This window comes from Typha angustifolia, chromosome 3, assembly GCF_048772165.1.
Source record: "Typha angustifolia cultivar Huaian chromosome 3, ASM4877216v1, whole genome shotgun sequence".
Lineage (NCBI taxonomy): Eukaryota > Viridiplantae > Streptophyta > Magnoliopsida > Poales > Typhaceae > Typha > Typha angustifolia.
Window position 1 is genome coordinate 2195654 of NC_133241.1, and position 144179 is coordinate 2339832.

The window sequence follows — 144179 nt, forward strand, 5'->3', positions numbered from 1 at the left end:
TAAGAGAGTGTTCTCCAATATTTTTGGAGATTTAAATTTTTTTTTAGACGCTCCCTACTTTCAACATGATCTATCATCTTTGAGTTTCTTCTTTCATTTCTTTGAGTTGTCCTTTAAATTCCATATTAATCTTTTTACTCTTATAGAATTCTTTGTATAATTTTATTATAAGCTCTTTGAAATTTTGAATCATCATCATCATCTGACCTACCTGAATCATATTCATCTATATTCAAATATTTATTAGAAAGTTCAGTGATCACAAGGAAGTAGTGAAAGCAATATAATTTTTCTTTTTCGGATTCAGAGTCATCAACATCAAAATCATCCCAAGTTACCTATAAAGCCTCTCATTTTTTTCTTAAGGCAATTTGAGCATTCATTTGCAATGTGGTCATACCCTTAGCATTTATAACACTAAATTACTTCCACTTGATATTTGCTTCTAGATTTTTTTGCTTGACTTGCATTTAGGCATTTTTTTTTAATTCTTAATCAATTTCATAAAAAGTCTCATCAACTCGGGATCAATACCATTGTCATCATCGAACTCTAGAAAAACATAAACTTTTCCAATATGAATCTTTGGATCTATCTAATATGTAAGGTTTATCAATATCTTCTCTTCAAAAGCCCATCTCCTAAAGGATCCAATACCAATTGAAAAACCTAAACTTTCATGAATCTTTAGGTATGCTCTCATATTAATCGAAAAACATAATAAATGATTTAGGAGATGAGATATATCACACGATATCGATAATAATATATAGAAAATAAGGCGTAAAAAAGATAATCACAAACACAACTTTTTTACGTGAAAAACCTTAAACTAGATAAAAAAGACTATGGATCGAAACTCTAATTCAAATCAATCGCTAAAACTTATAGCAGTTAATAGAAAGCTTACAAATCACTCGTCAATTTTTATAACTCAATATGTACCAATTTTGCTTCCTAAACCCCTGTAACACACTACTTCTCGTAATAGGATTCGAAATCTCAGTCAACCTCGAGATTGATCATTTCTTCTCAGTAACACTTGAGATGTAATTCTTCCAAATCTGATATAGATGCATAGAGTTAAGAACGATTCAGCACGTTCTGTCTAAAGCCAAAAAATGATCTCCAATGGTCTTCAAAAGATAATCTTAAAAGATGATAGAAATTTAGTGTTAGATTAAACTCATTTATATACCTCTTAGAGATAAGATAAGTATCTATTAGAGATAAGGTAGATATCCCTTCTAATCAATGATCGAGCTCCTCTAGGGTTAGGGCATTCCAACCCTTATATACCTTTTAAACATAAGGTCAAATCCAAGATTAAGCCTCATGAAGCCCCAGAATTTGCAATTTTCGCGGCTGTGTTCAAATGTTGATTGAGCTCGTTCAAGCAGCCAAAAGTGCTCCTTTGTATGTGTGAAAGCACTACAAATTTTCCAGGGTGCGTTCAAACAACCAAAACTGTATTTTTATATGTGTGAATGCGCTGTGAACTTTTTAGAGTGCTTCGAATGCTTGCGAACGTGATGACTTATTTGGTCTAAATCTCAAAAATATTCAATCTAAATCTTATCAAAACTTATAGATATGCTCATGTATGTGTATAAAAATATTTAGAATATTTTATACATATTTTCCAACACTAAAAATCCTAACAAGTTTAACGATTTTTCTTAATGTGAATAATTGAATAATATGGAAACCTAAGATGGATGATCATCTCTATTGCAAAGATTTATATACAACAATAAAAGGAAGTGACTATAAGTCTAAAAACATGTCAAATAATAATTGTAAGAAGCTAAATCAAAAGTCCATTGGTACGATCCAACAATAGTTGAATGATGTTATGTTCCACCATGTTGCAAATGGGAAATCTACTAAGTATTTGTGGATAAAATTGCATTGGAAATTGATGATGTTTTAAATCAAACAACGGAAATATTTTTGAGTATATGTTAAACTAGTAGTAGTAAATAATATTTTGATATATCAGATCACATCATAAGGATATTGGGCTTGATGGATCGAGTCTAGTTATTTTATCTATTCTGCTTATGTAGTTTAGTTAGAGTCTAAATATATTAGAGTTTATTTAATTAGCTAAGTTCAATTCAGTTAACTTCTGCGCAGTTTTAGAATATTCTACAGATATTCAGAAGTCATCCGAATATTATGGAACCACTTGGAGAAGATCGACGACATTCTGATCTACAACTTTTATATTCAAAGTTTCTCCAGACTCTATTTTTAGAAGAATGAAGAAATATTTCTAGAAAGATAAGGAAGGCTGATTTAGCTAAGTTATGTTTATCTTTAGATCATATTTATCTTTAATATAAGCTAACAAGGCAAATCCTCAATTTAAGGTTAGCCTCTATAAATATATAGAGTGCAGCCCTAATTACTTATCATTGAATGAATGCGTGAGAAGAAGCTGAGTTTAGCCAAATGTTTCTTATTGTCTATATCTTTTACTATAGCCATAGAACCATCCCAATCTTCCAAACCCTAGGCATCACCTTTCTCCAACAGCCACCCTACTATACGACCGTCCCGCCACCCTTGGTCGTCCACCCTCCAACAACCGCCACAACGTTGGTTATTTACCGTTCGGCCATATCTAACCTTGCTCCACTATTTTAACCATAACTTTCTATCCGGATCTCCTATTGATTTCATTTCAAAGCCATTAGATCCGAGACTTCTAAGATTACTACTCCTTAAAATCTTATGATCATCCTATAAACAGATCTTTCTGAATCTGGTTCATAACATATTTTTCTAAAATAATAATATTCTTATTATAAATATAGGCTTCAAATGCTTCAAATATCTACATTAAAAGCAAATGTGAATTTATAAATACATAGTAGTGAGTAGTAGTGCGTCACAGTGTGTGATAATGCATTAGCTATATAGTGTATGACAATGCATTGTAGTACATGTGTGCTGTAGTGCATGATAATACAGTGGTTATGTAGTGCGTGGCAATGCGTTACAATATATGTGCACTTTGATGCGTGATAATAAAATGGCTATGCAGTGCGTGACAATACGTTGTAATACGTGACAATGTTGTGGTTATGCAATTTGTAGCAATGCGCTATAATTCATTATAATACACTGCAATACGTGGCAATACGTTATAGTGCATGATAGTACATATATTTATATGACATGACTGTTTTTCAAAAAAAAAGAGAAAAGAAGAGAGAGAATCATAACTGTAGTTGAGGTGATATATAATCAAGTAATGTCTAAGAGTAATATAGTAATTGTGAGTTATTATTAAGTTATTTTTAAAAGTTATATAAACTAAGATAATAGAAAATAATGAATTACTACACTAAAATAAATTAAAATATTATTTAGTTACTATACCAAAATATAGAAGCTTATTCGAAAATAAGCATATTGTTATTCCACCGGCTAACGGTGCTTAGTATGTTATGGTAGCTACCATTTATTAAACATTTCAAAGTAGGATGATCTTGAGACCCTTATTTATTGTGATTAGATCAGTGATAGATCAAGATAATAATGGAAATAGACTAAAATACTGGGCTTACGAATTATATCTCACGCATATTTGGGTTTTCTTATATTTCCAGGTATCACTGGATGAAAAGAACTAAATGCATTTTTTTAAGAACAATTAAACTTACTATAATTTTCTTATAAAATTACTTTATCTCTCTATACTTCAAAAAATCTCAAAGTACCCCTATATCAATGACTAAAATGAAATCATTAGTTTTTTCATCAAATTTATCTAAAATACGTCAAAATGACCAAAATGTTCTTATCACTATTCGTTAGATAAGACATGTAAATTTTGATATAATATAGCGAAGTTACAAAAATACTCATGGTACTCGGTTAAATTTTAGAAAAAAACTTATAATCTCACTTTAGTCATAAATATAGAGAATGACTTGAGACTTTTTAAAATATAGTGGGTAAAATAATTTTAGGCATAAGTACAAGAGATAAAATGTATTTAAACACTTTGGTTTAACAAAGTTTAGGATTAGTTTGATTCAGTGTATAAGTGATACGGTCGTACACATATTTTTCTACTCTCATTGATCACAAAATAATTCAAAAAAATTACAAAATTGTAGATTAATTTTCGTTATACGTGGAAAATTGCCTTGTAGACATGATCATCAAGCCTGAAACCGTCCAAACCTAGCCCAACCTCGCCTAGATTTAATCGAGCTAAGCCTAGTCCAAGCTTGATTTAGATCAAGCTCAACTCGGGCCCGAGATGGTAATAGGCAACATGGGCTAAGCCTTTGCCCGCCTGGCCCGACCCAAAAGTCTGATCCATTATTCTCATCTATGATCCAATCTATAATACATGCATATCTTTATAATTTTTTTAGTCTCACATTAAAAATTTAGTAAACTATATATCAATATATAAGCACGTTCTCACAAAAGATAACTAAAATATCTTTATATAAGCCAATTAAAATAGGCCTAATAAGATATAATATTTTTTTTTATTTAACATATTATGTTAGACCTATTATACCCAACCTAAGCCCAATATCTAATGGGCTAGTGAGTGGGTAATGGGCTAGAATATACTAGCTCGGCCCGAATCTAACCCAACCTAAGTAAGTAATTAATGTGTTAAAATGCGAACAAATATTTAAGCGCGACTAGCTCGGTACGAGGTCTATTACCTTGTAAGAGCACTTTGGTGAGCAGTAGATCAATTTATGAACCTTTTACATCTTGTAAAATAAACCCAGGAAAGTTACCACTTTTCCGCAAGCGTGGGGACAAAGCCACCAACTTTTTTCCCATGGGGATAAGTGGTTCAGAAAAAGGAAGGCGACAAAACGAGGAGACGCAGGAAAAAAGAAGAAAAAAGAAAAGGAAAAGAGGAGGCGATGGGACTCCAGTTACAATGAGTAGGCCTCCGTCTTGAAGGCAACCCATGCCTCCATAAACACCACCATCTTTTAATCCATTCTCCCTCTTCTTTAAAAGCAACTTCTACTGGGATCTCTTTTCCCCCAACAAATTCAATTCAGGTACTTCTTCTTCTTCTTCTTCTCGATTTCATTCATGTAAGTGTTGGGTCTTGGTGGATTCTTAGTTATTAACTTCATAGCTAATTTCTCGTGGTAGGAGATGATGAAGAGGACGTCCCAGATTCCAGCGTTTGGGCAATGGGACTACTGCGACGAGCTGCCCATGACGCAGTACTTCGAGTCTGCAATCCAAGCTGGTCTTTTCCATCGCCATTACTTGGGAGAAGATGGAGACCTCTTCAAGGTCAAACCACCAACTTACCATCATCTCCATGGAAGCCAAAAGAAGGTTGCGAAATCTTGTTCTACTAATCTTTTCTTGGGTTTTATACATATTTTATTTTTTGAGACTGAGAGAGAGAGAGAGCTTAGAAAGTATATATTTGTTTGGTTAATCTCAGGTTAGGAATGGTGGGGTGGAGAAGCAGCAGAGGAAGCAGGGGAGTGTTTGTGACGTTGTCGGAGCGGGGAGGAGCCCAAGAAAGGTGAGAGCAGTACCAAAAGCTGTGGATGAGGACTTGTACAAGATCCCACCGGAGCTCCTCTATCAAAAGCCCAAGACGGTACTCATCTCGAGTTTTTGACCAAACTAGCCCTCTTTTTTATTATTTTTATTAAAATAAATTATCTCTCAAATTTATTACCATGTTCTAATTTACTGCAGCTGGCCGTAATAAAAACGGAGGTAATTTTTTTCTTAACAGTTAAAAGATTAAATTAAAAAAGTTTATATATATAAAATATTAAATTAATTAGTATTTTAGGACAAGATAAAAATACTAAATTAATTAATATTTTTATTTTATTCATTTGGTAATAAATTTGAGGAATAGTTTACTTTAGTAAAAATAAATTACGACAGGGCTAGTTTGGTCAAAAACTCACCCATCTCTTACCTACTATGCAAATTTACAAATTACACCCTGGCATTTTCTGTAAATTGAGCGAAGAAGCACGTTGGGTGTGATTTGCAAATACTAAAAATGTAGGGTTTTAATCACGGAGCGTCCGTAAGTAAAATGACAACTATGCACGCACTTCATCCTTTTAGGCTCGTCAACTCTGACAGATCATATAGGGGTATTTTTGTCATTATAAAAACTAGTCGCGTTGTCAATAGCATTTGTTTGTTGCGTTGGAAGTATAATTTCATTTCTTTTAAATAACTTTAGTTCTTTTCCACCTAAAAGTTTTAAAATATTATAATTATTATTATATTCTTTGAATTATTATAATTAATTTTTTGTTCTTTCATAATGTTTCTAATATTTCTAACAGATTATTATTAAAGTTTATATATGCATATAAATATAAATAATTAAAATACTCCTTATTTTGCAATATAATATTGAATAACATTAATAACTTTAGTCTTTCTTCTTAATGTATGGTTACTTTTAGCTGCGGTTAATTAAATTTAACTAACAAATTAATATTTTTCAAAAAAAACTCAAGAATTTTGGTGTCTTGTACACTCTAATATTTAGAATTTGATGAACGTGAAGCAATTTATATAGAAATTGTTCTCTAAACCTAGTTATATAAATAGCTGACTCACTGAAACACTTAAGTCTTTTTATTTAAATTTTGAAATTTCTGGACAAATTTAAAATGATTAAAAACTTGTAAACTTTTGACTATTATTTAAAACAAGTGATGGGTAATTCATGAATAATACTCGAAGTTTGAAAAATAACCCTTCTTTTGATGGTGTCCTAGCATACATTCTAGATAAATGTCACCCAATTGACATAGATGTGATTGATTGGTTGCAGAAGAGGTTGCTGAGGAAGCTGTGGAGTGGATGCCTGGGAATCAACTGCATTGGCTGAGAGAGACTGAAATGGACTGATGATGGAAGGAAGGAAGGTAGAAAGGAAGAAAATGTAGCAAAATATACATTGCATGCATTGGGGTTGGGCCCTATTTGCTCTGCTCTTTCCTGGCTTTGTGTTTAGATAAATGCGTGATGTGATGGAACAATGCAGCAGTGCAGTGAGGTGATGTGTTTTTGAACTTGTCTTATTAGTTGTACTTGGGTTTTTGCCATACTGTGGGAGTGAGTCATTAGGGAACTGCCGACAGTGTAAATTAATAATATTTACTTTGGAAATAACAAGTTAGTAAACTGTGATTGAAATGTAATCTTTAGCTGAATGTTATTACTTAAGTAGAGAGTTCTTTTAAAGTTGGCATTCTGTTTGTTGAATCTAGTTAGATAGTCAGAGCTTGATTGCAAGCTTCCCTCATTTTATCTTATGGCAAATATTAAAATTTTGCAATAATGTTTGCGACGATATAAACGATTAGTTTAAGAACCTATACATCTGTTTTTAGTGTTGATAAATATGTATAAAATATTTTAAATGTTTTATTTATATAAATGAGCGTATTCATAAGATTTTTAAATTTTAAAGTAAATAGCTCATGTTGTTCGAAAGGTGTTTAAATGCACCCTAGTAGGTGTTCAAAGTTACAGAAGCATACTTTTAACCATTCGAACGCATCCTAGCAGTCATTCGAAATAAGGTCATCCTATCGGCGCATACTTTCATCACTCTTTGGGAATCTGTGAAATTTGATCTGATCGGTAATTAGACTTACTTTGAAAAGGTATATAAATGTTAGTATGTCCTAACTTTAAGAATTGTCAATTATTTTGAAGAGAATTTATTGAAAAAAATGTTGATTTTCATCGACATGGTTTTGATCATCTTAATCATACGAAAGTATTGATTTTAAAGGTTACATAAGGGATTTTAAAAAGATATAACATTTGTCATTTAACTTACAATATATAAAAGTGTTGGCCCTGCCTCTAGTAGGGTTTGATCGGTTTCTTCTCCCCTCATCCTTGAGGGCTCTCCTCGCCATCTACACCTTTTCTCCTCTCCCCTTCAAGGCTTCAATTATCTTCTTCCTCTCCTCTCTTTGTCTCTCTCTTTCTTCTTTTCCTCCCTCTTCTCTTCTTTCTTTCCTCTCCTCTAGATTTCCAAGTTTCATGTTCTCTTCAATTTCTTTTATAGTTTCTCCTCTCTCATTTAAAAAATTTAACTTAGATACATGTATGCATCTAAACCCTAGGCAATGATATCAATCATTTGCTTAAATAAATACGGAATAAATATCAAAAAGTAAAGAAAAAACAAACACCAAGAGTACGTGGAAAAACCCAAACGGAAAAAAAATCACGAATCCAAACTCAGATCAAAACCAATCACTAAACTTGTAGCAGTTACAAAACTGACTTACAAAACAACCTGTCGATCCCCACATCTTTGTTTTTCTCAGTTTTGCTCACTAGAACCTACGATTCACCGCTTCTCATGATTGATCTCCAATCTCAGTGGCCCTCGAGATTGATTCTTCGTCTAGATGACTCTTAAGACAAAAGCCTGGTGCGTTATAGAAGAGATAGACCTTGTTAGTGGAAGAACGTTGTAACTCCAAGAAATTTTTTTCAAAAGCAATCACTACCTCTCTAGGGTTAAGGCATCTCAACTCTTATATAGGTTAACAAGATAAGATCAAATTCAAGTCAAAACAGAACTCTAAAAAGTCCAAAAACTTGCAAATTGTGTGGATGTGTTCAAAGGCAGCATGAGTGCATTTGAACGGTCAAAACGCGTTTCTTTATGTGCGAACGTCTGATTTCGTGTTCGAACACACTGTAGGGTGCATTCAAACGCAACCCGAGTGCATTCGAATACCATGTTCAAACAACAGACTTGACAGTTGAATGCAGAGTGCCTGTTTCTGTGCCTTTAGGTAAAATTTTATACTTCTTCAACCATCACGACACTGTTTAATCACTTCAATAACGATTCCAAAATCGTTTCAAATACTTTGACTTCAAAATTAATCTTTCACTTTAATATTCTTCATCAAATATTTCATAACTTGTCATAACTTGTATATATGCTCATACATAAAAGCTAGACACATTACATAAATAAAATTATATTTTAAAATATAATTTACCAATTATATTAGTACAAATTTGTCAATTATATTAATACAAATAAAACCTAACACTCGCTATCACTACTCCAAGCCCGGCAAGTTCCTCTGATGTTAGTGAAGGGGCTCTATTAAGAGCCGCCATGCTTTTGTCAACTTCCTTGATCCCAACCTCTCTTTATCCTCTTTCCACCTCCGTCATCTCTTCTTCCTCAGTAGCATCATCATCATCTTCCCTATTATCGTAGTCTCCCTCACTTTTGCCATCCATGACCTCATCCTCCCCATCCTCCTCATTTTGCCTCTACTAGCCTATCCTCTAATCAGTAGCGCACATATCATCTACGCCCGCTCCTTCCATACTGTTGTTGCACTTAGTTCTTGGTCTTTCTCAACTCTCATCCTCATATCCCTTGTTGTTATGTCAGACTCCATAAATCAAAAGCTACCTTCTTCACCCTTCCTCCATGGCCTCCACCACGACCTTGTGCTACTCCTCTATCCTTGTGTCGCCTTTGCCATCCCCTCAATTTCCCATTGTTGCTATCTTGGAGAGCCATCGTGCCTTGTTCATGGGTTCCCTATGGATGCTGGTGTTTTGTGTCGGTTGTAGTGCTTGGGTTTTGTTAGTTAGTTTGCTTTTGTTCATGGCTTCACTTTGAATCTCCGGTCATCCCCTATCTCCCTTTATTTTATTTTCTTTATGTTTAGTGTTGTAGATTGTGGTGTTAGGTCATTTGTGGTCATGATAAAGCTATAAGACGTCAATTCTCTTTATTGTGTTTTTCTTCCAAGTCTCTTGTTATTATGCTTATCTATCATGCTACTATTGATCATCAAGAGATAGGCTTGCTTACATATCGTAGCCCTATCTATTCCGTTCTTTATTTGCTCGAGTACTTATATTTTTCTTATTTATTTAATAATTTGCTTGATTGTTGTTTTGTTTGTATTCACTAAGTGTCAGGCTTGCTTTTAGGATCCTGCTCCTATCACCCCTTCTCATTTTCTGTGTATTATTTACTTAATTCCTAATAAATTATCAATCTATAGACTTTCTTTAAAAATAAAAGACTTATAATAAATTATCAGATAAATTACAGTTTACCTTCCCATGGTTTGGCACAACTTCAACTTAAATAATTAACCTTCTTGTGGTCTAAACCAAACCGCTATCGTTAGTCAAACATTAAAATAAAAATACTTAATTGTCCCGGAGAAAATAGTCTTATTTAATGATGATAGAGGTAGTTTGATCATTTAGCAATTTACTTATGTCCAAAGGGATTAATTAGGTCATTCGTATCGTTAGCTTTGGATTGAAATTTAAGAACCACAAAGAGGCTAAGTGTTGGTTGAAAATGGAAGGTTAAAATATAATTATTTCTAAATTTCTTCTGCCGATAAACATATATTGTTTAGTAAAATATCACCCTTCTCTCGTCTCCCTCTGTCTCTGCCCCTGTACTTCCAGTGGATATATCTTCTGGCAGGCCAACCACCTTGTTTTCTATATGCTATGCTACTATTGCACTGGCTGTTTTAGGTGGAGATCTTTACCAATCGCACCACCTTACCTTGTCTGTGAGCCTGCTCTGCTTTTGGATTAGCTAGCTCTGAGGTATGCAAGCCTCGGTCTCCTCTGCCATCAAGTTTACATCATTTCCATGCCTGGAGTTAACCATAAAGACTAGCTTTACAGCAGCCCCATATGGTCCCAGAATGCACTGACTCTATTATTCTACTTATGCTAACCTCTTTTTGAAAGAAAAAAAGAAATCAACTTTGATCATTTCCCACATTCTCATTACCTACTTGAATTAACCTGCTAGACTTTAGAGTGGGTGGGGGGGTCATAAGTCTGAAACAAACAAGCAAGGGGGAAAGAAGCAAAAGAAAATGCACAATTAACAATGTAGTAGTTCTTTTGAATACAGATAAAATTATTTATAACAAATGGAATGGTGCTCTAATCCTCCATCACTACATAAGTTTCAAATCTTAGAATTCTACTGGTTAAAAATGGTCATCCTTACAACTATATAGCTATGAGTTATCCCATGCTAGTACTCCAATGGACTGAGTGGCTATACTTTAGGTGCCCTGAAGCTAGCTTTGGTCTTCCCTGTCTTCAAGTTTGCATCATTCCAATGTACAGAGTTTACTCCAATTACTGCCATACACTTGATAAGACAATTGCTATGTAATGTCCCCATAAGGAACTGACACTAAATCCACAGTAATAAAGCTTTGTTCCTTTCATATATCCTTTATATCTACTGGCATTTGTATTAGAGTGGGACCTAAGTTTTTAATAAAAGAAACAAGATATAAAGGAAAAGGAAAGCTACCCATTAGTGGGTTGGCATTAAGAAGGGGGTTTCAGAGATCTACTGAGTGATTTCAGGAAGAGCAGTTACCTTTTTGTAGCTCAAGTGGGGTGGCATTTAGCAAGTGCTATAGAAGGCATTTGTCAGTAACAAAGGCTTGGATGAGAAGCTGAAGCAGAATATATATCCATCCTGTGAGAGGGTTGCAGTCATGCTAGCTTTCACTGTCATGTTATTAAAATATAAAAAGTAAAAAAAAAAGCCTATTGATCTCTTAAATCACATTGTTTTTTAATAATACAGTAGTCAAGTTTAACCGGCCTATGATAGAGGTTATAAATTTGATTCTCCCCTTATATATTAAGATTGATATTTAATAGTCTTTATATTTTTAAAATTTAATTATTATACGACAAAGGTATTTAATCTTTAAAATCTAGAAAGAATCTAAGAAAGTTGGCCACCATTGTTCAGAAATTTATATTGGGAGTTAAATAGAATGAAACTCATCACTACTAAATCTCCAGTAAGCTAAATCTACTACTGCAGTATCTTTCACAATCCAAAATATATATTAACTGCTACTTGTCCCTAATCAGACTGTCATCTAAGTATCTTCTATATCTCAGATCTCATTCATAGCCACCCCACCCAACACAACAACTACTAGAACCTCCTCCTGGTCCCTGGCTATCTTCAACAACTCCAAACTACATTTCACTTATATACAAATCTTTCCAGAATTTAACATATTTGTCATTCTTAACATCCCAACTTAGCTCAGTTTTAAACACAGAACCTGTTTGAACAGTACCACTCTTGAAAAGTGACAATCTGTTGGATTTCTTTAGCCAAATAATAGTTTTTTACTAGTTCCTTTCCAACAAAAGAACTGCAAGAGAGTAAAAAAGACTGCAAGTAAGAAGTGGATTATTTGGCTCCAAAGAAATAGAAGAACTTAAAAAAAAGAGAAAACTGGAAGAAGATTTTGTCTGTAGCACTGTTGACAGGAATAAGCATTTTGACCAATGTGCAGCACTGAAAGGACTGTTGACATATCTGCACAGAGCCCAGATATCGTTATGATCAGTTATTAAAAAGTTGAACACGAAATTTATGGCGCCATTAATGGAGCTCGCAGCCGAAGAAGAAATTAGAAAAGGAAATAAAGAGGAGAAACTTATCCAATCTACAATCCATATCAAGCGAATTCAATGGCTACAGAAAGAAACTCTTTTCTTATAAAAAACTAAGAATAGATAGCTACCACTGCCAGAAGACACTAGGAATGGATCTTTGTAGAGTTGCTGTTCTACACTTTAAACCCACCACCACTTGGCAATTCTTGCAAGAAGGAAACCAATTTCTAAATGCATCCCAAGAGAGAGAGAGAGAGAGAGAGAGAGAGAGAGCACACGATTTCCGATGCGATTCAGAACCATGATTGAAAATGGAGTGCCTAACTATTATTTGAATACTTTTCTTTTGCTTTTCAAAAGTTGCATATCTATTTTGTTCAAATATTTCCACTTTGCAAATAAGCTTTTGAAAAATATTTTAGTAATTTTTAAAAAGATCATAATTATTATTGAAATTATTATGCTCTTTCAAAAATATTGTTCCATTAGTTAAGTTAATTATTTTAGAGTTGTATAAATTATTAAAATAGTTTAGAAGCTACCCAAATATTTTTAAAAGTTTCTATCATTTTAACTAAAAATTATAGAGTATTTAGAATTATGCCTACCAATACCAATAAGGGTGTCAACAATTAGGATGAATATAAGCGAGTTGAATTTTGCTCATATTTGACTCAAAATTAAATTGATTGAACTTAAACATATATTGTACTGAAAATTTTAATCTAACATGTTAACCCATTACCTCTGCTTGGTAACTCATTTAGAGCTCAATAAGCTTAATTCACCTAACTCAAAAAGTGACTAGAAATACCCTACTAACTAAGTCACTAATTTTTTTTATTAAATTCAAATGTAATAACTATGTGTATAACGTGCATATGTATCGAGTGAATAATAAGTTAGATTGACAACCCCTAAATACGAATTAATTTCTTTTACATGTCTAATAATTTTTAAATTTAAATACTGAGACTAAAATCTATATGAAAATGAGTATGATATCCCTCACATTTTATATATCTTTAAAAGTATTTTAAATTTGTATATAAGTCACTTACTATGCAGCAATTTTTAAACATTACTAAATCTTATATATATTTTTTAACTTTTTAAAATTTATTTAGACATGCAAAATAAAAATTCAAAATATGAGTAGTTATTTATAGGGTAAAAAGAAAACCCTATGAATTACAATCATATGCTTATGATGATATGATATATTTGTCTAAAGTTAATGTCAACTCATGAGTTTGATAGAGAGAGAGAGAGAGAGAGAGAGACATATATATATATATATCCCTTAATTCCTGCCCTTCACGCAACCTCTCTTTTGCCCTGGCTAGGAAATAGAGCCTAGAGATTCACGTCAACCTCTGCATGGGGAACTGAGAAGAGTCTTGGAATTAGTCCACGTATCTCGAGGCTAAACTTTGGGGGATTAAACGTCAACCCACCCCCTCACCCCTCAACCCTGGCTAAAGCTAAAAGAAGATCCCTCACAAGCGTGGGGACAAACAAAGTTGTCAACTTTTGACCATCATCCTATGATAATTTCTCAAAAAGGGTAAGTGGATTGTTCTAGAGTAAAATATATAAATTAATTTTACAAATAGACCTCAGAAATGCTCAAGAGTTTATAAAGTATAGGCTCGATAAATATAAATAATAGTTTGATAAATGATTATATGTGTCCAATGCCTAGATGAGAGTTATCTTTATTCATAGTTCTTGTGTTGGGTTGCAATTAGTAGTAGAATAAAGGGTGTAATCATAAGGAGACATTATCTCTCCCACTCCAACTCCATTTAAGAATAAGAAAATATTAAACTTAGGTAGTGTTTGTCTATAAATCATAAATAAACTACAAATTATACACTAACAGATACAACATATCTTATTTTATTTTTATCTCCCACTCTCTCCTCGTCTTCTCTTGAACAAAAAAGAAAAAAGAAAGAAGCTTAAGCTTGTCTCCTTCTATAAATACAACGACCACCTCACTTTCTAGTATCCATTTTTCTATGCTCTTCTTTTGCTTTGTGACACAGATGAGGTGTAGTTATGCCGAGAGTTTCGCCTTCTTTTGTGGGCTAAATAGTATATTTAGGACTTGGGACTTTGTCTTGGTACCTGTTATAATATATTGTAATCTTTTGTTCATATTTAGGAGATGAAGAGAGCCCAGATTCCGGCATTTGGGAACTGGGACTACTGCAACGAGCTACCCATAACTCAATACTTCGAGTCTGCAATGCAAGCTGGTGTTTTCCATGGCAAATATTTTGGAGAAGATGGAGATTTGTTCAAGTTTCCGGCGACGGCAAAACCAGCCTACTACCATCGCCACCATCACAGCAACAAGAAGGTGACGAGTTCTTAATCCCTTCCTTCGTTCTGGTGTTGTAAAAGTTTGATATTTTTCATAAGGTTTGATGGGTTTTTTTTTCTGGTTCTCCCCTTTAATCTGTAGAGAAGACTGTGAGTTAAAATCGGACTCGTAATTGGTTTCAGGTGAAGAAAGGTGGAGTACAGAAGCAGCAGCATCAGATTGAGAAGGAGCAGCAAAGAAAGCCGAGGAGTGCATGTAATTTTGCTGAGCAGACTCCAACAAGGAAGACGAGAGTAGCCAAACCTGTGGATGAGGACTTGTACAAGATCCCACCAGAGCTACTCTACCAAAAGTCTAAGATGGTATGGTACTCCAAGAGTCTAATCTTTCAACTCTTTCTCTTGTTTCATGTCCAGCCATAAATTTCATGGTGTACAATTTGTCCAATTGACATAGATGTGATTGATTTGGTTGCAGAAGAGGTTGCTGAAGAGCCTGTGGAGTGGATGCCTGGAACTCAACTGCATTGCTTGAAAAAGTGATGGGTGATGGAGAGAGTAGTACTGATGGAGAGAGTGATTAATGTTTCTTACTGTATATTAATGGAGATTTAACTTCTTGTACTCCCTTTTCCTAGCTCTCCTTGGGCATAACTTCTTTTGGTCAAATATTAAATGTCTTATAGAAATTAAATGCTTGAGATCTCTTGTATTGATTAATGCTACTGATGAGAAAAGGACCCTTGTGATATTTACCACAATCTCTTCATGCATGCATTTTACTTTTACTTATTAATATTCACCCTATTTAATCTTGCAATGACAGCAAAAAGAAAATGAAATAATACGTATTAATTAGAGAGCCATTGCTGTGGTCTTACCTCTTACATTCTAATACTTCTTTCATATTTCTCGGATTGAGATATTTTAGGGGGCCTAATAACTAAATTTAAATTTAATAAGTGGAGCTTATTTTAAGTAGGAAATAGACTTAATCTAGGATATCTATTCTAATATTATATTAAAATTTAATATTCTAATAAGTGTTTGACCTCCTACAATTGAAAGAAATACTCCAAGTATGCTATGGCTAGAATTGAGGTAGTGTGAATCTACCAATAGAGATGGAAAAAAAAATAGTAGCTCAAGGTTGACTTCAGCTTAGGCTTAGCTCAAAATTAAAAAATTAATTAGATGTAAATAAAATAAATTAGGCTTAAAATTAATTTTCAGTCAATATATAATCTTAACGATTAAATATGCCCATCTCTAACTTTATCTAACATTAGCTATAATCAAACCTTATTTAGTTCAAGCTTAATTTGGCAGGCAAGAATAAGGCTTGCATTAGACTTATTTAAAGCTTGATCGAGCTTGTTTGAGATTCGAGCTCAAATTAGGCTTCAATTAAGCTCGATTAAATAGGTTTAAACGAAGCTCATCTACACACTTTGATCTTGGCTTGAGCTCAAATTAAACTTGGCTAACTTAAAATATAGATTTGAAATTAATTTTGAGCTGAGTTTAGACTCGTTTATACTCTTAATCTACAAACAATTACATTCTACAAACACAATAGCAACCCCTGCAAGTTTGAAATTAAACAACATAAATTTGCTTTCAAAGGAAAATCAGGATCTTTTCTAACATATTTGTGACTCAAAAATTTCAAAACATAAATAAAATATCATATTTATCCTTAGAAATATAGTGTCATTTTTTTTTCAACATATGAAATATTGTTATAGTAAAAGAAAAAAATACCACTATTAGTTCTAATATTTATCGGAGAACTAATCAAGTAAGTTAATCGAACCATAACTCCTACTACTATAGAGCTACCGTCTGCCATCTATCATGCTATTTACTTACCATATTCAAAACTTGAAAGGTACCATTATGCAATTAATGTGCTTTGGGTGTTAGTCAATTGGCCATGAGTATCTTCTGTTCTTCACCTATCCCACCATTGGTGGTCTGGTGCTGGTACTATCTCACCCCCTATTTTCTTTTTCTTTTTTCTTTTTTTTTCTTTTTTTTTTTTTGGGTGCTCTGATCACTTATCTTCCTGGTCTCCCATTTAGGGTTGAAAATGTCTCCCATTTAGGGTTGAAAATGTGTCAGATTAATTTTGATCCGACCTACTATCTGATCCGATTTAAATTAAATTTAGATAAAAAACTTATTCGACTCAGATGCAGATTCATTTAGGTACATATAGAATTTTTTTAAAAATTTGAATACGGATTCAAGTATGAGTAAAAAAACTCGGATATAAATATAGATCGGATATATTTTTTCAAATACGAATATAGATATCGGATATCCGTTTATATGTATATTTTTAAATGATCTATAGTTTTTAATTTTCTTACTTAAATAGTAAATATTGATATTGTTACTAATATTGTGTTTTATATTGTTTGTTGAGATTGATTTTGCTAATTAAAATTCGATCCACATCTGTATAAGATCTGATTCTCTATTTGAGAATTATCTAATTCGATATCAAAAAATTATCTGTATCCATTAATTAAGATATGATTTTAAATTTTGTTATCCATTCAATATGCATATTTGAATTCATATCTAGATAAAAATATAGATCCGGATATAAGTTGAGCATTATCTGATCCGTTTTCACCTCTACTCCCATGCCATCAACACGAATGAAGAATTTTGGAGTTAATCGGTGAAGACTCTCCCTTAAGAGAGAGAAATAGATATTTTATATTGGAATTTGTAAGAGATGCATAAGATTCTAGTGATATATAGTTGGAGTCTTAGTTTGGTTATAAATATTAGTTCATTGTTGACTTGATCTTATAGATGAAGTATGAGATGATGAAAGATTGAAAGCTCTTATAGTAAAATTAGAAGATGAAAATAAATCTTTTAACTTGATTAGGCAAACAACATAGACTTTGGATGCTTCTACAAAGATATAAAGAAATAGCTTCTACGATGGTGAATATAGACCGGTGGAGGAGGCACAGAGACTCCAGATGGTGCACAAAGAGCCTCATAATATATGAGTGGTGCAATATGAGCGCAGAGCGCTATTGGGTTACTACACAAAATGCCCATAGGGATCTGAATAATAAAAGATAGTATGAGAGAAACTCTGTTGTCTAAGTTTATTGGAATTGTTGTATTAACCAATATAGACCGCAAGAACGGTTACGATGGTTAGAAATGCAGGAATTCCAACATGAATAATGGCAAGAACTAAGCCCGACCCAATAAATCACTCCGACCCTAATCAAACTGATGATCAACTCTAATTAGCGGCTATTTTCTCTTTATAGACCCAACTATAACTTGATGATGCTTTAGAAAACATTAATAAGTCCTCAACTAGTTCTTAGGGCAAAAATATATTCAGCTCGTTGTGCAGCTGACCAAGTCATGAACATTAATTAATGTATTTCCATATATGCACATTAGTATTTGCACATTGCCTCTTCTTTGTTTTATTTTGTTAGTAAAGTGGTAAATTTCATGACCTGGAGAAAGGTGAAACAAATTCCTCAAATATCCCAAATTAGTAAGAGCATATGGAGGACTGGGTCCACTCAAACCATAGAAATTTTATGAGCTAATCAATAGCCTATCACATATAATGAGAGATGGTAATTATATGCAGAACATCCAGCATTTATAAATTATCAACAAAAAATATGCAGAACATCCGGTATTTATAAATTATCAACAAAAAATATGCCGGATTTGCTAAGGTGGAAGCTTTTTGTGCTTGAGGATGAGGACGAGGATGAGGATGAATTTTCAACTCAGATGCAATGTGCAGGTTTAAGATGCGGTGCTCGCACCAATCAACTCTAGTAGAATTGGTAGGTACCTTGCTCATGACTAAGGAGGATATAAGTTCAACTTCAACCCCAAACAATATTATGGAAAAATTGTTTGGTGGTTAGTGGTTAGTGGTTTGGTGGCTTGGCTCGATTAGGTTGATGACTCGTCAGTGCGGTTAGCTTGGAAGAACAGCTTGGCAACGCAATGGCTTGGAACAGGTCTCGGCAACGTTTGATTCGAGGTAATCGTTCGGCGACGCATATGGCTTGAAGCCTAGACTAGACAGATAAAAGCTTGGTGGGGCCTAAAGTGCCTCTGTATCTAGGGAGGGTTAGCTTTTCTAACCTTACGTGTTATCTATTTTGTAATTCATATTCCGTTTTTAAGAATTTTATAACTCAACCCCTCATTTTCTCCCACAATTTTTATTTAATACATTGAGTTAACTTAGACATTACTAAAAAAATAATATTTCATTATAATATATAAAATTACTAAATACCTAAATTACCCCTAAATCATCCTTTTTTATCTCTTTTCAAAGAAAAAGAAGACGAGGAGGAGGAGAGAGGAGGGAGGAGGGGGGACGGAAAAGATGAGGAAAGGTGATGGTGGCGGCGGCAACAACGACGATAGCGACGACCACAATGGAGAAGATAAGTGGGGAAGATGACGGAGGAATATAGAAAATAAAAGGGACTGGTGAGGTTATTTTAGTAGTTTGGTCGATGTTAGTTAGTCAAAATAATGTTAGGATATCAAATAAGAATTATAGAAAAAAAAAACTTGCCCTTGGGAGAGGAACAACAACTCGAGTTATAAAATCCTCAAAGGCAGGGTGTGAATCATTCGTCCAAACCCCAAACTAATATAATCCCTCTCTTCTTTTCTTTTCTTTTTTTCCATTTTAAGAAGAAAATTTCACAGTAGTGATGCAGCAATTGAATGATGATGCGATCTGAATAAAAGCTCAGATATCTCTATGTTACTTAAAGGCATACTGTGATCAAAGCTGAAACTTTTACCATGCAAAGATGAGCTCACAACATAATGAGATAAAAATAAAAAAAATAAAAATCCAATCTCCCTTCCATTTGTAATCGAAATTAATGGATGCAAAATTAATGAATGAGCTTGATTGAGCCGAGTTCTGTTCAAGTTTAGTTAAAAATTAGTTCGAGTTTAAGCCAAAGCATCAAATTTAAATTAATTTCAATTCAAGCTGATTCCAAAGTAAACTTAATTTAAATCTGAATTAAGCTTTAACCGAATCTTGGATAGCCTATAATTTTTATAAAATTAAATTAAAGATATAACTAAATTTAATTTTATCTATTATATAAATATTATAATATAATATTAATTGAGTTTTATCGAGTTGAGCACGAGTTTTGTTGGCTTGATTATTTTGACAAACCTTATCTAAAAAAAGCCCCTAAATTATAATTCATTCATTTTAAGTTTGATGTACGTAAGAAAACAAGAGATAGTTTAAACAAGCTTCACTATTTGGTGAACGTCAATATAACACGATAAGAAAACACAAAAGGCAAAGAAAGATATAGCGAATTATGCACACATACCATGATACTAGCATAAGAGGTCTAGACAGGCTCAGCTACAACTGTGCGAATTCGAGCTATCCTTGAAGCATACTACCACAATAACATATATCAAATAACAATAAATATAGAGCGAAAAGAAAGAGAAAAAAAATAAAACCAAAACGATCAATATAGATGGTTGTCTTACTTATTGCAATAGTAGCGTCAATGATAAGGGGATCAACACAACTGCAAGGTGAATTGTGGTGGAGAAGATCGCGACACAGTCGAGAAAGGAGAATGAGGAAGAGATGAGCAAAAACAGGGCGAAGAAGAAAACGAATGAGGAAAGAAGGAATAACGAAGAAAGAAAGGAAAAGAAATGAGAAGAAAAGAAGGAAAAGGAGGATATGTATTTGCCTTTAAAGGGGAGAAAAAGTTGATTATTGAAACTTTATTAGAGCTAGGGCCGATGTTAAAAAAAAAAAAACATGCATTTTTGGTGTAAAAAGCTACAGTGGAATACTATGTATTTACCTCAATTATCTTTGTTTATGTATTTACCAAGTTGCAAAAGAAAATATTTGAGGTCTAACTTTGAGGTCTACAGTTAAACTCTCCATAGGCACTGTAAAAGAAATTTTATTATTCTGGGATAAAGATTTGATTCATTTATTACTTATTGTGATTGGCACTAGTTGTTTAACAATTATATATGTCTAAGTGTCTCTTTAATAGCAAGACAAATGGTTCAACACTAATCTAATTTTTAATCTTCTCATCCAGCTGCTGAAATTATATAATATTCTATAAAACTAATTGAAAATATTTAGATATACGTATATATCTAAACCCTAAACAATATTTATATCCTTTTTCTTAAGTAAATATGGGGAATGTAAATCAAAGATTAAAGCAAAGATAAACACCAAAAATTTTTACATGAAAAAAAACTAAATGAGAAAAATCACGAATCCAAATTCAGATCAAACCAATCACTAAAACTTATATTAACTTACAAAACTAACTTACAAGTGACAAAACAACTCGTCAATCCCCACAACTTTATTTTACTAACTCTTAATTGTTAGAGCCCTCGATTCACTACTTTTTTGTGATTGATCTCCAATCTCAGCAACTCTCAAAATTGATATTTTGCCTTGATGACTCTTAAGATAAAATATTGATGGGTAAAAGATGAGATAGACCTTATCGATGAAAAAAATATTGTTTCTTCAAGAACTTCACTTTAAAAGCAATAACTAACATCCATAGGGTTATGGCATTATAATCCTTATATATATTAATAAGATAAGATTCAAATTTAAGTCAAAACATGTCTTACATAACTCCAGAAATTGTATATTACATGTGCGTGTTTGAATGCAGCTCGAGTGAGTTTGAACGTGGTGACTTATTTCTAAGCACGTTCGAACGGGCAAATACACACCTCTGTATATGTGAACGCGCTATGAAAGACTGTAGAGTGCGTTTGAACGACCAAAACATTGCCTCTGTATATGTGAATGCAATATGAATGATTGTAGGGTATATTTGAACGCGATGCAAATGCATATCTACTCTATATAGGGGTAAAAACGGATCGGATACGGATCGGATAGTACTCAACCCATATTCGGATCCGTATTTTTAGTTCGGATACGGATATTGGATGGATAGCAAAATTTAAAACCATATCCTGATACAGATAATTTTCGGATAAAGGATCGGATCTTAAACGGATATTGATTAAATTTAAAATAATTATAATATTTTATTTAAATATAATTAATACAAAATTATTAAGAGTTTTACAATAAATAATTTTTTTGTATGTCAAATATATAAAATTAGAGAAATCAATCTCTATAAATAATATATAACGTATTATTAGTAATAATATTAATATTTACTATTTAAATAAGCAAACTAAAAACTGTAAATCATTTAAAAAAAATATGCGGGTAAACGGATATCCGATATCCGTATCCGAATCCAAAAAATATATCCGACCCGTATCCGATTTTTCAAAAATTCTATCCGTATCCGTATCTGTATCTGAATTGGATAGAAATGTTTTATCCAAATCCGATCCGAGTCAAGTCGGATGGCGGGTCGGGTCGGAGTTAATCGAACACATTTTCACCCCTAGCTCTATATGTTAAAACTCTTTGGTACGAATGTTATCAAAATTTATAAATATACTCATATACATAAATAAAAATATTTAATATATTTTATACACATTTGCCAACACTAAAAACCTATCACTAATCAACTGGTCACCCTTTATTTTGTAAAGGTAAATTAACTTTTTATTCATTTCTCTCTCTTACATGTTCCAAACTTTCTATAAGTAAGGAATATCAAATAATTAAATTCAAAATCAGTTTTTCTGGTTCCCACTTTTACAACCTATTTTGATGGAGGGAATAAAAGAGAGAGGAGGAGGAAATAGAGAGATGTAATAACCGAAGCCCAAGCCCAATTGAAATTAAAGTGGTATATATATATATATATATATATATATATATATATTCAAAAGAAAGAAAATTAAGGGTGAACTATACTGGAGATTGATAAGTAGACACCACTGAAGAGCTATCATGAAGGAGTTTGCCATTGACAAGCATAACCATTATAAGAGAAGTCCAAATTTGACTTCCTAAATTTATGGACAAGAGTCTAGTAATAAGATTACATATTTAATTTCTTTAAATTTCCAATTAGGAATCCATATTCTTTACCAAGAGTTAAAAAAAAATTAAAAAAAAAACCTTATTCCCCACTTACATTCAATCAAACATAGGCCCCACAATGGACCAGAAAATTTAGGGGATATATCCAATAGAGTAAACAGCAAATCATAGTCACCTAATATATCACTTTCAACTGTACTACAATGTATTCTCTTAGAGATAACTCATCACTGAAGTGGCAATCTTAGGTAGAAAACTATTTTACTTTACCATTTCAAAATGTTCCAAATAGAGCTAAAAGCGGATCGGATACGGACCGGATAGTGTTTAACATATATTCGGATTCATATTTTTACTCCGGATATCAATTCAGATTCAGATATTAGATAGATAGCAAAATTTAAAATCATATCCTAACTAAACGGATACGGATAATTTTTCGAATAGAGGATCGGATCTTAAACAGATATTAATCAAATTTTAAACGAATTATAATTTTTTATTTAGACATAATTAACACAAAAATATTAAGAGTTTCACGAAAAATAAATTTTTTGTATGTCAAATACATATAAAATTAAAAAAATAAATCTCTACAAATAATATATAACGCATCATCAATAATAATATCAATATTCACTATTTAAATAAACAAATTAAAAATGGTAAATCATTCAAAAATATATACGGGTAAACGAATATCCGATATCCATATCCAAATCCAAAAATTATATCTGACCCATATCCGAATTTGTTCAAAACTTCTATCCGTTTTCACCCCTAGTTCCAAATAAACTATAACTATGATATGTTCCCATTTTATGCCTGCACTTAAGCAGAACTAAGTTTATGCCCAAGATCAAGTAGTCAATCTTTATTTATTGCCTATATGCTAATACTAGTTTACAAAGTAAATCAACAATAAACATCTACTGGACTTTATTTTCCTATCCAAGGCCTGGTTCAAAATTGGCTACTGGGCCCATTGGGCCTTTGCCTTTGGTGACATATTGAGCCAGAATCCAACCTGGCTTGGCCCATGAGCACCCCTAATCATCTTGGGAGATAAATATTAATTAGTTTAAATAGATTATAATTAAATGGTTTAAACAGATTAAATGAGACCCAATTATACCCATTTTAACTTATGGGTTAGAACAAAAAAAAAAACTTAGCATAGGACTGCCGAGTTAATACTTTTATGGCTATAATCTAGTAGTTATATTAAATCTTAATCATTTAATTTCTTTAGTTATTCATCTTTGGTGATCCTTGCAAGTAAAAAATTACAGACAAATTAGGGGGGCCACATTATGAATGTAGATTAGTAGAAGATCAATGTTTGATAATCAAATTAACTAGAAACCAAAGAGGGTAAATTCTTTTTGTGCTATATATCATTTAAAATTAGGATTGGATAAATTAAGTTTAGTACTAATTATTTTACACTTATTATAGTTTATATCATATATTTCAATTTGTCCAATTCGAGCTCTACAGGATACTTACTTTTGTTAGCCTTGGTTTATTTAATCCCCATAAGTATTAAAATATCATAGTATACTTTATTTTCAATATAAACTTATTATACATGTACACTAAACTCATAAAAGTAAATATGTTTAACTTATGCAACTACATTATTTTATTAGTATTTTGTTGTTGAAAACACATGAGTTGCTCGGTTTCTTCAGAAGAAAGAGTAAATGTAGTACTAAATAAAATGACATTCTCTCTTTGAATAGATACCTTAGAATAGGGTATTTAAAGAATATTTTGTTAAATTAATGGAGTATTTTTCTCTACCAGGTCTCACTCTCATAATTATTTTTGGATTAGACTTAACTTTGAGTCTTCTATCATTATAAAAATAAGTAATATTTTATGTTTACTATCAAAGTAATCACCATATTTATAAATAATAAATAATATAATATAATATAATATAAATAATACGTTATATAATAAATACAAATAGGGATTAAAATAAAAGTTGACAAGTCTAATTATTAGCACAAGTGGCTGGAGAGATAAAACCTAACTAATATGTTAGGGTTTCAAATCTTTACGAGAATGAATTCAATCGAATGCACTAAAGTTGGTATATGCGACTCTTTAATTATTAAAAAAAAACGGATTGTTAAGGTTAAATGTCCTAAAATTCTAGTATATAGTATAATCAACTAGTTTGAGCTGTTTTAGATCATATAAAATATACTAATTTTGTCCACTTATAAGGTCTAAGTAGTTGTAATTAAATTCATGACATGTGTATTTGTGATGTCATCAAATCTTTTATATTATGCTTCTATAATTTTATATATGGTTTTTTTATAATTTTAAAACATAAATATAAAGAGATTCAAACCTAGGGTAATTTTATAATTTTAAAATAGTTGTTTTAATGTATGTTTGTGTTCATGACTTATTAATTTTCTATTATGGTTGGAAAATATGACATTGACTTATTTGAAATTGAGAGTATGCTTAGCATGCTAACCAGAAAAATTAAAAATAAGATTTGCTATAATATGAGCAATGTCTAAGTTAATAGTTTAATTTGTATGTAAAATATTTTTATTATTATTATTATTATTATTTTTGGGATCTCAACATTTTAAATATCAATGTGGCACAAAGTGATTATAGTGATATTAAGTTTAAAAGATAACATAACGTGCTATTATAATTTTGTGGGATGATTAATTTGATCAAAAAATGTTAAAATGAAAATCTATGTAAACTTCTTTGACAAGAAAATTAATTCTATTATCAATAGTATTATAGAAAATATACAACAAATCTTAATTGTCCATTCTTGTTAGTATTGTTAGTTTTATTGTCAGATTATAAAAAAAACAAAATTTCATTCTTATCGTTATAATTTCATAGAAGATAATAAATTTATAAAATATTAAAATGAGATTTCTTGATTAACCTCTACTGATTTAATTGAATACTTTTATATACAAATAGAGTAGTATAATATCAAGAATATGTAATATTATATAGTGTTTATTGTATTATAAAAAATGTGACTAATGAGTTGAATGTGTTATGTCACAAAGGGTAAAAATATAATATATGGAAAGATAATGGTTATTAGTAGAATTAAGAGTGCAATATATGAATATCTAATAATTATTATTTAAATCAAATATCATACTATTTAAAATTAAGACAAAATAAATTATATTTAATACTTGTCATTTTATATTCATTAATTTTTGCATTATACAGTTTAAGCATATCTAATTTAGATCTAGCATTTTTAATTTATTTATTAAAAAATATTAATTTTGGTTAAGTTTGATATTTTTAAACCCTAAGTTGTAAAAATCTTATAATATAATTTATTTAACACATTAAACTTATTACGCATGCATATAATATTTATAAGACTAAATATATTTAACTTATGCACTTACTTTGTTTTATTACTATTTTGTAGTTAAAGAAACGTGATTAACTATTAGAAAATTAAAAATTTTACTCTCCATAACAAAAGTATATGTTCTAAATATGATGATAATAAGTTCTCAATTTTTTTTAACAAAATAGAAAGTAAAATATTATAGTAAACTAAAATATATTCTCTCTCTAAATAAATATACTTGAGAAATGATATTTGAGAATATTATTATTTTCATGGAGTATATTTTTTTTTATTAGATATCATTCTGATAATAGTTGTTAGATTGAACTTAACTTTGTGAGTCTTCTACTATTCTAAAAAAAAAAGACAATAAAGACAATGAACTTAACTTTTTTAACTTTTAGCATTAAATCATTCACACATTTATAAAAGACAAATAATACAATATGATGTCAGTATTATTTTTTGTTAGATAATAAATATAAATAATAATTAAAAATAGTATTGTAATGTATATTTATTAGCATAAGTGGTTGGGGTCCTACTTCCCCAACTAAGAGGTTGGAGTTTCAAATATTTATCATAGTAAATTATATGAGTCTTGAATCATTATAGAAATATATTATTAAAATTAAACATTTTAAAATTTTAATATATCATATAATCAATTATTTGTCTTATTGTGAAAACTAATATAAATCAATAAATTAGATAATATAAGCTAGCCCTACCAAATTAAGCCTAAGTGTTTATCATTTTATCTATGACTTATGTGTTTATCATATTGTCAAATTCTTTTGTACTTATAAAATTTTCAACATGATAATTTTTTATAAATATAACGAGATTCGAACCTCGACATCAACTTCAAAATTTTAGTTCTTTTGTTTATTAGGATAGAATTTAATAATAAGCTATTAGTAAGTATATTTTTTTCTTACTATTATATTATTTTTCTCTTATTCACTTAATTATTATTCAGTAAATTATGAATTAAACTCATTTAAATCTCTATCTTTTATTTTCTATTTTTCTATACTTGTGTGTTGTGTATAGTGCAGAAATTACACATCCTATTATCTTTCTCTGTTATCTTTCATTTATCCATATGTGATATATAGTGGTTGAACGTAAGATGTATGTTATAAATATAATATATATTGTTAGTTTGTTACATAATATATTATGTTTATATGCTAATTAGTTTTCAGCATTATATTTATAAAGACAACCATAATTTTAAGGTAGTATTTATTTTTCTCTAAACTCTACTCGATTGTGTGATATAAAGGTATATTTTTCACTTTCATTTATTTATACAAATATTAAAATTTGAGTCTACAAATGCTATCTAGCTTCTAACATTTGAAATAAATAAGTACTTTGAGTATATAATCCAAGATAATTTGTTTAATTATTATTATTTAGAGAAAATAGAAAGCTTTTGATAAAATATATCTTACCAAATAGCAATACCATTTTATATTACCATCTAAATTTTGTCATAAAGTATAAAGTGGTTAAAAAAATAAAGAAAATATTAATATTGTTAGTATAAATATGGTAAACTACTAATCATATTAGGGATTAATTTAGAATGTTGACTTAGTCACTGAATAGCATGACTATGAGTATACTATGCATCAATTGAGAGACTATTATCCTTAAACAATATATTAAATTTGGTATTTAGCTTTATATTTGGAGTGATATCTAAATTAACAGTTAAATTTTTCGTGTAAAATATTTTTTTATTGGTGCAATTATCTAGAATCTAATAACTTAAATATCAATATGGTACAAAATGACCTAATATGATATTAAATTTAAGAGATAACATAAATGGATGTCCAAATTTGGTAGGTTGACTAGTTTGATCAAAAATAATATTGTAGCTATTGAAGGTTTTTATGTGAAGTAAATAAACTTATCATTGTCAATATCATTATAACAAAAATACAACAAATCTTAGATCGCATTCTTATTAATATTGTAGCTTATACTATTAGAATATAAATTACTAGCTATATTATTTTTTATTTTTAGAATTTTTACATAATTTATTGAGTTCATATGATATCAGAACATGAGTTTTTAAGTTATGATCTCTAGCTATTTAATTAAATAAGCTTAAATGCAAGAATAATCTTATAATATAAAAGATGAGTAGTATTATTAGTTACTTGTTATAAAATATGAGTAGTATTATTAGTTATTTATTGTGTTCTCGTAAATATGTCTTATAAGTAGGATGTCCTATGTGGTAAGAAAAATATAATATATAAAAATATAATAATTATTTCTAGAGGTAAAAGTGCATTATATAGGAAGATGATGGTTATTTTTTAAATCAAATTATAATTATAAATCTACCACATAATATATCTTACACACCGGTAGCATTTACAATAATATTATAACATTTTTAATCATGAGCTTTATATTTAGAGCCACAAGGCTCCAAATACATGTTGCTCTACATTTAGTATTTAATTATTACAAAATATATTTTAATAAATGTTATTGATATTATTATTTTTTAAGGTTAAAATCTCTCACTGAGATTTTTAATAAGGCTAACATTTAATAGTTTCAAAATTAATTTTAAATTACTAATTTTTAATTAAATAGAGAATTTGAAGAAAACACAAAATAATGAAATGCTATGCTGTTAATAAGAAAATTGAATAAATAAGAAAAATAATAAAATAATAAGAAAAAAATACGAAATAAGTATTGAAAGAAGTATATAATAGTCTAATAACAAGCAAAGAATTTTTTATTTGATATATTTCAAATATTTGGTGTTTATATTTGAATGACATTTTCCAATTTTAAATAAAAAATATATTTATTATATAAAAAAATTTAAAAATAAAAATTATTCTAATATAATATAAAATTAGACTGATTTTAAAGGTCCCAACGAGACTCTTCCGACGGTAATTGTTAGAAAAATAATTAGTGAAGTTAACTATACACTCATTTTAAATAATTATATTATAAAATAAATGGTACATATGAAATTTGAAATAATGGTTTAAAATTTTAATAGTAGAGTTGGCATTTCAAGATAAGCAATAGTAATTTGAAGCTACTCCAAATCTATCAATTGGGCTCCAAATTTGGTGCCTCAAATAGATCCCTCTTGGAGCACTACTTGGCCTTGAATATAGAGATTTGGAGCCTGGTTAGAGATGCTCTTAAAGAAATTAAAGCATTTCCTATAAAAACTTAAAGTTTATCCAAATGTGTTAAGCTCCTGGTAAATAGTAAGTTAATATTAATAAATTTGTTTTAGAGTGTGTTTGATTAATGAAAAGGAAAAAAAAATATATGACAACTTTTTAAAAGTGCACTACTTTGTAATACTTGATGGAGAATGTTGATTAGGGAGTGAGTTTTATTCACTTCTATAAAATTATATAAATTTCTTATTTTTGACTCATTTTACTTTCTTTTTGACCAGAAGAGAGCAGGTACTAATAGATTGTCCTGTGACCATTATGATCATAACTACTAATTTCTTTCTAACACTTCAAACTTTTGTCAAATAGTAAATAAGCTATTATTGTTTTATTAGGAAGTGATTTCTTACTTAAATATGAGCTCTAAAACAAAAGTTGTTTGCTTACAAGAGAATTTGTGAATGAGAAAAGCTATTAAAAATCTAATAGAATTTGTGAATGAGAGGATTTGTAAATAAGAAAGTTTATTAAGAATCTAATGCTCTCAAAAACATTTGTGAATGAGAAAACTTGTTAAGAATCTAATGTTTGCAAAATGATTTGTATATAAGAAAAGTTGTTAAGATTTTAATGCTTGCAAAATGATTTGTGAATGAAAAATATTATTAAGAATTTAATGCTTGCAAAAAGTTTGTGAATAAAAAAAATTGTTAAAAATGCAATGCTTTGTGAATGAGAAAAAATAGATATTTTTTTATTAATAAGACAAAACTCTTGACTAGATGAAATAAGAATAAGACAAAGCTTTTAAAGATTAAATAGGATAAGAATGAAATGTTAACAATATGATAAAGCTTTTAAAGACTAAATATGATAGAGATTCAATCTTGATAAAGATGACAAAGCTCTTGAAGACATGACATGAATGAATTTAATTTTTTAAGATAATATTTTAGGAAATTTGCAAAAAAAAACCCCTACATTATGGTTTTTAATTTTTTTTTTTATAGCCTGAGCCCCACCTTTACTAAGCTAATATGCATGTCTGAGTAAACATCAATTTGGAGTTAAAGTTTGCTATATTAAAAACACTACTTTTGCTTTCATTTTCATTCACACCCGACCATATAAATATTTACCATCATCCAACCTCGGCATTTTGCCTTTAATATTTAAAAAATTATCTTATAGTAAATTTTAGCAAATTTCTTAAGATTAATATAACAATTAAAAGAAACTTATTTTAAAATAAAATGGGGAGTATTCGAGGTATTTAACTTTTTATTTTTAAAAGTAACCAAACATTCTCTACTTCATAGGCAGTAGTTAGGTTAAGATTAACTCAGGGTGTTTGTAACATAATAAAAGCAAATTAAATATATGATCTGCCGATAAATATGTACGGCAGGATGTAAACGATAATAAAGACAAAACTTAGGATGTTTGTTTTGTCGATAATTTTTTCTAGATTTTCTTATGGGCCCGGGTCAAATGCACGCTCGGGCCTCCAACCAGACATGTAGGCCGAACCCGGATAATGAATCAATGGAAGTCCACAACAGTGGTAATGATCACTTTGTTTCCTTTTATCTTTGAAAGGAATCAATCACACGTGGCATTTCAAAGAGGATCATCATCATCTTCTTCTTCTTCTTCTTCTTCCAGAACAATATATATGGTGTTCGTCTAATTATAACCTTACAAATGGACGATCGATCGCGATTCGTCTCCTCTCTCCTCTCCACGTGAAAGCTCTTTTCGCGGTCTACTTTGCAGAGAACACTCCTCTTCACACTCCTCACGACAGACAAGGTCATCGATTTCCCTCTCTACGTTGTACTCTACTACCCTTTCTTTTTGTTTTAAAAGAAAAAGCTTCTCTTTTTCTTCGAAAATGGCTTCTCTACGCGCTGTTCTCCCTGCCATCTCCATAGCCCATAAGGAAATCAACCTCCTCCATTTCCAATCTAGCCGCTTCCCGATGCAAGCGCCATCGCGGCATCACGGCGGTGTTCTTCCCTTTGCTTCTCGTCGCTTCTATTGCCGTGGAAGCAGCGCGACTTCGGTTGATAGGTAAAGCTTTTTTTTTTTTTGTTTTTGTTTTTTGGGAGAAGTGGTTCTACCCAATTTGAAAAATCTCATTTTTAAGGGAAATTGATGGTACCCATATGAGGAAATTGGGTGATTTGATGTGTAGGGCTGCGGAGATGAAGCGGAAGGGTTCGAGGAAGCGAGGGAAGGTTCGTCTTCATATTCATCTAAACCACCAGGTCGAGTTTGGGAAGCATGTTGGTATTATAGGATCGACAAAGGAGCTCGGCTCGTGGAAGAAGCAGGTGGAGATGGAATGGACTCAGGATGGGTGGGTCTGCGAGGTCGAGCTCTCAGGTGGGGCGCCTGTGGATTATAAATTTGTAATCTTTTCTAAAGGGAAGAAGGAGAAGGTGTGGGAGGACGGCGATAACCGGGTTCTGAAACTCCCAAAGGAAGGAACTTTTGATGTGGTGTGTAACTGGAACAAGACAGCGGAACCTGTGGACTTGGTGGGTTCTGCATTGGTTGAGGAAAAGGAATTGGATAGCGGGGATGGTGGTGGCAGCTCAGCCGATGGAAATGGTGGATTTGTCGCGGAAGGTGAGGCAAGCCCTTTCACCGAGCAGTGGCAGGGCAGGGAAGCTTCATTTATGCAGTCGAATGATCACAGAATTAGGGAGACTGAGAGGAGATGGGATACACATGGGCTTGATGGTGTGGCCTTGAAGCTGGTGGAAGGTGATAAGAGTGCTAGGAATTGGCGGCGTAAGGTATCTTTCACATTTACACTGGTTCTATTGGTAAAGAAGTTATAGTTTAGGATATTTTCCTGTTTAAAAGTTTCATGGAATGGTTCTTTAATCAGCCACTATGATGCTGTATAGAATAAGCTATTTAGTTTGAAGATGAGATTTGTGTACACCCTATTTGGAATCCCAGTGCCTTGAATTAGATAGAGTTATTTTCTAGTTTTATCAATTGCATTGTGTGGCTTACTTTCTAGGTTTCAGTTGATTTGGGATGATCAAATCTGATGATTTGAGATCTGAATTTACGAGAATCCATGTCTTCTCATTAAAATTCTTCAAAATGTATAAAGAATGTTATAATATAATAACACATTAAGCAAGACTTCATATCTCCTCTTGTGATGAAACTTTGAGGCACTTAAAGTGCTGTCATAATTCATAGGACATCTTCAGCAGATTGTTATGCTGGGAGGTAATCTCGAACTAGTTGATGTAGCTAGTTTAGATATTTTCTGATTGCTATAATTCACTTATTCAATTTTACCTTAAATTGGTGGATAGATGTTCTTAAGTATTGCACATTGATTTACACGTTATTGTTTCTGAGAGAAATGTTCCATGGTCTTCTATAATCAGGAACACACGGTAATCAACTTGAATGTTTGGAAACCAGGAATGCTTCAAGTACTAGGCATATTCATGTCAGACATATATTGGATACCAATAGTCGATGTAGGCAACATGAATGACCATTAGATAGTTCACTTAAAAAAACAATTACCAATAGTCAATATAGGCAACATGAATGATCATTAGATAGTTCAACCAAAATATCCATTTCTACTGTGGGAATAAAAGGTAGTTTACGACTATGAGTGGTACACTTGACGATCTGTATGGCATATTTTAGTATATGGGATATGTAGTGTGTGAAAGTTTGAATCTATATCATGTTTATCAGGATATATGGTATTACTAATCATTATAAAAGATATTATATAGTTCAATCAATGAGATGGAAGATAATATTGTATATAAATCCAAATTTGAGAATAATCTTTTTCATGTTTTACACTCCCTTAAGTTAGAAAGAAAATTTTACAGTTTGATTGTAAAATCAACCGTACTTTACAATAAACATGTTGGCCTACTAGGAAAAGTACATGCAGAAATTACACTAAAGATGGGGATGTTGAGATGGATGGTTTGTAACTTTGTATTACTTGAAAAGATAGATAAGGAGTGATGTATCTATCATGAGCTTATTAATGCATTGCCTAGAGGACATGAGAAAATTCTTTAAATAGCTTGGACACATTCAAAAGAAATAGTTCTATCTGATTACAATGAAATAAGAGTATGAGGCTCAGCAGAATTTGTAAGAAGTTGCAATCTTTAAAGATCAGATGTTTCATTATGGATGTCAATATAAAATCCTCCGTTTCTTTTTTAGAGAGCATCAAGTTTGCGTTTACAATGCTCTAGTAGAATAGGCAGATTTTATGACCAATTATAACCTGACATAACCCTATCAATCCCCTGAAGAACTGGTGCTTATTTCTTGCTAAAGTGCAATCATATTAGAGCTTCTCAAGCGTTTAACTTGTGTAGAGCTTCTCAAGCGTTTAACTTGTATAGAGCTTCTTGCCTTGGAAGCTCTATGCAGGTAGGTCTGGGGCCAGTGGAGTTCTGGACCCTATTTCTCTAGTCCAGTACTCAGAATCACCAGGTCACAAATGACTAGGTTAGCATAGGGCATATGAAATCCCATATGAATCAGGCACTTAAGTGAGATTTTTATAGATTTGTTTTTAGAAGATGATTGATGCAGGGGGAAGAAGCATGTAACAGATTTTTAGTTTGATTTCACTTGAATGATGTCATGATCGAGTCAAGTTAGTGAGGGTTATTGATGCATGACAACTTTCCGATTGCAGATTTGAGAAGAACAAGTAGAAAAAAGTAACTAACCCGGGGACCAGATCCACCAACCGTGGTGTTGAAATCCACCAACGTTGGAATCCACTGACAAACACTATGTGAAAACTTTAAAAATATTGGTTAACCAATAAAAAGATGATTACAAGCTTTTATATAGGCAAAGTAAAGTAAAAGATAAAAATATGAAAAATAGCCCTATAAGGCTAGTCAAAATCCTCGTTAAGCTAGAGGGCTAAGGGTGCAACCTTTTTATGTCTACGAGAGTAAATGTGACGAAAAGTGGTGTCCACATCAACTCTCTTGGGGTGGAAGAAACTCGACTCAATCGAGTGAAGGTGTGAACGGCTCTGATAGTACTCCAAGATGTCATGGTCAAGCTGCTGTAACTCCTCGCGAGTTATTCATGTACAATCAGACTCTGATCGACCTTGTTAGTGAACCAGAAAACGGTGAACCCCTTTTAGTGCAGTAAATGTTATTTGATTATCTAAAATAACGTTATCTCTTCTTATATTGTGGATAGAAAAAAAAAGTGGTGGATGGTATATCAAGTTTGTTTGGAATAGTAGTGGATGTAGCATATGGTTCGGTGAGAATGTTCATAAGCAGCTGGTATGCCACTAAATACTCAATATTAAAAGTACAACTAATGCTGTAATTAGAGAAAATATCAACGATGCAAGCATTAGTCCCTACACGTTTCAGAATTTGTAAAGGTCCTGCACTATGAGCATGCAACTTCTAAACAACTCCTGAAGAGAACCATTCGGGTCTAACACAAATCATAACATAATCTCCTATATTAAACTCTTTAATATTTGCGTTCTTTAAAATCATGAACAACTTCAAATAGACTCATGTCTATAGGCCTATTGATAAAGTTATTGTATGTAAATTAGGCTACAGGAAGAATGACATCCCAGTTAAGCTAAAGCTGATGCAAGACAACTTCTCGATTGCAGATTTGAGAAGAACAAGTAGGAAAAAGTAACTAAACCCAAGGAATCCACCAACCGAGGTGAATATATGAAAACTCTTAAAATATTCATTAACTAATAAAAAAAGGATTACAAGCCTTTATATAGGCAAAGCAAAGCAAAAGACAAAAAGACAAAAATAACCCTATGAGGCTAGTTAAAATCTTTGTTAAGCCAGAGGGTTATGGGTGCAGCCATCTTGTGCCTACAAGAGTAAACTTGATGAATAGTGATGTCTACACAAGTTACTTTGAAATATACTTGCTTTGTTCTGTTTATTTTATATTATTTTCATGTATTTTTACAATTTTAGTTGTCTTCCTCCTTTAGTGAGGTCAATGTGCTAGTGTTCGGTTAGTTTCATATGATAACTATGTGGAGATATTTCTCTCTTTACCATAACTTCAGTTTATTTAGGAGTTTTCATCCACACCAATCTAATTTTCTTGTCTATTTTCACTACACTGTTCTTTCTGTAGTTTGTTCTGCTGAGAATGTAAATTAGACCATTATAATTCAATTGTATCTAAATCAAGAAAACAGACAGGGCAAAATCTTGAGCATGGCTTCTGCTCCTTACGAGTCATCCTTACTGGCTTTTGATTTGCTGCAAATCAGTTCCTTGATGGCCCTCTTTTAGTTGTCCTATTTTGATCAAAATCAAATCCAAATATGAGGCTCAACTTCCTCCGTAATAATGCAGACCAGCCCCTGTGTAAACTTGTGATCTTTGTTTTATTTGCTACTTTTGGTGTCTGTATGCTGTCATCCACTTAGGTCCTCTGTCATATTTGATTCGTTTTAACCTAATGTAATTGATTTGTTACACTTAACATTCCTTTGATTTATTGCATTCCTTTACTTTTCTAATTTCTTTCTTAATGCTTTTGAGTTGAAAAATCAACGATACTTTACTAAAACATGCCTCAAAAGTTACTTTGGTATGGTATGTCAAAATGTCTTCCAATTCATGTTTTGTAGTTCTACTTTCAGTTTATTTCAATTGTTTTATGTTAGGGCAATCTTCTAAACTTTTTGCTTTATCTCCTAGCATAGAACTTGAATGTCCTGGAAATAGGTTCAAACTACACTTCAGTAAACATGTGATTTCATACTGTTCTCACAATAATATAGTCTGTGCTGCCATTAGGTTGTAAGTCGTAGTTAGGAACATCTCTCCCTACAGATTTACCAGTAATTCTTCTATTTGATATTTTTATTTATTTAATCTTTTCTTTTATGTGCAGCTGACGGTTGTAAATGAGCTGTTGGCTGGAGATACTGAAGAAGGGTACTCTTCAGAAGCCCTTTTATACTCTGCCATTTACCTAAAGGTTTATGAAGTTGCTTGCTTTCACTTTCCAATGAAGCTTAACTGTTATTTCTCAAACATCTTTTTGCAAAAAATTTGCTTGCAAATGGAAGCAACTTAAAGGTGCCACCCCTTTTCTGTAAGTTTTGTCAGAATGACAGTTTCCTCTGTAACAAATTGAACTATCTATCTCAGTGGATCAATACGGGTCAAATTCCCTGCTTTGAGGATGGTGGTCATCACAGGCCAAATAGGCACGCTGAGATTTCTAGGCTCATATTTCGTGAACTTGAAAGGGTGTACTACAAAAAAAGCACATCACCACAGGTTGTCGTTTTATGTTTATCTTTGTCAATTTATATTCTTCTATGCAATTTTTTTCTCTGGTGCTTTGGAACGTACTTCTGGATTTTAATTTGTTAGAATATAAAAGGATTAAAGCTACCATTCTCTATTAGCTTAAGCACTTAGAGTAGCTAGTTGGTGTGTTAATCTTTTCATGGCTAAAAGAATGACTGTTTGGTTATCTGTCTCCTACTACATATGAAATCTATTCTCTAATATTTTCTTCATCCAATTACTTTCTTCAGTCATTCCTTGAAATGCTACTATGTTTCAGTATCTAGAGTTAGCCGTCTGAAAAATTCATACTTGTTTCAGAATAACTGAGAATACATATTATGCTTGCTTGAGATAATTGTAGCTGATATACTGGATCTAATTTACTCGATAATGATAGTCCAATTTTTTGTTTGGTGACACTTTTCAAGAGACTTAAGAATTAGGATAATAATTAGATAGTGATTTCTGGTAGGACAATTATGTTCCATTTTAGCATAAGATTAAATTTATTAATGTTTATGTACTAAAAGTTGCTCCTTGGTAAGGTTGGAGGCAATAGTGAAAGAAATTGATATCTAACAGTTGTATTTAATTTTGATGTGAAAGATTGGCCACCTAAATTGCAATTTCTGTTTGATTTATTTAGCTCCTGTTTTTTTGGGGTTTTTACTTTTATATTACTTGAATGATAGAAGCATGAGAAACTTATATAGGACCTATGAGACTTAAGCTAAATTTAGTTGGTTCTTGAATTTATAGAGATGCTGGATTGATCCATAACCATTTAATAATTAGCTGCAACGATGGCCGTGCTGGTCGACACACTCTCGACACGCTCTTGCATGTTATTGGTGTGCCAATGGCACGCCCCTACGTGCCATTAGCACATATTTATAATATTTTTAATAAAATTTTTAGAATATTTAAAGATGTTTTTGGGTATTCGATGTGTCAATCTTTGGTTTTAGTTTAAATATATATATTAAAACCTACATTATAGTGTTTATCTTTAAATTATTTTTGTAAATGACCTATTTTATCAAAGATAAAGCAATAGTTGAATATAAATATTATTCAACACATAATATAATTGAATACATTAATTAAGGCTAATATTAATGATTCGACACTACATAATATGATTGAATACTTCATAATATAATTGAACACATAATATTAATTAATAATAGTTTAATAATTAAAACTAATATCTAGTTGAATATAGAATGATGAGGAGGATCAAAGACTTCATTTGTTGGCATAAAAATAATACGAGAATGTTGCATTAAATACTGTCGATAATCTTGAAAACTCATCTACTGATAGTATTGCTTGTTGTAATATTTCACATAGTCTTTATATAAATATAAATTTTATAATTTTTCTATGATATGATATAGATAGTATACATGTATGGAAATAATGGGCACCGGCACTGACATTGACACAAGCATATCATAAGCATATACAGATTGTGGATATGGAGTATAATAAGAATGTAGTGCTCTGGTTGGTGTAATTAATATGATAGTAATGATGATAAACTTATATTATCATGTGGGTGCACCTCTTCTGATATCTTGCTATTTATAGATTTAAGTTCTTTTCTCATCTAGCTGTAATCATGTAGAGCTTAAGATGGTTTCTTTCCTTTCTTCTGTCTTTGATAAATTTTGTTTTTGCGATTGTCTAGGTCTGGCCCCATAGTCTTGATCTTGGGTGAAATATGTAAAGTTTTCCTCCTCTATGAAAATAATATCTCCCAAGAAGGTTGTGTAGCAGGGACGCATATCTTATCTTTATCATCACCGCCACCAGACCGAGTCTCATCATTATCACTATCACCATCATCATCATTATCATCTTTAGTCTTATCATTAATTTTATCTAAGCTTTCTAAAGGATCAATTGATCATGAAGATAATCTAACTCGACTAGTAACCAGTCACTAAGATCCAGCTTCACTAGGAATTAATTGATGATAATTGATGGGAATAAGAAAAAGTTTAAATAAATGGGCTTTATATGTCCTATCATATTTGTTAAGAAAATAATTAAAATTAATTTAATAATGATTGATAGAAACAAGAAAAATTTATAAAAAATGCACCATATTGGCACAATAACTGGCATGGCTGTGCCGGACGGCATGCTGCCGTGCTGGACCGGCACAACTCGGCACGACACACACCTGTGCCGGTCGGCATTGCTTGACACGGGGTGTGCCACTACTGGTATGGCCATCCTTGATTAGTTGTCTCAATTGTTAAAACAGTTATCTCAAAGTACCTTAAGAATCGGTGCACAAAATGAATTTTCTTGTTCTAGACTGTTTTACTTCTAAAAATTGTGTGCTTCATACATAATAGTGTTCTTATAGGCAAAAATGAACCAGAAGGAATTATTGGAAAGTTTTTATTGTTTAGCATGATTGTCGTTTTTTTTTTAATTGCTTCTACACTATTATTGTAGTTTATTTATTATTTCTCTTGATGACTGACAAATATTGTGTTATTCTATGTTCAAATTTGCAGGATGTCCTTGTGATCCGGAAGATCCACCCATGTTTGCCTTCATTTAAGTCAGAATTTACTGCTTCTGTTCCTCTAACAAGAATACGTGATATTGCTCATCGTGGTGATATTCCTCATGATTTGAAGGTGATTTTTCTAACTTCTAGTAGTGGTTGATATAATCTGTAGTTATCTTTATTTTATGATCACTTCAATCTCATCAACAGCAAGAAATCAAACATACAATTCAAAACAAGCTTCACCGAAATGCTGGTCCAGAAGATTTGATTTCTACAGAAGCCATGCTTGCCAGGATTACTAAGAATCCAGGCGAATACAATGAAGCATTTATTGAACAGTTTAAAATATTCCATCGCGAACTTAAGGACTTTTTCAATGCTGGAAGGTTTGTGAAAATAAAAAACCTTTTCTTAGTTTCTAACGTTGGTGTATCCCTTATCTCACAAGTCTACTAACCAAATTGAATTGTAAAATTAAGATGTTTTTCCCCCAATATAAATCCTTGTGCATTAACCTTTGAAAAGTTCTTATGTTGTTTGATGAAATTGCTCCAATCATTTATCAAGTTGAGAAAAAGAAACTAAGTTGCTAGCTCTTTATTCAACTACAGTCTCTCGGAACAACTGGAGTCAATCAAAGAGTCTTTGGATGACCAGAAGTTACAAGCTTTGGCTTTATTTTTGGAACATAAAAAGGTTATCTTCCTCCTATTTTGATCTGTAGTTACTGATTTCATTCCATATTACAAATTTTTGTTGTTGTTTGCTATATTGGGTGCTTATTTGCCCAACTCCAGTTCCCTCTTCTTACTGTACATAAAAGTACAAAAGCAGAACCATGTTAGTGTAATGAAAATAGACAGCATTTTTTAATCTTGCTATGCTTTTTTGGTCATAGGATATCAAATTTTGTGAATTAGAGAGTTATTTATTTCCGTGATTTATGATTGCACAGAAATAGGTGTTGCTAGAAGTTATCCATCTTTAGAGAACCTCAAAAAGCTTCATCCATGCCAATGTTGGTAGGAGTTGTTAGGTTATTTAGAACTTACCTTGCCAGCTAAATCTTAGTATGCGGAAACAATACTACTTGTGTGTGTGTGCATATATATGGCCATATTATAGCTTTTCACGGGTTGATATGTATCGTGCCAGTGTGTATATATATGACCAAATAGTGAATTATCTATTGTGTCACTAGAGTTGAACATATTTTACTTTAAAGCAAGGATGATTGTGTCAGTAGTGGCATGCGTGTTGTTCAACACGACATGTGGAACCTTTTTTTTAATTTTTAAATTTTTATCAGTTATCATCAAATCAACTTTAGTTCCCGTGCATGTTTAATATTTATATCATATCATAGGAGAATTATAAAATTCTTATATGTATGAAGACTATGTGAAATGTTACAACAAGTAATACTATCAGTAGACGAGTTTTGAATATTATTAACAATATTTAGTGTAACATTCTTGTGTCATTTTTGTGCCGGTAAATGAAGTCTTTGATCTTCCTCATCATGCTACATTCAATTAGCTATTAGTTTTAACTGTTGAAATATTATCAATTAATATTATGAATCGAATATTATTATATGTTTAATTATATTATTGAGTATTCAATTATAATATGAAGTGTTCAATTATTAATATTAGTTTTGATGAATGTATTTATGTATTTAATCATATTATGTGTTGAATACTATTTATAGTTAACTATTGTTTTATCTTTACTAAAATATATCATTTACAAAAATAATTTAAAAATAAAGCACTATTGTGTAGGTTTTAATACATATATTTAAAGCAAAAATTAAAAATTGACATGTCGAACACCCAAAAATATTTCTAAATATTTTAAAATTTTTATTAAAAATATTATAAATATGTGTCAGTAGTACAGACGTACCACTGGCATGTAGGAGCCTGTCCCGATGGTGGCACGGCAAGGCACGTGCCACTGGCACGACCATTGTTGCTTTAAAAAACCCTAGTTTGTGGTCTTTTTCATCCCTTTTGGTATCTCATTACATTTGATTGTTTGATCTATATATAATTGTACTTCAAATTTTAAAAATGAAAGAGAAATTTGGAGAAAAATTAGGGAAAATCATTATTAGGAATTTTGCATATATTAGACTAATATATAAGTCTTGAAGGACTTTAATTTAGCTTCTAAAATCTATCTTAAGTGCTTAGAAAGGTTTAGATATTGTTTTTCAGTATATCAAGACTATTTAATATGCTAATGACACACCAGATTGGCATGGCTCATGCCAATGGTATGTGTCGTGCGATGCCAAAAGTTGGCACACCTTGTGTCACTGACACGACAATCCTTCAATTATCTTTGTGTAAGTAGACTTATGATTTTAGGTAATGTAAGTTATCACAAGAACTAATTCAGTTTTGAGCTAGTTGATAGTAAAAGACATTTCCTACGAAACAATATACTTAAGGTCCATGAGCCAAGGACCTGAGTAATCCTGTAAACCTGAGTTAACCTCAGTAATCTCTGTAATTTAAGACAAGACAATTATATGTTCTAATACTTCAATTATGCTTGTTTCAAAAATAACTTTGTGCTTGGTACTTTGTAGCCTATTTAATTTTTGATGTGTCATGGTTTTTGATAAGATATCATTAGTTTGCTGTGCCGATCAACAAGGTTGAGTGTCTGTGGGGCACTGCCATGTTGATAGTGAATGACACATCCTATGCCACCTACATGACAATTCTAATGTATGGCTATGTCCTATTTAGTGTAACCTAATTTATAGTAGTATTGACGCCTATTATGTACCCATAAGATCACCAACTCTAGGATACACATCTTCTGGCTTAGGTTTGTTGATCTTCCTCCATAAGCACATTCTAATGAAAATCTAGTGCCGAAGTACTACAAATTTTAGCATATTAACAATAGGAACAACAGTACAACCAAGACTTTGTTCCCAACTATTTGGGTTGGCCATATGGACCCTTCTCCTCCACTTATGTTTGTTTGGTGTAATAGTTTGCTTCAAATCCAGCTCTATCTTTTCCTTTCTTACTTCTGCCCTGTGTTAGTTTTGGTCTTTCCCCTCTGTCATAAGCAAGTTTCTATTTAAATGAGACCATTCCTTCCTGCTAGTGCATTATGTGGCCTCCGCTGGACATGTCCAAAGTCCAAACCGTTTCTCATGCAAATTATCCTCTCCAGGTGCTACCTCTAAATTGGTCCTCCAATTTGATGCCTTAGTATACTAAAACACATTTTGTATACTTGGTCTTATGCCTACTTATTTTAAATCCTTTATATTCTAAATTTCTTATAGATATTTCATAGATAATATTCAATTCTTTTGTAGATTCATCCAAAAAATGTTTATCAACAAGCTGTAAAAGTAATTTATCTTGGTATTAGACTTTTTTCTTTCTAGCCTTTCATTTTATCCCAAAGCTCCCAAAATTTGTTTAAAAACTATTGAAACCTACAAGGTGTAAAACTCTGATCATTTCAGGTCCAGGTGAAGCTAAAAACTTTATTTAGCTTTCAGGCCCATGCAATTAGTGATATTGTCCATTGTGGGCAACCTTCTTGTGTATATTTCATTTTCAAGCGCTTACCAATCATTTTAGGCTTCACAATGTCAAATTTGCCTTCAGCTTGTTACTATGTTTTAATGATTTCTTCCCATCTTCTGAACTTTCTAAATTGTGAAATGTCTTCCACTTGTCGAAGCACAAAGAGATGCGGAGCCAATTTCAGTCTGCGGTGCTTTTTCAGTTATTATGTAAACATGATGTTGATTTTATTTTACAATCTGTGGTCTTAGTAATTTGATATTACCATAAATAGGAAATATGAACGAGATAAACATGGTTGAGTGCTTCTTGAGGGGTTCTTTAGTAGTCTGCAACTGTCATTAATGATGCCTTGATTTTCGCTAAGTATGCAAACTCCTGATGAAATCAGCAATTATTATTATTATTATTTTTTGCTTCCTAACATGGTGGAGAATAAATTTACTGATCATTCACAGAGTTTGGATAAATTGCAAGAAGCAACAGGTTTTGTTGGAAATGGTGAGGTCGAATTATTGATGAAGATGTTGCAATCTTTGACTGCTTTAAGATCGCTAATTGTGAAGGGTCTTGAAAGTGGTCTTAGAAATGATGCTCCTGATACTGCTATAGCTATGCGTCAGAAGGTACATTTCAAAAATAGTTTGTTAAGTTTGTAGAAATAGCACAAAACACATTCTTTATCTGTTAATAATGACATTCAATAGTAAATATTTTGCAGTGGCGTCTTTCCGAAATTGGCCTTGAAGATTATTCGTTTGTTTTGCTAAGCAGGTACTACCATATAATTGAATTTAGTCTTCATTAAATTTACTACTTTTATTAAGTTTAAACTCTTGTTTGGGAAAAAGCTACAAGGATATGGTAACCTTGTTATACTCTGTAAATCGATTAATGTACTCTATATATGGTCTAGTGAAGTACAGTTGGGACTTGGGAGTGAGAATACTCAAGACTTTTAAAGGATGTGTACGATATGACACATGTGATTCTGCTTCTTCTAAATATAAAGCCCTTTGGCATCAATCATACATATATTGTTTTTGTGTATTTAGTATGATATATTAGGAGGAAGTGGAAGTGCCAAAATATGAGAACAAAAACATACAAGGAGGGGATTGAGAAGAATATGATGATGTAAGAGTTTTTCTGTCATAAAGAGCTCCTAGGAAACACACTCCATCATAAGCATCACAATTTGTCCTTTATATAAGGATCATATGAGTTCTGGATTCTCAAATTGTAATCTTTGTTATTTTTTTTACCAAACCATTCAAGGCTTACATCTTTTGGCTTGGAGTTCTACTATTACCACTCAAGTTCTTCAACTCATGGCTTCTAGAGTTTTGGTAACACGATGACTTCTAGTATTCAAATGCTAACTTTGGCAACTCAACTCGTAACTATAAGAAGTCAGCTTAATTTGTGAATCATAATTTTAGATGTCAGATATCCTTTATTCACTATTTTCTCAAATGTCAACAATTATCTGAATTGCTGCTGTCAACTCCTGATTGCTTGTGATGACCTTTTCATGTTTTTTTCTCTAACTTATTCTTTTATTTTCTTGAAGTAGAAACAATGTACCTGCAAATCTAGGAAGTTTAACTCTTCTTTGAAATCCAGCAAATTCTTTATAGATATTGGGTTATCTTGTTTGCTGCATTTTGTCTAGCCTCTGTTTTTTTGGTTGTTGTTGAATCTTTTGCTCTAGCATATTATTTTTGCATATTAATCAATTGCATTAAAAATTTCCACACACCTTCAAAACTTGTGCAAAATCTTGATGATATTTGTTGCTTCTTCTATTTCCATGGACCTAGAAGAGAAATGATTCTCAAAAGGTTTTTAGTCAATATTCCTGATCATCTCATGGATAGGATTCTCTCCCCTTCTATCTTGTTACTTTGAACTATCTGATCTTTTGTCTTTGGAATAAAATGCTTTGGAAGAAACACTAGATTCCCAGATTCTTTTTGCCTTTTTCTAGCTATAGAAGAGCGTAAACATTTTTGCTCTCTTCTATAGTTGTCATTTTTGCTTAGGAAGAGACCCGAGATTTTCTCACAATTTTGCTGTTGGGTATCCTCTTATCAAGGTAAAATTGAAATTAATAATATCAAAAAAGTTGGTATAGAAATTATCAAAGATTTTGCCCTCCTCTTTAAAGTTTTGAAAGTTTAACAAGCAAACTTAAAAATATCCTATACATTCTTGGCTATCGTACAAGTACATATATGACAAAATCTGTTAGGAGTAATCCTATTGAATATGATGTTAATTGTCCTTGCCATTGAAATTAAAGTTTTCATAATCAACTGTAACCGATTGAGAAATAGGTTTTTCCATAATATTTTTTTTTTCATTAGTAACAATAGAAGATATATAACCATGAAGAACAAAAAACCAAACACATTCATCAATTGATTTTAAAAACACTTGCATCTTGGCTTTCTATTATGATCCATTGAGCAGTGGAGGTCTAACAATAGACAATCATTCTCTAGGAAGTTTCATCTTTTACAGGATCTCTCTAAGGTAAGAGTCTCGCTCTGATATTGATTAAAAATATTTCATTACTTGCTAGAAAATGTTTTCCCAATTAGAATGCCAAGCGATAGCTAAAATACAAAATGCAAGAACACATGCAAAAATAATATTTTTAACGTAAAAAACCTTTATCAAATAAAGATAAAAACCACGGATTTCTTCTTCAGGATTAAACCAAGCACTATAATAATCAACTATTATAAAACACTTATAGATAGTTCGCTGTTACCCACAACCATCTCTGAAGTAATTTATTTGACTCCCCTTATTTAGGATTAAACCAAGCACTATAATAATCAACTATTATAAAACACTTATAGATAGTTCGCTGTTACCCACAACCATCTCTGAAGTAATTTATTTGACTCCCCTTATTTAGGAGTGTGAATGAGCCAAGCTTGAGCAAGTTGAGCCTAGCTTAGCTCGACTCACAATTGATTGAAGTTTAGCTCGACTTAGCTCGAGCTGTCTCAGCTTTTTCAAAATTTTTTATTTCATACTTACTTTCTAGCTATAACATTACAACCTTTTGAAAGGTTGGTACATATAAAGATGATTCATAACTCTTCATTTTTTGATGTGGGACTAAATGCCATTCAACTAATTTAAAAATTTAACCTTTTTACATGTAAAATCTAGGATTCAAGTCCAAGTCATCTTATTTGAGATTGAAATGCTTTACCAACTATGCTATAACACATCATTGTAAATTTTAAAGTAGACGGTATGTATTACATTATATTAGAAAAAATATTTCAAACTAACTCCAGCTAAGCTTGAGTGAGTTGAGTCTAGCTCGGCTCGGTTTGATTAATTTCCTAAGCTAGAAAGCTCGACTCATCTTGTTTAGAGCTCCAGTTGAGTTCAAGCCGAGCTCACAATCCAGCGAGTTTTTTTGACAGCCCTACCCTCAATGCACCATGTTCCGTGTTTGGTACCCAATCTTAGTGACCTCAAAAGTTAAAGATCTGACTGTGACCCTTGAGACATTAGCAAACACAATCTTGAATTTAGTAGAACTCTATCAAGATGTATAAAAACCTCACCATTTCACCCTTCTGACTCTTCTCTTTTTGTCCTCCCAAATGTTTTCTAAGAAATTCTGCAACATTATTCTTCCAATTGAAACAGCTCCAATTTTGATTGCCAAATGGGAAGAGGTTATTCTACTAATCTTTACAATGAAATTCAAAGAAATTACATCACAAAAGATTTTGCTTTCTCACAAATTTGTCAATTACAAAAACTAACCATAGTAACATATCAGACTTGAAATTTCTAATGTTTACTACTTTTGGAGAAAAGCATGTTAAAGTGCTATTGTAAGAAGGTGAATTTTGTGTGAGTTAAACTTTTTTTTCCACTGGTCTTGCTTTGGCCACATTATTTTCCTCAATTTACTAGTTAGTGATCATTAAATTAACTACATATGACTGTTACATTTTTATATGTTGTGAGAAAGTTTTAGATTAACATATGAGACTTGAAATTGTTATTGTCTAATATAATAAGATTGCAATTCTTTGTGTAGTAAATGGTAACTGTCTAGTAATTATGGTTTACCTTTGATAGGAATGGAGTTTGACTTCTCCATTTCTAGTTATTTATCAATGGTGGCAATGCCAGGTAGTTGCTGGAGAGGTAGAGGATGCAATAGCAGCATGAGAAGGTTTTTATGAATGAGCGTTCGAACGACCTTCATTACGTTCAAACTTCAAATGTTGAAGCTCGATAGTAAAGTGAGCTTCTGGACACGTCCGAATAGCCCCTTCTGGTGTTTGAATGCTCAAGTCCAAGAGCAAAATGGCTTCTGGAAGCATTCGAACGGCTGTCCTGGCGTTCGAATGCCCCATGGATGCAAGTTGGTTTATTTCAGTGTTCGATTAGGTTTTGGCTTGTTTTCTTTCCTTAAGTGACAAGTCCGATTGAGAGATTATATATATGTTGTTTTACTTGGACTTAGTAGGCAATAATGTATTCTTTTTCTTCTCTCTCTTTTCTGTCAAGTCTAGCTAGGGGGCTAGGGATTTTGATCTCATTTCACCATTATTCTTACTGAGATATTGCTTGATAAGGCTATGTCGGGTTCATATTAATTGGTACCAGAGCTTCGGTGGTCGGTTAACAAAATTTTGTTCTTCAACTCGCTACAATGATTGCGAGAATGATGAAGACTCGGGCTACATTGACTAAGGACTGTCTCGATGCATTGGAGTTGTCTCTTCATCAGCTGTTATGAAGCAGTGGGAGCATGGGGAGGCCATGCAAGCAATGAATACCAACATGGAGGAGATGAAGGATCAAATGCTTTGTATCACAAAGATGTTGGCTAGAACGAAAGGGAGGTCGACAACTGCTCTAGCGTGGGGGTTTGAAGGAGGCCAGATTGGGGGAGTTCACCCTCGAATCACCCGTTCGGAATTTTTGAAGTTCTCGGGCAAAGATCCTATAAGGTGGATATTCATGGTGGAACAATTTTTCACTTACCAAGGGATGCAACTAGTGGAGAAGGTTACTTGCTGCATTCCAATTGCAAGATGCAGCCTTGCAATGACTCCAATGGTTCAAGAAAATGAACCCATTGGCAGATTGACAAGAGTTCACTAGGGGATTAACGTCTTAAGTTTGGGCCATCTGAGTATGATAATTTTGATGAGGCCTTGAAGAAGTTGTGGCAAGAGGGACCTGACAAGAGGAAAGCGAACCTAAGGTTGAATGAGAATCTTACCCACATTGACTGCGCCAACCGCGCTTAATCAAAACGAGAGATCTAAATTGACGGGAGGCCGACCTATTGGCATGGTGCAGACCACGACTGTATCGAGTAACATCTTCCGATGTTTAACTTATGAGCAGATACGAGAGAGACGAGAAATGGCTTATGCTTTAATTGTGATAAGAAGTTTGTCCGTGGACACCAATGCAAGGAAAAACAACCTTGGAGGATGAGGAGGAACCACAGGGGATCATCTTGCATGCTCTATCTAGGTGCGTGATGCCACATACTCTGTGTATGGTAGGGTCTTTGGAAGGAAGGCTTGTATTAGTGCTAGTAGATAGTGGGAGCACCCATATCTTTGTAAGGTAATCATGAGCGAGATTCTTCACCAAATTGGACCTCAAATTGGGGTATCAACAAATAAGAGTGGCTGTCCAAGATGTACCGAAGATTGCATTTCAGATGGCATTATGAATTTTTAGTAATGCCATTTGGCTTGACGAATACATCGATCACATTTTAGGCATTGATGAATGGTATATTCAAATCAGTCCTCTAGGATTTGTCTTGGTATTTTTTGATTACATCATTATTTACAACAGGATTTGGGAGGAGTATGTGAAACACTTGCGGTTTGTCCTTGCCTCTCTACAAGAACATGCACTTTTTGTGAACCAGAAAAAGTGCTCATTTGGCCATACTGAGGTGGAGTATCTCGGCCACATCATTTTAGTTGAGAGGGTTAAGGTCCACTCAGGAAAAATTGCTTATATTTTGGAGTGGACAACGCCTTGAAATATTCACGAACTTAGGGGATTTCTAGGGCTGACGGGTTACTATTGCAAGTTTCTACAAAACTATTGGAAGACGGGGTATTGTTGAAAGATGGGTTCTAATAATCCATGGAGGCAACGGAGGCATTTGAGGCACTTAGAAAGCGATGACTACCATTCCCGTTTTGACTCTTCTAGACTTTTGAGTAGTCTTTTGTGGTCAAGGCAGATGCCCGATTGTATATTGCAGTCAATCGTTATTCGGACGTGGGCAGGCATGTTCCATGTATGAGAAGGAGTTGATGGTGGAGAAATGACGTTATTTGATTGGTCAACAGTTTATTATTTGGACAGACCATCGAAGCCTCAAGCATCTCTCAGAAGGTGTTGACAAAAGATCAACAACGATGGGTGGTCAAGTTGCTGGGATATGATTTTGAGATTTAATATCAGCTAGGAAGTGAGAACAAAGTGGCGAATGCCTTATCATGCCATCGGGAGTGAAATGTTTCCGAAATGATGGATGATTCTAAAGAGTTACCCGACGTATCCTTACCCATGGCAGAACTAGCAGAGACTTTGGGAGCATGATTGGCTTGGGTGTGGAGCAGGTGTGAGTGGTGGCACAAACCAACTCACAACTAGGTGAGCTGCGCGTTAGTACTTGCAAGTGGATAATGGTTGGACAGGTTTTAGTTAGTCGGTCCAGATTTGTGGTATCAAGGAAGTTTGGTGATACCATTAGACACTGATTAGAAGTAGAATTCATCATATGAATACCATGATATGGCTATGACGGGACTCTCGAGAGTATTGAGGACATATAGACGACTAGTGGAGAATTTTTTTCTAGCAAGGGATGTGAGCAGATATTCATCGTTATATCCAAAAGCTTGTGATGTTTGTCAAAGAAACAAATATGAGGCCAATAACCGGTGAGGTCATTACAACCATTACCAATTCTAGACAGAATTTGGGAGGATATTTTGATGGATTTTACTGATGGGTTACTTAGCTCACATGGATATTCGGTCATTATGGTGGTGGTTGATCGACTGTCTAAGTATGGGCACTTGTGGATTTAGAGTACCCATACTTGGCTAAGTTGATTGTAGAGACATTTGTTAAGGAAGTTGTCCAGTTACATAGGGTGGCATAGACAATTGTCTCGGATAGAGATCTGGTGTTTGTCAGCAACCTCTGGTGAAAATAGTTTTGTTTATAGGGAACCAAATTAAAGATAAGTACCGCTTACCGCTCACAAACCAATGGATAGATTGAAGTGTAAAATCATTATTTGGAGACATATTTACGTTGTTTTGTGGGGATGAGTCCAAAGCAGTGGGCAAAATGGTTATCTTGGGAGGAGTTTTGGTGTAATAATAAATGACCCCTTTTGAGAAAGTTTATGGTTGACCTGCACTAACGGTACACTGCTATGAGTCGAGCTCTATAAGGGTGACATTAGTTGATCAAGAGTTGAGAACTCGAGATCCTGTAGCTCCTGAAGGATAACTTGGTGATTGCTCGTAACAGAATGAATGTTTGGCAGAACAAGCATTGCTGGGAGTTAGAGTTTCAAGTGCAAAATTGGGTTTACTTTAAATTGCAACCACATCGATAGACTTTCGTGCAGGTGCGAGCGAACAAGAAATTAGTTGCTCATTTTTATGGATAGTTTGTGATTGTTGAATAGATTGGACCGGTGGCGTACTGTTTGCGCCTTCCGAAGGGATCCCGTATCCATCTAGTGTTTCACATGTCTCAGTTGATGCGGTAGATTGGTGTCAGTGGACGGAGTATGGCGCCTCTATGTCAATTCCTTGATGATGGAGAGCTAGTCTTGGAATCTAAGGAGATTCAGAAGCTCTGCTAGGTCGATCGTCACGACATCTTAGCGCAAGAAGTATTGGTCATGTGGGAAGAATTGCTAGTGGAGGATGCTACTTGGAGGATCTCAAAGAATTGAAGCACCAATTACTACATATCAACCTTGAGGACAAGATTCATTTTTGAGGGAAGGAGAGTGATAAAAATGGAGGTCTAACCATAGATCCCAGTTTCGGTCGATCCCATTCGGGATCGGTCGAAACGGATCAGGATTGGTCATATGATTTTGGCACTGTAGCAGGCGTGTTGCAGCAGCAAACAACTGCATAGGAGGCAGAGAGAGAGAGAGAGAGGAGAGAAAAATAGATTTTTAAGCTTTATATATGAGTAATTATTTTTTTATTTTCTTGTAATTTTTTCTAACTTTTAAAAAATTTCTCAATATTTTTAAATAATATTTAGAATTTTATTTAATTAAAATAGTCCGATCCGATACAGACGGCCGATACGACCGATATGGCTGATATGGCCGATACGTGTCGTTTTTCCGGACGGCTGATCCCGATCCAGATACCAATTTTTGGAACCTCAGGTCTAACCACTCCTTTGCTAGTTACTTATCAACAAAGGCAATGCCGGATAGTTAATGGAGAGGCATAGGATGCAGTGGTAGCGTGAGAAGGCTCTAAGGAACGAGAGTTTGAACGGCCTTCATTGCATTCTAGTGGCAAAACCCTAAAATGGGACTCGGGATGTATTCGAATAGCCCCTTTGGCATTCGAACACTCGAGGCCGAGAGCAAAAGGTCTCATCTTGGTATTCGAATGCCTGTCTGATTCGCCGATGCATTTGAACACCCTCCAGGCCGTTCGAATGCCCGACGGACTCAAGTTAGGTTATTTTAGCGTTCGGTTAGGTTTTAGCTTGTTTTTTTTTCTTAAGTGATGAGTCCGATTGGGGCACTATATATAGGTTGTTTTACTTGGACTTGTTGTTAGGCAATAAAGTAGTTTCTTCTTCTCTATCTTTTCTCTCAAGTCTAGCCAAGGGTTAGGATTTGTGATCTCATTTCACCACTATTCATGTTGTGATATTGCTTGATAAGGCTCTATTGGGTCGGAACTTGGAACCTATCAATCTTTTTGTTCTCACTGACTCTTCTTTTGCCACCAACATTTTCCACATACGAATCATTTAAATTAAGTGTACGTAAAATTTCATTGCATATATAAGTTTATTTGTTTGTTATGAAATTGTGCACTTACTAAACCTTGCAACCTACAATTTTGAATTTACTATGTATACTTATTTAGGTATCAATACATTGTGGGAGACTCTTAACTTAACATATCAGAGTTGAAATGGTTAATGTCTACTACTTCTGGGAGAACGTGATTCTTTATGTGTGGGTCAGAATTTTTATTGTTCAAGTCATTTTACATTTCTTTTGTTAGTTATAGTTACAAATGTGTGCATCCTTCTCTATAAAGATATGGAAATGAAGTCCTTAATCTGATTAGAGCTTTATCATTTTCTTATGTCTTGCCTCTTCCGCTTTTGTCGCTCATGTAAGGTGTTTATTTGTAATTAGTATGCTGTTGTTATTGTTGAATCTTATATATAGTGTGCTCCATTTTATTCTTGAATAGATTCCTTAATGCTCTTGAAGCTATGGGAGGATCAGCTTGGCTTGCGCAGAATGCAGGATCTAGAAACATTAGTCCATGGAATGATCCTATTGATGCCCTTGTAGTTGGTATCCGGCAAATTGCACTTTCAGGTTGGAAATCAGATGAGTGCTATGCTATAGAGAGTGAGCTTCTCTCATGGAAACAAAAAGGTTTATCTGAAAGAGAAGGTATCTACTATCATGTTCTACTATTTTGAATTTTTGAAATCATAGTTTGCTGTCTGAATATGCTGTTCTTGTAGAGATACTTTCTAAACATGTTTTGCTGTTCATATCTTTCTGTTTGGTGTTGCTAGGTAGTGAAGATGGAAAATATATTTGGGCGCTGAGGCTGAAGGCCACTTTTGACAGAACTAGGAGAATAACAGAAGAATATTCTGAAGCACTTCTTTCTATTTTTCCTGAAAATGTCAAGGTTGGTATTGTTCCTGCAGTCATTGGTATTCCTGCTAGGCTTTAAGTTGGGTCTGTTTGATCAAGTTGAAGGAAAACCCTAATCCAATGGTCTCAGCCCAACATTGCAAATGCCCTAGTTCCAGACCAACCCCCATATACTAGGTTACCAATTCTCCAACCCTGGCCGGCTAACCATGAATCAGTTGATAAATTACATTTTGTTGAAACTAATTGGTGCTGGTCCATCCCAACTTTATGTTGTGTGAGATTTGTCATCTCTTAAGAAAATCCTATTTAAGAACTTTCAGCTGGACTAATCAGGTTACAGATGAGCCTGGTCAAGTTGCAACCCAATTTTTTCTATGGTCTCTGAGTAGTGCTGGGAAGATTTTTGCAGGGTTGGTGGTTGTTTGCTGCATAGTTATTAAGTCATTTTTAAAAGATATACTCTATATTTAATGTACACTGTCAAGTCTTTCACTTTTTTTCCTTGACCAAAGTTATGACTAACAGGTTCATTTCTTCTAATTTCATATCATATATTTGGATGATAGTAAGTATTCTTAATCTAGAGAATGTTGGAATTAATTGGGGCTGGTCAATCCCAACTTTATTTTGGGTGAGATTTGTCATCTCTTAAGAAAATCCTATTTAAAAACTTTCAGCTGGACTAGTCAGTTTATAGATGAGCCTGACTAATCAGGTTACAGATGAGCCTGGTCAAGTTGCAACCCAATTTCTTCTATGGTCTCTTGAGTAGAGCTGGGAAGATTTTTGCGGGGTTGGTGGCTGTTTGCTGCAAAATTATTAAGTCAAACTTATAAGGAAAAGTATGCACTATATTTAATGTACACTGTCAAGTCTTTTCTCTCTTGTTTTTTTCCTTGACAAAAGTTATGACTAACAGGTTCATTTCTTCAAATTTCATATATATTTGGATGATAGTAAGATATTCTTAATCTAGAGAATTTGATGTTCCTACACTTGGCCGATTTCTTCTCGAGTCTATTGGATCTTAGCGTGAAACTTTCTTTTGAAAGATCTGTACTAGTTCATTTGAACTCCTTTGCTTTGGTTATTTTCAGCCTAGTTCATCTATTCAACAGCAATGCTTTCCTCATTATTAACCCACCAGCTTTTTCTTTCTGCAACTCTCAACTGCTCCTTGTAGAAGTTGCCGGAAGTGAAGTTTATCAAATTGCTTTTTTATTTTTCATTTTTGAAGTTCGATATCCTTTTTTTCTAAAAGAATGAGAGATATGGCTAGGCACATGAATGCAAGCTACCTTGTTATGAGTAGCTTATTCCATTACTGATGCTCTATGTTTTTGGAGTTATTACGTACTTTGGAGATATTATAGTACAATGTTGTTCCTTTAATAGTTTCTCGGTTTCTCCTAGGGTCATATACTTTCTTACGGGCTTCCGTATAGGCTTGTCTATCTATAATGGGGTTTTTGAGCTTGTGAGCAAAGGTAGATCTCCTACACTGTCGAATAGCCAACCATTGAGCAAAAACTTGTGGATTTTGATGATAAGTAGACAGTGATGTAAGTTTGGCATAATATGCAACTTTGATAAGACATTGTTAATAGTAATAGAACTCTGAAAAGACATTCACCTTTTAATTTAGAAACTAATTTCTGTCATTCCATTGGCTGTTTCTATTTCATATTCTGGGAGATGCAATGCATTCATGATCTTAGGTATGACTCTAGACTTGTATATCTGAACTGCAGATACTAGGGAAAGCTCTTGGAATACCAGAGAACAGTGTTAGGACATTTACCGAAGCTGAAATTCGTGCAGGGTACTGCTCTTTTATGTTGAAATTTATATTATAATATATCTGTATATTAGTTCGTATTCTTATATCTAAAATTTGTACAGCTTAGCGTTACATAAATGAAGTGCTAATCTAACACCATTACTCCTGAAAACTTTTCTAGAGTTATTTTCCAGGTTTCAAAGCTTTGCACTCTTCTCTTAAAAGCTGTGCGGATAACACTTGGATCCTCTGGCTGGGATGTTCTTGTTCCAGGTGTGGCTCATGGAACTCTTGTGCAGGTATTTTCAATAATTTATTAGAATTGCAACTTTATTCGATATGAGCTCCTTCAAAGTTATGAGAGAAATATACTAAGAAAGTGGAAAACTTTCTTATAATTTGGATTGGCATTTGTCTTTGTGACAAGAACAACTTTGGCATCAATTCTAGGAATTTTAACATAAGAAAGTGGTAGTTTAATTACTAGTTGTGTTGGAAAGTGTTAAATTGTACTCATTTTTCAGTGTTTAAAACCTTAATAAAGAAGGTAGTTGAAACTTTTCTTATGTTGACCTATTGGTGTAGGACAAATAGTAGGTCAACAGTATTATGCATAAATAAGAAATAAAAGAAATCAATGGATGTTTAGACCTAATGAAGATCGCCAAATAAGTTAAAAGATTTCACAAGACATGCAATACCGAGGAAAAGAATAATCTAAGAAATGAGAGAAATACAATACAAAAATCTTTCAGGAGTTATGTGATTTAAAGAGGAAGAGTGTTGGCTGATTATACCACAAGCTATGCTTCCCTATCTTCTTATTTGTAGAATTTAGGTTCTCTTGAAGATGTAGCCGTCCTCAAGTTACACAATTCTTGCGTCTGAAGGGGATGTGTTTGTTGTCTTCTGGTAGTAGTAAAAAAGCCTTATACTAATCTGTGGGCGAAAGTTTACTCCCTTTAGGAAGATGGAATGTTGTAGGTTATAGAGTTTTGGACATTGTAGATTTGTGCATCGAATTATAGGTGTGTGGGGGGAAAGAAATGGTGGTTGAGGGTCAGGGGTTTGTGGTGCGGGCACCACATTCAGGCATGTGTGCTCATGCAGACGCAAGAGGGTAGCCCATCCAGTGACGCTTTGGTTGGGTAACGAGTCATGAGGGAGAGATTTCTACATGTGGAAATTTCAGTCGTTTGCTTGATGGGCTTTTGTCTTTTGTCCTTTTTAGGATCTGCCTATATAAATGCATGTTATGTTATCATTTGAAATTTAATGAATATTTTGTGATTATCTACTTTTCTTTTTCTTTTGTTGGTGGATTCCAACACCCCATTTTGTAATTTTGAGATTGTATCAAGATCCCTTGCTATCTTGAAATAGTATTGATTTTTTGTTTTCCAAGATCCTTTGGCTGTTCCTCCCATATCTTCATGAAATTCATGAAGCATGGATGTGTATATTACTATATTTTTGTCTAAGCAAACTTTGCAGAGTCAAGTTTGTTCTCTATTTCTATAGAGGAGTTTTTCACTTTAGTTGCTGCAGATTCTTCATGTTGCCGTTCCAGAGAGGATTTCATGTTCATATATTACTCTATGCTTCAGGTAGAAACTATAGTTCCTGGCTCGTTACCTTCATCTATCAATGGACCTGTTGTTTTGGTTGTCAATAAGGCTGACGGGGATGAGGAGGTATATTTTAAAAGTTGTCAGTAATCAAACAGTATTATTCTCTTAGTTTGTCTATCTGCCAGTTTTTCTGCCTATCTCCTACATTAGAAATGTCTTAATGATTTTGACAGGTAAAAGCTGCTGGAGATAATATTGTTGGTGTTGTTCTTCTACAAGAAATGCCTCACCTATCACATATTGGTGTTAGGGCCCGACAGGTCAGTCTATGACTTCTTAGGACTTCTCTTCTTTAGACTTTGAGCAAAATGCTTAAATGTTAAACTATGAGGTATTCATTTTATAGGAGAAGGTGACTTTTGTGACTTGTGAAGATTATGACAAAATTGCTTATATTCAGACACTTAATGGCAAATATGTGAGGTTATTTTCTCTAACCTAGCTATTGCATTTGGTTTATATACTAACATATTTTCCATGTCTAACTCGTACATAATGGAGTGATATTTTGTAATTTCTTTGAAGGTTTTCCTGTCAAGTTTTATAGATTATGTGCTATCAAAAGTAGCTAAAAGAGAACGTTTAAGTAAATTTGATGAAGTTAGTAAGGAGATAGGTCTGTAATTCTGTGTACAGTATACTAAAGGAACTTTAGTATCACTTGATGATAAATTGTCTTAGAACATAGATTGTCTGGACCCATATGGCAACAATCTTTGGAATCTACGAAAGACAAATGAAAATCCTAAATGACCTTAATGAAATTTTGTGAGATAGGGTTTTGGACAACTTTGTTATTACTTCATCAGTCCCTTGATAGGAAACTTTGATTGGGAACACCAAAGCTGATACGAAATAGTTGAGGCAAGGATTCATGCTTATGGATAGAAAAATTGAAAACACATGTCATCACAATTCTACATCCATATAGTGGGAGAAAGAGGTTTGGACTTCTGGTTTCTTCTTATAAATGGACAAATCATGATTTAAGCTGTTTGACTGATTTATGAGAACTACGACCTCACAATTCCAAAATCTTCTTTATAGAGCTATTCTTTATTCCAATACGATTATACCTAAAGACAGTAACTCAACTGTGTTTGGTAAGAAAATTTCCCGATAGAAAATTTCAACAACTACTTGTATTTGATAAGTGTGCACCTTGTGCTAATTGGTGTACAAGAATGAAAAACAAGCAGCAATGAGTGCTACTTTATTTTATGATAAGCAATGATACTATATTATCTTCATTATTTTCAATCACTGAGAACAATTAAAATCTCTGTGTTAAGGTGTGGAGATGTGCAGTCAATGTTGCAAATTTCCGGTGGTCGAGTGATAGGTTTCTACTGTGTTATACTACTGCATGTCTTGTGGCATGTGCCCCAAGACCATTATGGTACCATACATTGACACAATGACCTTTGATAATGTGGGATCAAAGGCACAATAAAGAGAAAACGGATGCCCCCCAAAAGAATACAAGGAAAAACTTGATGTCGCTGACGTTTGTGGATTTCATTCTAGGAATTATTTAAGCCCCAATCTTATGCATTGACTAGCACATCTCATGATGATAACATATTAAAATGAAGAAGCACCTCATACTGGAGTACGAACTAGAGAGGGGGCAGAGAGAGATAGAAAGAAGAGAGTGAATCCACATGTCTTGGTTCAGTGAGGAGTCAGCATTTTGTGTTGGGGCAATTTTTTTCCTGTCAACCTCTATGGGGCCTTTTTTCCAATAACGGTCTTTCAGTATATTCAAATGCTAAAACAGTGACAGAAGAAAATATTAGAGAGTCATCAACAACTAAATATTGACATATTATGAGTATAGTTGAAAAATTAAAATTTTAGAAAGATAAAGAAATAAGAACCTGATTTAGTGCTTTGATTTGAATTGCACATGGAGGAAATGTCTCTTTTTTAATTCTCTTTTCTCCTTCAAAATTTCTTTTTCAAATTGAAGGTTTCTTAATTGGTTGCCCCATATTTCGTCTTTAATTTTATTTCCGAGAATTTGAAGCTCTTTCTAAACTTAAGCGATGAAAACTATGTGCAATTTGTGCTTCTAGGTTTTGATGCTTGGTAGAGTTAATATGGTTATATACTGATTTGTGTATGTTATTTGAGATTTGAATCCCAAAATTTTACATGGGATAATGGGGATGCGGGATACCAGCAGGAAAAGCTTCTGTTTGTGGATTAATTACAAGAGAAAAGGTATGAGGCATCAAGGTTTAATTAGGGAATGGTAGTGAGGATGTGGGATACGAGGAGGAAAAGCTTATGTGGTGTGGACATCACTATTCGACATATTTACTCTTGTAGGCGTAAGAGAGCTGCACCCGTAGCTCTCTAGCTTAATGAGGGTTTTGAGTAGCGTTATTTTTGTTATTTGTGCTTATTAGACTATTTTTGTCTTTTACTTATTAGGGTTTTATGGTTAGTTTGGTCTTTTGCTTTGCTTTACTTATATAAAGGCTTGTAGTCTTTTTTTTTTTCAATCAATGAATATTTGGGGAGTTCTAATATATTGAGTGTTCTGTCGATGGACTCCGACACCCCGGTTGGTGAATTCGCTGGGTTTAGTTACTTTTGCTATGTTTCTTTTCAAATCTACAATCAAAGAGTTTGTCTTGCATCATTCTATTTGTGAACTAATTCCAAGAGAAAAGATATGTGGTGTCAAGGTTTAATTAGGGGAGGGAAGGTAGGAATCTGTTATGATAAGAGAGGTACTTTTGTGATTTGAGTGGGGGCAATTGCCCCATTGAAACCCCTGAATTGAAATGAAGGCTAGATAGCTGTTGTTTAATTTTGACAATCCTTACCTTCAGATTTTTCAGATTTTCTCTCATTGCAAGCCCCTGATTTAAGTGAAACTGTCTGTGCTGCCTGATATGTACTGGTAGCAAGATGCTAGCATGGTTGGTTTTATGCTGCAAAATTAAAATCCTTAATTTAAGCTTTTCATTTACTTGGTTTTATTATTGTTTGATCCAACTGGGCTCTACTACCCATAAGTTACTATTTGTAATTGATTATATGTTCTGCTGCTTTATAGTTATCATTTTTGGGCTCCTTGAGAAGTAATTTGATCATTTAAGCTATTATATAAAATTTATCTCTTTCATGTTATGTTTCTTTTAGATTGGTTGTTTGTTCTTTGTGATGTGATAATGCAACTTTACGTTTTGCATATGTGCAATAATTATATATTTTACGTGATACTTTTATTGCTGCTGCCATTATTGTCTTATAAATTATGGTCATGTCATGACTTTCCGATTATTATACAAATATATGTATGTATGTACTGATAGTTCAACCATTCAATAAGTTGGCCAGTTCACCATTCATATCATTATTATACATGAATATGAAAAACAATAGAGGCAGAGATTGTGGACCACTAACATCATGACTTCAATAAGGTCAGTCTACAAGACTAGCTATTAAATTTTAGTTAGTTCAGTATTAAGTTTGTTATGATATCTGTTATTATGTCTAGATATTGGCATGCAAAAAGTGTTGCTGAATGATCATTAAGTTAGAAAAGAGCCCAAAGACATTAGGTAGGGAGCAGAAATAGAACAAATTTGTTTCTGACCACTAAAGTCCTCATACAACTTTAGGAATAAAAACTTGACCTCAAGGCTCAAACCACACATAAATCTAGAAGGGAATTAATCATGGTTTGCCAGATCGACCAATCCGAACTCTCTCTTTCTCTTTTTCTCTCCTTACCATATAATCATTGTTTTTCTTATGGAGAAATCTAGCTCCGGCGAACTCTGACGAACTCCGGTATATAACTTTTAATTTATTTCTTTATTTCTCTTTCTGCCTTTTCATTTCTTTTCCTCTCTTCCTTTTTCTTCTCTTTTCTTCTTCTTCTTCTTCTTCTTCTTCTTCTTCTTCTTCTTCTTCTTCACTACACTATGGTTTTTTTTTTTTTGATTTTCTTCCACTAGCTCCTTTTCTAATCTCTTCTTCTTTTCAATTTTCATTGCACCATAGTTTTTCGTTCTTTATTTTCTTATTTTTGCTAAATTTTTTTCAAAATTTTTAGAAGTATTCATGCATATTTAAATAATATTTAGAATGTTACGTAATTAAAAAGTCCGATCCAATCCAGGCGGCTGATATAGCCAATACAAATCATTTTTTCGGAAGGCCGATCTTGATCCCGATCTCGATTTTTCGAATCTTGGAATTAATCCTTTTAGTGATTGGTTACCTTAGCTTTATTGTTACCACAAATATTCGATTGTTTTCTCTTTTCCTTAGTTGTTTTTCGAATGACTATTCTAGAAGCACCCAATATGTTTGTCAATGATGGCCATGCCAATGGTGGCATGGCATTTGGCATGGAGTGTGCCAGTGGCTTACCCCAATGCTAAGATGCTGACCAGCATAGGTTGTGCTGTCCCCAGCTGGACAGGTCACGGGTCAGGTGGGATTTGAAATGGATTTTTGTTTATCTGAAACATACCAATTAGAGTGGTAAATCCAAGGTCTTTTTTTTATCATGTGACAAATATGATATATTATGTGGATCTCATATTTTTTTAAACTTTTTCCTATTTTCAATTATAGAATGGAGTATTTAATTATATTATGGAGTGCTCAATCGTTAATATTAGTTTTAATGAATATATTTGACTATTAATATATCTTTTAATAAAATGGGTCATTTACAAAAATACTCTAATGATAAAATATTCTAATGTTAGTCTTAATACATATATTTAAACCAAAAATCAAAGATAGACATGTCAAAACCTGAAAACATATTTAAATATAAATTTAAAAATATGCTAAAGGAGTGTCGATGCATACTAGTGGCACGCAAGTGCGTGCTTGTCAACACTCTACAAGCTGACCATCATTGACCCTAAGTATATTGAAATAAGACTATTGATTGGTATATATTTTGGCCTTTTTTTTTTTTCAAATTGACATTTTCTTTTGTTACATGGGGAAATAAATTTGCATATTTGCATCTCCTTTTATTCTTCCTAGCAAGAACGCAAATTATTAGTTGTTATATTTGATGTCATAACTTCATTTTCTGGCTTCATAAGTTGCTGAATTGTTTTATCGTTGCTTGTTTCATATTGATATTACTTAATTGTTGTGAGATAACAGATATAGTTTCATGTCCAATTCTATAGTTATGCAGACTCTATAAATATTATGCTATTTCTAAGAAATATATGTTTTTGTGCTTCTTAAAGAGAAGTAAAATTTTTGGGTATTATTTACCAACTGAATAATGATATTAGTTATGCTTTGCTCTGTGGATGAATTATTGTTATGAACGTGAACCTGGTAAGAGTTTTTTGTGTTACAGTTGTTTGCATCTCCTCCCTTCTTTCCTTGGATTGATAAAGGATATCTTACATGCTTTTATTCTTTTTTTCTGAATTCAGGTTGGAAGCATCAGTCAATCATGTTGATTTGTCGTCCATATCTGAAGACAAGGACAATTTCTCGTCTGCCGAACTATCAAAAGCTGGAACTTCTCCTATGGAGGATGGTACAGTAACACTATCAGGGTCGTCAGCTGCTGTGGATGCACCTTACATCAGCAAGGTACCATGATATAAAAAATATATGTACTCTCTCTCTCACTCAAGTGCATGTGTGCATATGTACTCTCTCTCTCTCTCATGCATGTGTGCATATGTATGCGCTTTTAATTAAGGGCTAGATTCAGATATCGTATCGCATGACTTGTCCATGTCAACCATCCTTCTCAAATTCTATCTCCAATCTCCTCATTTAGTCCCCCCTTTTTAGTGGACTATTGGTCCAAGATATCAACAAGTATTCTTAGGTACCTTTTATGGATTAAAGGTAACTTTTTCACCATATCATAAACTTCTAGCATATAGGCTATATATTTGAAAGGCCAAAGTTGTAATCTATGATGTTAGGCATTAACTGCTCTTTAGAACAATTGCTTCTATTGTATCAACAAGGTTATTTCCTTAAGATGTTTTCCTATTTCAATAGTTATAGCTTTCAAACATACCCTCCTAGACCTTCCTCTAGAATTTCATGCTATGAATAGATCTCTAGTTTATACCTATCTGCTTTATGGCCATCTGTTACCCATATGTTAGCTAGCTAGCTACATAGGTCCTACCATCTAAGATCTCTCTTTCATTCTTCTTGTATCTTAGTTTAGAAATCCATGGAATGGTTTATTCCTTTACTATTGGAATTTTTGTCCAGATGACCGAGCATCCCGCAAGAAAAGATTCTGCTTCTAGTGTTTTAGAGCTTTCACAGGCCACGGTTGAATCCTCTGGTGCAAAAGCTGCTGTATGTGGTCTCCTTACTACTGTGGCAAGCAATTCGGAGAAAGGTACGCTTTGTTTTCCTGTTTCATACTTTTGTCTTGTTGAGAGCAACCATGTCTTGTGTTCTAATATAAGGCTTTACACCATATATTATTAAACAAATTTTTTGGATCTAATGTTCATCAATCAACAAATGACATGAGGAATCTTAAACTCACAACACCAAGTAAATCTAGTCATGTTAAGAATCTCATTGTGATGTATCCTTTTATCTGTTTGAATAAATCTTAATAATGGCTATCTAGATGTTAACTAAGATATAAGTCTTCAACTGCTAAGAAAATGTCACCAAAGTAATTCTTCCTCTTGGTATCTTTCAAACATGGCACCTTTGTGCTTCCAATCTTCTTGAGACTTGCAATATATATTCACTTCAGTACATGAGAAGGTGCATTGGTACACTGAAATTAAGAAATAACAAAAAACACAGAATTTCATAAATAAAATCTGAGGTAAGGAACTTTGGCCCCACAAGTTAGCGACCCATGTCTTATATTGTTCTCAAATGAAACTTGGGATGTTTCTGTCTCCTTAGACATCTACTTAACTATATATAATATTTATAGTGATTTCTACTTTTAATATGGTTCTCCTAGCAAAGAGTACAAATGCCTCATCAATGCATATCCAGTTAAAAATTGACCATCGAAATAGCAAAAGGATAATCAAGACTAAACTTCCAACTGTCATGCAGTTTTAATCAAGGTTCCTAGTGTCGGGCGATCCTGAGTAGGATCGGCTGAAACAGATCGGAACGGCCCTAGCCGATCTCAATCCTAGCTAAAACCAATCAGCTCTTTCTCTTTTTCTCTTCTTTCTCACCTCTTCCACTAACAATTGAGTAGATCTTTAGTGACCTCGAACTCTGACAATATTCTTCGACGACCTCGGGTGAGTTTTTTTTTTCTTTCAGTTTCTAATTCCGGGGGGGAGGGTGAAGTAAGAAAAAAAACTTGTAGTATTTATGATAATGAAGACCATAGAAATTTATCAAAGCCAGTTCGATATTTATCAAAGTTTTGAATTTTGAGTAAGTTAATATAGTTTTTTAGGTGTTTAGGCATTATATATGAGTAATTTTTATTTTCTTATTTTTCTGTCATTTTTTTCAAAAATTTTAGAAATTTTCTGCATTTAAAAATTTTACGTAATTAAAAAATAGTCCAATCCAATAAAAGCAACTGATACGTATCGTTTTTTCGGATGGCTGATACTGATTCCAATCCCAATATTGGAAACCTTGGTTCTAGTAATTGCCTAAATTGTAATTTAGGTAGACTTGTTGCATAGCTTCAGCCTATGGTAAATGTGACGAAAGAAGATCCCCTGTAGTTTAGTAACTTCCACATTTGTCACTTCAAGAGATGTCCCCAAATGAGTATACATAATCTTAGACATAAACTCATTTTTCTTTGAACATCAACCACAAAATAACCAAATTATTGTTTGAACTGCATATCACCAACTTTTGGATCTTCATGCCAGTTCCTCTTGAAGTATTTGTATAGTAAAGTTTTTTCTTCTATGGTTTCCTATCCTGATTTGGTTCATTTAATGTCAGTTTACAGCGATCAAGGAGTTCCTGCAGCATTCCGAGTTCCCTCCGGTGCTGTAATTCCTTTTGGGTCAATGGAGATCGCACTTGAGAAAAGTGGTTCTACTGAATCCTTCCAAACCCTTTTAGAACAGATAGAAACAGCTAAACTTGAGGATGGCAAACTCGATGAATTATCCTCAAAGCTGCAGACATTGGTGTCAGCCCAGTGTCCGCCCGAAGAAACATTTGAAGCTATCAGAAAAATCCTTCCAAGTAATGCTCGTCTTATCGTAAGATCCAGCGCAAATGTTGAGGACCTAGCTGGTATGTCTGCTGCTGGACTCTATGAGTCAATTCCAAATGTCAGCCTTGCAAACCCGAGCATCTTTGGATCTGCTGTCGGTCGAGTATGGGCTTCCTTGTATACAAGGAGAGCCATATTAAGTCGTCGTGCTGCCGGTGTGCCTCAGCAAGATGCAATGATGGCTGTTCTGGTGCAGGAGATGCTACATCCAGACCTCTCTTTTGTGCTCCACACTGTTAGTCCTATTGATCATGATCCCAAACAGGTTGTTGCGGAGATTGCACCTGGACTCGGCGAAACACTGGCTTCAGGGACCCGTGGTACTCCATGGAGGCTTTCCTCAGGGAAATTTGACGGCAGTGTTAGTACATTGGCTTTTGCAAATTTCAGTGAGGAGTTACTCGTACTAAATTCCGGTCCTGCTGATGGAGAAGTCATTCGCTTGACTGTCGATTACAGTAAGAAACCATTAAGTACTGACTCAACGTTCCGGCGACAGCTAGGTCAGCGCCTTTGCGCAATTGGCTTCTTTCTTGAACAGAAGTTTGGATCTGCACAGGATGTTGAAGGGTGTGTGGTTGGCAAAGACATCTTCATAGTACAGACTAGACCACAGCCTTAGCAGGTTAACAATCGAATGAGAAGTTTTACCATGATAGTAGTGGAATATTCTGCAAAGGATGAAGGAAATAATGAAGCATTCCATCAGTTCTTTTTCCTGGGATTACGTGCCGCTATTTTACGGTTGTCGAAATGTTGAATTTTGCTGTGAGAGAAGCAAAATCTATCTTATTATTACTGGTTATTGTGATATTGTGTAACAGAGACATGAGAATGCCTCAGACATTGGTAGATGATGCCATTTTCATTTTCTCTGGTAAAAAACTAAGAAGAGAAAAGTTGAGAAAATAAACACTTATTTAAGGGTATTATGATCATTTTGCATCTATAGTTATCTTAACTTTTTATATGGCAAATTGATGGATAACAAAACAAACAGCAGAGTATTTTTGAAAAATTTTAGGTAAAATACAGGTTGATTGATAAATATCCATACAGTAGATTATTGGTGTTATTGATAGATTTACCCTCTATTAAACAGATCAGATCTAACCTGACCAACATACTAACTTAATCATAGAATCAAATTAAACCTTGAAAACAATCTCAGAACAAAATAAAACATTGATTTCCAAATAGAATAGCACCAAATCAAGTGTTGAGAAAACTATAATTGTACCAAAACATTGGTTTCTATAATATCAATGAATTTAAAAGTTATTGTCATTTAATCTCACAAGATATTAGAAAAAAAATTTAAGAGTAACTTAGAAAATATAAAACTATAATTTAAAATGGAAGAAATATTTCACTTTTTATTTCATCTTGTTGGCCATTTATTAAATTAGACTTCACTCTGGTGACTTGTTATTACTTTTTAACAAAGTAAGGATACTATTTATAAACAAAAAATAAAAAAGAGGGCTTTATTTTTAATATAGTATAATGCAGGGTGTTATTGTAATTTTCCCTACTAGTTGAGAGGGGCATTTGATTCATTAATGCCATTCCATGAGTATAATATAGGTTAAGGTTTGGTTTAGTACCGTTTGATTGTGAAATAAGAAAAGAAAAATAGAATTAGAATAAAATATAGACTTATTCTTGAAATAAATTTATTCTATAATTGAAATAAGTGATAAAAATGGTTAAATAAATCTTATTGCCTTTTTCCTAGCTGAATTTAAATAGACATTTGTTACCCTTTTTTTTGTCGAGGGAGATTGGAAATAAATGTAAATTGTAATCTTATTTATTAAGCCCTCGTTCACTTGTGGAATACGAATGGGCTTATTCTAGAATAAACTTTCTTATTCTGGTGTAGTAACTAAATAACAAGTTATTTTATTATGCTATATAGTAATTTATCATTCTCTTTCATATTATTCTATACAACTTTTAAAATATAATTTAATAATAACCCACAGTTATTATTTTGCCTATAGATTAGATAACAGTTAATTATATATCACCTTAGCTACAGTTGAGATTTACTGTCTCTCCACTATCTCTTCTCTTAAATACCAATCATCTCAGCTATAGTTTAGATTTTATCCCTCTCCACTATTTCTTCTCTTAAATATCAGTTATCTCAATTATAGTTTAGATTTTCTCTCTCTTTTATCTATATTTTAAAATATCAGTCATCTCACATACAGTTGAGGTTCTATCTTATTATGGACTAATAAATTCTGCAAAAATAAAGAAAAAATTAAGCCTGCACGCTTTTCCGATAGTACAGGCTTATAATCTGACATTAGCATATAGTGCCTATTTATTTTCTTTAGTGCATAGTTATTTTCTTGTTGTGTGGGCTTATAACGTTGTATTACCTACAGTGTCTTTTTATTTCCTCTAATGTATAATATTTTACATAGAGTACGTAGTTATTTTTCCACAGTGTCGACTTATAATCCCACATTATCCTAAAGTGTCTCTTTATTTTCTTTAGTGTATGCTTATTTTATATAGAGCGGAGGGTTATGACCGTGCAGTGCCTCTTTATTTTCTTTTGTTGCATAATTATTTTATATAGAGTGCCGGATTATATTACTCAGGTGTTCCTCATAGTGCATGCTTATAGAGTATTTCAAATTCGCAGTTGTAATAATAAATATATCATTTCAGAAAAATAAATCTTTGAGCAAAGAAACTAAAATTTTTGCGAGACAAAATGATGATTCATTTCTTGAAACTTTTGAGAAAAAGAAAGTTATCGTTACCTTATTGCTTTGTTTTTAAGAAGACTGTTTTTTACCAAAATAATCTTATTTTTTCGTTCAACCATACTCGGATCTATATTTTTAGTCCGGATACGGATATTGGATGGATAACAAAATTTAAAATTATATCCTAAGTAAGGATAATTTTCAGACAAATGATCGGATTTTAAACAAATATTGATTGAATTTTAAATGAATTATGATATTTTATTTAGACATAATTAACACAAAAATATTAAGGGTTTCACAAAAAATTAATTTTTTACATGTCAAATACATATAAAATTAGAGAAATTAATCTCTACAAATAATATATAACACATCATTAGTAACAATATCAATATTCACTCTTTAAATAATCAAACTAAAAATTACAAATCATTCAAAAAAAATATATGCGAGTAAACATACAATATCTATATCCGAGTATTTTTTTTTTAAAAATTCTATTCATATTCGAATCCGTATCCAAATCGGATATAAATTTTTTATCCAAATCAAGTCGGACAACAGGTCGGGTCGAAGTTAATCCAACCTATTTTCACTCGATGGACCAGGCCCAAATTAGAATTTATTAGATGAAGAGAAAATTGAAAATTGAGGAGAAAGAAGAGAAATGTAAATATGCTTTTGTTGTATTAAAAGGTTTGCCAATTGCGACAAATTAATTATACGTTGTTTCTTTACTCCCCAATCATCTACCAAATAATAGCGAAAAATAAATCCGTAGTTCTTCTTAGCTCAACTTTAATATGAGAATTCCTCCATCAATTCCAATACCCTTAAATTGAATTGAAAGTCTCCAAATTAGTGAAGTTAAGATACCCTTGTTGAGAGGATAATCTACACACACATCCACATTGAAAGAAATTGAAATTAAATATAAATATTATAGAAGAATAATTAAAAAAATAAAACCATTAGACGTGAGATCGTTACTTGTAATTTTAAATATATATATATTTTTGAATTAGATAGTTAAGATGATGTCAGTTATAATTAATGTAACGTGTTAAATGAATATATTTTATAAAAGAGAACGATTTTTGCAAGAAAAAAGATAGAATTCTAATAACGGTAAATTCTTCTAATCTGGACCGTTGATAAAATCGACGGTGGAGATCCTCCCGTTGGGGTCTAATAACTGCGGGTCCATTCCCTTTCGGATCCGGAGTCCGCTCGAAGACAGGGTAGAGTCCGTTGATTCCCTTTCGGATTCGGCGTCCGAGCGAAGCCAGCGCAGAATCCGCGTAAAGTTAGTGGTGAGTCCTCCCATATATAGATTCCATTTCCCTCCCGCCTATTCTCGCTTGTTCTCCCTTCTCCGACTCCTCTTCTTGATCGACTCCGTCTCGGTTTCTTGATCTCCTCCGGCGATCTTTTCCTTCGATATCCTCTGGCGTTCTTTTCCTTGGATTGGTGATACACTCAAGAAATTCCGGCGATCTTTCCTTCGATCTCCTCCGGCGATCTTTCCTTCGACCTCCTCCGGCGATCTTTCCTTCGACCTCCTCCGGCGATCTTTCCTTCGACCTCCTCCGGCGATCTTTTTTCCTTCGGTTGGAGATTCGCTCAAGAAACCCCAAGGCTTAGACCTCTTAGAAAGCTAAGAAGGGATTTGTATTGTATCAATCTCATCGTGTTGATGCTCGAATCGGAGCCACTCTTTGTATTCTTTGTTTGAAGAAAGATTGAAACATTATGGCTGTGTATTATAAGTTTAAAAGTGCAAAAAATTATGACTCTATTTCCATCGCTGAGCCGTACATATCCGTTGCGAATTTGAAAAATAGAATTTCTAATTGTAAAAAACTTTGGAGTGGTACAGATTATGACCTTGTGGTCTCTGATGCGCAGACTAATCAAGGTTTGCCATTTGGTCTATTCGTGTTTGCTTAATTGGTGCGATTGGCAGTTTGAGATTTGGGCGCTTTCGCTTGTGATAATGTTAATTGTAGCCAAGGAAATTAGGGCTTCCGTTCTTTTCTTCTTAAAGTTGTTTGCTTTTGGCCTCGTAATGTGATGTATCTTGTGTCAATCTTTCAGAATATGTAGATGAAGAAACAATGATACCCAGAAACACGTCTGTGTTGATTCGCCGAGTTCCAGGACTTCCTCGAAAGCCTATTGTTGCCGAACGCAAGGAGTACTATTTCCACTTGAATCTTGAATAATTTCCTTTCTTTGGCTGCTGTTGTCTTGCTTCTATACCCAATTAGTAGACATGTTCACTTTCTTAGTTATCCCTAATCCAGTTTCCTCCTAGATATGCTTGAATGGATATGCCTTTTCCTGTAACAATGGAATCACTAAACTGGTTCTTTAGAATTACATTTGGTGATGTTAACTGCTGATAGATAATGGCATCTCAATATTGAGATTGGCGTCTTCTCTGCAGGCTGAAAGTTTTAGATGATAGTTTGCAGAATCTTCCGCCAGCAACTAGCACACCTATTGATCACTCATCTTCCTTGAAACTTGTAAGCGTCATTATTTTTCCATGTTCTAAAAGTCCAGGGTGAAGTTGTTATTTATATGTTTCTCCATGTTATGTCATGGCAATGCAATAGAAAGAATGATACAATGTGCATTTGTACTAAATGATGCAGTGTAACTTTGATGACTTCGGGGAAGATTTGTTTGCTATTACTGAGGTGGCCCCTGAGCAGCCGAAAAACCCAGAACTGAATATATCAACAGTCGATAAGGCTGAAGAGGATATGAAGATTAAGGCATTGGTTAATACGCCTGCTATTGACTGGAAATGGTTAGACATTTTCCAAAATTTTCTTTTCCTTTCTAACTTCTTGTAATTAATTTTGTAACCTGTACTTGTTCTTGGTAGGTCTTCTGATGTAATTATATGAAAATGGCAAAAAGAAAAAAATGGAAAGAGAAGAGTCTTGTGACAGCTATAATTTTTTGTTTTTTTATTTATACTGCGATATGGATGCACTAACATTTTGAACTCTCAATGTCATTGCTGCAGTCAAACACTACGTAATTCTGGATCTGGAAAGGGCTCTGGGCAGTTCAGGAGTGGGACAACAGCAAATCAGCATGGTCTCGGTAATCCTTGAAGCGCTAATCTTGCCTTTAGCTCTGTATCTTGATTATGTTTTGGTCACTTGTAGACTATATATTTTTTTCTAATTAAACCACACAAATCAATAAGAAGCATGTTATTTTCCCTCAAGTAGTATGACAATACATTTTATTAGATCTATCCTGAATTATGTAGTTAGAACTTTCTGAGTTCTGATCAAGTTGCTGTGGCACCTAGTTTGACTTGTTTTAGCTTCAAACACAATACAATCATAACGTTGAGCATATACTAAATACTTACAAATATGTGAATATTAGAAAATTCAATTCTTCACAACTCATCTGACATGCGGAAACTAAAGGGTGTACATATTATTTTGCCCTGATTAGATTCTTCTATCTGGATTGGTGTTGTAAAATTGTGACTAACCAATTTGTTTAATTGAAGGTCGTGGTGGACTACAAAGCAAAAGACCTCCTCCAGGCTATGTCTGCCATAGGTGTAAAGTACCAGGTATGCTGTTTTTTTTAAGATGTTCCCGGTAACTTCCCTTTAATTACTTTTGAGCTTTTTCTTCATAATTGTCATTGGTTGACAGTAAGATACGGTTTAAATGTTTGTCCTCCAGGCCATTTTATTCAGCACTGCCCTACTAATGGTGACCCGGCTTTTGACATTAAAAGAATGAAACCTCCAACCGGCATTCCGCAGTCCATGTTGATGGCTGATCCAAATGGCTCATATGCACTGCCAAGTGGTGCTGTTGCTATTTTAAAGCCAAATGAGTATATATAGTAATTCAGCGTGCATTGTTTCTCCTTTTGCAGGGTTTTCTGATTAAGGTGATAACTCAATACATCTTGTTCTTTGTGTAGAGATGCTTTTGATAAGGAGATAGAAGGGTTGCCCACTTCTTGTTCTACCAGTGACCTTCCGGTGCAACTGTGCTGTCCATTGTGTAAAAGAGTGATGAGAGATGCTGCATTGACTACCAAGTGCTGTTTCAGTAGTTTTTGTGACAAATGTAAGTGGTCTGACCATTGGAACTTATATTGCCTGCACATATTCTGAAATATTGCTGATATGTAAAGAGGATAAAAATAAATATCAGTAGTAGACCATCCAAATTACCAGTTGCTCCATTGATTTTGATCGGTATTCAAATATTGTAAACATTAAAAAAACCTCCAGTTTGCATTTAGGAGTCAATTGCGCTTCTTTGCTCCATTTTAATATTATTTTATAAGCATAATTTGGCTATACTAGATTTCTATGTACTGAATCTGCAACTGAACCTTCTCAGTATACATGTTGCTCATCAGTGTCAAAATCATATTTATCTGTTCTATTTCTTTTCTCTCCAGCTTTCACATTGCAGATGTGCTGATTACCCTGCTTTATTTGACTCAGGCATTAGAGACTACCTTATGGCAAAGTCGATGTGTTTATGTGGCGCCACAAATATGCTAGCAGATGATCTTATTCCTAATATAACACTTAGAGAGACAATCAACCACATGTTGGTGTCAAGGAGTAGTAGCAAGTCCAGTGGTTCAGATAATGATGGAAGCCTGTCGCAAGTGCGAGGTTTGATAATACCCTCTGGACCTCTGGTTGATCTAGTGATTCTTTATTGTTTGACTTTGTATAACCCTGTTTTCTTTCTTTCAGCTGTAGAATCTGCGAGTCGCGTTGAATGCAAAAATGCTCATCCCACTCTTTCTGCAGCTTCTAAAAATGAATTGAAACAACCTCCTATTGAGTTTAACCCATATAGTAAAGGGGATGGTGAAATTACAACAGAAAGTAACCATGCAATGAAATTGCTAGAGAAATCTCCAAAACATGTTGACTTGCTTGAGGCATCATCACCGCAACCAAGGAGTGGAAAGGAATCACCATCACGACAGAGTGCTCAAACTTCCAGAGTTATCAAAGAAAAGGTTGTCAGCACTGAGCAAGGTTGGTATTAAGATATGGTTTTCACTAGACTGTTTAATCAGATGAAGTACTGTATTTACTTGTGTTTAACATTGTATTTACTGTTTTTTTTATCAGGAAATAAGAGGAAAAAGAGAAGGACAAACTTGGATGGGAATGGTTGAGTTCATTTCCTTTTGAGATTTATTTCCACTACATACCTGAAACAGCGTAGATATTCTCATGCTGATCTCTTTGTGACTGCTTTACAGATATTGGTGCTGAAAGTTGTTCTGTTTACTCATTTCTTCCTGCATCCTACTACCCCTACTGGACTTGTGGTGGGCTGCCCGGCGGAGATGAGGCTGCTTACATGGCTCAATTCATGGGTACCACGCCTTACATGGGTTATCCATCCACCTGGAATTTATATGTTGCCTCAGAGGTACATCTCACGATTTTGTGTTTTAAACTTGAGGAGAATTATCTACTTTCTTCACTTTGGATAATGCTTGTCAAAATTGTTGTCAATCTATTTTCTGCTGGTTGATATCATGCACTGTTGCATATCCTCTGCAGTTTGTAGTTGATTATTGACATCAATTCTGCCCAATCTCTTTGTTAAGTCATATGGTCATTGTTTGTATGGCAGGGAGAGTTCCATTGATCGGAAAATTAGTAGGCAAGTTACGGGGAGCAGTTCAGAGAGGCAACTCGGTGTTGGAGTTAATTCAAAATCCATAACAGGAAGGAATCGGAGAGGTTAAAGTTGTTATTGTTATCAGTTAACAAGAGAAGAAGAATATATGTATGTATGTATGTACGTATCATGTAATGAAACAACTCCATGTACATAATGTATTAAGTTCCAAATTACAAATGCTTTTTTTCTTCATTCAATTCCTCTATCTACTTATATCTCGTTTACGCCATACATACATATTTGGTTGTTTATTTATATATATCCAAACAGAAATGAGGTGACTGTATCTGCAAACAAATACATACCCCATTTTCACAACAACAAAAAAGAAAAAAGAAAAAAAAAGAGAGGAAAATAAGTGAAATTTTATTAAAAAGATTTCCCGTATAAATCTAAATCCATATTTTATATAGACTTGGGCTTACAAATTTGGCTCTTGTAACAACACCCGATTCATGAACAGGAAAAGCACATCGTTCTCCGTAACAAGTCCCAAAATTCTCAAGATAACGTTCGATACAATTCATTAGAACACTGTTAAAATTTTATCCATCTCTCTCTAAAGAAAAGAAAAGAAAAGAAAAAAAAAAAAGAAAGGAAAAGAAAAGAAAAGCTCCGTTTTAACTCTCTCTACAATGGATATTTCTTCAAGCTCCTTAGCAAGAAGGAAAGTTTCTCATTTATTAACAATATTGACTAACCTCTTCTCAGCTTGATTAGCCTTATGCATGTTTTGATTGCTTTCACAATACATTTCCAAAGCATAATATCTCCTTCTCGTAGCACTTGGAATAAAATTTTGGCACCCACTGGTTATCCAAGTTCCTGACAATTCCTTAACCTTGTTTATCTATTAAGGGTCCCAACTTCTCTGACAAAAAGAGTTGCACTACTTCTGTCCTCTCTGCCCTTCAACTAATTATTATTAAGACAAAAAGTGATGATCGATTGACATTATCCAAAATATGTATCATACATATAGTTTAATGTTTCCAAACATATCTGAAGGTTTTCGTAGTTTCTAATGCATTTTAACTAAAATGAGATGTCCAACAATATCACAAACTAGTAGACCTGCAAAGTTCACATCACACCAATCACTGACTTCAAAAAACAGAGCTTGGAGTTGAGCTCCCTCAGGTTGGTAGTTTCCTTGAGACTCATAGGAGGCTCTACACCAGTGAAGACATAAAGATTTCTCAGCTCATCTGCCAGGGATGAAGAGGAAGCAGCTTTATAACCCACAATTGCTCGCATTGCATTGAGTTGTTCCCAAAGCTTTTCCTCACTGCAGGAATCCTGTAAAAGATAATAAGAATACTACCGGAAATCTAACTACACAAAAATAATAGAAAGAAGAACCATAATTACTGAAACTAAGTTATTGTGTAATGTCTGAAGATAACACTTATAATAAATCAAGCCAACGTGGACTCTCTTAAGTTGCAAAGATTTTAAAAGTTAAAAACCCATTTAATGTAGCATATTGATATTGACAAACTATATGAAATAATAGTGATACAACAAATTTGCTCATTCACATTACTTAAGCTGAATGCTCCAAGATCAATCATAATGTGGTATCAGGAGAATCACTTGTCCACACAGCATAAATCTATCCAATCCCACTAAGACAGGTCTCCCATGACCTCACATTTTTATATTCATTTCGCAAGAGATCATTACATCTTTGTTAAAGGCATCTATAAACAATATTTGAGAACATAGTGCAATATAGTTAAACTAAACCCACACTAACTAGCAAGTTGCAATTCCTAGCACAATGGAGTGCTTAGTCACCAGTACAAGTCATCATTTTGTTAAATTTGCTCTCCCTTACAAACATAAATAGTGACGTTCTCTATGTCTCTATGCATAAATAACCTTGGAAAAACTTCAGAAAGCCAATTATCTATTGTGTCATTTTATCTAGGAAAAGGAACCTACAAAGAAGTCTATCTAACTGATGAACTAATAATTAATGAGCGCTTGCTGACTACCGTCTTCCTGTAAGTGCGTAATGCCAAGGAAAAGCATGGGCCAACTCACTTGAATAATAGTAGATAGGCAGTAGATGGCCCATTGACAGCATATTGCAAACCTCTAGATGGGTAACTCATACAACAAAAACAAAACTCAAGAAGTCAAAGATTTGTAGAGCGAACTCTGTACATGGTTCCTTAATCACAAAGACAATAAGGGTATTCATGGTCAAATGGTTTCTAAGCATATTTAGAAGTTTCTTATACTCAAGGAGAATTTTAAGTTCAATACATTTTTCTTCCATTTATATTTGATAAAATATGCATGAATAATAGGTCACAATTTGACCCCAATATATGGAGTATTCACAATCTAGATAACTCCTTGGTCCTTGCTTACACATAAGAGCATGAAATTCTTTGAGATAATTAGCCTAGATTCAAGTTAATAAAAAAAAAAAAAACCAAATAGTCCACAAAAACAAAAAAAGGAGACATAAATGACTTAATTTTGTAGATCATGTTCTCAATGAATCAACCTATATCTTGAAACAGGTCATGCCAAGGAGGGTGTTGCCTCCATAACTCTTCACTAACCTAGCAGCCATCATAATCACCATAAGTAACTATCTTATTTATCAGTTAATAGAGAACTTAACCCCTTCTCCCCCCTCCATCGGATGTTCTCAGTTATCTTTCTTTACACACCTCGAAGGGTTTGTTGTAAAGACCATCATAGAGTAATTATCCAGAATCATATTTACCATTCAACAAGATGGAGGGTCAGTTTTCCGACTCAGTTATATATCTAATGAGAAAAAAAAAAACAAAAAAAACATTAGCCAATATTTCCTCTTTCTTGTGATGCATCAGAGAAGTAATGCTACATCTTATTCGATGAAATTTGAGGGATTTGAAACAATAATCTCGCAAACCTGTTCATACATCTATATGAACCACAAAAGCCACTCATGCTTCACCACGCCCTCCAACTTTCAGATCACTAACATATGTCATCTACATGCTCAGTACTTGTCTAATTTGAGCTAAAGAGATATATACAGAGAGAGGCAGCGTACTGTATGATATGAATAATTGTCAAACCTTCAATAACAGATAAGAGTTAACTACCTTTAAGGGCCTCTAATATGATGATATCATAAAGTTTATGTGTTAAGTAAACTGCATAATCTTCAGTAGATCTGCATTCTTTAGTTATAGCTACAAACAAGTGAATGGAAGAAGAGACAACAATTAACTTACCTCACCATTAGAAGGTTTCGAGTTCTCCGTCTCTACCCCTACTACCGAATTTGCATCCTTCGCATCCTCGACATGATCAATGGAGGACCTGCTCTCATCGTCAGCCACCGCAGAGGCATACTCCGAGCTAATGCTAGCCACCTCAATGACCTCATTCTCTCCCTCCTCCGTCTCCATAGCTGCCACAGCAACAACGTCAAAAGAACTTTCCTGCACCTCATTGTTAGTGCTCACTTCCTTCCCTTCCACTATCACTACCCTTTCTACTCCGTCCCCTGTTTCCTCTGTTAACACAAGCATTTCATCAAACACCTTGACAGCGCCACTATTTTCCTCTTTTTGAATCACATCTGCAACCAAGAACACAGAACCACCGGTGGCGCTTTGAGTGGTATCGATGACATCCACTTGTACTTGTACTTCCTCTGCTTTCGGTTCCTCTTCCTCTAATAGATTGGTGCTCTTTGTGACACCAACGGTTTCCAAACTCGAATCATGCTCCTCAATGTGAACTTCACGACTAGGAGTCCTCTCCTCTTCCACTTCTCTCCCTTCCCATACCTCTTCTTCATCCATGGGCTTCTCCTCATCCTCCTCAAGAGCTTGGTTGCTCTTGGTCTCCTCCACCGCTTCGACAAACTCGTCTTCATCGTCGACTTTCTGAGGTAGTTCGGGGTAGATAGGAGGTAGGAGGGAGCGCATGAGGCGGTCGGTGCAGGCGAGGCTGGCGAAGTAGACGCCGAAGGGGACGGCGAGAGCTGCTCCGACGGTGGAGAAGAGGAGGAGGGGAGGGACCACAACCGGCGCGGCCATCATGGCCGCGCCGGCGATGGCCGCTTTCTTTCCCAGCACCCATCCCCGGCCGAGCACCGCGGAGGCCCACCCGGCGGAGGTGGGATTTGGTGGGTCGGATTCGGATTCGGATCCGGTGGAGCTGCCGAGCAGCATGGTTTCCATCTTCGCTTCTTTTTAGTTCATCATCGAGAGGAGGATGAGAAGAACGAGGAGGTGAGGAGGACGAAGAGGCGGAGGTCTGGAGGGAGGGACGACACGTGTCCATGCAGAGAAGGGAGTGATGACACGTGGAAGCTGGTCAGGATCTGGGTGCTTTCTTGGGACTTGGGTTGGTCGTGGAGAAGCGTGAGGAGACCAGAAGTGCCGAAAATGACGAAAATGCCATCGTTGTAGTGATGAGAAGACCCATCAAGGCTATAAAAATGGATCAAGTGTTAAGCTAAAAGAGCTCAAAGTATTTAGTGTTAAGCTAAAAATACTAATAAGATCTTCAACTAATTTTAAAGTAAACTGCTGAATAGATCAGCATTTTATACCAAGACATGATGCATTATTACCACAAAGAAGAGGACTTTAACTAATGTGTTGTCATGGGTTAAGCATGACCAAAATCAGTGTGTTATATGCTAAGTAAAATTTTAAAGTATATATTGTTTTTTTTTTTTTTTTTGGTCAAGATCATAGGTGATTTCAATGCAAGGCAAACTGTGTAGATTGTGAAAGAAAATAAGAAAGAGAGGATTAGTTCACACCTTGTTGTCCGAGTCATTACCTATAAATACAAGCTTCTCTGTAATTACAATAATTTTACAGCTGTACAAAATATCTAAATATGAAACATATTAACATGGAATGATTCATTATTTAGCTATCACTGATTCTTCATTTCTTCTTGCTTTTTCTACAATATCATTATTGTCTAATTCGTCTGGGGTAATCTTGGGTAATTTGTTAACACCAAAAGAGCTTGGATTGAGAGGATTATGAGGATCATGCTTAATATGGTTAACAACCCCCTGCAAGCTAAAGGGGAGTGGACGAACATGTAGCTTGTCATGAAGTAATGTGAAGCGAGCAATAGTAAGACCCTTTGTGAATACACTTGTCTAAGGTAGAAATATAGGAGATGCAAATATCCTTATTGAGAACCTTTTCTCTTATGAAGTGGTAATCCACTACGATATGCTTAGTACGAGCATGGTAAACTGGATTAGAGGCAAGTGCAATTGCTTTTATATTGTCACACCAAATTCGTGGAGTAGTAGGGATGACAACCTACAAGTCTTTGAGAAGCGTCCTGAGCTAAAATAATTCTACAGTGACTAAGGCAAGAGACCGGTACTCAGCTTTAGTGCTACTTGTTGACACTACAGATTGTTTCTTCGCACTTCATGACATAAGACATTTACCAAGATATATTGCATGGCCACTAGTAGATCGGCAATCATCAAGAGAACCTGTCCAGTCACTATCACAATATGCATTGAGATTGAGAGAACCAAGACTAAAAAATAAACCATGGGAGATAGAACCTTTTAGATAACGTAGGACCTATTTAGCAGCAACCCGATGAGACGTTGTGGGAGAGTGAAGAAACTGGCATAGTTGATTGACAGCAAATGCAATATCTGGTCTAGTTAGGGTACAATATTGAAGAGCACCCACAATCTGTCTATACTTTTTTACCACCATCAGATAAAGGATCTCCATCATTTTGTGATAATTTAGTAGCAGCAGTAATGGGTGAAGAACAAGGCTAAGCACCAACCATCTTTGCCCTATGTAGCAAATCTAGGACATACTTGCTTTGACTGAGATGTAAACCATTAGCATTTCGAAGTGCTTGAATACCAAGGAAATAGGACAAAGAACCCCATGGCAAACTCTTTTTGAAGTAATTTGATCAATTGAGTGATAAACTTCATCTCAGTACCAGTGATCAACAAATCATCAACATAAATAAGAATAAATATATGAATCTGGTTATAATGAAAAGAGAAGAAAGAGTGATCCACCTGTGATTCTTTAAAGCCAAGAGTTGCCGGGACTTGTGAAAAATGATTATACCAAGCCCGAGGGGCTTGTTTTAATCCATAGATGGATTTTTGTAACTTGTAGACATAATTTGGAAAGTTTGAATCCACGAAGCCTCTTGGTTGTTCCATGAAAACTTGTTCTTGTAATGTGCCATGAAGAAATGCATTTGACACATCTAATTGTTGAATAGGGCAATTGTAATAAACTGTCATTGCTAAAATAACTTGAACTGTAGCAGGTTTAATGATAGGATTAAAGGTCTCGGTGTAATTAGTCCCATCACGTTGCTCAAACCCTTTAGCCACTAATCGGGCTTTGAACCTATCAATAGAGCCGTCAGATTTTTGTTTCACGTTGTAAACTCACTTGCATTGAATAACATGCTGGTATGTAAGTCTTGGACAAAGAATCCAAGTATTGTTAGCTAACAAGGCACTGAATTTTGTAGTCATGGCGTCTCTTCATTGCATTGATTTCACAGCTTGAGAGAAGGATGTAGGCTCAGGTGGAAGGTTGGATGCATGAAAGGCTTGAATTGGATGTTTGGTAGAATAATAAAGTTGGTAGTCAGTGAAGTCTTTTGGACAAGTTTTGCCTGTTATAGTTCGAGTAACCATGGGATGAGGAGGAGCTAAAGATTGAGGTGTAGGAGTTGAGGTTGGAAGAGGCTCTATGATTGGGTCAGTAATTGTTGTAGAAGGATTAAAAGAATGTGTAGGAGAAGAAGCAAGTTGATCAGTAGCTGAAACAATATTAAAAATTTGAAGCACATGGAGAGTATTAGGAAGTTCAAATAAAGAAGTAGGAGTAAAATAAGTATCCTTACCTAAGAAAGAATCCATGCTAGGTGCAGAGAAGAATGACCATGTATCCTTTGCAGGTAAGCATTGTTCATCAAATATTACATGTCGAGAAATTAGAACACGATTGGTGGTAGAATCAAGACATCGATAACCATGGTGAGTGGAACTGTAGCTAAGAAAGATGCATTGTTTGCTTCTGAATTCTAACTTATGTTTGTTATAAGGTCGAAGCAAAGGATAGCAAGCACATCCAAAAACTTTAAGTATATTATAGTCAGGTTCTTTATTGAACAACTTAAAGTGTGGAGTGTTGTAGTTGAGAATAGGTGTGGGAAGTCTATTTACTAGATAGGTAGCAGTAAGCACTGCTTCTACCCAATAAGAATGAGATAATCCTGATGTTGCTAGCAAGGCAGGGTGGTCTTAATGAGGTATTGATGTTTCTGTCTGCTAAAGTATTTTGTGGGCAGTATAAGGACAAGATATGCGATGAGATATACCATTAGTTTCAAGGTATTGTTTGAACATGGTAGAAGTGAATTCTCCTCCTCTATCTGATTAAGTGTCTAATTTTTTTAGAGAACATATTCTTAGCAAAGGTTTTAAATTTAATAAAACTAGGAAACACATCAGATTTAATAGGAGAAGACCACACATTTGAATGGATTAATTCAAGAGGAAAATGACTCTGACGAGAAGAAGAACCGAAGGGCAGCTTTTTATTCTTAGCTAATTGACAAGGTTCACATAATGTTGTAGTACTAGAAATATTTATAATAGGTAACCGAAAAAGTTTGATTACCCGATTACAAATCTTAGTAGACAGATGTCCTAGCCTACGATGCCAAATAGAATGAGAAGTTTTGAGCTAATCAAAGCCTTTAGAGACTTAGCTTTATTATCAAACAACTGCTTCAAATGCATGGGATACATGCCATCCTTACTCCATCCTTGTAATAGAATCTTCCTCAAGGTTTGATTTTTCACAACAAAATAATCAGCAGTTAGTATAAAGTAAACATTACTATCAGTGCAAAACTTTTGAATGGATAGAAGATTGGGCGATGCTTGTGGACAATGCAAGATTTGTTTTAATTGCAATAGATAGTTATTGGAGGAAAGAAGTGTGGAACTAGTGTGTGCAATGGTGAGAGTCTGACCATTGCCTACAATGATAGCTTCATTGCCATGAAAAGGTCATTAGAATGTGGAAATTCTCAAGAGTTGCTATGATATGCTGGTTTGCAACGCTATCAGCATACCAAGGCTGATCTATCTTTTTCAGTAGACATAGCATTGGCTTGCGCAACCATAGCAGCGAGTTGACGAGGAGGATGACACTCTTGGTATGCAAAATCCATCATGTGGTAGCAGTCAAGCACATAGTGACCAAGTTTGAGACAAATTTGACATTTAGATCGATCTTTTGAACGATCATGTGATTGCTTATTTCTAGGAGAGAATAGTTTGAAGTTTGTAGGCATCTTTCCTTTCTTAGGAGGATATGGTTTGCTTGACTTGTTAGTGAACATGGCAAAACTTCCAAAATCAGGTTGAATAGATTAATTGTGAGCCTCAATCAAGGCCTCATAGTTTAGAAGCTCAGATTGGAAAACTTCAAAGGACATGGTAGCATCCCAGGTAGCAAAGGAATATGTTGTGACAAAGTGAGTAAATGCTAGATTAAGACCACTTACTATGAAGCCAATTAAATCATCATCTTCAAGTGGTTTCCCAGCAGCACCAAGTTGATCGACATAGCGTTTGGCGAGACAAAGATAGTCGGTGCATGACTTAGAATTCTGACGAAGGCCTTAAAGTTGTCTCTTGAGTTGTGCTACTCGAGATCGTAGTGAGATGCAAACCGAGTAGCGAGAGAATGCCAAACCTTCTTGGACGTGTTCAGGCCATAGACAGTAGCAAGAACTCCTTCGGTAAGAGTTGCATTGATCCAACTTAAAATAAATTGATCTTTTTTTGTCCACATGACAAACTCAGGATTGATCTTAGAAGTATTGTCAATGGAAGATGTTGCAAGTTCACGAATAGGATATGCCGCAGAACCATCTACAATTCCAAGGAGATCATAGGTTTGCAAAACCAGCAAAAATTGCGACACCTAGAGGAGGTAGTTGGTTTGATCAAGTTAGATTGAGATGAATTGGTTGATATTGGAAAGAACAAAGGATGTGGAAGCTATTTCAGCCATTTGGATTGAAGCTGTAGAGCTTAGGTGCTCTAATACCATGAAAGAAAATAAGAAAGAGAGGATTGGTTGTAATAATCTCACACCTTATATTATCTGAGTCATTACCTATAAGTACAAGCTTCTTTGCTTAATTACAATAATTTTACAGCTGTACAAAATATTTAAAATGAAACATATTAACATAGAATGATTCATTATTTAGCTCACCGATTCTTCATTTCTTCTTGCATTTTCTACAATATCATTATTGCCTAATTTGTATGGGGCAATCTTGGGGCAGATTAATACCAAAAGAGCTTGGATTGAGAGGATTATGAGGATCATGCTCAATATGGTTAACAGATTGGTCATGTTAGGTTTGTGATATGAACTCAGTATTCTTTAGAATTATGTTGGTTTGAGTTTGTTGGATTCATATGGTTTTGGTTAAGTGGGAGGATGCATAAAATTTTTGGGTTTACCTAATATAGGAGAGTTGGTAAGCAACTAACGGTTTCTTTCTTGTTCTCTCTTCTTGGTGTAGAGAAGAAAAGAGAAATTTTGAGAGTTGAAGATGATGGCCAGAACACTTTAGAAGCAGATTTGCTTAAGAGAGAATTAAGCACAAAAAAAGAAGGTTATATTCGAATGTTGGATGCCATGGTAATAGAGAGGTGAGATCCTTAGCTAAACCAAGTATATCTTATGTCGTGGTTATACTTGTATGTTTTTATACATGCTTGCACGTTTTACAAGTGGATATGTGGATATTGCTAGAGCCAAATATTTTCCTGCTCAAAATATTTTAATTTTTTTGGTATATAAAGAGACTATATTCATCTTTTCCTACAAATGGTATCAGGGCATCACGACATAAGTGCAAGATGTTTGATGAAATGCCTCAATGGTGAAAAGTCGATTTAAGGTGGAAAATTTTGACGAAAGAAAAATTTAAGCTTTAGAGGTTAAAGTTCATGATCCACTGGTGCTACAAGGTAAATACATGGCTCTACTTGTTAGGAAGAAAACTAGATTAGATTATATTGATATGAAGGCTTGTCTAGTATTCACTTGTGTTTAGTAGATATAGTTCTTCTTGAGGTCATCGAGAAGAAGACGGTCTTCAACATATGGACAAAGCTAGAGAGCTATCCAAACCCCAAGGGTTATCTACCGAGTCATTATAAAGAAAATATTGTTCTCTTCGAAGATGAAAAAAAAGAGTCCTTATTCAATGAAATAGAGTAGAGGGATGAGGATACATTTTTGTGCATATTATTGAAAATTTATGATGGTTTGATCACAAATTGGTTTAATATTCTTTTGACATAGATAATAGTGCACCACTAGGAGGATAAACTCTGAAAAAAAGACAACCAAAGGGACCTTGGAAGGTGAAGGTTGTGCAACAGAGCGATTTGATGCCTTAATTAAGTTCATCAGGCAAGGTGAAGTTTGAAGATATCAAAGGGGTGCAATACTTGGGCATAGAATTTGTACAAGTTACTAGGGAATACAATTGAGGTAGACATTCATGCGATGATGAAGATAATGACAACATGCAAAAGGTGTTGGCTTTCATCAAAGGGTTGTCAAGGCTCATGAAGTCAATGCAAGCAAAGAAGATTAATAATGTCTTACTTCTCTGGGCTTCAAAGTGAACGAAAGATAAAGCTTACGGATGGCAAGGAGATGGTGAATTTTCTATCAAGGTGGAGATTGTTGGATTTGTGATATCAAACTCACTATTCAAATTAAGTACTCATTTAAATCTGCTTAATAACCTATAGAGTGAGTTACACTATGAGTTCGCTTGATTAGGTGGTTTAGGTTAAATAGGATGATGTATAAGAGAGCTTGGGTGCATCCAAAATGTAAGAGGGTTGACAAGCAAGAGAGGGTTTATCTATTGTTCTCTCTTGGTATAAAGAAAAGAGAGATTTTGCGGTTTGCTCTCGAAATCTTCGTACTAGTTTATGATTTTTAAGATAGGCTGAGATGATGGCTAAAATGCTCCGGAAGAGGATTTGCTTAAAAGAGAGTTAAACAAGAAGGGTTCCTATTAGAATGTTGTATGCCTATAGTAGTAGAGAGGTGAGATTCATCTCAGCGGAATGTTTTTTTCCTTGCTCGTGGATGTAGCCTAGTTTTGGGTGAACCACGTATATCTCATATTGTAGTTGTTCTTCTAGGCCTTTCACTTTTATTCTCATTTTTTTTCACATATTTGCATGTCTTAAGCATGAGTATTGCTAGAGTCAAGCATTTTCGTTCTAATGGTATATGAAAAGACCATACTCATCTTTTTCTACAAGTCCGAGCACATTTTAGATGTGGGCCAACACATTGATTGAATGATGCCGATTGTGCCCGAAAGAAAATATGGATGGTCGTAGGATTCGAGCGGACCCAGAGTCATTAAATACACACAATTGATGTGTTAGCACACATATTACAATGTGCTTGAATGGACTCATACGAGGTTGGCCCATATTGAATCCTAACTAAATAGTTTTAGGTATTAAATTTGGCGAGTAGATCATTTATGTAAATATATAAAATCTCACCAATATGCTTACAAAAAGTTACTAAAATCTTTAGTTTTATTTGGACATTATAATTATGTCACAACACTAATGATAAGAGAACAACTAAGTAAAACAGCTTAAGATATATCAATTTAAAACATAATAATATAACTAAAGGATATATTAGCAAGTAGGTATACCTTAAATCAAGTATAGAAACTGTATGTTTGTCAGTTTACTAATGGCAAATGAGCATTCTACAAAAAAAATTAGTTTGGTTTCTAGAAAAGATTAAAATTAAATTAATAGAATACTTATCAACAATGGCTGATTTCAATATATCAACATTGGATAATATACAAGGTATGTGTCATCTTGGGCTCTCTGCTATCTTTGTCTCTCCATCTTTATACTATTTCTAAGGTCTCTTTTTCAACTGTTTTGGAGCACTACTAAGACTTCCTTTCAATGACTTAAAAGAAGAACGATGGTGGAATACACGCGAGAGAAAATGTTTAGGCTTCATTTCTTTAGGAATATTTCAAATATCAATTCTCAAATATATATTTATTTTTAGTATTTATTCTAGGAATAACTATTATTTTATTCACTTATATTTTAGAATAAGTGTATAATAATGATCTTCGATACGATATAAAGTGAAGAAAAATATAAAAAAAAATTATATTTTATTTTTTATAAGATTATTATAAATACTCTTTGATTTGTTATAAATTTAGTTGATAAGATAGGTATCGAGAGTAAATTAGCAATTATATTAATATGTGTTATAAGATGTAATTTTAATAAATTATATTTATATTTTAAAATATAATTATTATGATTTAACAGTTACTTAAAATAAGAAGTTATATTCTAGAATAAGAAATAAGTTATTCTTGAAGAGAATAAAGGCAATGATAAAAGGCAAATTATATTTCAGCACTGTGCTACTTTAAAACTCATATTTCATATATGTTATATAAAGTAGGTACATCTATTACAAGTTTAGAACCCCATATTTTAGAGAACCTTTCAATAGTACAAGCTAATTATTTTATAAGTCCTAGAGGCAAAGGCAGCCCAACTTTTATAGGGAACATTACTTAGAAAACTATATAAGAGTCACATAGTACCTTGATAAATATATTCTCATAAGAAAAAAAAATACCAATCATATTTCATATTTCATACCTTAGAAAGACATAATGAAACTTCTATTTGTTCCTTTTTGGATTGAGGAGGAGGTGACTGGTAGTTTGATATGAGAGTAGATAGAAGGAGGTTTATAAGATATAATGGAGATCAAAGGTGGGCACTGACACAGGGGATGCTCATGTCTAATCTCACAAAAGAGAATCTTTAGAAGGCTCAAATAGAGCTTACTACTAAACTGATGCATCTGAAAACTGATAACATCGATCAACTTATGAAAACAAAGACTCCACGATCAAAAATATCCAAGTATCACACATAAATGAAGTGGTTCTAATTATCACAAGGCATAACATATTTCCTTTCATATCAAGTGACCAGAAGGCTCACAAAAAGGTTGTACAAGATAGGAGATCTAACAAAAGGTCAGGTCAAAGCAAAGGTTTCTTAAGAAAACAAGTTAAAACTCTACAAGCATTTACCTTGAAGAAATATTAAATATCTAATGATGCTTTCAATAGATTGGGTGCTAAAAACATACCATCATAATGCACAACCTCCTAACTAGTCTTGATCTATTCAACAGGAAGTGACACCAAATTCAACTTCCACACGGTTACTTGTACAACATTCATTCACATGCTCTGAGATTTTGCTCCAAAATCAAGGTAACGGATATGGCAAAGCAGCATATCTCCTTCAAATTAGATTTAATAACACATCCATCGGTATATCAAGACTAATGCATATTGCATTTCATTTTCTGATCTCCGATAGGTCTTCATATCTGTCATTTCACCGACCTCAAAATCCGGGAGATTGGGAGCACTGTGCCTGATGAGTATGTCAATGATTGGACCCATGTCTTTCCAGAACCAAAATGCTTGCTAAATTTGCAACTGCAGGCCGACAGCAAGACTGTTCAATCTGAGAATTCTCAACTTGTGACTTGCAATAATATAGTAACAGGAACTTCTTCTTTTCCACTTTCCACCTTTCTAAACAGACATTCTTGGCTTCACCAGCACTCACTACATATCTTTTCTAAAAGCTCTGCCTCTTTCTTCAGATTTCACCATGAGGTCACAAGTTCCTTTGCCTGTGGGTATTCCTAATGCATGAGCGAAAATTCTTTTAGCAGCTCCTATCTGCTCTTTCTGCAAACTTTCATTGTTGACCACTCTACCGTTGCTCACATTTTCATCTAAACTCGCCTTAGACATGCTGGTATCCACAGCACCATCATTTTTCTTGAAGGAGGTGGTGTTGACGCAATTGCTGCTTTGGCCTGATGGCTTGTCAAATGTCTTCCTATTGCGTGAAATCACTTCACCGTTAGGGACAACATTCCTTTCACTGACTTCTCTGTTCAGATGCAAATTATTCTCCTCACACCCATCATTGATCAGTTCTATTGCAGTTCTGTTGTTGTGGCTTTTCAGCAGGGAAATGTTCTCATTGGAAGAACAAATTTTCTGACCAAGTGCATGGGCAATCATCCGCCGTGCAACCACAGGAACTTTTCGGGGTTTTGGTGCTATGACATCCTTTTCTTCACACTCATGTAAAGCAAAGATTCTATCACGAGCAGCTTGATAAGCAGCTTCTCTGTCCTCAAGTGATGTCGACAGTGACAATGACTGCATCGACTTCAAAGCTGGAAGAAAATGTTGCAACAATCATTGGCTTAACCTTAATATTCCTATACAAGCTTAATGACATTGATTGTGTTGACTTCACAGATGGAGCACAAAAAATAAGGGACACTGTTAACCAGACCAAGTAGCTTATCTTAATCTTGAATTCTTGATAGTGAAAAAAAAAAAGCATAATGAGAATCTATTTTACTTCTTCATCAGACCACTTTCAAAATAATAGCTTCTGTAAACTCATGATCATGGTTCTTACTGTAAAACAAAACTCTAATTTCAAATCCCTACAACAGAAAATTACTAGAAATTTGTGGGGTTAAATTATACAGAGCTATCACTTTTCTCTCAATAACAACTGATGATACAACAGCAAAAGCCTTTAGCCCCAACTATTTGAGGTCAAAGGAAAAATGTTCATATAAGAGCATGGATGCTTCGCAAAACTTTAGTTGGAAAACTTGAAACAGTTAATGAAATAACGAGTATATTACATGGTCTACAATGTCTTTTCCTAGAAGCTTTGAACTAGTGCTCATCACATAATAACATCACGAGCAACAAATTGATCATCATTTCACTCTCATTTTAATTTTTAACTTCTGAAATTAGGATGATGACATTGCTATATGTTTATGGTGTTTGTACCCACCAAGTCTGCTGATTATACATTTATGAGGGGCTTGCTTTCACATGAACTCAATAGATTCGTTAATAGCAAACAGAATAAAATGAGTTAGTGGTAATGGTACCATAAGTCATTTCTCATCTGTTTATTATAGTGGACCTTAAAAAGCTCATGTTGGCATGAGGGATTGCAGATGATAACATTGAATTTGAAAAGAATATTCTTTTTCTTTTTTGTGTCCTTTCTTTAAGCATTAGTTTGCAGAACCACTTACCGTACGAACATACTAGTGAAAATAGTTAAAATCTACTGATTCTATCTGACATCAGAGAGCGATGAATCTTTCGCTAAGAGAAAACACCACCTTAAAAGTTGCCCTCTTCTGTACAACCAAAGATTGGTCCTCTTAAGAGTAGAGCATAAAAGCCATAACATATGCAAGGGAGTATTCCATTTAAGCTATTGAATTTTTCCACTCTTCCCGTTTGCTCTTATAATTTAATGTACTAAAATAAGCCAGTGCTCTGTGAAGCCTAGGGACAATGTAGTGAATTTGCTATAGGCTAGGTGTAATACAAGCACATATGCAATCCACTATAATTAATAAAGATAAAAATTACAAAGATGCCCAATTTGCGCTTAATCTGCATAAATCCACTGACACTGTGCTAAGCTTTTGAAGTTGCTTATTTACCTCACTATGTGATCCAGTTGAATTTGAATGAGCTAACCAAATCTTGGAACACTCATAACCTAGTCATGCTGCTTTGCTTCCTCTACTTATTTGATAATTCATCTTCTTGAAAACTTCACCAAAAATTGTCCAGTCCTCACATCTTAATTTGCCTTGTCTTTGTTGGGAAAGCGTGCTTACCTCAATATTTCTCCTACTTAGACTTGCTTCATCATACTGCTTACATTTGTACAGTAACAATTTAACTTATTATGTGAACAATACAATAATAAGCAATATGAATTTGGTACTAATCACTAAGTGAGCATTTTAAAAGGCCTAAGTCATTCAATATGAGTTTAATAATCAGCTGAAATTATTTAAACCAATCTGGTAGACCTCACTCACTTCAAAAGAAAAACCACACCTTGAGGTTCCAACTTCAAGTACCACACAACAATATGCCACCTTGAAAGTTTTGCTCAGTTTGTTTTTAGCAATTATATGGATCCAAAATTGCAATTCATTTCTATATCATCTAGCATTAGGTCAAAGCATCTCAATGACTTGCACGACTAAATAGAACTCTTATTGTCATAGTTATTAGAACCAGACCGGACAAGACAGAGTGGTCAGGCAGTCAGCTCTTACTTTTGCAAAGTTACCTAGTTATCCTTAATATGTAATTACTCTATTCTTTACCCTAAGGGTAATTCAGTCCTAAAGTTCTAAAAATATTTAGTTAATAACATATTTATGTTTTAAAATATGTGATTACTCATTTATCAAATAAATTGACTTCTATGTCTTTTTAATTTCATGTTTCTTGCTACGAAGTTGTATTTATGTGTTGAAAAATTTAGTTAAAACATACTATTGTGTTACAATTCAAAATTTGATCAAAATGTTGTTACCTGTGATATGCAAAACCAAGTTTTTAAAAATTTGAAGTTGTTAAACATGAAGATTATTTAAAATGGCTAAGTAATAAAGACATGATTATATTACTTTCATAGATATTTTACTTTTTAGAATTATTTAATATTATCTATATATTGTTCATATATTTTAAAAAATCAGCGATCCGATTGAATGAACCTTCGGTTGAACCAATAAACCATTGACCTGACCTTAGACCAGATCAACATGCAGTCTGAATCTAATAACTACGGTCATTGTTATCCTTCTGTTTTTCAGTTCTCAAAGAATCTCAATGGACTGCATGCATGATCCATGGTCATATGTCTGAATTCTGATGCATGCCTCTAAATTTATAATCAAATGCCATACAAAACATAATAGCTCAATAAATAAATGGCAAAGGGAAATTCAGCAAGTATAACATACAGAGGAAATGGAAGATAGTTACCTGAGGCTTCTCTCCTTAGGATATGATGAGATGATGCAGGAGACTCATATTCATCATACTGCCACAAAATATCACTGACCAGAACTGACGGACTGCAATACAAATTAATATATAGTTAGTAAACTTGCAAAAAAGAACAGGTGTGGTTACAAGCAATTCAGACACCTAGTTAATTCACCAATACAAGACAAAGTACCTAATTGAAGCAGCACAATAGTACACAACTCTTAGGCTATGTTTGCTTGTGATACAATTCGGACCTCACCGATGTCGTCTCGAGCATGGATACACTTTATGGGTGTCTTTTATTCTTGTTTTAGTGTTTATTTCAAAGAAAAATAAATTTTCTGTAGATCGCGTTCGAACGCGGGTGGATGCGTTCAAATGCACTCACGAACGTTTGCATTAGATTTACAAAAACAGAGAACGCAAAATGTGCATTCGAACGTGATCGAGCGGGTTCGAACGCCTGTATCAGGTTCGCATCGACAGAGAATGCTTTTAGTGCATTCAAACGCGTTCGAACACCGTCAGCGAAAATTCACTATTTTTAGAGTTAATAATTGTCATTTTTGAATTGTTTGATTAGCCTCTAAAGGTATAGATGGCAACTAAGAAGTCATTATTGAATGAAGTGAGTTTTTGCCCTAATCTTCTTCTTTTTCTCTCTCGTTCCCTCATTCCCCGGCTCCGCCGCTTCTAACCTCCCTCGACCGGCTACTCACCCTAATCCTTTAGGGGCAGCCCACTCCTCCCCCTTATTCAAATCTATTTACCTTTGCCCTAAACCTTCCATCATCCATAATCCCACCATCACCACCTTGCTTACCAGTGCCATCTTATTACCACCGACCTACCACCTCCATAATCTACCTAGGATCTCATGCCCTCCATCCACGGATCCATAGACAGCTCCCTGACGTTCGTCTACTTAATTGAATATATCTCTAGATTCTGCCGTCCGATTTCCTTGAAATTAGATTTATTGGAAAGCTCTTTTCCAGGGTTACAACATATCAAAATTTTACGTTAATCCGACGGCTACAACTTTCGAAATCTTTTTTCAAAGTTCTATGCCAAGTCCTGTCCAGATCTGAAAACGGAATAGATCAAACTTTAGCCCAAGGGGAGATGGTATCAATTTGCAAGATACAAAGATAGGAATGGATCAATAATTCTATGGTCCTAACAAAATCCCATGTTTCTTATGGAAAATGTGGTCCAAACTTGGAATCCAAACCAGATACATAACCCCAAAAAAGTGGACATGACATCCCACGGCTAGGGTGGTACAGCGTCTCCAAGTTTAGGGGATTATCTTTTATTAAACAATGATATCTTACATATTTTAATGCATAATATCTTCATATGTTTTTCCACAGAGTCCACTGATCCACAAGAAAGACTTCTCATCTCCAGCTATCCTTCGCTCCTACCTCTCCATAAAAATATCTCTCATCTCTTCCCTCTAAAAGGTCTCAGAATTTGTACACATATACCACAATCTAGCTTTTTCTCCTCAATAGATCGAGCATATATACAATGAATGAACTAATGCACTGTTCAATAATTTATGTACATGATTACAAGTGAAATTATATCTTGAGGTACATATATTACTTTTTATCTTATTCAAATGTAGTATAGTTAGTTGACAGAACATGAGAGATTGCATACGAAGATCTAAGATGATAGATAGTTCAGATCATGGTTGATAGGATTTGGCGATCCCAATCCGAATCGAGGCCCAATCACAGTTAATTGATTGGGATCCAGTAGGATTAGCTTGGATTGACCGATTCAGATCAAGATGTCAATCAGGTCAAATCCATAATATATCTAACCCAAATCCAACCCGGGGACATCAATTTTAGTAATTTGCTTAATATCAGTAAATCAAAATAACATAAAAAGATGTTAAATAAAAATTTTAGAGAAAATGCCTAGGGTCGAGTTATAAAGTCCTCAAATACGAGGTTTGAATCACAAAATAGACAAAATGTAGGATGTAATTTGTAAAATTCCCTAAAAAATTATTATCCAAAAAATGTTAAGATAAAAGAAAGAAAGCTATATATTTAGTATCTATATGCATAAAACCTTAGAATAAATTGTAACAGAAATTGATATGAAACTCAAAATGTTAATGAAAACATTGAAACCTAATTCAACTAATAATCTACAATTAATTTGAATCTTTAAATGGCTTTTAAGTTATATGTTTAATTTATTATCAAATAAACAGCCTTAAAGTATCATAAAGGATTGGATAATCGTATATACATATAAAGTATATATTTTATATCATTTTTTAACACAAAAAAAAGACAAAGGATTGAACGATCTAAGAAATATATCAGAGCCGTATTAGAGAAGTATTCCGCCTTATAGGAGTCTTATCCCGTCATATCAACGCCGTATCAAAAAATTAAAATTAATTATTTTAATTGAGATACTCCTCTAGCCATATCTAATACATATCAGATACCTGTACGAAGGAGCAAACGAAGTATCGGTGCTTTATAGATTGTGAAATGAGGATGTGATTTGATAATCTCATAGCATGGCCACCCCATAGGATAAACCTAGGTTGACTAATCCCACCTTATTCAAAGGAGGTAGCCAAACACAAATTTAAAAGAAAAGAGAAAAAGCTCTAATAAACCTTTAATATAAAAAGGAAGTATAAATGTTTAAATATTGTCAAAATGCTCCAAAGCCATTAAATCATTGAGCTGCTAAAGTCAAGAACCAACTCATTATAATAACGAAAATTTTGCAATTAACACCCTACCTTTTAATCTATTTGAGGTTTACACTCTCCATTTTCAATATTTATAAATTAAGACTTATGTTTTATTAAATATGTGTAAAAAACCATCCTCTTGTTAGATCTGTTAATTCAACTTAAGCAAACCCTATTTTAAATTAACTACAGTAAAAATATTACGAAAAATACCCTCACCCAAGCTATGCCCAATCTTACCCAAGTTATACCTAACCTTACACAAGCATATACCAAGCCAATTTGCTCTCTTGCTCTAGAAGGAAGGACATTTTAGTCATATAAAAACTCACAATCAAAGGTGAAAGCAAGAAAAAGATGAGATATTTATAGTTGACAAAATATTCTCTTTTTATGCCACCTACTACTAATGGTGTTAATGTTAACCTAATTCAAAGTATTTTCTGCATATATCCGATAGAACATAGGGCTCAATTTGTAAATATTGAAAATAGAGGGTGTAAACTACAAGGTTAAAAAGCAGGGTGTAAATGCAAATTTTGCTATAATAATAGACTCATCAAGCTACAAATATTTAAGTGACATTAGTAGAAGTTCAATTTGCTTAGCAATGAATGAACTCAATGAAGTTATAAGATCTTTGAAAAATATATGAGATATTGTCAAAGTATAAATGGACAAAAAATCCTGCATAACAACTAATTTGATCTGTAGAGACATCTCATTAGTACTTTTCTAATAGCTGCAAGCATGATTAGCACCTATAGCAGAAATAATGTCCCTCAGGATGTACTAATGGACTTTAATTGGCTTGATTAAAATGGCTTCTACATAATCTAGTATAGCTAGCTATGAAATGAAGAACCTTTCATAAATTACATGCAGTCAGAACCTCATCAACATACTGCATGTAAAGAAATTTCATAGCAGTATTTCCAATAACAGACGTAAAGAAATTCTTAGAATTGAAAAAAAATAAAGTGAAGAAATAATGAAAGCACTTTGCACCTACATAGCTGTTTCCGGGCAACGTCCAAGAACTAAATGGCGATTATCTCCTTCACCAACTGATTCATGAGCAAAGCTAAGAAGAGTAACAAAATCAATTGTGAGTAAAAGCAGATGATGGGGAGAACCAACAAAATAAAGAACTTATAGTAGCAGATGAAACAAAAATCTTGACATGCAGAAACCAAAAGAGCAAGACAAAATTGAGAATGAAGGAAATAAGTCCTACCCAAAAATATCAGCAAGGCGATGTGAAAGCAAGCGGTCATATGGGTTCATTGGTTGGAGTTCCAATATCCCATCTACACTGCATGGGAAAAAATTAACTTATAGGTTAAATACAACAGCAACAAGAAGTAAAAGTTTCCATTTAGAAACTATTAAGCATTTTAGCTAATCAAAAAAGAAAAAGAGGAACTGATAGAGATTCATTATGCACTACAAAAATACACGACCACAAAAGTTGAAAAAAAGAAATAAAAGAGGATCCAATAATGGCACATAAAACTGTATCAGTATTTTAAAAAGGCAATCGAACAGAAACTAGAGGTCAGTGTTACCCAGTTCAAAGCACCTTCACAGAGAGTTGGTAACTTATCTCTTACCATATTGTTTCATTCCACTTTGATTGTACATATAATCCTATTATCTTTTTCCACTCCAATCCGCATATCTTCTCTTTGACAATTGCTTCACTAGAACAAATGCAACTTTATCATTAGTGATGGGTAAGAAATCATCTAATCATTGAGATTCACAAACTAAGCATCCCCTTTCCTAGAACGTCCCAATTTGTCAATTTTTCTTCAAAATTAATGTAGGCACCGAGCTCCCTTGCCTACTTTATCTACTTCAGTTATAACTAACAATATTGTAATGTGCAAATTATAACAAATTTGATCATTGTCCAGACATTTTTCTCAAATCCAGTATCCTTTTAACCTCTAAGAACTTATAACAAAAAAACTCATGATTACATAGATGAAATATAGGAGAAATAAAGGGATCCATAATTATGGGTATGCTGCCTTCCCAAAAAGAAAATAATTTTAATCGAAATTTAGTGGAAAACAATTTCCCAAGTTTAGAACTTTCTAAAAAGGTCAACATTGATGAGGGCAACAAGGATTACTGATGCCTGGCACTATGTATAGTAGGCAATACATGTCGAGAGGACTGACTGCAAGCACACGAATCTTTCTCAACAGCAATATGATGACTATCCAAAGTGCTACCTAAGATAAACCCCTCCTAAAAATCCGCTACACATGAAAATAGTTTAGACAAGGGATAAAGATGGAATTTTCCATTAAATTAATAGCATACCACCAAATGATCATGTAAAACCAATTAAGTAAAATGCATGGATGTACAAGTAGTCTATTGCATATATCTGTGTACATACATGCTCATGTGTCTGTGTATGGAAGTATGACCATAGTTTGTGGTCATACTTACATACATCACAATAATTATTTGCTTGTTACATAATTACCTTGTATCTTCTTGTAGAAAATTAACCATCACTTCCTCTGTGGAGAGGATAAGATGTTTGCTATATAAATTGTCCTTGATAAGAGAAGCCAGCTCCTCCACCTGTGAGTTTGTTCAACATATAAGTATATAACATGGTATACAAAAATACAAATTCCCTCCAGATTTAACTCATGGGTAATAGTCAAAGTTACAACTTAAGTGTCAAACTCCTGTACTAAGTAGCACTGATGAGCACAGCATAAAAAAATATGAAAAAGATTTTCTGCTTCAAGTCAAATTTATTGCTCTCTATTTGGGTAAGCATAAAAATACTTGGACGTTTCTCCTTCCTGAAGTCACATCTTCTCCTTCCTTCTCCTAATCTGCACTATTTAAAAGTCCTTCCAAATTATTTACTAAGAAATGAGAACAGAGATCACCTCCAATAGCGAGAGGTGATGACGATTATAGGGGTAAATCATGGAGCGAAGATAAGAGAGAAGGCTTGGAAAGCAGAATATGGGATGGCACAGGTTTCTCTCTTTCCTAATCATCTTAAATTTAAAATCCTATTTAATGTGGGAGACATCTCATGCAGGGAATATAATTATGGTTACCAACATTGGATGCATTCGCTAAGTCCATCTAACATCCCCTCGATATAATTATGATTACCTTCCATAAAGTGTAAGCTCAACTTTATAATCTATTCCAATAATTCAAAGCCTTCTTGTAAACCATGATGAATTGTTCTACTCTCTGCCTATACAATATTTTCTCTCACTCTTTCCAACTTACAACTCTTTATTATACCTTTCCTTTGTACACCAGATACTAAATGTTCTCTTTATTTTATTTTTTTTTCTCCCAATCTATTGGCTAGTGTACTTTTTGTAGGACTGCTACTACTGTTCCAACTGCAATTAGCATCACCATGAAAATACCCTACTTTTAGTTCTTAACTGCCTACTGATATTGTTTTCACTTCTGTATTGAGTCTATTAACAATTAGAACACTTCTGAGTACACAAAAAGTGATTGGATAACCACCTGGAATTAATATTATTAATTCAACCTGCAATTGGATAACTTTAGTTTACATCAGAAGATTTAGCTTACTAAAATTTCTTAGTCACTTCATGGCTAATTCAAGTGCATCAAACAACATAAACATCTGGTTAGAGAATAATTAAGCGCCGTTAACATTGGGCCTGCCAACAAAACCACTCACAATCTATGTCTTGACCAATATGTAGAAAGTACTGCCGAGCCAAATACAAAATCACAATAAACTAGTTTCCACTAGTTCTCCATCAATTAACTAGAAAAACCGCGAAAGAATAATGATAATTACAATCTTTTCAACAAGAAGCACTATGGTATACGACAAAAGTTATGATTTTTACTATTATGTAAAGATACCTACGTTGAAAAGTATCCATATTTACACGAAACAAAGAATAATTTAAAACTTTCCCAAACGGGTTCACGAAAATTTTTGGGGGAATGAAAGAGAGCGAGCGAAAGAGGAATTGGGATTGACAGGAAAAAGATTCGCTACCATTGCGAATTGGGTCATCGCCATGGCTGGGTGTTGACACCGAAGACGAAATTAGTGTCCCTTGGGAGAGGGCAATCCGCGGCACAAAGAGATGTGGATAGAGAGAGTCTGAAACCCTAGAACGGAGGGCAGAAGAAGAGTCTTTCCACCTAGCTAGGGAAAGGGGAAAGGGGAAAGGGGAAAGGATTCAGTAGTTATATGAATGGGTTGGGTCTAGTTGGGATTGGTCCAAGTCCAACTTAGGTTGATTTGAATTCATTAAGGGTGATAGTTTTTTTTATTTAAATCGAAGGTTTGAATTTAGCATAATTTATTTTTTATTTTTTGATAAAAGGCCACGCCTTGTTTTATTGAAATATAAACATTTTAACAAGAACACAGTAGAGTTTTGATAGAGCTGACCACCAACACTTGTACAGCATGTTCCCCATATCTAAAATATTTACAAATGGCACAAAACTAGGAAAAAAATTAGACACATAACTACTTATACTAGCAAACAAAACAACAATACCAAGCTCCCCCGTCACCCAAATAGAAGTTTAATAAGCTATCTCACCAGCATAACAGTTGGTAACAATCTAAGAGCATACGAGACAAAATAATCGCAATATCTTCTAGGTCAAAAGAGTCTTTGATCAGTCGTCCACCTCCAAGTTCACCACGTTTGGAGAATTGTCCTTTTTAGCCTTCTTAATCTCGTGCGCCTCTTGACTATCTGTCCAATAGGAGAATAAGGTTGTTATTTTATGCTATAAAGTATTTCAAATTTTTTTATTGTTGTTAAAGAGTCGATTGTTTCTTTTAAGTCGCATACTCTAAATCATAGCAGCAATTCAGATTAATAACATCTTATTATCATCTTTCTTAAACATATTTTTCTCCCCCACAAATCACTCTTTCACATGTTTAGGAAAGATCGTGAGCTCAATGAGCAAACTAACTGTTCCCATAATCTTCTTTATATAACTGCACTTCAAAAACAAATGATTTATAACTCATATTTAGAGTTATTTTTATTTGTCAAATCATTGGGGGTCTTCTAGGTATAACACTTCCATTATTTAAAAATTTCACGATGTAATTTTCATTGTTATTTAAACGCCGTATAGGGATTTCCTCTTCCTTTTGAATATCTAATAAATGTCTTGAATATTTCAAATTCCGGTGAATTCCACCCACACCTTATTTAGGGTTAAGTTTGTATCACATGCTATAGTATAGAGTTGTTGAAATTGGGTAAGTAGAGTGCTCTTTATTAGCCAAATATCTGTCTGAAAATTCACCTTTTTTCCATTTCTCACTCTCCAAGATAGATTAGATTTAAAAACTTTAGCAATACTTAAACACTCTTTTCTAGAAAGGAGATACTCTAGCAAGATTCCCAACATGAAAGGTCTAAGCCTTGGCCCTCTTATTATATTTGTGCTTGATAACTTCTGCCCAAAGATGATTTTTCGAGTTTAGAAGTCTTTACCACCATTTAGCTAAAAGAGCATGTTTATATTATTAAGATCAAAAACTCCCATACCCCCAACTCTTTTCTCATATCTTTCTCCAATTCAGAGAGTATTCATTTTTTTTCTTCTATATTACCAGTACAAAAAAAAAAAATTTCTTTTCAAGCAATCAATCCTCTTCTAAACCCAACCTAGTAAGTTGAAAAAGGAGAGATAATAAGGTGGTATAGAACTCATAACTGAATTTATCAAAGTGATTCTCCCTAAGTGACAGAAGCTTTCCTTTTCAACCTGCCAACCTCTTTTTAATTTTATCAATAATAGATATCTATAGTCATATTTTCTAAGTTTATTGTCATGTAAAGGTAAACCTAAATATTTGATTGGGAGCTTTTCCATCTAACAATTCAATAATTTTACCCCTTTTTTTATTGGGCCCAAGGTATATGAGAGAACTTTAGTCAAAATTAATTTTCAAACCTAAATTGGCTTCAAAATAGTAGAGGATAGATTTCAAAACTCCAACTTCCATCTCTTCAGCTTTTAGGAAAATAAGAGTGTCATCTGCATATTGTAAGTTGATTATCCTATGTTCTTCACATCTGCACTTAACCCACTTAAAAGTCTAGCATTCTTTGCCTGATTAATCATTTTATTTAAACCATCAGCCACTAAAAGGAACAAATAAAGGGATAACGGATCCCCTTGCCACAGCCCTTTTTTACATTTAAAATATTTTCTCATATTTCTATTTAACAAAACTACTGAAACCAGTAGATATCGATCTGCATAACCCAATTAATCCATTTTTTTAGAACACCTCATCTTCTAAGAAGTCACATCTCACCTTATCATAAGCCTTTTTAAAGTTAAGTTTTAGCATAATTATTTCTTCTTTCTTCTTTTTAATCCCATAAATAATTTCATGTGCGCATATTATGCTATCCAAAATGTATCTTTTCTTAATAAAAACACTTTGATAATCACCAATTAATTTTCCAATCACAGTACAAAGCTTATTCTTTATAACCTTAGTGACAATCTTATATCTACAGTTAAGTGGATTGATAAGTCTAAAATCTTCCACTCTCTCAACTCCCTATTTTTTTAGAAATAATACAACATAGCATAGTTCAATCTATGTAAGGTCTCAGCCTCCTCATCTAATTCTTAAAACATGTTAACCAACTCATGCTTAATCAAATCCTAGAATTGATGAATAAATTTCGAACTAAAATCATCTGGTCTAGGTGTTTTGTTTTCAGTCATCCCCTATACAGCTTTATGCACCTCTTATTCGGTAAAAAGCTTACTTAATGCTTTAGCCTCGTCAGCCTCCACCTTATCATTTACGTAGCTCTCTTTAGTTATTTGTAATCTCCAATCAGACACTGCTCCAAGAAAACTCCGGTAGTAACTAGTATTATACTCTTTGATTTTATGAGAGTCCCTTACTTGAACCCTCATCAATTTTTAAAGAGCTGATAAGATTTCTTGTTATTCTCCCATTTGCAATTGCATGAAAATAAGTTGTATTCAAATCCACTTGCAATATCTATTGATGTCTTGATCTCTACTGCCACAGAGCTCCTCCTCTTTGTATAATTTAGTAAGCTTTGAAATTAAGTCCCCTCTATTATCAATCTCTTTAATAATCAGATTTCTATTTTCCTCCAACATATCAATATCATTAATGCTCGCAAGCCAATTATCTTTTTGAGCCTGATCCAACTTTCTGCTATTCTTGCTCCACCCTCTAAGACCCTGTCTCATTCTTTTAATCTTAGCAGTCCAGATGTCCATGGCAATAGAACCCCTCACTGACTGGTTCCACAACTTCGTTACTAACCCCTCAAAGTCGACTTTATTAAACCAATAATATTCAATCTTGAAAGCATTATTATGCACAATAGTTGAGCCATTATCAATTAGTAAAGACACACGGTCTAAACAATTTCTTGGCAAGGCCATAACTCTGGTTATAGGGAAATATACTTCCCATTTAATAGTTGCAAAAATTCTATCAAGCAGAGCAACCACATATTGCTCTCTCATATTCGACCAAGTAGCATAATTGAATTTGAGTCATAAATAGATTAATCTGCCTTAACTCAATTATTAAACTGATTATATTCGTATTTATTACTTCAACTCATTTAATCTATTTATAACTCGAATAATTTGCTTATAATTTGAGTAAACTGGTTTATATCTCGTGGGGTGTAAATTATATTTTCTCCTTCTTGTTAATATTAATAATATTTTGTATTGATTCATAATGAAAGACATTAGAAAATAATATTTATTTTTTAAATTTCACTAAAAGAGTTTGACCAGATTTAATTTTCTATAAGTGTTGTATTATAAAAATTATAACTAATCACAATAATCAAACAGCTTTAATATGCATATAAAGATATGAAAATAATTATCAATTACTTGTTTTGATTGTCGTAGCTAGTCACGTTATAAAATATTATATCTAGTTATCATAATTAAAAATTTTAATATGCATATCAAATATGAAATGATCATATGATTAAATGCTTTCTTTGATTGTTGTTGCAGAAATTTTGAGAGAAAGAGATAGAATTTCTAATTCCACTAGGTTTAGAAATATAAAATGTATAAATCCAAGCTGAAGTTAAAGAGAAAAAACAAATTATACTAGGTTTAGAGAATTTGATTAATAATTGTACTTTGAGAATCAAAATCAAGTAAGAAAATTAAATTCAAACATTACTCAAATTTTTTTTAAAAAAAAACCTGAACTTAAGTCAACGAGAGAAAAATTGAGTAAAAGTAAAAAACAAGTAGCCTAGTAGAAATAGAAAAGATAAACCACGGTAATAATATGACAATTTTGTAACGTTAAACTCACAAAGAGAAAAAAAAATATGGATTTGTTCACACCGAATTGATCTACTCAAATAATCATATAAACAAGTTTTACTTACCATTACTCCTTGATGAATTACTCCGTTAGTAGAATGACTATGATTCATTTCACCATTAAGCCACAGCTCAAACTCTTGAATCCTTGTGTCGTAGAAGAAGGTAGATGTGATAAGTGCATGAATATGATATATTTATACCCAAATAGTATATTAGCTATTATATTTTATTAGTGGGATTTTAGGTTAAATTACAGATTAGTGATGAGTTTTGCAAGAAAACAGAATAATTAGAGTTATTTAATTATGTCTTTGGACTAACTAGACAAGTTGAGTGCAGGCGAACCAAGATGGAGCTCAACTCATGCTCTGACCAAGTGTTGGGCTAAGCACAACTAAGGTTATCAAATCCTCTCTCTCTCTCTCTCTCTCTCTCTCTCTCTCTCTCTCTCTCTCTCTCTCTCTCTCTCTCCAAATCAAGATTCAATCTGAGTTGAGTAGGGCAAAAGGAGTTTACATTTGAAGAATTTTACATCGATCGGATAAAATTAGGGTTGGCAAAACTTGACCCGACCTGATAACTCGACTTTTAATCGGATTTGGGTTTAGTATTAATTGGGTAGATAGATCAACTTCAGTAGTTGTACAGGATACTGAAAGTGTAGATAGATCAACTTCAGTAGTTGTACAGGATACTGAAAGTGTAGATAGATCAACTTCAGTAATTTTCACTTTCTTTTAGTTTTTAATTAGATCCTTTTTGAGAAGTTTTTATTGGATTTCTGTATCAGAGTAAGCTTATCTTTAGTTAGTCCCAGTCATTTACTTTCAGCACTCTGTAGTGACTTTTATTTATTTTATTTTATTAATATAAACTAGACTAATTAGGCAGCTAATTATTCTAAGATTATACACTCACTAATATAATTATTAGTCAAATATAATTAAGTATAGTTAGTAATTAACTAGAATTATAAGCATTTACATAAATATAAATATATATTTATAGCTTATATTAATACTTATAGTCTTATTAATAATAATCAAACTCATACATATTTCTCTTCAGGTTCATATATACCTATATCATGTATTTTTAGCATCTTATTGTTATATATTATTTTGTATAAAAATAAAATACTAAGCTTACATATTATTTTTATATAATTAGATAATGACTATTTTGCATATCATTAGTTAAACGAGAGTAAGAATTACAAAATTAACTATAATTAGATCTTGTTTATACTTATATTTTATTTATAATTATATATGTATTTAGCCTTTTATTCTTATTTTATAATTATATACTTAGACTATTTTATGTAAACAGAACAAACCTTTTATTCTTATTATATTATAACTCACATGTTATAGTAATAATATATTTATAATATTAGAGTTGTATTTATAATATAAGTATAATTATTTAATAAAAATAACAATGAGCAATTCTAAACCTAACAAATCCTCATATCTTACTCAAATAAATTCTAATAGGAAAAATGACTAATTTCATACTTCCTAAATATTTTTAGACCCCAAATTTTTATTTGAGCTCCTGAGGACCCTACTAACTATGAGTTGATGTTTGATTGACGGATAGAAAGAATATGTGGCTTGTATCTGATTGTGAGTAGCTTACCTCGTAGAGAGCTTTATCATATTATGATATATTTATATATTATGTATTCAAATTCTATTTTGACATCCAGTATAATTATTTGATCTTCTATAAAGATGATTATGATTTAGCATATTTTTGTCATTCATTTGTTTGGTTGATTATAGGCATGAGTATGTAGATGATTTATAAATGATTAAAGATGGACCTTGTGCATATCTTTTGGGTTGAGTTGATTTATATAGTATGAGTATGCATATAATAGATATATGATTGAATACTATATTGCATCATACGTCTTTTGATTTACCATCTAAATTTTTGAGTTGCATGATTTGTTATAGTATTGCATAAATGCATATAATCTGTCATTTAAAAGAAAATCATAAAATTGATTGATAGGATAGTTGATAGAAAGCGTGAAGATACCCGAGTAGGCGTGAAGGTTATGATGCACTTAGTGGATAATTGATCGCTTGATATATTCGTAATCCTATGGCCTTATGTCTAAGGTCAGTAGTCTGTGTGCATAATGAACATTCAGACATATGCCATTCACTAGAGCATATGTATCGAGTTATCCTTATGTGATTTCTATCGGCTTTAGAGCGCTCAATCTAGATAGATGTTGATACCCTTTGCGGATGATAGGTATGATTGTGACTAAGATACCCTTAGCGGATAGCAGGATGAGCCTTTGGGCATGATGATGAGATTAGGTAATGAGTGTTGACCATGCACGATGGTTTAATATAATGATATTATTCAAAGATATTATTGATTATTAAGGTATTAAGACATGCATATGATTTCATTATTATATGATATACATGATTTTTGAGTGGTTATTATACATCATTGTGGTTGCATTTGACATCATAGTATGATTTTGGTTGGCATACATCATATGTATTGTATTTGAGAGAGAGAGAAATGATAATAGTATGACGAGAGATTTATTTATATATCGTCAAGAATTATATACTTGATCGGTTATAACATAAAATCTACTATACATTTATATACTATTGAGGATATATTTATATACTCATTCATGACATGATGTTAATTTCTGATTCATATTATTTAGTACATAATTTACTATTTATTTGGCATCACTGATTTAGGGTAAAGTATATTTATTAAGTTTTTTGCTCGTGACTCTTTTTATTTCTTTTCTCACCTCCCAAATATATCATATCTAGTGGCAGCTTGAGATATCCTATAGAGATATTTTAGATTGAGAATAAGGTGAGCTAGATGTGAGATTATATAGAAGATAGCTTATGTAGAAACTGAGTTATATTGATGTTGTATATATTTGTATCCTACTATATTAAACTATAATTTATATAAAAGGAAATATTGTACAAGTTGGATTGTATTTAGCTGTGTATTAGTTATTTAATTATATCTTGATAGTTTATCATGGCCTATATGGGTTCTGCTAGATTATATAGTTGTCTAGTATAGTTATTATAGATTATGTATTCATATGTTTTTGTTTGGATGATAGCATAATTTATCTTGACATAGATTATATGAGTACAAGTGTATCTTTCCATGATGATCTCGTTAGTCCTGTCACGTTTGCCACACATGTCGCGTGGGCGTGCACTGCTCGTTGGGCAGGGGTGTTACAATGTTGGCACTGCATGAGGCGGCGGAGATGATATGAGTGGTGAGGGAGGAAGAGGAGAGGCGGAGGGAGTCATGGATGAGGCTTTAGTAGTGGAGGGGAAAATAGTGTTGGTGGTTAGAGGTAGTTTAAATTAGGGCTGTAGTGGGAGGAAATAAAGAAGGAGAGGAAGATGAGGATGAGGAAGAATATGAGATCAGTGAAACTATCGATAGGAGAATGAGGGTGAGAACTCAGGCTGTGAGAATATTTTTTAAGGGTATTTTGATTATCATAAAAGTCTATATTAAATTGTCACATGCATATAAGGGTATCGTGGCTATATTGTTGTCACATGATCTTCACATGGCAACTTATAGACGAAAATATGTTAAGTAATAGAAGCCTAACGGAATGTGTCAAGTGAGCTATTTTTGATAGTTTAGGGGTTCAATATGTATCGAAAAAAGTTCAGGGGGTTATTATGGAAATTGATGTTAGTTTAAAAGGGTGAAAATGAAATTGTCCCATAATTTTATGCTTAATTTTTAGGTTAATTGAAATATATTGGTTTAGATGAATTGTGTTTCACTTCAATCTCGATGCATTCTATGCTTTACTTAAAGTCAAAGTGAACTAAAACATATTTAATTAAATTCTTAAATCTATTAAGATCCAAGTTGATCTTGGAGGGAATTCTTCACTGTAATGATGTCATGATCATTTCAAAAAAGTACATTAAGTTTTTGGCTATAGACCAGATGTTGAGGTTGGAGCTTATGGAGGCTGGATTGCCACCGGTAAAAAGCTAGGGATTTTGTTCCTAGCTACCACTACAAGTGGGGAAAACTATCCTGCGGTAGGTAGCTTCGAAATCTCCACCGAGGCCAGAGGAGAGCTTTTGAGGCCGCGGTTTGGCTTGACTTATCCCTTCTCTCACGGCTTGAATTATTCTTGCTATGGGAGTAGTTTTCGCTGTAGCTACAATACGGGGTGGCTGTTTTGGCTAGGAGAATGGTCATTAACACTTTGATCGCCTTCTCGATACTCTCGAATATCTCTATGGCTTTCAGCGATGATTCTATCAATGCCTTTACCCATGTGGGTGGTTCATCACCTGCGATTGTTAGTGGTGGCGGCGGCAACCGGGATACATTCAAAGGAACGAAGATGAGTTCCTGTTCATCTATTGTTGCTCCTTACTCGTTCATCTTCTTTAATCTCATGCTAACTATTGGTTGAGGGATGTTGGCTTTGATACCAATATTATGAACCAGATTTGAACTGATCTAGATATAAGAAAATTATGACATTTTTATGGGTGGTAGTCTATAAAGTTAGGATTCTAATAGCTTTGGTTTTATGTAAATACGATATCTGGGTGAAAAGTTAAAAATAAAAGAGTAAATAAAGGTTAGAACGACACACAATTGTAATTATCCGATGTTGCGACGATCGTTGAAAGGTAGCGGATGGCTATAGAGTAGGATTGCTTATGGAGAAAGATGGTGGCTATGGTTTGAAAGTTGGAAAATTCTATAATTACGATCTATTCCTATAAAGATAAAGATAATCTAATGGCTGAAATAAAAGATAAGGACGAGATAATAAAACAACTAAACTTAATAATCAATTTGACGATAATAATCAACTCATGACCACTCCTATTTATAGAAGTAAAATTTTAGCAGATTGGATTCATATATGGATTATCTGTTTGAAATTTAAAATAATAAGTAAATCTAACTAAATAACTTGACTCGACTTATTTAACCCACATAGTCGAATCATATCAACTATGGCCCTCCTCACCAAATAATGGTGGAAGCTAATGCGCCCCTCATCTCCTCTATGCTGGAAGGAGCTGGTGCTCCTCTCTTATTATCGAGATGCATCTTATTGAAGCAAACCTCCTACTTCCTATCTTCTCATTTCTGGTGGGGCATTCTTGAGTTAGAGACAATTTCAAGTGAGCTGTGTTGGAAATAGAGCTTGAATCAATGGGTGGATTGATAGGTGGGCCTCTTAAATCTATTTTCTAACACTCTTCCTCTCGGCCTTCAGAAGGGTGACATCCTCATACATTACTGCTATGTTCCTGAAGACATTTTCATACATTTAGTCTCTTAATAGTTGCTGGAGATCTTAATTTAGAAAGTTTTTATTTATCATTTTTCATTTCGGATCTCCTAAAGATTTATTGTCAATGGTGCATTTTCGGTAAGGTCCTTTTATTGCTTGCTAACTTCTTTAGGTTGAAGTTTATCAACAGAATTTTATGTTCTTCTCTTCCTTTCAAATTACAAATATTTCTTTGATTAGCCTATAATACAGGTTGCATGAGGAGACTATAGATTTACTCTAACCTATTGATATGCATACGAATACGAGATTGAAGTTTTCATACTCTGTTAATTTTCCAAGAGAATACCAAAAATAACCCGTCAACAATGGCAAACATTGTTAGAACCTGAGAGAACTTCTCAATTTTCAATAGCATAAAAAATTAATCAATGTCTCGGATTATAAATCATAAGGCCTTATTTACAAAAAAACAAAAAGTAAAGAGTCCTAAAGTAACTCAAACTCTGATTTTAGCAGTCCAACATAATTTTTTTTGTCGGCCCTAGCAGAGTGCTTTGCTAGGATTTGGCCTTTTCTCCCATCGCCAAGAGGGCATACTCACCCCTCATCAGCGCAATCGCCGACCGTTGTCACTGTCTGGGCTAAGTACCGTTGTACCCACCCAATCCCCTCCTCGACCTCTAGGTCACCACGGTCGGAATTGAAGATCGCGGATCTAGCCGGCCCCACTCTCTACCCATCCGCTCCTTGCTATCTTTGTCGTCACGCCTCGCCCTCTGTTGCTGCGCCTTGCCATGTCTCACCGCGGCCTCCATCGATGCGCCATCGCCTTGCCTTGCCTCATCCTCTGTTACCATGCCTCGCCTCGCCTTGACTCACCTTAGCCTCCGTTGCTACGTTTTGACTCGCCTGACCTAGTTTTCATCACCGTCGAAGTTAGTATCTGCCCTATTTCTTCCTATTTTGGGCCCTGCATTTTTTTGAATTAAATATTTGTGTGGATGCAATGAGATGTAATAGGCAGCAGATCTTGGCTCTTCCTCTCACTGTTTGTTTCCTTTCTCTTCTCTGGTTTGCTTGTACTGTTCTTGGGTTCATAGGTCTACTCAAATAGGGTTTTTAGATATTTTATTAAATCCATCGGACTTCGTTACTAGCGTGCCTGTATCACTGTCGAAGCTTGCTCCTTAGTTGGATGCTTAGCTTCTCAAGACTCACACTGTTTCTACCTGTAGTGTTGCTAGCTGGCTAAGCAAGAGACTTGCTATTAGAGAATTGCTATATCTCATTTGTTTTTACTGTGCTTGAGTACTTGATATGATACTTACGTTAACTGTTGTTCAATCTATACTACAACCAAGTGTAGGACTTGCTTCTAGGGCTTTTGTTCTATTTCTCCTTTTCATCTTTTGTATCAAGTTGTATTCAGTATGATTGAAATGAATGATATGTTCCGTCTACGGATTTTCTTTAGAGAAAAAAAAACTCAAACTCAATAACTAGATGAGATTAGATCAAATCTAAAACAAAATAAGAAAGAAACTAAAAACCTTCCCAAATAGATTTATTAATTAATCACGTATTCTCCAACAGAATACTAGGAGTAAGGCATAAAAAATGGCAAGCATTGCTGAAACTTGAGAAAACCTGTCAATTTTCAGTCGCATAAAAGTCAGTTAATGTCTCAGATTACAAGTCATAAAGCCTTATTAATAGGTAATAAAACCAAAGAGTCCTATAATGTAACACAAACTCACTAACTATACGAGATTAGATCAAATCTGAAATAGAATAAGAAACAAACTTAAAAAAAAAAAAACTTCCCAAACAAATTTTCGTATCAATCTCAGATTCTAGTCAACTCGTACTGCATGATTGCATCAGGTTGCCTCAACAAGCTTCATAGTAGAGCAAACTTGCCAAAAAGAAAGGGTTACATCAGGCCTTTATTTAGTGTTCTCTGTGATGTGGAAGTAGAAATATTCAATCACATTCTCTTTGATTGTTCACATTCTATGAACCTCAATAACATCTTCTATTCCAAGCTTGGGATCACCTCAAGTCCCTCCTCCTGGCTGGTAGCTGATCTGATAAGAGGGCTGGTGCTATTCCTCCATTGTTTCTCAAAATAAGAGAAATGCTCATTTCTATCATTTAGTGGAAGATTTGGCGCCAGCACAACAACAATTCTTTTTAAACTTTAAAGCTCTTACTCCAATCTGGCTTCCTCTTCGAGCTGACAGGGCTTTGATGAAAATGGAAGTCTTCTTACTCTTCCTCTTGTAGCATATATTTTTCTTCCTTCTCCCTTTGTAATCTTTCACTTTTGTACGCATTCTTCCTACTTAAAATTCATAATATTTATATGGCTAAAGACAATTTTACCTTTTTTCCCCCTCTTAGGGAAATGGTTAACAATGGCCACAATGACAGTTAATATTATTCATTTCTTAAACAAAAATGAAAACCAGTTGATATTTCTCACTTTCTCGAGCCAAGAGTGAATCAAATGATAAGTCCCTAGCAGTATCAATTACTGCAGGTCGTCAATGCAGCATGAAAGGATGAAAGAATGATAAGAACTGTACTGCCATTGTTTCTTTTGGTGCCCGTAATATGCTAACTGCAACAATTTCAACTATAGAAGAGCATATCAACAAGCTACAGTAAGTCAATATCACAACAGCCATTCAGGGGACATTCAGTTTGCATCAGATATAAAGCACCTCTTTATTCTTATATATCTAAGCAATTGAAGTATATACATACTTACAAATAATGCCGAGATGCTGCTGCTCAACATATATGACTCATTCTTTTGAACTTTTCTTACATTGATGTCATGATCTCACTTTCCTCCTCAATTCTGCTATATAATAGGAGGATTTTACAATGATTATTCTTTTCTTCGTTAACCAATGTAATATCCACAATTCAGTGGTTGCCTCCAGGTTGAGTGGAGATTCCAGCATAATTCATGGGGTTGTTATTTTCTTCCTCACGAGCCGACATCTGATTGAGTCGAAGGTAAAAATAGCAATGGGATGTCTCTGATGCGCGAGCCGTTGCCCCAGAAGGATGCTAGACTTAGACCCATTATGGCCATTACCACAACCGAACAAGCAGGTGGAACTGCATGACTACTTCCAAGAAACTGTGTAGCAAGAAGACCAGCTAGGGTAGAGCTCTGCATCCCTGTGCACAGAGAAATTGTCCTACAGACGGGTTCCTCTTGCCTGGTGGATCAATCATAGAAATGAGGTAGAATGAAATGGAAATAAATGTGACAGGAAATGAAGTATAAATGTATTTGCTAGCATGACATGAATAAGTTGTCATTTTTGAAGTGTGGCTTTTCGTCCCAATGATGTACATCTTAAAAGTTGTGCAACTAAAATTCCTCAAAGTATTCCTATCACGCAGAGGTTACAAGAGAATATTCTCAAGCACCAAAAATTCAATCTTATGGAACAGAAAGGACAAAAGCAACAAAGAACAAGATTGTAAAAGTTTGTTACTTGACAAATGAAAAACAAAACTCACTAGTGAAGGCATATGGGTCAGGTCGGAACAGCATCTTGTAGCAAAATAAAGAAAAAGAATATATATATATAATGAATGATCAAAAGAAAATTTCAGTACATTACACTTCTAAACTATATTTTTCATGCAATTCAAATTCAAGATTTAACTTATCACGATCCATAAAAGTCAGATCTAATTGCAGTTATATTTTCTAAACAAAACAATAAAAGGAGTTGCATTAAAGGCTAGAGTTGCAATTAAATTAATCAGGAAAAGACATGACACTGTAGTAGTCAGAGCTTATGGTGCTGAAATTTGCACTCTTACAACAGAAAAAAAGCTCAAAAGAATTTTTTTCTGAATATTGAAAAACAAAACATTTGTCAGTTCATGTACATTTAAGATTTCCATGTAAGATATTATGGCAAAATGCCTTTCTTTTTTAGTTTTGACTTCTACAAAAAGGAAAAGTGGGAATGGATAGTTTATAAATAAACTTCTCTGTTCAGATTTAACTCAATAACTATTGTAACAACTTAAGCTGATTTCATCTTTTATACTCCAACACGTCCTTTTACTTTTGGGTTCAAGACTCAAAAAATGGACTTGAATTAAAAGGGTGGATGTTTATATTTTAAACGATAGATAAGTATGAGGGATTCGAGCCTAGGGACCTCCTGCTTTAATGTTTGGTTAACCTACCAACTACCTAAAAGCTTAAGCTATTAGGGAATGGTTGTTACATTCTTTTGTACTCAGATACTTAAAGAAATAAAAGGCAAATAATATTACAGAATTACCTCCAGAAAGGCAACTTGGCAAACCAGTAACCCAATGTGAAGGCAACAATGTGGAAAGCCACTATGGGAAGAAGTAAAAGGAAACCATCTGAAGAAAGAATCTGGTTCCGATTAATGGCAAGAGGGCTTCCAATACACAATGAAGTGCAAAACATAGCAACGAAAGGCATAATTGGTTGTATAATGTTCACCACAGATTTTGCATAAGTATTGAGAAGAAGGCCCAGCGTTACTGGAAGAAGCACAACCTAGAAAATAGAAAGTGAGTAAATTCACATACCAAACTAGGAAATAATATATGATAAAAAGTTAAAGCAACTATTGAAATATCTTGATAATTTGTACCACAAGAGAAAAATATAGAATGTCTACTAGTGTAGTATTATAGTAGGAAAGAGGGAAATTAATGGATGTTCAGACCCTTTTCTTTCAGCGGATTAATTGATATTTACAAAACGTAATTTGGTGTGATGTGAAGTTCGATACTCTATACACTGCTTGCAGATTTGAGTATAATAAAAGTAAGGCTGCATACAACTTCCCTTAAATCCTGCATCGATGAAACTTGGTGCACCAGAACTCTCAATTTTATGTTAAGTGAGACAACCAAAGAAAGAAAATTAAGGATATATAAGCATCTTAAAACACAACCAAAACTAAATTCCCCCAACGTATTCTAATATATCTAAGATGCAAGGGAAATGTTAGATAACTAGTTAACCTAAACAATTCAACTCTTAGATAATATATCAGCAATGTCATGCCTTAACACATCCTATCACGTAGAGCTCTTATACATTGCAGTCTGGAGGTGGATAGATGATGGATAAGAGGGAGTGAAGACCCACTATAGTCCATACCACACAAGAAGATATAATAGAAATAGAGAATAAAGTCGGGTTTACAAGGGTTGAACTCATGACCTCTAAAAAAAGCCAGCTCTGATATTATATTAGAAACCAGTTGACTGAAAACTGTTGTTAGCTAATGAACTAACAACGTATATCATGCCTTAACCAGTTAACAACAAAAAAAAAAATAGTAATTCACATAAAAGTTATCATCCTCCAAGTAATTGTTCATCATATCATAAATGTGTGTGGAACAAGTAAGAAAACAAGAAAGAGAATATGGAATCTAGACTAACATTAGGGAAAGGAAAAAGATATAAGAAGGATACATTCTTTGAGAAAGATTAAGTTCTACCATGGAACTTGAAGGAAAATCATTATGATAAGGAACTTTCACATAAATTAAAAAGTCTCTTTGGTCCAATGTGAAGGGAAGAAATTCCACAGTAGATTAATGGAAGATATTCACAATAACACATGCAATAATTGAGATCCCGATGGCTCTACTTAAAGGCAGATGTGCGCAATAACCTGAATAACAAATTTTCCAATGGAATAAAGCAGAAAACTTGAAGGCTATGAAAAAGCTTTCCTTGAGAGTAGATGCATAATAAACAATCTTTGAAGGAGGCATAAGATCCAGAATTAGAATATATTAAACCATAGAATTTACATAAATATTTGTTTAACATCATCCAGTACAATTTGCACTGGACCAAATCCTAAAATTTCCAGTTAAGTTTGACCATCACAAAAGTAAGCATGAAGGCTGTGGCAAATTCATTATCCCAGAACTAGAAACAACAGAGAAATCACAATTGCAAATTGATGTTTATCATATCAGTACCCTTAAGCTCTTAGCGTTGTATTGGTTTAGAAATGCCTGAAAATTGGTCTTTGTTTCAGAAAATGACATGACACATTTAAACATGGCGTGAATCATCTATAAATTTTTATGGAGTCCTTCTAATTTGTTAGGGAACACTGAATTTGATGGAAAAATATGAGAAAGATTTAAGGTTTACTACATCACCTTTCTTCACAAAAAAAGCACTAGTAAGTAATTCTGATATTCTTTTCACAAATGCAAACTAACATGCTCTGACAATCATGCCTTTTATTCTTTAGTGCTAAAGCTCTGAAAGAAATAGAAAATAATGGTAAAATCTTTGAGATCAGCAAACATCATATATACCTGCAAAATAGACTTGGACATGGCAACTCCATCAACTGGGACCACTGAGCCTATGAGAAGGCCAGTGAGAAGAGGTGTAACAGCGACAGAAGATATTGTTGAGCAGCTAGTTAACAGAATACTTAAAGCCACATCCCCTTCGCTCAAGAAACTAGCATAGCTTGAGAGCTGCGCACCCGCAACACAACAAGTAAGGATGAAACCAGCATAGAATGAAGGTGGTGCCTTGAATGCCCTTGCAATCAGAAGGCCCAAAAGTGGCTTCAAAATGTATTGTGCAATAAATCCAATGGACAACGGTAAAGGTCTGCACGATATTATCCATATAAAAAACAAAGTTTTAGATTAAGAATAAGAATTTTTATCAGTACCCTACAACTACAAGAATGGAAGAATACGGAATAGACAACCTCTTGAAGACAAGAGCAAAATCATCAATGGAGAGTCTGATTCCGATGGATAGCATGATTCCTCCTAATGCAGGGGCATAATATTCTTTCGAAACCCTAGCAAATTCAAGGACAAACAATTTATCCAAATCAGGACATTAAATAACATTTGAATTTGCTCAAACAACAAACAATCTTTCACAAATTATAACATTAAATTGAAGCTTAAACAACAATTAATGACCATATTGGCCAAATATAATTGTATACGACAATCACATCAATTATTCAAACTCTAGAATGGAGATTTCACCTCATTCCCCAGTTTCTTTGCTCAAACTTGTTGAAGCTTTATATGAATTGTTGGTCCATTACCTGATAGATTAAGAAGTGCACTTTTACATCTAGTGATTATTTGACATGGTACGAGAGCCAGTTCTTCTCAAGTTTGCTCAGCAACCTCATTATTAATCCTTACTTTTTATTACCTATACTTGTGTAAATGGAGGGGCTACCCATTCTGTTATGGGAGGGGGCATGTGAGGGCATGTTAATGCATGATATACATCTTTAGGCTAATAGAAAACAGCTTAATGCTACGAATAATTTTATTCTCATACAAATAAATAAAATTGTTGGTGCAACATGATATACATTTGGACCCATAAGTTAATCAATCAAAGATGAAACATTTGAATCTCATCGCAGAAACATAATACTGTGAAGCACATCGAACAAAGAGCTTTACTTCATTAGAGTCATTAGAGACTAGCATCGCTTGACTCACAACTCTTTTTCTGCTAGACTAATAACTTGTTGATCTTTGATTACTAAACAGAAAAATAAGTGAAATAATAGTTACAGTCTAGATTCTCTAGAACTTCATTTACTAAAAGAACGAACCCCAGGCGAGTTGAGTACATATTTCAGTTAACTCTGACCTAAATCAAAGCATTTATTGCATCAAAGTTACCAAAAAAGCACACCAAGAGCGCTGCAAAATAATAATTGAAGTTGTTTTAGACTGACAATATGATCAACAACTCCAGTACTAAATTCTACAAGACCCATTGATGTCCGAGGCTTAATTGACACTGCTAGGTTTCTTCTTTTACTTCAATGAGTTCAATCCATGATATAAACCTTCAAACAATTCATGGTAAATCATTTTCAGAAAACATGTGAGTGTATATATTTCCATTCTTTATTGAAATTGTATAACCCATGAACTACTAATTATATTGACATAGTAAGTAAGGTTTGTAAACCACATCCCATAATTAAATTTCATTATATTCATCTATGTCTTACTGTTCGAAGTTCGGTTTTGACCCATATAAAAAATAAATATTTCAAACCAAAATAGAATGATTTTAGATTATTTTGGTCTAAAATAAATGTCAAAACAAAAAATCTTGATAGTTTTAGTCTTAACCAATGAGTTTCTGCTTTAGTTTTCTTCAAGTTTCGGTCGTTACTGTTCCGTATCCAGTGAAAATTCAAACAATTATATGACATAAGCACCCTCAACCATGAATAGCAAGTACTTCATTAATCTCATCGCCCAAAAGTGTCTAGTCTACTCTTGTAATATTGTCGAACTCACCAAAATAAGCAATCATCAGTCTTTAGCTACTAAATTCCCTTCAATCATTGTTTAACGACATCACTGTTCATCTAAAAGAACTAGCTTTTTACCTCATGGACACAACTTAGCATCAAACATTTTACAACAAAAAAACAATTTTTCTGAATGCAAAATCAACACACCATGAGAAAGTCGCAGGATTCCCGAGAGCGGCGACGGCCGTGGCCGCGACGACGAAGGGAAGCAATCCGGAGATCGCCTGGGAGGGGTCGGACGCCGCCGCCGGCGCGTCTCCGTTTCCGGAGACCGAGAATCCCTCGCTGGTCGCGCCGAACGACAGGAGCGACGCGTTTCCCTCCCTCCGATGCCACCCCACCCTCCCCAAGCTCGGGAACGACGTCGAGCACGCCGTCGCCCCGCCACGCTTGACCCTAAGGGTCGGGGCATCGCGCGTTCCAGGCGACCGCACCCAGAAGTTTGCTCGCCGGAGGACGAGATGCGGCGCGCCGCAGGAGCAAGGGACCGTGGCCATAAGGATGGACGGTCGGGCTTGGAGAGGGAGAGACAAAGGCTTTCAAAGATATTCTAATATAATAGCAAATTTAAATTCATAAATAATTTTAAATTCTACTCAATATTATACGAATTAGCAGGAATTATTTATTTATTTTTTACCCATAAACTCGCAATAATAATTATGATTGCTAGATCAAACATAAATAATATATGATTATTATATTAATACTCTTTGTTTTAGACTCCTCTACTTCATTAAATCATGAGGTTGGTAGCATCATGGTAAGAACATTAATTTATGGCAACTTTTGCGCTGTAAAATATTATTTCATTTACTACATATCAAAGGGTAAGTTTATACTTTATAACCATCTTTTTCCAAGCATTATAATTTTGACATAATTTTCTAGATGTTGTATAAATAGACACAATATCTAACTCTAAAACTATTGTCTAATTAGTGCACCAAATCTAAAGCACAATATGTTTTTAAAAAAGGTAAGTAGATTTAGATACTGTCTTTTGACATCTACTTAAATCACTGAAAACTCGGTTAAATTTGCATCCGATCTCATAATTACTGAATCGTTTCTGAATCAGTTTAAAAGGGGTTTTTAAATTTAAAGCAAATCTTGGCATTTGATCCAAATAGAATTCCCTAACATTCTACATGTATTCTGAGAACTACATGTCCAGGCTAAGAGCAGACATGCCACTAAGTTTCTTTCAACAATTATCAGGTGGATAATTTGGTTAAAAATATATTTTTTTTAATATTATTTCTGCTTGTACGTCTTAAATTTTTTTGAATATTTTAATCTAATAGTTTGCTCGGTCCAAATTTTCTCTCAAAGCAAAATAAATGAATAATATATTAAAAGAATCTTGTAAGAAAGAAAGAATGAAAGAGAAAGGAGGTAGGTTTGTTGTGGGGATAGGGGAGAGGAAGCAAAAGAGAAGAAAAATAAAGAGGAAATTTACGTATAACACCCTGTTATTTAATGAAATTATAGTTTACATCCTATATTTTTATTATTCGAGTTAGCGAATACGATTAGTTAGTTAAACTTAATTAAATATCTGAGTTAAGTTAATTCTACTAAAAATTTACGAAAATATTCTTAACTAAGTCATACTAAGAATATTTTAGTTATTTTAAAAATAAAGGTATTTTAGAAATAAAATATCTCTTCTTATGGTGTTAGTTCAAATCTATCTAACTGAAATTATTTTTTATTCATATTATTAAATTATAAAAATCGATTTATGAATAGTAAAAATAATATAGGGTGTTAATGATAATTACGTTATAAAGCAGGGTGTTACATGCAAATTTTCAATATTTTTAAGGACCAGAGTCGCGCACATAAAGTAGGGTGTTAAATACAAATTTCCCATGTTTTTAAGAGCCAACTGCAAAAGAGTCGCACGCCACGGGTTAGCGGGACCCACGAGATGGTATTAGAGCTGCCGACGAATCCGACGACGGAAAGCGACGCGACTACGACTTCAACTCGCGGGCCTCCGTCTAATTGGAACCGCCTAAGTCGTCGTTATTGGGTTTAGTCGGACTTTTCCAGAGGATCCGAAATTTAAGTGGTTTGTATTTATCGGACTCGGACTTTGATTGGGTAGTCTGTCCGGATAACATAGTAAGGGTTTGAAAGTATGTCTGAAGAATATTCCTTCTGGCTATTATTCCATGGTACATCCCATACATGATCTTGAAAAATTCGAATTACTCATGCAATATTAATGAGCATGGCATCAAAAAAAAAAAAAAAAAAATTCATATTGACCTTCTCGACTAAGAAAAAAAATTTAACTACGTAGATTCTCTGGAGTAAGAATTTTTTTAGGTCGGAGAATCTGTTAACCTTAAAATAAATGGTAGTGTCTTATCAATCCAAAACTTATATTTAGAATTGCTTAAGTGTCTCACCACAAATGTATTGAAATATAAGAAAGAAAAGAATTTTTATAGTAAGAATGCCGTTGCTCTTATTACAAAACTCTAAAACATATTTATAGATTCTCCACTATGGTACTAACCTAGAAAAAATCCTTTTGAGTGCAAATTTATGTAACTATAAGTTTATAGATACAAACTATTGTATAATTTAGTTTTAATGTTGAAGATATGAGTTGTGGAAGAATGCTTGTGAGAGGAAGATTGAAGAATGCAAGAGGAATCAAGTCAAAATGCATGCTTTCAGTTTTGTAGGCTGGGCGCACAACCAGCGCACTACATTGCGTATTGTGACAAAAGAATGCATACGACTCATATGCAACTTAAGGTCGATGCACACCTGATGAGTTAGATTATGCGAAGAATTAAGTAAATCAAAGCATAAATTAGATTTTAATAATTATTTTTAGAACCTCGTTCGAACATGACTAAGAGCGTCCAAACAACGTGTGCACGACAACAAAGTAAACTTTTGATTCAAAAATTAATTTGGAGATTTTTTTAGTGGCTTGTCCTAATATGTAACAAATATGATTCTTATTTATTTAAGGGACTTAAAACTAGAGAGTTAGACATCCATTCAAGTGAAAGCTCTAGAAATTTTAAGTCCCATGTTTGAAGAGTTTTCTAGTTCTCTTAGGGAGTTAAATTCGTATCAAGTGTGACAAGAGCTTCTTCATATGTTTGAGTACTATGCTTCAACAAAGGATGATCCTAAAGTACTAGATGAGTTGAAATCAGGCACTAAAGAATTTGAATAAGTGATCCATAGCGACATACTATGATCCAGATGCCAAAAATCATAAAGTAGTCAATCGGAATAGAATTCGAGCAAGGGACATAGACTTCATCACTTAGATAATAGGTTGTCTATGTGTTTGTAAATACTTGTTTTCTATTTACATTATGATATAGACTAATCTATTTTAAGCTTGTTGACATGCGTTTTGCTAGTTTAAAATAAAATATGTAATCCATATATATATATGACATATCTTAATTATCATAATTATAATTACTCCTCAAGTATACCCAGTTAAACAACATATTTTATTTAGAGTATCAGTATATAACTCGCAGACTCTTATCACATGTATGCATAGGGTTCTAAATTTTTTATAATTACATAATAATCATTGAGACATGTATCATCTTAAAATATTAATATCACATATGTAAATCATTATGTTAAGTTTCATAATATTCTAATAACATCTTATATAGAGACCCATAAGATAAGGGAGTTTCGATAAATTATTTCATCAAATAATATTTGAAAATATAAACATATGATATCTAATTTCATATTTGAATTTGTGTTCAAAATAATACATAATATTTGTTATATACATGCAAGATATCTTCGAAATTTCATCCCACCTACGATTATTTTGAAATTTTCATATGACATTTTCCTAAAGGATGTATAATGATGTCAAATATCATCCTAACCTAAATTGTGCAATTAGAAAATTATTGGATTATACTTTAAAGTTGAATTGCCATATTTATCTATTTATCCATTAAGAATACAACATGAATATATTTGGTATTTTACATGTAAAATTTAATATACTTAGCTCTATGAGCTAATAAAATTGAGTCTTATATAGATAAAGCTTTAATGATATATAAGTACATCTTTTTAATATATTTCATCATTATACTTTTCATGCTATGTGGCATCTTATTGTAATGCTATGTATATTAGTTAAATCATTATCTAACATGATTAAATTTATGTTTTCTTTATCCACATAGAAACATATGATTGGTCAATATATTAAAACTATCTTTATGTAAACATAAATATATTACTAACAACTATATAACTTTCTATTCTCTCCACATCTCACTTTCGTATAACTATTTCATACATTCTTTTTACTTCATATTTCTCTCCACCTTTCACTCTCCTACGACAAATTCATAGCTTTATCTTAACTTCCTATTTCTCTCCACCTCTTACTTTCCTATATCTATTTCATTATTTCTTTTTGACTTTATAGTCACTCTGTTATCGCTAATTCATAATTTTTTTCTAACTTTATATTTCTCTCTATCTCTTAGTCTCATATAGCTAATTCATAACTTCCTTTTAACTTTAGGAAGGTTGGTCTAGACTGTGGAAGCTACCTACCACCCCCCTATATTAAGATCTTCATCTGGAAGGTTTTGTGAAATAGAGTTCCAGTTGGAGCCTTCCTCTATGGGATCAGATGTCGACCTGATAACAACTGTGTTGGAATTAATTACAATGTATATGGGCTTATATGTGATATAAATATATATTGGATAATGCACTGTCAAATATCTAATAAGACCCATTATGAAGTAATCAAATTAAATATTATTAGGTTCAATATGTGTCATGAGGAGTAGGGCCTTTTAATGTATAAAAAGCGTATTAATAATTTTATGATTTAGTTAGGGCCTTTAATGTGTAAAAAGCGTAATGTGTAAAAAGCGTATTAATGTCATGAAAATGGAACTATGCCACAGTATACAATGTTGGGTTCACCTGCAATGAATTGTGTAGCTGAAAGGCGTAATTGAACATTAATGAAGATGGTGCAGAATATGATTTCTCATACCTCGCTTCCATTGAACCTCTAAGGAGAAGCATTTAAGATAGCACTAATATTCTAAATCAGGTACTGACTAAGGCAGTCAACAAAACTCCATATGAATTGTGGACCAAGTGGAAGCCTAGTCTCCAACACTTTAGAATTTGGGATTGTACAGCTAAAGCTCGGCCTTATAGGTGATAAGAAAAAAAAAGTTGCACGAAAGGACTATTAGCTGCTATTTTGTCATATATGCGGAGAGGTCTCGGGGGTATAAGTTTTATGATTCTACTAATTGAACAATTTTTGAGACAAATATAGTTAAATTCTTTGAGTATGTTATGGTTCAAGGGGAAATACAAATCAAATTGTCTTTGAAGAGAAATAGGATTCTCCTATACAAGGGGCACCAATAATGGTACAAATTATAATAAGAATATCTAGAGACTTATTGGTTCAAGATCATACAGTGAATGAACCTCTAGAAATAGAAGAGAATCTGGTACAAGACAATGTTGATGTTGAAGAGGAATCAATACCACCTCAAGAACTTCAAGAAATAGTGCGTTTAACGTGGTCCACTAGAGAGAGAAGAAGCACAATATCGAAGAATTATGTTGTGTTCCTTCAAGAATATGAGTTCAACATTGGCATGATGGAGGATGACCCTTGCAGTCTCCATCAACCTTTGGAAAGTGCGAATTTTCAAAAATCGACTGAAGTCATGAATGAAGAAATAAAGTCAATGTATGACAACAAAGTTTGGGATGTCATCTCATTACCTGAGGGTGTGAAGTTTGTTGGTTGCAAATAGACATTTAAGAGCAAGAGGGATTCATAAGCTAATGTGGAAAGATACAAAGCGCAGCTCGTTGCTAAAGGATTTACATATAAAGAAGGCATTGACTTTATAGAAACTTTCTCACCTATGTCAATGAAAGATTCTTTTAGAATTATAATGGCTTTAGTGGCACATTTTGATCTTCAATTACACCAAATCGATGTTAAGACTGTGTTTCTCAATGGCGACACTGATGAATCTATTTATATGGTGCAATCACCTAACTTTGAGTCTGATGACTCAAAGTAAATGGTTCGCAAATTTAAAATATCGATCTATAGACTCAACCAAGCATCTTGATAGTGGTATTTCAAATTTCATCAAGTAATTATCTCATTCGAATTTGAGCCTAACTTGGTTAAGAATAATCTTTAGGTTTCTTGCTGTGAAAGAAAGGGTTCAGAGTGGACTTATAAGTTTGAGCATATTGGTGTAGCTTCCACTAGCATATTCACTGACTAAAGGATTGGTACCCCAACAGTTTCACGAGCATGTCGCTTACATGGGTATCTATGTTAAAGAGAATTGTCAAATTTAGTGGGAGTTTGTATCTTATGTATCATGTTTTATCTTTTATATGATATTATTTGTATGTATTATGCAGTTATTCTGTTTTTAGTTATTTTGTTTATTATGCCCTTTAAATTTATGATTGACCTCCAAATCAAATTAAGTTAAAGTGACCAAATTTGAGATAGGCATGTGGATCACATTGCATGTAATTCTTAAACTACACATTCATTTCATGATTCATGTCATTCAGTTGTACACATGATTTATGTTGGTTTAGTTTCACTTTATGAGACAAATGCTACCTAAGTCCTTGTGAATATGATTGATGAACAAAGTTGGTTGATGACGCAAAAAGGCTATGACAACATAGTTTGAGTAGTTAATTCGGTTTTATCAATACATATATTATTCGGATACACATATAGCCAAGTGGGAGATTGTTAGAATTAATTTCAATTAATTACAACATATATGAGTTTATATATATATATATTGAATAATGGATTGTTAAATATCTAATAAGACCTATTATGAAGTGATTAGGCTAAGTATTATTTATCGGGTTCAATATGTGTCATAAGGAGTGGGGCCTTTAATGTGTAGGTATTAATAACTTTATGATTTAGTGATGGTTTAAATTATATAAAGTTTGAAAATAATACAATTATGCTATTGGTCCCCGGGGAACATAATTAAATATGGCAATGTTATGTAAATAAGAAAATAATGTAGTCAAGTTCTAAATTTAGACCCACTATCAACTAGTTTCTATCTTCTGAAGAGGTACCTATTAAAAGAGAAGGGGAAGAGGTATGTCTCCCTCTCTTTGAATTCCGATCCTCTCTCTCTACTTCCATTTATCTCTCTCTCTCTCTTATAAATAAAGCTTGATCTTGAGTGGTTTGTGTAATAACCCAAGGTTTTAAAAAAAAAAAAAATCAAGATTTCTGCACTGCATGGCACGAGCTGTCGTGCCATGCAGTGGCAACGGAGATAGGCGCCACGCGCCCCAAGCGCTGGCCCGGCCAACCTGGCCGAGCCAGCTGGCGCGGTGGGCCCCCGCCGCAGTCGCCGCCGCAGCCTTCCTCCCCACCGCCTCTCTCTCCCTTTTCTTCCTCTCTCTCTCTTTTTCTCTTTCGAGCTCTCTTTGACCTTTCTCTACTTCTCTCTCTCTCAAACACTCTCTCTCTCTACCCACTGCCGCCGCCACCTCCCCTAGCTCCGGTGAGCCTCCCTCCCTCCCTCTCTCTCTCTCTCTCCCTCTCTCTCTCTCCACCTCTCTCTCTCTATTTCTCTTTTCCTCCTTGTCGGCTTCCTCTCGGAACCGCCGGAGGATTGAGCCGTCGGCGAGAGGCCGGCCGCTGAGTGGCCACCAGCGGCCGCACCCCTCCCCCATGGCCCAACCCTCTTCTTCCTTTTTCTTTCTTCTTCTTCTTCTTCTTCTTCTCTTTCTTCTTCCTCTCCTCCTCCTCCTTCTTCCCTTCTCTCCTCTGGCTGCACCCTGCAAGTGGTGCTGGGCTCGGCCCAGCGCCCTTGCAGCCCCAGGCGCTGGGCTCGGCCCAGCGCCTTGCTGTGCATGGTGCTGGGCTGAGCCCAGCACTATATAAATATATATATATGTGTGTGCACAATTAGTTTAGCTTAGTTAATTTAATGTATTTAAGTTGTACAAATTAAATACAATCATATCATAGTTAGTATATCATTCTAATTATATCATGTTTAGTAAAATACCTGCAATATAAATTATTATTTTAATCCTAAGTAGGTAATAGTAATTATTAGGGTTATATACGTATATTCTTACGTAATTATTTGCAGCAACTTAATTCTTATTTTCTTAATTATCAAAGAGAATAATAGACAGATAAAATATATTTTAAATACACTATTAAATAATATAATTATGGTTAATAAATAACGAACCAAATATAGAAATGAAGAGTACATACTTACAACAAGAAACTGTCTTTTTGTCGGGTTAATTTTAATTAATAAAAAGACTGAAATATTTGTTACAAATAATTTCAGACCCCGACCCCCCTGTTCAAGACCCTGTGGACTTAGCTATCGAGGCTTGATCGTTATCGTAACAGCGTGAACGAGTGGAGAATTGGTATTTGCCGTGGTGTGAGTAGTCTTATCCCCTAGATCCCTTTCTCAAATTAGGATTTATTATATATTATGTACATGCATGTTTTGGCCTCCAACATAATTATATGACTTTATATAGAGATGATTTCAGTCGAGCATATATTTTATCATGCATTTGATTAGACTGATCTGGGATATGAGTACATTGGTGATATATAGAGATGATTGGAGATGATTATGCTATTATGGTTTTATGTCGGGATGATCTCTATCATGAGTATGCATGTGATAGATTAGCATGAGTATGCATGTGTTAGATACATGGTTGGAGTTTGCATTACATCATTTTTCTCTCGGCTTCTTTACCACCTAAATTCCTGAGTTGTATGATCTATTGTCGTACTGGATATATGCATATGATTTATCGTGTATAGGAAATCATAAAAGTACATGTGTATATGATGTGATGTGATGTGATGTGATGGCTGGAACGGTATCTGGTCCGGACTGGTACTGGACATACTCTTAGCGTATGGCAGAGTATGGTGATGGCTGATAGTTGTACTCTTAGCGTATGACAGGGTACAACTATCATTGATATACCCTTAGCGTATGGCAGGGTATGATTACTTTCTTCAGAGATACCCTTAGCGTATGGCAGGGTATGATTTATCTACAGAGATACTCTAAGCGTATGACAGGGTATGCTCTGAGCTTGTGACATGATGTGTATCGAGTTTGGGGCCGGATACCGTAGTCCAGCATGGTGGATGATATTCAGAGTTGAGACGGATGATTGTGATAGTGAGAGATATGTGAATTATATCTGGCTCTGACATATATGATTATCTAGTAGTTGGTATGCATCATGCATCATCATTGTTGTGACTAGTATCATTGGATCATAATTGTTATACATGATATGGTGTTATATTCGGTGAAGTTATATGGTAATTTCATCATGTTATATAATTTCGGTTGAGGATATAATATGGTCATTCATGAGAACTGATTTCATTCATATATATGTCATTGAGGATACATATATATATGTTCATACATGACATCATACTGCTTTCTGATTCATATTATCCAGTACATGATTTACTCTCTGTTTGGCTTCACTGATTCGGGGTAAGGTCTATTCACTGAGCCTTTTGCTCATGACTCTCTTGTTTTCTCCCTTCCAAAAACCCAGGTGAACGAGAGGAGCAGGATACTCCCTTAGAGGTTTTGCCGGTGAGTGAGGAGTAGAGGGTGGTTAGTGTTTTCTGCTAGATGAGTTATCTTATCCAATGTACTAGTGGACATCCTCCAAAGTGTATCTGTATCTTTGTCTTATATTTTAGCAGGTGACATTGTACTTGTATAATTCTGTATAATCTACTGTTGTGGATATATAGTTGTGAAAAGCTCTTGATGATGTGTTGTGGCCTGTGTAGGGCCCATGTAGAGTTACTTGTATGCTGTTGATAGTTAGACTTGAGTTATTCTTAATTTAGAGGTTGTGGATAAAATTATGATGTTGCTACAGGTTTATTTTGATTGTTGGTATCTAACCAAATGGTCAGGTGCTATGCATGTGCCGTGTGGGCTCGTGTCATGCACGTGTTTAGAGTTGGGTGTCACAGTTTGAGATGGGGTTTTCTGTCAAGAACTTGCAATTTGGGTGTCTTTCCTTGTGTAGAAAAGGTTTGTTGTTGCCATCTCTATTGGACTTGAAAGAAATTACTTAGAGATCTAAAGGCTCCTAGTGATCACAGATAATTGTGTCTCTTTAGAAGATCATGGCTATGAACCAAGATAATTTAGAATCAAAGATTAGAGGTTCACTAGAGGATCATGGTAAATCTAGGATTTATGAATCCCAGTATGGTTATGCATGAATTACTCTATTAAATTGTTCTATGTGTGGGTTGTTTTTAAAAATGGTGGCCCATCTATTTTACTCTTGCCAGTTTGTTATGCAAGTTTGGGATTGCATCACCGAGCTCACCCACTTTACAGATGGTTTTGGAGGGAGAGTTAATCAAGATTGGATCACGAAGGAGTGGGACCACGAGTAGGATTGGGATACCTAACTCAAAACGACCATTGTAGCTACATGATGGGTATCCGAAAGAAAGAAAAATATATGATCTTCCAAGGTATAATGTCTCAACTTAGGATGGTGATTGGAAGAGCTATCCAAATGGTATAAGAATATCTACAAATTTCCTCAATTAGAAAGCGCATGGGTCACATAAACATCAATATTCATTGGGAGTCTCTACCATGTGGATGGATTAAAATTAATACAAATAGGGTATTTCATGGAGTGATTATAAGGGCAGTGTCAGAACTGTAGGTAGGAATGAACGAGATGACCTACTTTGGGCCATGGTGGAGCCAACCATCAAGGACTCAACGATATATTGTGGGGTTCGAGCTCTATAGTTAGGGCATTTAGAAGATAAAGGCTAATGGGGAACAATTATTGTAGAGACTAATGCAGAGATCTTGGTCAAAGTTTTTTGTGGGGAGGGGATTGGACTGTGGAGGCTTAAGGTGATGCTCTCTATTTGCCTCTCAGTTGTGTCAACCTTTAGGGAGGTTAACTTTTCATACTTATATAGAATGTAATAGAGTAGCTGATTGGCTTGCAAGACTGGGGAAGAAAACTTTTGGAGGAAAGTGCTGGGGTAATCTCGACGACTTATCTCCAGAGTTGGATGCCATTATTGTTAATGATAGATTGGGTAGAGCCCGCATTTAACCTGATAGCTTGATAGTTGAGATCTCAACTATTCAATAAAAGCAATAACTTTATATTTGTCTCCACCTCTCACTCTCTTATAACTAATTCATAATTTCTTTCTAATTTTATGTTTCTCTCAATCTCTTACTCTCCTGTAAGTACTTCGTAACTGTTAGGTTTTGTAATTGACAATTGGTGATTAAACAAAGTTAATCCTAATGTACTTTCTCTAGTTATGAGCTGTGACATAATGTCATGTAGAGTTTGGAAGATAAGTGGAGTTGTTGTAGCAAAGATTAAAATTCGTTTGAAGATTGTTCGAAACTTGTTCGAACCACTTCAAGCGAATCTTACTTGAGAGCTTGAGAAGATATAGCCGAGTAGTTTGTTCAAAGTTTTTTCGAAAAAACTTTGATTATTTGAAATTGTTAGAACATGACTTGCTTGAGAGCTCTAAAAAATAATACTGTGTTGTTCGTTTGAAATTGTTTGGATAAACTTCTAAGAAGATTTGCCCAAAAGAATTATAGGAGGAGTCAAACAAAATACTATGAATTTTAGGTAATAACAATCAGATTGTATGAATTATAGCTGTGCATTAAGGGGGAGTCAAACAAAATACTATCAAGAGAATTATAGGTAATTATAATCAGATTGTATGAATTTTATAACCACGGTGAGTAATAATAATCAACTTGTTTTAACAATTTCGAACAATCAAAGTTCGGTCAAATAAACTTCATAAACTACTTAGCTTTATTTTTTCGAGCTCTCGGGTAAAATTCATTCGAAGTTATTCAAACCCGTTGGTTCATAAAAAAATTTCATGTTAAAATCATTGTGTTTGCTTATACCCTTGTGTTTCGTATAGAACTTCCAGAGGTAATTAAATATTTTCAATAACTTCCCTTTAACTTCATATTTTTCTTCACTTCTCACTCTTACTTTCTAACTTCGTATTGCTTTGCACCTCTTACTCTCCTATAAACTATTTTATAACATTCTTTTTAACTTTCTATTTCTCTCCGCTACTTCCGTAGCTATTTATAATCATTCAACTTTCCACTTTCCGCAACCGTATAATTATCTAAAATTTCTATTAATTTCACACATGTAATCAGTCATTTCCTATAAAAAAAAACTTATATTTACATGATTTTAAATTGCAATAAGTAAATAACTATCTATGTTATAACTACTTCTTATAACAGTTCAATAATTATAATTTATGATCTACTATAAATAAATCGTGATGGCTAACTTTAATGGGGCTAAAAGAGGGACCAAAATTCTAATACTCTTATACTTTCACAAAGCATATCAAATACATTTTCAAGGATCTAATTAACATCACTTTTCTTCGCTCAACAAGGAGGAGGAGGTTAAAAAAAGACTTCATCAACAACAAAGGTGAATGATGCATTATATTTGAACTATATAATTTTCATACCTTTATCATCTTCATCCTTCTATAAATCTCCCATATAGATTTGAGCATATGTCCAAAAACATATCTATTATTCCTTCTAAAAAATAATTATCTATGTTGATGTTCAAAAGATCATTCAGAACACCATCTATAGTTTTCTAAAGTCAGAACCTTTCATTCAGGCTTCTCCCATAATCTCCCGGCAATGTTCTTACTCTCAGTTTATTCTTAATTATTTTAGAGACAAGAAGCTTCACTTCCCTGCTCATATTCCTTGGGTGAAGGAATTCTATGGTTCCTAGCAAAATGCTACATGTCCAGGCTAAGATAAGAAAAGCCACTAGATTTCTTTCAACAATTATCTGGTGGATGATTTGGGGAAATTATTTTGAAACAATAAAGTGTTAAAATAGGAAGCAAAATCTGCCATATTATTTATTAGAGTTTGTCAAAGTTTGGAACAAATTATTCTTCCTAATAAGTCTGGTCTTGACTTCTCCCAGATCTAATATTTCTTCCTGTACTTCTTAGACTTTGTAAGTAGTAATAATAATAAAGAAAATTTGCATATAACGCGCGACTCTTAACGAAATTACAGTTTACACTTTCATTTCCACTATTTATAAATTAAGCTTTATAATTTAACAAATTTATATAATTAATTAGAGATATTTAATTTCTAAATAACTAAAATACCATTAGCAACGATAGTCGTGCCATAGGTACGGACCGTGTTGACCACCGGCCGGCACGGCACGTGTCACGACACCTGCCGACCGTGCCATAAGAGAATGAGAGAAAGAGATACTCACCTTTTCCATTGTAGTCGCGATTGCCGTCACCGTCACCATCACTCGCCGATCGCCGCCCACCGCTCGCCGATCGCCGCCCGCCGCTCATCGCCCGCCGCTCGCCGATCGCCGCCCGCCGCTCATCGACTGCTTCGTGCCTTAGCCCCCGAGAGAGAAGAGAGAGAGAGAGCGTGAGAGAGAGAGAGAGAGAGAGAGAGAGATCGGGAGAGGGTTAAAAACTTAAGTTGCGGGTTCAGATCCGGATTGGGTGGCGATTGGCGAGCGACAAGCGGCGGGCGGCGATCGATGACAAGGTCGATGGTGAGCGGCGATGCATTAGGAGGGGTGCCGTGCGGCACTCTCGTGCCACGTGCCGATACGCCGCCGGCACAACAAGTGCGGACCGACATGCCTCGTGCTGGTCGACACATCCATCCTTGGCCATTAGTATATGTTAGGTTTTTTGACTGAGAGTTTTTTTATAATTTTTTAAATATAGTTAATATAAACTAGATGTTTAGTTAAGTTTAGGCAGCGAATAAATCTAACAGTATAGTGTTCTAGAGTGTAGTAAAATCTAGGGTATAAATCACAATTTTATTAAAAATCAGGGGGTTGTATGTAAATTTCTTTAATAAAAATAATAATATAAAACGAATCGTGAAAGAATGAAAGAGATGGGGATCATGGGAACACGGGATGATTTTAAGAGCCAAACGATTAACCCCCGCCACCACGTGTTGCCAACTGCTAGAGTCACACGTCACGGGTTGGCGGGGCCCGCAAGGTGGTATTAGAGCTGCCAACCAATCCGGCGACGGAAAGCGATCCGAGTACGACTGGGGTGCGAATCCGGTGCAATTTGTGGGCCCTTGGTCTAATTGGATCCGCCGAAGTCGTCGTTATCGGGTTTAGTTGGAGTTTTCCAGAGGATCCGAAATTTACGTGGTTTATATTTATCGGACTCGAGAAAAAAAAAACTAAATACCTAAATCCTACCTCTTATTTAACCTTTAATTATTATTATTATTAATATTATTTTATTTTTATCCTACTCCCATAAAAAGATTACTCACCATAAGGTAATTGTTGGTCAAAAGTGAGACACTTCATGGGCTGAGCCTGTTAAAAAGCCCATATAATATAGGCAAAGCCCACTGAGCCACGTCATGTTTGCTCTGGACTATAGGCAAATGAGTTATGTTTTATTTTTATTTTTGTTTTTGCATATATATCCCTTTAAAATCCTTATTTATGTACATACTCCAATAATAGAGTAGATATTTATATTTATACCCTTCAAATAATTGGTTTTTGCATGAGTACTCTTTACATTGCATAGATACTCACGAAAATTTACCAACAATTAAATTTTATCTACTTAATATAAAAGTATCTTTATTCTTTGGGATAATTACACTAAGATTACTTAAATTATTTTCCATTTCCATGTATATCTCTAGGGCTGATAAAAAAGCCCGTCGGCTTGTGAGACTCGTAGGCTCGACTAGTTTAAAGCTCGGTGCTATATATAGAGAGAGAGAGAGAGTGAGAGAGAGAGAGTAATTCCAGTTGGATGAATCATGTAAGTTGGATGTATTGTAATATATTCATGTGAGTAATTAATTTTTACGTTAAATATTTATTATAATTTTATATTATTGTATGCGCTAATTTTATCTTTTAGGATTTATATTTTTTTAATTGTTTAGCTTTTAGAATTTATTTTATTATGTATATTAGGTTTGGCCCAATAAGCTCATTAAGCCCATCGAGCTGTCGAGCCGAGCTCGGGCCTCATCAAGCTGGAGATGATGAGCTGAGCCAAGCTGAGCTTTTTCAGTTCGAATTAAGCTCAAGTCGAGTTGAGCAAGACCCAGCTCACTCAAACTCGGCTCATTTACACCCCTTACATGTATCCTCTTATTTTTTTTCTTGGTATATATTGACCCCTTAAACTATAGAAAACCTGTTAATCCCCTAATGGTATTACTAAAAAAATATCAAATGACTATTTCATCCTTGATTCTTCTCGCAACATTCTTTCTAAGATAATGGTAAAATAGTTGGAGAGGATCTAACATTGGTAAGTGACACCCATATATTATTGTTTGACGAAAAAATTCTAATGATAACTAACAAAAGGGGATTTCAAGAGTTTTTCATAGTTAAGGAAGTTAATATGCCACGGAAATAAAAATGAGGAGGTCTATATGAAAGCAGACAACGGTTCAAGATGCCTACCGGAAATTTCCCTCGTTGTATTTTAGACACATTACTCTTAAATAAGGTTATTTTTGTTATTTGATTCATTAAATGCTTCACATTTTAACATATAACTATCAGAAAATAACTAGGAGGACATCCATACAAAAATAATAGATTTTGAAAGGTAATTGACACAAATACAAAAATTTGGAGAGGTATGCAAACTAATATGGAGCTTTTGAAGGCTATAGGAGTTAATGCAATTCAAGAAACCATGGTCATTGTAGAGTAAATTTCTTAGAAGGCAAAAACTCAAGCTGCCCTGTTGATATCTCCTCTTTAGACCATGAGAAGTCTTGGGAAATAAGCAGCTCTCAATCAATCTCTTCTGCAATTCATGTCTTCTTGAAGTCTCTTCCATGGCATCAACCTCACATAGACCTTCTCTTTTCATACTTTTACTCTTGTTCATCTCGAACCAGGCTCTCAAACCTTATCTTTTGAATTCATTTCTACATTAATTGACTTAAAACCTTTCCATATTTTGACCTTACATAAGCTATGTGAATGTCTAGTCTAATTTGTTCAACTCAAATAAAATTAATTTTATCCACGAATCTGCCAATACAAAAGTATTGTCCTTATAATCTCTCCTTGGGTAATTTCATGGCAAAACACAATTTTAAACAATTATTTAGAGTTTATCAAAATTTTCTAATGTTAAGACACATGAGCTTACTTTAGATTTTTTTTAATAAATTCCTCGGGAGATCACGAACATTGGAAAAACCTTGTGAAATGCATGTGTGTTAAAATGTTCATTCTATACAAACTTTTTAATCATAATTCCAATCAGCAAAGTATTGTGTTTCAAATAAAATATGTGACTAACTTAAAGATGTACAAAAAAAGATCCTCCCACATACAAATCATATCAAGCAAGCAAATCAAACTTATAAAAAATCATATCACGAGAAGTAATAAAACTAAAGCAAAATAATCCTATCCAGAGACGATCAAAGAAAATATACTTCTCTATTTTGTCACAAATTGACAAATGAGACTTAGATAGGCGAATGCAAACCATCCTACAACGGAGGAGGGTATTGTTGGCGGCATTCAAAGAGGAAAACCTGAAAGCTAGAAATCAGATTGTCATCATCCGAATGTTGTATTGATAATCAAATCGATCAAATTTATCAGTGTAGTCTACGGATGTAGCAACACAAACATTGATTGCAGGTGCTACTAGAAGAGTAGGCTCGCCTTTTTCCTCTTACTCAACCTTCTCAAGTCGAGGTCAAACTTGACAAATCTATGTAGCACTCTTATGGATCATGCTACTAGCAATAAGAGTGAGGTGTTAAACAAAGTCCCTAGCTAGATCTAGATGAGGCTCTATAAGGTAAGCTCTCAACTATTGAAGCTAAAGTAATTGCACTCATCATATTATGGAGCATTTGATATCTTAAGTCAACACCAACAATGACATGAATGAAATATATCCTATCAAAGTCGAGCTCACTCATCCTATTCTTTGTTGGCAAGATGTAGAAGTTGATCAAAACTCAACAAGCAATAATATGACTTCAAATCCACTTATTGAATCATAATACATTGAGGAGTCATCTCAACCGGATCCTCACAAACCACTCGATGAACAATTTCTTCGTCTAGAATCTATGAGTGGTATGAATATCTCCATTGATCAACTCAAGAAAAATATAAAATTGATAGATGGTGTCCACTGTGATCGCCTATTGTAATCCTCGCACATACGTAGGATGCACTAAATTTAAAGTATATGAAGCATGACATAAAATTATCAAACAACTTTATGTATGCCGAGCCGTTAGTGTGAGCAAACCATTCCACCCATAAGCAGTGAACATGCAAGGGATATCCTCATCCATACCGGCCGAAACCAGTCTATGATTGAACAATGTGTTACACTAGATTTTCCTTTCTTCCAAGATGAACGTCTTAGGAGAAGTGACCTTCTTTGTGCCTTTGGAGACACCATTGTCTAGATGTATACAGACCCCATGAATCATCCCACACTTTTTGCAGAAAATTTCTCAAAAAATATGAGGGAAATAGGAAAATAGGATCACTAATTTTCTATTTGGTCGAGAATTGTGGGACAGAGAGTTGATTTAAAAAACAAAACTAATAAGAAATAATAATTTAAGCTCTCAGCCTAGCATCGGCGTTCAAACTAGCGTGATCGTGTCTAGATGAGGTTAGAACATTCGCTGCCCATCCCCAAGCCCATTCACATGGGTCAAGGCCTGTCAAGACGCTATCTACAGTCTAGACAAAACAGGTAAGAGCTACGTATGGAGTTATATAATAAGAAGTTCGTGGACACAAAACACTTTAAAAATATGATATACAATCTAGTTTTAATGTTAGGTTAATACATATGACTTATGAAAGAATACTCTTCTGAAGAAGATTGAATGGAAGTGATCTCAAGTCATTACAGTAATGTTCAGTCTTTCGAAGCTAGGTGCACACCTAGAACAATGAGATACACACCTTGGGAAAAATTACATAGAAGTAGCTACGTAATTTGGAGTTGGATGCACGCCTAATAAGTTAAGTGCACATCTTGACATTGATCAAAAACAAAAAAGCTAAAATTGTTTCAAACTTAGTATTTCCTTTTGGGATTCTTCTAGTACAAATTGCAAAGGTTGCTCCACACTTAATTAAGAGATACAGAGGTCAAGCAAAGAATCCATCTATTTAAGGATTCTCTCACCTAAAGGAACTTTAACTTTTGATTAGTGTGTGAGAAATAATTTGAGTTTGAATGCTAGTCAAACATTATCTATGACTTGAAGCATTTCAGATGAGCTAAACCAAAGGTTAGAAGGACGATCAATTCAGAGAGAACTCAAAGAGTTTCGAATTTATTATCGACCGATTTCTAATTCCCTCACAGAGTTTCAAATCAAGGAAAGCCAATTCTCTTTAGTCAAGCCCAGCTTCTTCCTCGCTGAGTCATTCTCCTTCTCATCACTTTATCTCGATAAAGTCTTCTATACTACTACTGAGATAGTGCTATTAGGAGACTAGGACATAGCTCTCCCTCCTTCTACTTCCTCCTCTAATGCAGTAGTCAAAGACCTCTTCATTGATGATGACAGTGGAAGTGAGGGTGTTCGATTTGACAAGGTGATCAAATTGTTGCTATGAGGATGACTAAGGAAGGGGGGGTGACTTCTCCTCCCCTATTTTGGTTTTTTTTTTTTTTTTTTTTTTTTTGCATTAACTAGTGTTCTTTAATTTTTGGTAAGGAGAAGAAGGAGAAGCGAAATAAGGTACACTTTTGTTTTTGTTTTTCTCAAGGAGAGGGTATTTTCATCCAATTAAAATTATCTCTTGCTTGCATGTGCATATGAGGGGTAAACATTTCATATATTAGTCATGTTACTACCACGTGACAATTTATAGATGAAAAGAGATAAGAGAAACCTAATGGAATGGGTGGAAAATGATGATTGTTTAGAAGGTCAAAAGAGAATTATTGCTTTGTTTTGTTGACTTTGATTTGACTTGTGATTTTATATTCTATATCTCTAAACTTAGTCAATTTTGGAATCCTACCTCTCTCACGATTTTTTAGATACTAAGTGAATCTTTGTAGGTAAGAGAGAAATAAACTAGGCAGATTTGTAAGATATAGAAAATAAAAACATGATCATAAATTTTTATGATGGAAAAACTTCTCTTTTGCTAGAGAGAAGAAACTATGGATCTAATCATATATCAATCTATTTCATTATATTGCAAAAATAAATTTCACTTACAATCCACCTGTAGACACCCCATGTCTAAGTATTGAAGTCTATCAGTTGCTCACAGTCTATTGTGATGAACCATTCTATGAAGCTAGATTCCCTCCGGTTGATATCACCTTTGAATGGTCGCCTATGCCTTAATACATTGAGACATTGAAGAAGACACATTAATGAAGAAGGTTTAGGGCTCACAAGATAGAAAGTAAGCTTCTTTACTTATGGGATCCTAGAATTTCTTGAGTGGGTTGGATGAGTTATGAATACATCTAGGATACCTATATATAGTGTGAGGAACATTTCTTATTCATACTAGGTGATTCTTCTAAGAAAAACTAATGCCCATGTTGCTCTAATCCTGCAAGTATCTTTTGAATGCCTTAAGTTTTCTTTTGCAAACTTTCTTTCAGTGTTTGAACACCCTCTGGTGTTATTTAAATGAGTATGATGTAGCTGCTGAATTTATATTCTATTCACTTTAATCTTCAAATTTTTTTTCACATGATTGATATTCCATAGGTATAGTGTGTTTCGACCACATTCATAAGTCTAATTTGTACATTTGTCAATGAATTTACTATTACAAACTAATTATGTCTGTATTAAATCATTCAGCAAAAATTTGGCATTTTGTTTTGTTTGTGTTAAATGATGAACTCATGCGCTATTGTTAAATTCATAATTATCATATTTGTTATGCCCCAAATTATTAAATTTAAATATTTAAGTAATTAATGTATTTTAGTTATATGTAGACCTTTGATCAATTGAATCTCATTTAATTATTGAAAATGATAAATTTGGGCTCAAATCAGATTTAAGCTTAGCCATTACTAACCAACTCAATCTACCTCTCATCTTTTAAGTCATGCTTAATTCAAACTAAGATCCACTAATCACTTTCTTCCTTATCTAAATCAGAATGAGTCAAAAAAAATTTCTTTTTTCATCGAGCTATAGATTTCAGCTCCAATTCAACAAAAATTTCAGCAGTAAACAAATTTTAAATTCCTATTTGAGCAGCAATTCCAACCAAGTAAATTATCCACCTAATGCAGCAGATTTCTAACATATTTATGCAGATTTTCATCAGTACCAAGTAAATTATCACCCTAATGTAGCAGATTTCTAACATATTTATGCATATTTTCATCCGATTTTATACACATTTTAAGCAGATTTCAAGCATAATCATAATAGATTTCCAGCAGATTTAGAGCCAATCTTCATGCTTCAAGAAGTCTATCAATAGAGGAGTTAAGAGCTAGAGAAATATGTCTTTTCTTGTATACTTTCTGTTAAGTTTTTCTTTTGAGGAATTGTAGTTTAAATTTCAGCATTTAAACTTGCAACTATTTTAATTCAATTAGCAACAATAAAGCACATTCAAAGAAACTTTAATCTTTGTAAGCTAGCAAAGTTCATATTCTGACTTTTTTAACATAATCTCTTGTTTTTTTTATTTGGATTTTGATGGTTTTTAAAAGAAGTATTCTACAACTCTCTAGTGCTAAATCTCATATTTATTTTTATTCAAGTTGTGTTATCAACTACTAAAATAAATTTCTAATTTTCTTAAGGTTGAGGATGAAGCTTGTTGAGAACATATTTCTTTTATTTTAAATCTCTTATGTGTTCTTAATTGCTAAATAGATTCTTCTTTCTTCTACTTTAAATTTAATGTTTAGAATTTAGATATTAGTTGATTTTCTTAAAAAGGATATATCTAATGATTTAAAATTCTTGCTCCATATTTCTAAAAATAAAGTATGAACTTAATTTTTATGAAAATTGAATTGTTCATTCTAAAATAATCTTTCAATCCACCGATGATTGATTCTTGGTGAATCGTAGGAAAAAAAGAGATTCATGTTATCTAATAGAAATGCGTTATCTACAAGTGAATTTCAAGACCTTATTTCTCTCACTTAATTAAAAAAAATCTACAATATTTTTTTCTTTTTCCATAAATCTCCTAATCCCATTTTCCAACTAGGTTAAAATTATTTTTTTAGATTTCCAAACCCTTCAAGTTTTCAAACAAGTCCCCGTAGGATCGATACCTTGTTTGCCTATCTACTCTATAGATTCGTGTACTTGTGAGTGTTACTTAATTTGTCATAACAATTATTTTTGTTTGTGATTATAATCTTCTTCTTCTTCTTCTTTTCTTTTTTTTAACTAGTTCCTGTGTTTTGAGGCTGCTATGTATTATCTACAAATGGTTCTGAAAACTTTGTTTTATTTTTGCTAAATGGTTCTAGAAACTTGAGCTACTTCCTGTTTTTGAATCAGAACTCTATTCCTGCATTTGGAGCTAGCTATATGGAGGTTCTTAGTATTGTTGATAGTTGGTAGTGTTGATAGTGTTGTGAGCTTTCTATATGAAACTGTTTTGTTGATAATGTATGCCTTTATAGACATAATTTATTTGGCTTGCTTCAAGATGATCTGCATGCTGTTCAAATGCTTAAGAATCTATTTGCTGACTTAACAATATTATAAAATCTAATGTAACCAATATAATATACAAATATTTTAGTTTTCTCTCTTTTTATGAGCCTCTATAATTCTTGTAAGTGCAATTATTTTATAATGAAAAATGCATGGAGAGATTCACAAGATTTAAATGTATTGTTAAGTCACATAGCTTGTGCAAAGAAATCAAGACAATTTTAAGCATAATTTAGTTTCAGCATATGAGTTTCAGAGCCAAGACAAGGGCAGGAGCATTCGGACGCTAACACAGGAATATCATGTTCCGTAAAAGGATACTTAAGTGGCGCTCAAACGACACTCAAACATTCAGATGACATTCATATATTTGGAAAGAAAAGTTTAGAAACTGTTTAAATCTTAGAATTTCGTTTTGGATTCTCCTAGTATGAATCGCAGATAATCATTTCAAGGATGCCTCACTTAAAGACTCTTCAATTTTCTATCAAGGAGTTATTTGCCCAAATGCTCGGTTTCTTCTACATATGTCTTAAAGCACTTGGAGGAGCTGAATTGAATTTCAATGTCCATCTACAATTTAGCATATCAAACCCAAGGAGAACTTAAGGAAGATCAAGTTTCATACATTGGAGACTAATCATGTATTAAGTGAATATATATAGAAAATAACCTACTGTTAAATCTGTTAGTTAACTTAACCAAACCTCTAGGTTAAGTTAATTATACTAAAAGAATTATGAAAATATTCTCAACCAAGTCATACTAAGGGCATTTTAGTTATTTTATAAATAAGAGAATTTTAGTTATTTTAGAAATAAAATATTTCTACTTAATGGAATATTCTCATAGTGTTACTTCAAATCTAACACATGGTGTTTTTTTATATATATTTGATAAATTATAAGGCTCGATTTGCAAGTAGTGAAAATATAAGCTGTAAACCATAATTTCTATAAAAAGCAGGATATTATATGCAAATTTTCCTAGTTTTTAAGGTTTATTATGTTGGCACCTTTATACAAAATAGTCTATTTAATTTCATCTATCTAGAAACTGTAATATGAGCATATATACAAGTGATTTAAGATTTAAATTGAAGATTTTTAAATTCTGAAGAAGTGCAAGTCAAGGCATTCGAAAGGACCCTCGCTGCCGCTCAAAAATATAGAGACACCATAGTTTAAGAGCTCAAACGTTTGAACTAGTTTGGAAAGAAGAACTTCTACACTCGAACAACATAGGGAATTTCCACGAATTTTGTTATTTCGTGTGAAATCATTTTACAAAACTATTGGACCTTATCTTGAACAAGTATTTAAGGGTTTGAGTGCACTAACCCTAAGAGAAGTCGGTGGAATTTGGAGAGACCTAAGAGAAGAAAGAACTACTATTTCTGATGAACACTTTTAACATCATCATCTATACATAGATTGGAGGTATTTGTCTTATAAGGGTTACTAAGATTGTGGACCAATCTTGAGACTTATTGAGGTTGGAAACCTTTCACACAAAGCTGTGAATCGTGGGGATCTAGCAAGCATTATAGTTCAGATAGAGTCGTGAGGGTCGACGGGAGCCTATAAGTCACTTTTGCATATTGCTACAGTAGTTAGTGATTAGTTTAATTTGAGTTTGGATCCGAGTTTTTACCCGGTTTGGGTTTCCATGTAAAACTTTTAGTATATATCTTCCTTATTTATCAGCTCTTATTCCATATTATTATCTATAATAAGCAAAGTTTTGGGAATTCGCACCTAGGTTTTATAACTTTTTAAAGAGTTACTCGAGAAGAATTTCGAGCAAGAAGCACAGACTCCAACACTTAAACAATGAGCCATCTAAAGAGTTGCAAGTAATTCTTATTTCTATGAATTATATGATATGGATTGATTCAGTTGAGACGAATTTGTGAGTTTTCTTCGACAAAGTAAGAAGTTTTAAAGTAAGTTAAAAAAAGATGGCCGTGCATTTGCCATGTGTCTTTTACTTTTCTATTCTTACCCAACTTCTTCTCTCCTACCTGGTTTTGATTTTCAAAATTCAATTCCCAATTTTCTAAACCTAGTATGACCAAATCATTTTTTGCTTTTGATTTTTGACTTCAACTTGGATTTGTACTTTCTATATATCTAAATCTAATTGAACTAGGAATTCCTATCTCCTCCAAAATTTCAATTCATTTGGTATTAGTTTACTCTTCTTGTATATCTTTTCGGTATGCCTCTTTTATGAGCATTAGTGTCCTTTCTAGTACCATTTTATCTAATTGAGAGATCTTAATCTTTTTTGTTAACTTAGCCTCCCTATCCATATTATTCTTCGACATAATCTTCCCAACGTATTTCTGTCTAGAATAAGTAAGGGGATAATATAATAAAAGAACTGATCGGACATAGTGAAATTTTGGGCGAGATATAGAAAATCTAGATCAACTAGGTGAAAGAGATTTTGAAAGTCAAAATTAAAAGGTCAAAGTCAAGGTTCACATCCTATTTAAACTAGGAATGATAAATTTTACTAGGGTTAAAAAAGTCGATTACAAATTAAATTTAGAAAACTAAAACTAAGTAGGAAAAGAAAACACGAATCATAGCCGGTTTACGAAATCTGAATCCTTTTAAAACTAGGAGAAAGATGAATATTACTTAAACTAAGAAAATAAATCAAATTCAAGTCCAAAAATTAAAACTAAGTGTAATACCCACCACTAAATACATGCCTCTCACGTGGGTAGAACCCATGTGATTACCACGTGACTTGCTGGTTAATATTTTAACACAATATACAAACAAAAAGTCCATATTTTCATAAATAAAATAGATAAAAAAAGCTCATAACACCAAGGCCACAACATCCCAAAAACCATATTCATAAATTATAAGTCAAAGCCTATGCAGGAGCTATAAGCCATCTAGCTTAATTTACATAAATAGACTAAAAAGTAAAAATTAGAAGACTAAAAGTTGGTTTTCACTAGATCCTCCACGAGCCCGAGGTCATCTACTAATCTGAAAATGATTCCATTAAATAGTGGTGAGCATAAAGCCCAACAAATATCTACTTTTATTGTCTATAAATAGTGTAAACAAAGATACAATAATAGGTAAATATGAATATGTGCATCATGATCAAATAAAATGAATCAGTACCATATACTCATCATGCTCATCCAATGTGCACATGCATTAGCAAACAGTAACATGTCATGTGCCAATCCGGACTAACATGTCCTCAATCTTAAGCTCACATTAAGCTCCGCCCATAGGCCATGTCAATACTGCACCACATAATATGCATTATCTTAAACTATCAATTCTGTAACTTAGGCTCATGCAGAGCTATGCTAGTAAGCCACATCAAATATTCATACCCGACCACACACATACCCATAAGAGAGGGTAGACCTTAGCGGTAGAATCGCCAGCCTATCACCCGCGAACAGCATGACCAATTATCCACCACCATAGACTAAGGACCTCAGTCGTCAGCCCCTCACATAGGTCAGTATCGCACATCAATACTACCATCCGAGCCCTCGGCTCCACATCCTCGTATCACCGTGCGGAAATTATGTGTCATCGCTCACAGACGTCCTCAACTTACGTCATTAAGTATCACTATGTCTACGTCATCCTACCCTTCTCTCTTTATCTTAAATACCATAAAGGGTATGACTCTCATCGATCGATAGTAAATCGCCCATCTCCCGATGAAATGACTGGTTGATTATCTGTGATCAACAGACTAAGACCTCAAACATAGACCTTAATATATATAAGTAAAATAGAATCTCTCGCCCCTATCCCTGGCTAGGGAGGTGTTGGGTATTGTCGAAACACAGCAATCACCCCTTTTATGGTTGTGCACATGTATAAGTTGCATGATCTTATACAACATAACAAACATAAAAGAATACATGTCATTATCATATTTTATGTGCTAACATACATGTTCATGCCCAGCAAATATGTGTAGAAATTATGATATGAAATCTTACCGAATAGCAAAATAAGATTAACATACATAACATGCAATAATAACAGTAAGGAACACGTATACACATGCATGCTATGAATTTAATGATGTCATAATGTAAGTTATTTCATTCTCAACACTACTTCTAGATTATAGAAGTTCACTTGCCTAAACCGCTTTTTTGATATTAGTTGTCACTGTGCCACGGGATCATCCTCATGCGATACGGAGTCCACCTTGACAAGGAAAGTAACCCCATTGATTAATTAAATAACTCTACTGGCGTTCACTATAGGCTTGGGTAGGTCCATTTACGGATTCTTATATTTATTAATTAGATTGAGCTAACATAATTGTACTAGTGCCTAACATGTTATTAAAAGTAATTTAAGATAATTTACCTCGAATTCTTATTCCACAAATTATTAGCGCTAAGGTAAAACACTAATTATCTGCTTTGTTAAATAAGATAATCTATGTAATATAATTTCCCTACAATAATCTGCCTTAATTCTTCGGTAGAAGCAATTAATATAGATACACTCAGATCACCGACTCATTTGCTAAAATTAATTTTAACCAAAAATATAATTGACTACACTAAATCCTAATTATGAGTTACCTATAACGACACTCTCAGGCCACCGTCTGATTTAGTATAAATGATTTACACCAATAATATGACTAGCAAATGACCCTCTAAAATAATTAAATATATTTTTTGTTGACAGATAATTAGACCAAGGATTTAAAATTATATTAAAGTAGATGAAAAGCAATTGATCTATTTAGGTCAGGCTCAAAAAAATGGGCTGGGTTTCAACCAACCCAAAGACACAAACTTGACCTACTAAACTATGGACTCGAAGCCCACACTAACCACTAAAGCCACTTGGGCCAAGCTACACCCACAATTTGGGGCTAGGCTACCTGTAGCCCAAACCCACCACACATTTAGGCTAGGTTGCAGGCAGCCCAACCCACCCTAAGCTCGGTTTGGACTGCACCTAGCATGACCCGGTCCATAGGCTTGGCCTCACCTAGCCTAACTCAGAAATCAAGCTAGGTCGCACCCAACCCGACCTGACACTTGAACTGGCTGGTTGCACCGAGCCCGAGGCCGACACCCCCCTCATTCTTTCCTCGCCTTGACTAAAAGGAGGGAGGGAGGAAGGATGGTTGCCAGAGGCCACTACTACCGGCAACCGGGGCCAAAAGGCCAGCCAATACCTTGTCAGCAGTGGAAGGCACCCATGGTGCCTGCCTAGCTGGTGGGGAAGATAACGTCCACCCATTGACAGCAATAACATAATCGATGGGTCAGGAAAGAGCTATCGGCGAACCAGATTGCCAGCAAACCCTGCAGACCCCACTGACACGCTCTCCTCGGCAAGTAGAAACTAACTGAGGGGAAGCCTAGCAACCAAAGGTGGCCGACAGCGAGAATCCACCTTGGCTGTCAGTGATGGGGGTGCTGATGGAAGCCATCGAGGGCACCCTCGCAAAGAAGGGTAGCTCACTGAATTGAAGCGGCAAGGCATGAGGCCGCTTGTCAACCGAATTATGGCGATACCGAGAAGGGAAAACTTTGGAGAAGAGAAACCCACACATTAACACATTTTTAAATTAAACTTACCTAACAAGAGAGGGAGCTCCAGCGCTTCAATCTAGGGGTTTGGTGGTTCCGGCGGCGCTTCGGCGTGGTGAGAAGAAGATGGGGCAGAGAGAAGAAAGAAGAAAGAAGAAAAAAAAAGAAGGAAAGAAAGAGAAGAAAGAAAAAAGAGTAGGGAGAAGGAAAGGGGTGCACGTGCCCTACATGTGTGCACCCTTAAGTTCAGTGCACATGCCGGACACGTGCATGCAATTTCTTTTTTGTGTGTGGATGTTACAATAAGAGTAAAAAAAATAAAGATGAGAACAAATAGGAAAAGTAAAAGCACGATAAATATATGACCATAATTTTCTTAAGGGTAAAATACATTTTACCCCCTTGTACTTATGCCCAAAATCACATTACTTCTATATACTTCAAAAAGTCATAAACGAGTCCTTGTAATTATGACTAAAGTAAAACTGTCAATTTTTCTGTCAAAGCTAATGTAGTGAACCCAAATAACCAAAATACCCCCATCGTATTTATTAGGCAAAACAGATAAATTTTTTTATCTATTTTTTAACCCATATTTGTCTTATTTCTAGATGTGATATAACTATTAAACTTTATAAAATCCCGGGTTTAATAAAACTTACTATATAGTTGGCACAATCTAGAAAGTAAAAAAATACAATATGTGGGTATTCTTGAAGATAAAGAAATGCTTATATAAGAGGGGAAGAGTATTTTTGTCCATAAAGAAATTAAAATTAGAGACAAATTAGCTTGCCAATTGATTTTTAAAATTTTTTGGGCACGCATCGTTAATTTGGATGAAAAAACTAACGGTTTCACTTTAGTTTTAAATATTGAGACTAGTTTGAGACTCTTTGAAGTATTGTGGGGTGAAGTAATTTTGGTCATAAGTACAAAAGAGTAAAATATATTTAACTCTTTTTAACATGAAAAAACCTCTCTCACCAAAGTGTGGAAAAAAAAACTATGAAATTCAATCAACCTCTCGGATCAATCAATTTCACACTCAAATGTTGAAGTTTTTTCTTGCTCGAATTTCCTGCATCAATGAATTACTCCCTAAAATAGATTGCTCCTCGTTAATTGTCCTCAACTCCACATGGATCAAACTCTTGAATTCCTCATGTCGGTATGGATGTTGATGTAAATAACTCAATTCAGCTCCTCCGATACTTGATGATTAAACTTTGATGTAGCCTATTACACATACATATATCGTAGCTCTCTTCATACTTTGTAAAAAATATGCTCCGTGAGAGAACTAGAAACTCATAAATGATAAACATAAAACTTCTTGAGTTCTCTCTCTATTGATTCTCTTTCTAATCTCCATTTTTTTAGCTCCATCAATGTGCTACAAATTATAGACGATGTTTGACTAGTATTTGAACTCAAATTATTCTTCACATACTGATACAAAGTTGAAACTCCTTTAGGTGAGGGATCCTTGGATGGATGGAAGGCTTTGTTCCGCCTCTATAGAACCTTTAATTAAGTTTGGAGGAATCTCTATAATTCGTACGAGAAGAATTCCAAAAGGAAATGCTAAATTTGAAATAGTTTTGAGTTTCTATTTTAATCAAACTGTTAGGGTGCTCACTTAACTTACATGGTGCACACTAGCTTTGAATTATGTACATAGAGACTAATTTTCATGCCGGGAAATGCACTGCATTGTGCATGGTGTGCACCCAGCCTACAGAAACTAAATGTTAATTATTGACTTGATTTCACATCTATTCTTCGATCTTCTTTCCACAAGTCATATGTCTTGACCCAATATCAAAACTAAATTGTATGTTACATTTTAAAGTATTTTATGTCCATGATTTGTC

At 33.9% G+C, this 144179-nt stretch overlaps 7 protein-coding genes across 11 annotated transcripts; 4 read left to right on the forward strand and 3 right to left on the reverse strand.

Moving 5' to 3' along the window:
• The first annotated feature begins 4882 nt into the window (after positions 1 to 4882).
• LOC140758132 (uncharacterized) lies at positions 4883 to 7202 on the forward strand. Of its 2 annotated transcripts, none has more exons than XM_073094181.1 (4): positions 4883 to 5057; positions 5155 to 5346; positions 5459 to 5620; positions 6833 to 7202. In XM_073094181.1, exons 2-4 carry the CDS (start codon positions 5158 to 5160, stop codon positions 6887 to 6889), a joined length of 408 nt encoding a protein of 135 aa, XP_072950282.1. In that variant the 5' UTR covers positions 4883 to 5057; positions 5155 to 5157; the 3' UTR covers positions 6890 to 7202. The 2 variants fall into 2 exon arrangements, with proteins under 2 accessions (XP_072950282.1, XP_072950283.1); XM_073094182.1 differs by having other exon boundaries at positions 5158 to 5346.
• Positions 7203 to 14434: 7232 nt separating this feature from the next.
• LOC140758131 (uncharacterized) lies at positions 14435 to 15568 on the forward strand. The gene is made up of 4 exons (XM_073094180.1): positions 14435 to 14542; positions 14657 to 14854; positions 15001 to 15180; positions 15296 to 15568. The coding sequence occupies exons 2-4, from the start codon at positions 14660 to 14662 to the stop codon at positions 15350 to 15352; spliced, it is 432 nt and encodes a 143-aa protein (XP_072950281.1). The 5' UTR covers positions 14435 to 14542; positions 14657 to 14659; the 3' UTR covers positions 15353 to 15568.
• Positions 15569 to 31104: 15536 nt separating this feature from the next.
• On the forward strand, positions 31105 to 65407 carry LOC140778343 (phosphoglucan, water dikinase, chloroplastic). The gene is made up of 19 exons (XM_073123011.1): positions 31105 to 31510; positions 31635 to 32241; positions 36386 to 36472; positions 36646 to 36777; positions 39327 to 39452; positions 39533 to 39711; positions 39937 to 40021; positions 43353 to 43520; positions 43616 to 43668; positions 52416 to 52624; positions 52753 to 52871; positions 54592 to 54662; positions 54802 to 54919; positions 56228 to 56314; positions 56425 to 56511; positions 56598 to 56674; positions 61693 to 61855; positions 62501 to 62633; positions 64190 to 65407. Exons 1-19 carry the CDS (start codon positions 31332 to 31334, stop codon positions 65089 to 65091), a joined length of 3582 nt encoding a protein of 1193 aa, XP_072979112.1. The 5' UTR covers positions 31105 to 31331; the 3' UTR covers positions 65092 to 65407.
• A 3891-nt stretch (positions 65408 to 69298) lies between these two features.
• On the forward strand, positions 69299 to 73010 carry LOC140758318 (E3 ubiquitin ligase PQT3-like). Its single transcript, XM_073094428.1, has 12 exons — positions 69299 to 69398; positions 69651 to 69732; positions 69862 to 70019; positions 70242 to 70321; positions 70746 to 70811; positions 70927 to 71083; positions 71174 to 71322; positions 71709 to 71885; positions 71970 to 72260; positions 72357 to 72398; positions 72491 to 72663; positions 72871 to 73010. Exons 1-12 carry the CDS (start codon positions 69319 to 69321, stop codon positions 72883 to 72885), a joined length of 1470 nt encoding a protein of 489 aa, XP_072950529.1. The 5' UTR covers positions 69299 to 69318; the 3' UTR covers positions 72886 to 73010.
• Positions 73011 to 73852: 842 nt separating this feature from the next.
• Positions 73853 to 77202, reverse strand: LOC140758127 (uncharacterized). Of its 3 annotated transcripts, none has more exons than XM_073094174.1 (2): positions 76167 to 77201; positions 73853 to 74220 (listed from the first exon to the last, which is right to left on the reverse strand). In XM_073094174.1, the coding sequence occupies exons 1-2, from the start codon at positions 77121 to 77123 to the stop codon at positions 74005 to 74007; spliced, it is 1173 nt and encodes a 390-aa protein (XP_072950275.1). In that variant the 5' UTR covers positions 77124 to 77201; the 3' UTR covers positions 73853 to 74004. The 3 variants fall into 3 exon arrangements, with proteins under 3 accessions (XP_072950275.1, XP_072950277.1, XP_072950278.1); XM_073094176.1 differs by having other exon boundaries at positions 74070 to 74220; positions 76172 to 77202; XM_073094177.1 differs by having other exon boundaries at positions 74071 to 74209; positions 76167 to 77202.
• Positions 77203 to 85944: 8742 nt separating this feature from the next.
• Positions 85945 to 96940, reverse strand: LOC140758327 (uncharacterized). Of its 2 annotated transcripts, XM_073094440.1 has the most exons (7): positions 96783 to 96940; positions 95241 to 95341; positions 94351 to 94440; positions 93975 to 94052; positions 93750 to 93821; positions 89992 to 90083; positions 85945 to 87329 (listed from the first exon to the last, which is right to left on the reverse strand). In XM_073094440.1, exons 1-7 carry the CDS (start codon positions 96804 to 96806, stop codon positions 86704 to 86706), a joined length of 1083 nt encoding a protein of 360 aa, XP_072950541.1. In that variant the 5' UTR covers positions 96807 to 96940; the 3' UTR covers positions 85945 to 86703. The 2 variants fall into 2 exon arrangements, with proteins under 2 accessions (XP_072950541.1, XP_072950542.1); XM_073094441.1 differs by lacking the exon at positions 94351 to 94440.
• Positions 96941 to 109168: 12228 nt separating this feature from the next.
• LOC140758452 (probable sodium/metabolite cotransporter BASS3, chloroplastic) lies at positions 109169 to 115375 on the reverse strand. Its single transcript, XM_073094623.1, has 5 exons — positions 114994 to 115375; positions 113245 to 113340; positions 112835 to 113141; positions 110789 to 111036; positions 109169 to 109699 (listed from the first exon to the last, which is right to left on the reverse strand). The coding sequence occupies exons 1-5, from the start codon at positions 115341 to 115343 to the stop codon at positions 109462 to 109464; spliced, it is 1239 nt and encodes a 412-aa protein (XP_072950724.1). The 5' UTR covers positions 115344 to 115375; the 3' UTR covers positions 109169 to 109461.
• Between the last annotated feature and the right edge of the window lie 28804 nt (positions 115376 to 144179).

What these genes read in the sequence shown, in the direction of transcription:
- LOC140758132 (XM_073094181.1), top strand. Translation starts at nt 5,158, where the DNA reads ATGATGAAGAGGACGTCCCAGATTCCAGCGTTTGGGCAATGGGACTAC. An exon ending in TCCATGGAAGCCAAAAGAAG is followed by an intron (nt 5,347 to 5,458) that starts GTTGCGAAATCT and finishes GGTTAATCTCAG; the next exon opens with GTTAGGAATGGTGGGGTGGA. An exon ending in TCTATCAAAAGCCCAAGACG is followed by an intron (nt 5,621 to 6,832) that starts GTACTCATCTCG and finishes GATTGGTTGCAG; the next exon opens with AAGAGGTTGCTGAGGAAGCT.
- LOC140758131 (XM_073094180.1), top strand. Translation starts at nt 14,660, where the DNA reads ATGAAGAGAGCCCAGATTCCGGCATTTGGGAACTGGGACTACTGCAAC. An exon ending in ACCATCACAGCAACAAGAAG is followed by an intron (nt 14,855 to 15,000) that starts GTGACGAGTTCT and finishes AATTGGTTTCAG; the next exon opens with GTGAAGAAAGGTGGAGTACA. An exon ending in TCTACCAAAAGTCTAAGATG is followed by an intron (nt 15,181 to 15,295) that starts GTATGGTACTCC and finishes ATTTGGTTGCAG; the next exon opens with AAGAGGTTGCTGAAGAGCCT.
- LOC140778343 (XM_073123011.1), top strand. Translation starts at nt 31,332, where the DNA reads ATGGCTTCTCTACGCGCTGTTCTCCCTGCCATCTCCATAGCCCATAAG. An exon ending in CTATAGCTATGCGTCAGAAG is followed by an intron (nt 43,521 to 43,615) that starts GTACATTTCAAA and finishes AATATTTTGCAG; the next exon opens with TGGCGTCTTTCCGAAATTGG. An exon ending in GAAGCTGAAATTCGTGCAGG is followed by an intron (nt 54,663 to 54,801) that starts GTACTGCTCTTT and finishes AAACTTTTCTAG; the next exon opens with AGTTATTTTCCAGGTTTCAA.
- LOC140758318 (XM_073094428.1), top strand. Translation starts at nt 69,319, where the DNA reads ATGATACCCAGAAACACGTCTGTGTTGATTCGCCGAGTTCCAGGACTT. An exon ending in ATTGTTGCCGAACGCAAGGA is followed by an intron (nt 69,399 to 69,650) that starts GTACTATTTCCA and finishes TCTTCTCTGCAG; the next exon opens with GCTGAAAGTTTTAGATGATA. An exon ending in CCTGCTATTGACTGGAAATG is followed by an intron (nt 70,020 to 70,241) that starts GTTAGACATTTT and finishes TCATTGCTGCAG; the next exon opens with TCAAACACTACGTAATTCTG.
- LOC140758127 (XM_073094174.1), bottom strand. Translation starts at nt 77,123, where the DNA reads ATGGAAACCATGCTGCTCGGCAGCTCCACCGGATCCGAATCCGAATCC. An exon ending in CGAAACCTTCTAATGGTGAG is followed by an intron (nt 74,221 to 76,166) that starts GTAAGTTAATTG and finishes TATCTTTTACAG; the next exon opens with GATTCCTGCAGTGAGGAAAA.
- LOC140758327 (XM_073094440.1), bottom strand. Translation starts at nt 96,806, where the DNA reads ATGGCGATGACCCAATTCGCAATG. An exon ending in AAGTGGAATGAAACAATATG is followed by an intron (nt 94,053 to 94,350) that starts GTAAGAGATAAG and finishes TTTCCCATGCAG; the next exon opens with TGTAGATGGGATATTGGAAC. An exon ending in CGTTGCCCGGAAACAGCTAT is followed by an intron (nt 90,084 to 93,749) that starts GTAGGTGCAAAG and finishes TTTGTATTGCAG; the next exon opens with TCCGTCAGTTCTGGTCAGTG.
- LOC140758452 (XM_073094623.1), bottom strand. Translation starts at nt 115,343, where the DNA reads ATGGCCACGGTCCCTTGCTCCTGCGGCGCGCCGCATCTCGTCCTCCGG. An exon ending in AATCCTGCGACTTTCTCATG is followed by an intron (nt 113,341 to 114,993) that starts GTGTGTTGATTT and finishes TGAATTTGCTAG; the next exon opens with GGTTTCGAAAGAATATTATG. An exon ending in TGTCCAAGTCTATTTTGCAG is followed by an intron (nt 111,037 to 112,834) that starts GTATATATGATG and finishes TCTATTTTCTAG; the next exon opens with GTTGTGCTTCTTCCAGTAAC.